This window comes from Lepidochelys kempii, chromosome 2 (assembly GCF_965140265.1).
Source record: "Lepidochelys kempii isolate rLepKem1 chromosome 2, rLepKem1.hap2, whole genome shotgun sequence".
Taxonomy (NCBI): Eukaryota; Metazoa; Chordata; order Testudines; family Cheloniidae; genus Lepidochelys; species Lepidochelys kempii.
In genome coordinates this window covers 239,750,519-239,894,697 of record NC_133257.1, presented here as the reverse complement: position 1 = coordinate 239,894,697, position 144,179 = coordinate 239,750,519, and the positions used below count along the sequence as shown (strand labels likewise).

The 144,179-nt window shown below is 40.5% G+C and overlaps 1 protein-coding gene across 5 annotated transcripts; it reads left to right on the top strand.

The window, feature by feature from the left end:
• The first annotated feature begins 23,733 nt into the window (after positions 1–23,733).
• Positions 23,734–123,772, top strand: ZNF438 (zinc finger protein 438). 5 transcript variants are annotated; one of them, XM_073334394.1, is made up of 8 exons: positions 23,734–23,815; positions 28,696–28,780; positions 29,289–29,372; positions 59,410–59,616; positions 72,801–72,908; positions 93,085–93,141; positions 115,335–117,210; positions 120,169–123,772. In XM_073334394.1, exons 6-8 carry the CDS (start codon positions 93,114–93,116, stop codon positions 120,776–120,778), a joined length of 2,514 nt encoding a protein of 837 aa, XP_073190495.1. In that variant the 5' UTR covers positions 23,734–23,815; positions 28,696–28,780; positions 29,289–29,372; positions 59,410–59,616; positions 72,801–72,908; positions 93,085–93,113; the 3' UTR covers positions 120,779–123,772. The 5 variants fall into 5 exon arrangements, with proteins under 5 accessions (XP_073190495.1, XP_073190494.1, XP_073190498.1 ...); XM_073334393.1 differs by lacking the exons at positions 59,410–59,616; positions 72,801–72,908; XM_073334396.1 differs by lacking the exons at positions 23,734–23,815; positions 28,696–28,780; positions 29,289–29,372; positions 59,410–59,616 and adding an exon at positions 69,519–70,386.
• The last annotated feature ends 20,407 nt before the right edge of the window (positions 123,773–144,179 follow it).

Here is a 144,179-nt window from a genome sequence, read left to right as displayed (position 1 = left end):
CAAAAGACCTTTGCCTCCACCCTAGTGTGAGAGCTACTCCAAGTGTTTTATGGGGTTGGCCTTCCATCAACAGTCATCACAAATTTCATGTCCCAGATGCTCCAACAAAGTAGGCACTGCTGAAAGTACAACTACTCCAGACCTCAGTCTACCATCCCCAGATGGATGGTCTGGTGGAGCAGTTCAATAAGACCCTCAAAAGTATGTTTAAAAAGTTTGTGGTAACAGAGGCCAAAGACTGGGACCAGCTGCTCTCATATCTTTGTTTGTAGTGCAGGATGTCCCTCAGGCCTCTATGGACTTCTCCCCTTTCGTACTTCTTTACAGGAGACAGCTTTGAGGCATGTTAGATTTGGTTAGGGAATTTTGGGAAGCTCACCTCACCCACTCTACCAATGTCTTTCAATATGTCATTCAAATGAGGGAAATGTTAGAACACTTGGCCACTTTTCCTGAAATAACCTCACTCAGGCCCAACAGACCCAGATGCAACAATATAATAAAGGGGCTACAGGCAGGGAATTCCAACTGCTCCTACTCCTTCCCAGCTCGGAGAGCAAGCAACTGGCCAAAAGGCAGGGCTCCATCAAGTGGGGCCAGTAGATTATGAAATTCAGTGCCCGGATCAGTGAATATAAGAGCAGGTTTATCACGTAAATCTGCTTAAAACCCTGGAAGGTACAGGAAAGCCTCTTCATCCACCCAGAAGAGAGAGAAGAGGATCTGGGGCCTCAGCTCCCTGAGCCAGCCAAAGTTGGGTTAGAAAAGATGCCACTTGAGGAGGGGCAGTCTAATAGGCAAAGAAGTCGAATAAACAGCCACTGAGAATTTACAAGGTGTTCTCTCCACTGCCAGGACAAACCTCCTTGGTGACTCACCACATCCTCACAGGGCCAGGGGCCAAGCCCACCCAGAAGTGATATCAAAACCTGTGTTAGTTCAGGAAGTACAGGAAACATTAAGATTGGGAGTAATCTAGGAGTTCAGTAGCCCCCGATGTAGTCCATTAGTTTTGGTACCAAAGCCAGATGGGACTGTCTGATTTTGTATCGATGTCTATCAGATAAATGACATTTCTGAATTTGATGCATATCCAATGCCCCAAGTCAATGATCTTCTGGATTGTTTCTGTCAAGCCTGCTTTATCACAACATTAGATCTAACTAAGGGTTATTGAAAAATTCCCCTTACTCCTGATGGGAAACTCCCTCTCCTTCCCGCCCCCGACCCCCATGAAGGTCTCAAATGCCCACGTGATTACTTGTGCCCACGTGGTACTTAGCCTTACAGCCTTTTGGATTTTTTCAAATAGAACATTAGCCCAGGAAGGACCATTGGAATGCAAACTTTCTTTCAAGAACCAAAGAAGATGGGACCCTGCAGTGAATGCCCTGACAGGCTCACTCAAGTTAGGGTGATATGTGAAGGTGTAAAGGATGCCATTCCTCTGAGGTCAGAGGCCTGCAGCTGCCAGAGTAGCCCTGCCCACTGCACCTGGGAAAAAGAGCTGGAACTTAACTGGCTGACCCTCATAAAAGAAGGCAGCAGGAAATTAAGGGGGAAGACTGCAATACCCTCCAGAAAGCTGAGAGGCTAATGGCTGTGCACCCAATGGATTGCTGCTAGAGCAACTGCAGAGAGGAATTATTCCAGAAACCAAATGGACAGAAGTGTGGCATCCTTTTATTACTGCGGCTCTGAGGTAAAAGCCAGGAAATGTTGGGTTGCTGAACTTACTCGTGTGAGGGACAGACTTGGGGAAGGGACTACTCAGTCAGCACAGACTTTGAGGAAAGAGTCTGCGAGGTTTTGATTTGTTTTGTTAAGAAGGCTTAAAATAACAACTAACCTGCTGGAAACTGCATCTCTGGATTCTGTGAGAGAGCTTCAGACAGAATTACCCCACAGAGTGAGCTGGCTCAGCAAGAGCAAAACCTGGTCTGGTAGAAGGAGGGCACTATAAGATAGGCACCAATCCTTTCCCAGGCCAAATTCACAGGTATGCATAGGTGCGGAAACTAGGGGTGCTGCCGCACCCTCTGGCTTGAAGTGGTTTCCATCATATACAGGATTTACAGTTTGGTTAAATGTAAATTGTTCCAGCAGCCCTGCAGGTATGTGTAAAGGGATGTAAGCTACACATTGAAAAGAGGGTCTGAGTATAAGGGAATTGGAGTCTAATTTACACACTGAGGGGGCCAGTAGACACTAGCTTAACATCCTCTCTGAGTTTGGTTCTGAATGTCACACAAGATATATGTAAAACATCACTATTACTTGATATTGATACACTTTGCAGGGATTTCAGGTCTTTAACTGGAAATGAAACTGGCATATTTTTATTATATTACACTGTTAGTTTGGTAAATAAGCTGATTTTTATGAACAGACCAATAAAAACAATTCAGCACATCGTGGCATCTCTTTTTCAATAAATGTGCTGTAGCATCTTCCAATAAAGGGGAAAGTGGCACAAATTTAATTGCCATGTTGCTTTTCGGGCCCTATTAAATATGAGGCTTTGAGAATTCACTAATGTTTCTGAAGCATGGAGATGACAGTAATGATTTTATGAACAATGTTATGTTTTAGACTTGGAAATGTCTGCATGATTGTACTAAAACTTAAAGTACTTTAAAACTAGCTTTGGCTTCCTAACAGGATCCAAACATTGAAGTTTAGTAACTGTAATTGATGATTATAAGTCTTGTGCTTCTGCGCATATGGTTCATGGAGCCAAACAAAGCTGCAAAGAGAAAAAACTGTCACTGGAATGGGAACATTAATTTAGGTGGATTGTCCTGCTCAGCTGCAGCATGTAATCAAATATAATATTTCCTCCTATGTGAAGAGGGCATGTGTGTCTTGGAACTTATGAAAGTCAAAGTTGCAGATGTCAGACATTCTCGTTCTGTATTGCACACGTCAATTATTATATTTTTATTATAATAAAACCTTTTTCCTCAGTGATATACGTGGTGAAACAAAGTAACTACAAGAGCCACTCCGAAGGTAGGTGAACAGCTTGATGAGGAAAATGCTAGGTTAGGGAACTTTTTTTTTTTTTTTTAAAACTAAGGGCTCATCTACATTGAAATCTAGGGTGCGAATTTACAGTATACTAGCTACTCCACCCTAACTCCCCATGTAGACACCCTTACTGCACATTAAAATTGCCCAAAGCAGATTTAATTGCCATGTTGTTTTTTGGGCCCTATTAAATGTGAGGCATTTAGTGTGCAGTAAATTTTCACATGGGGAGTTACTGTGGAGTAGCTAGTGTGCCATGAAGTCACATCCTAGAGTGCTGCACACGAACTTACTGTGCAGACAAGCCTTGGAAACACTCAGAAAGAAGAGTGAGAACAGCAGGAGACCAGCATGGAGGGAGGGATATGGGATGAGCATGTGGAGACTCCTGATAGGAAATTTAGGATTATAGGATCTGGCACTTTCTTAGCTGTAATTGCAAGAGTCAACTATGTACTGTGGTCAGACTTGAAAATTTTCAAGACTCGCCTTAGATAACTAGATAAAGTTTTCTCTAGTATACTCAGTATAAGGAAGTACTTACTACACTGGGAATGTTAGTTAGCATTAGCTAAGGTAAAAAAATATCAAGGGTAACTAGGTAAAACTAGCAGTGGTGGTTATGGAAGAATTTTCTATATAATGGTGAAGTCAAAGCATTGTATTTGTTCAGAGTACATATGCTGTGATGTGTTTGGGCATGGTCATTATCTGGCACCTAACATTTGTTATGGCTTGTAAGGGTGCTAGGGAAAGAGGGTAAAAAGAACTTTTCTTCATCCCTCTTGCATACTCATGCAAGCCCCAAGCAAACCTCTGCTGCTAGCACTTCAAGACCCAGGGTGGGGCAGCTAGCATATCTAGTGGCATCCCAGGTGGGCATGGCATCTCGCTTAGGGGAGAGCGAGCCAGTGCTACATTCCTTCCCCTTCATGACTTCTGGAAGTAGGCATGGGGTAAATATGTGGCCAATTCTAAAGTAGCAACAAGAAAGACTGCTCCAGATCCTGCACAGGCAGAATAGCTGAGAGCCTCCCCTTGGCCATTATAGATCTATTCTTTGTCCCCACATCCTTACTCAGCTGTAAATAAGAATCTTCAGTTTCTAATTTTCTGCTTTAATAGAGACATAGGGCCACATTCTGATCTCAGTTATGCCAGTGTAAATCAGGAGTCTTCTAAATGGATGTGGAGCTTTCCAAGCCAATTTGCAGCAGCCTCATCAGCAAAGTACAGAGCCCTCAGACTACCATCAAATTTGGTCAGAGGGTAGCTAACACAGTGATGTGTGACATTGTCTGTCTTTGTCTACAGTTGCAAATGGGATCCTCTAGTTGGCCCAACATGTGAAGGCTGGCTGCACATTGACCCTGGCCTGTTCAGAACTGGTTCAAAAGGGCATATGAATAGTGTGGCAAATCAAAGCTGGGTACATGCATGTAGCATCAGTTGTAAGAGACTGGTTTCTGACGTCAGCTGAAGCCTATTCTTCACATCACATTGTCACAGAGAAATCTGGGTAGGGCTAAGTGGGCCCACAACGGCTGCCTTCACGACAAGTGAGCTCTTGGATGGTCAAAGTGGTCTGTGTACAGAGGTAACTCCTTTGAAATCAATGAGAGAAACCCTGGCCCAACTGAGTTAATCAGAGTTTTGTCAGTGGCTTCAATAGGGCCAAGACTTGTGTAAAACTGGTTTAAGGGTGATCAGAATCAGGCTCACCAACTTTCAGTGAACAGCAACAGTGTTCCTTTTAACAGGTTTTGTGCTGTAAGCACACCTACCCGTTCTCCACTGAGGCTACCAGGGGCCTATTCCAAAAGAGGAGGAGCATCAAGAGAAGGAAAAATATTTCAGTTCAAAAGAATAAAACAGGGAAACGTTAATTTAAAAAAAAAATCCTTGCATAAGTTTCCTTGCTTGTGAGTCAGTACTAACTTGTGGGATGTGGGATTTTCTTTTCTTACCACTGACGAACACAGAATGATATAATAGCAACAACTGTACTATTTACCACATACCACAACCATTTTTAAGAAGGACAAACCACAAAAGTAACTTTTTAATAAGTTTATCAGTTAGATCTGAGTGTCGACATCAATTTTCTGTGGATACATATAATTTTCTACCAACTATCAGACTGCTGTTCGTTTTTCTGATTACATAATTAATATGTAGTTCTTCCATATCTCTTTCCATTCATAGCTCCACAAGCACTTTTTTAATTTACTTACACTGTTTGTTAGAGAAGGGGGAATGACAAGGTCTTTGGTCAGATTCTGCACTGCCTTATCGTTGTGTAGTTATGTACAGTTGGTGTATACGGAAACCAGTAGATCTAGTGCTGAACAGTCAAAAGCATTCCAAATGTTGTTTTAAAATGTTTGTTTGTTCTCTAGAAGAAATTGTCTGATGCCCTCTCTGAGGCTAACTGACTGCTCTCACACTTCCCATTTTCCTGCACTTTAGCTTACCTCTCTGCTGAAGCACAGACCAGTGGATTTTGGGGCCCCTGTTCCTGGTGTGGGGGCCCATGATGGTGGAATTCCTCAAGGGCCTCCTTCCCATGGGTCCAGGTGTCATCAGTGTAGCACAAGTAGGGACGTTAGGGGACGAGAGCTGAGGAAGCGTTGCTCTAAGTCAGCCATAAAAATGTTGGCATACATGCGGGTACCCATAGTAGTCCCGCTGATTTGAAGGTATACATTGTCCCCAAATCTGAAATAGTTGTGGGTGAGGACAAAGTCAAAGTTCAGCTACCAGGTTTGCCATGATAGTATCAGGGATGCTATTCCTGATGGCTTGTAGTCCATCTTTGTGTGGAATGTTTGTGTAGAGAGCATCTACATCCATAGTGGCTAGGATGGTCTTTTCTGGAAGATCACCAAAGCATTTCAACAACTTCCACCCCACCATCAACCTCAGCCTGGACCAGTCCACACAAGAGATCCACTTCCTGGACACTACAGTGCTAATAAGCGATGGTCACATACATACCACCCTATTCCGGAAACCTACTGATCACGATACTTACCTACATGCCTCCAGCTTTCATCCAGACCACACCACACGATCCATTGTCTACAGCCAAGCTCTACAATACAACCACATTTGCTCTGATCCCTCAGACAGAGACAAACACCTACAGTATCTCTATCAAGCATTCTTAAAACTACAATACCCACCTGGTGAAGTGAAAAAACAGATTGACAGAGCTAAAAGGGTACCTAGAAGTCATCTACTACAAGACAGGACCAACAAAGAAAGTAACAGAACACCACTAGCCATCACCTTCAGCCCCCAACTAAAACCTCTCCAGTGCATCATCAAGGATCTACAACCTATCCTGAAGGACAATCCCTCACTCTCACAGACATTGGGAGATAGGCCAGTCCTTGCTTACAGACAGCCCCTCAACCTAAAGCAAATACTTACCAGCAACTACACACCACACAACAAAAACACCAACCCAGGAACCAAACCCGGCAACAAACCCCAGTGACAACTCTGTTCACATATCTATTCTGGGGACACCATCATAGGACCTAACCACATCAGTCACACCATCAGAAGCTCGTTCACCTGCACATCTACCAATGTGATATGTGCCAGCAATGCCCCTCTGCCATGTACATTGGCCAAACTGGACAGTCTCTATGCAAAAGAATAAATGGACACAAATCTGACATCAGGAATTATAACATTCAAAAACCAGTAGGAGAACATTTCAATCTCCCTGGTCACTCAATAACAGACCTAAAAGTTGCAATTCTTCAACAAAAAAACTTAAAAAAACAGACTCCAATGTGAAACTGTAGAACTGTAATTAATTTACAAACTGGACACCAAATTAGGACTGAATAAAGACTGGGAGTGGTTGGGTCATTACAAAACCTAAACCTAATTTCCCCCTACTGTTACTCACACCTTCTTGTCAACTGTTTGAAATGGGCCACTCTCATTACCACTACAAAAATTATTTTTCCTCCCTTGGTATCCTACTGTTAATTGAATTGTCTCGTTAGATTGACCTCAAACTTAGTAAGGCAACTCCCATCTTTTCATTTTTCATCTTTTCTTTATACCTGCTCCTGTATTTTCCACTCCATGCATCTGATGAAGTGGGTTCTAGCCCATGAAAGCTTATGCCCAAATAAATTTGTTAGTCTCTATGGTGCCACAAGGACTCATCATTGTTTTTGCTGATACAGACTAACACGGCTACCACTCTGAAACCTGTCACCAAAATTTCCTGGCTCTTACTTCAGAGCCTCAGTAATAAAAGAACTCTACACTTCTGTCCATTTGGTTTCTGGAGCCATTCCTCTCTGCAGTTGCTCCAGCAGCAGTCCTTGTAGCACACAGCCACTGGCCCCTCAGTTTTCTGGAGGGTGTTGCTACTCCCACACTTCCTGCTGCCTTTTTTTTTTGAGGATCAGCTAATTAAGTTCTAGCTGTTTTCCCAGGTTAAGTGAGGGCTGAAGGGGGGCTAATGAGCTAGCTGCAGGCCTCTAACCCCAGAGGAATGGTATCCCTTATACCTTCACAGGCTCTTTGAGTCTTAGGCTATGTCTACATTACAGCTTATGTTGGCATAACTTATGTCACTCAAGGGTTTGAATAAATATCCCCTCGGTACAGAGCATCTTCACCAAATGCGCTGCAATGGTGCAGCTGCGCCGCTGCAGTGCTATATATGTAGACAAGCCCTTAGTCTAATGGAGTTGAAGTTAATGTAATTTACATGCTGAAGATTTAGAAGAGAGAGGAGTAATAAGAAAAGCAACAAAAGGAACGCTCTATGTAAAAGGGCATACGTTGCAATCATTACAGCAGTGCTTTACTGAATAATGTATTGACTCTTTTTTCAAATACCCATCACCTTAAACATCAACAATTCAAATACCTAAAATCCAAAAGCAGCTGAAATACATTGTAGTGGGGGAGCACGGCTTCCCTAGGAGATTGAAAGGGAGGGAAAGCCACACACACCTTGGTGGGTGGAACCAGGAAGTCCACAGCCGCCCCACCAGAAACAGAGGGGTGGGATAGGAAAAGGAAGTACAGAAGGTGGGTCCTGCAGCTCAGTGGGGCTGGAGCTGCTGAGAGAGACAGATGCTTCTAACTCACTGCTGGTGTAGGAGCCTGCAGAAGATGTCTGCTGTCCTGAGGACTCACCAGAGCTGCCAGACATGCTTGATGCTGAGGAGCTCCTGGGATTGCCACTGGCTGTGCATCCTGAGGAGATGGAGGATGACCTCTGGACCCAGGTGCATGCTGAGGGAAGGGTATGAAGTAGCCCAGGGACAGCTAACACTAGGCTGATTGCTTTGCTGCCTGAATCCAGGTCGGTGTGTTGTGGCTGGATTCCCTGCTGATCCAGTAGTAGAACACTCTGCCAATGTTAGGGCTCTGGGCTGTGTTACCTCAAGGGGAATAAGGCAAAACTTCAGAAAGGAAAACTTTAGATATGGTAAAGAGGAGATAAAAGGAAAGCTCCTTTTCTCAGAAGGTGCAGCCTCGACTCCCCCCTGTATCTGTCACTAGTGGATTTAGCTTACAATAAGAGTGTCCCTCCCTCCTTGTGTAACATAAATAAAATAAAGAGAAGACAAGGTATATGGTGCAAACAAAGGTAAGTGTATTCAGGGTAAAGGTACAGAAAACTGGGAGAAATTGGGTGGGCGGGGGGGAAGGGGGGAGAAGAAGAAACACAAACCTAACCAATACAATGAAACAGTGACTGGCTTTAGGCGCTTGAAGCTCAGACCCACAAAACCTCCCTTGGTGTTCAGAAAAATAATAAATGAAACCCCAATACAGAAACCTCTCCTACTATATTTAGGCGCAGTGGATGCTATGCACAGATGCAAGGCCCACGACCATTCAACTCTCTGGCTGATTGGGAGCCTTTGAGGAGGACCACTGGGGAGTCCTGACAACTGGTGGACTTTGTCACAGGCAGGGAGACCCTCTGGGATGATGGACACTAGGTAAGCTGCAGGATTCCCATACAGGTAAGATGGGTTCACTTGTGGCGGGAACGATGATGATGACAGGCCTCTCCTTCCTCTGTCTCGCTTTGGGATAGATGATGTTCTTCTCGCTAGCTCTGGAACGTTGGGAAGACCCAACCGTGCATGCGCTGCTTCTGGAATGGACAGCCCCGTGCAGGCGCTGAGCAAGATCTTATATAATCTTTAAGGCAGGAAAAGTTCTGATGGAATAGAGTGTTGGGAGTTGGTTTTGGGTGGGGAAAAACTGGTTCTGTCCAGGTTTGAGCCAGGGGACTCCAGTGTCTAAACTGTATACAAATTTGCTTACAAAGATTGAGTCCAAGGGTCACAGATGATATACTCCATATTCGCAAAAAGAAAAGGAGTACTTGTGGCACCTTAGAGACTAACCAATTTATTTGAGTATGAGCTTTTGTGAGCTACAGCTCACTTCATCGGGCATGCATCCGATGAAGTGAGCTGTAGCTCACAAAAGCTCATACTCAAATAAATTGGTTAGTCTCTAAGGTGCCACAAGTACTCCTTTTCTTTTTGCGAATACAGACTAACACGGGTGTTACTCTGAAACCTGTCATACTCCATATTGGATTTCATTAGAGCCAGTGATTTTCATAACCTTTATTTTATATACACTATTAAAACAACTAATTAAACACATTTAAACAATACCAACACATTTTTTTTCTACCAGCTGGGACCTGATGGAGTAGGGTGGACCTGGGTCTACCTGACCCCTGGGGTGGAAGCCTCCCCACCTTAGACCAGGAGCTAGGATGGTAGACCATTTACTACTCTGCTCTGCCCTGCCTGAGGGCTGGAGCCTTAGACTGTTTAGTGCCCTGCCCTGCTGAAGGGCCTGGGCTCCTGGATTATCTACTACTCTGCTCTACTTGAGGGCTGGAGTCCTTTATACTGTTTGGGTGCAATCACCCAACTTGTGAGCTTGAGCCCTGATGACAGATTAATGCTCGTCCTAGCCCAGAGAGCCTCAGCTTTAGAGACTACCCTCCCCCCCACATTTTTTACAGGTTCTCATTCTAAGTGAATGATGCTGAGAAGGTGTGGCCTCCCTTGGAGATTGACCAGGAGGGATGGCCATGCATTTCTACAATGTCTAATCAACCTATCAGATGCATTGAGTCATCTGAACCAAGTCTACTTCATGCCATTGGACAAATATGTAGATACAGATAAGTCTCCAATGAGCTTTACTGTAAATGGTAGGAATTCTTTAGGGTATCCAACATCCTTTTTGTGACATACTTTACCCTATAACAAAACTTTTTTTGTTTCTTGGCCAAAGTTTACTAGTCACCAATCAAGATTACTAGTCTTCCTTCCTTTCAGTGCTCAACAACTCCTATCTAATAGCTGGGTTGGTGACCTACCTTGGCCTCCTCTTTTTCCTCCTATTCTCTTTTTTTTTGTCAAGGACAGAATATTGGTTATGACAATAAAGATAAAATAATAATTTGTATTTACGGAGCAACTTCCATCTGAGGATGACAATGTACTGTACTAACAATCCATTAGCTTCACAACAATCCTCTGAGGTAAGCACAATCCCCATTTTACCAATGATGGAACTGTGTAAATTGGCATAGCTGGCCCCATGTATTTAAAATACAATTTCAGACTATTTTCCTTGCATGGACCAAGTAGTCTACTGTTTGTTCAGTGTGTATATGAATGAACAGTATAATAATATAACTTTGTTAATAAACTATTTAATCTATAAAAAGAAAAAGGAGTACTTGTGGCATCTTAGAGACTAACAAATTTATTTGAGCATAAGCTTTCATGAGCTACAGCTTGCTCAAGAAAGCTTATGGTCAAATAAATTTGTTAGTCTCTAAGGTGCCACAAGTACTCCTTAGTCTCTATCCGCAAAAAGAAAAACACGGCTGCTACTCTGAAACCTGTCATTATGCAAGGCATTTATTTAATCTATGGAATATCTTTTCCTATTTCATTGTTTTAAAATTATAATGAAAAATGATTTTATGCACATTACTAATCCTGAAAAGAACAAGTGTAAAAATAAATTGTAAATTCTGAATGTGTTTTTTTTTAAACATAATATTCTGATTTCTGAAGACATACTCTTGCTTAAATGTGTTTTTGGACCAGTGCCAGGTGCTCTCTGTTCCCTGGAGCTGAATCTGTGGACGTCAGACTGAGAAACCTTACCTATCACAAAAGCGTAAAAGATGCAGGATCTGATTCAAATTGTAATTTACACCCATTTTAAGGCTCTTCACACTGACAGAGTATCAAGGAGAATCAGGCCCTCAGAACGTATTCATAAGAAAGATTAAGGTTAAAATTCTATTTAATTTCCTCTTAACAATGTCTGAGGAAAAATAAAGTGTTTTCAGAACGACTGAGATACAGCAGACTTCAGATAAAATATTCAGTATAAAAATGGTGGTTCCCCCACCTCCCAGATTAAGGGTAAATTAGCAGGAGATGTGCATCAAGAACTCTTACGTATGTACCCATTTGCAACAAATATACTTACTATTCAAATTTTAAATTGGATTTCTATGGTTTTGGCTGTAGAGCTTGCAAGGCTCAACTCTGCAGACTCTTGTCTTGAATCAGATAACAAATATACTTCCCACGAAATTTGAAGACCGATTTTTTTTGCCAAAGGGTCTGTCATTTTACTGCACCCAGACCTTTACTCAATTTAGTTGGTGATGTGGCAATGTGATGAGGTTTCAGCATATGATACTTCATTGTGACCAGAGTTTGCTCCTTTAATTTTATATCCAATCTGGGAACAAACAAAATCTGAACATCTTTTTCATGCTTTTATTCCAAGTGATTTCTCCCCCTCCCCCCGACACGAAAACACTTAAGAGGAACTTTGATTTCATGTTTCTGTCTCCAAACCATACATGCACCCGTGGGTATGAAATATGAAACTATCCTGCTATGACACTGATGTGATTTAAAATATCACTAATTAAATGTGGAGTTAGTGACTCTGAGATGAACCTTTTGGTAATACGCCTGACCGCTGTGGGAGAAGAGGTGATATCTCATGTGGCCCAGAATGACAGTGTGGCACTGCTGCCACAATGTGGGTTTGAGAGCCAGTTGGGAAGTCTGTTCTCTAGTTCAGTGACCTAACTTCAGTGGGAGCTGTCTAAACAGTGAAGGCAACTGAAGATCTCTAGACTTATTTATAGTGCTCTCATGCAGTGAAAACCAGGGAAGTAGAAATTACAGATTACCAGTAATGGCAAACACAAACACAGTTTACATACATGCTGGAGATAAGCCAAAGTACTTTCCAAAGAGGTTACCAATAGGTCAATGATTCACAACCTTTTTCCATACGAGGATGCCCCTCCTATCGACAGGATCTAATTAGAGTACTTCCTCCTATTTAGCAGTCTGAGAAAGGCAGAGTGGTTGTGACCCTCCTGGCTGAGAATCCCTACAGCTTTTACCTCCAAGACTTCCTAGCCTTAACTCCTAACTGGAGAAGGAGAATGTGGTTTTCATGATCACTTGGTACCATAAAAAAAATTATTAAAATTTTAGTTTGAAAGAGAAGAAAAAATAACAACCAGGAATTAATAGTTTTAAATGTCTTATTGTAGTTTAAAATCATAGAATATCAGGGTTGGAAGGGACCTCAGGAGGTCATCTAATCCAACCCCCTGCTCAAAGCAGGACCAATCCCCAAGTAAATCAACCCAGCCAGGGCTTTGTCAAGCCTGACCTTAAAAACTTCTAAGGAAGGAGATTCCTCCAGCTCCCTAGGTAATGCATTCCAGTGCTTCACCACCCTCTTAGTGAAAAAGTTTTTCCTAATATCCAACCTAAACCTCCCCCACTGCAACTTGAGACCATTACTCCTCGTTCTGTCATCTGCTACCACTGAGAACAGTCTAGAGCCATCCTCTTTGGAACCCCCTTTCAGGTAGTTGAAAGCAGCTATCAAATCCCCCCTCATTCTTCGCTTCTGCAGGCTAAACAATCCCAGTTCCCTCAGCCTCTCCTCATAAGTCATGTGTTCCAGTCCTCTAACCATTTTTGTTGCCCTCCGCTGGACTCTTTCCAATTTTTCCACATCCTTCTTGTAGTGTGGGGCCCAAAACTGGACACAGTACTCCAGATGAGGCCTCACCAATGTTGAGTAGAGGGGAACGATCACGTCCCTTGATCTGCTGGCAATGCCCCTACTTATACAGCCCAAACTTATACAGGAACAAGGGCACACTGTTGACTCATATCCAGCTTCTTGTCTACTGTAACCCCAGGTCCTTTACTGCAGAACTGCTGCCTACCCATTCGGTCCCTAGTCTGTAGCAGTGCATGGGATTCTTCCGTCCTAAGTGCAGGACTCTGCACTTGTCCTGGTTGAACCTCATCAGATTTCTTTTGGCCCAATCCTCTAATTTGTCTAGGGCCCTCTGTATCCTATCCCTACCCTCCAGCGTATCTACCACTCCTCCCAGTTTAGTGTCATCTGCAAACTTGCTGAGGGTGCAATCCACGCCATCCTCCAGATCATTAATTAAGAGATTGAACAAAACCGACCTCAGGACCGACCCTTAGGGCACGCCTTGATACCGGCTGCCAACTAGACATGGAGCCATTGATCACTACCTGTTGAGCCCGATGATCTAGCCAGCTTTCTGTCCACCTTATAGTCCATTCATCCAGCCCCTACTACTTTAACTTGCTGGGAAGAATACTGTGGGAGACCGTGTCAAAAGCTTTGCTAAAGTGAAGGAATAACACATCCACTTCTTTCCCCTCATCCACAGAGCCAGTTATCTCATCATAGAAGGCAATTAGATTAGTCAGGCATGACTTGCCCTTGGTGCATAGGCACCCTATGCATGGGTCTCAGCAGCCCATTGGGTGTTGCAAGTCAAGATGAGAAGAAACAAAGAATTCACCACAGAAAATCAAACTATTGGTCTATTTTGTATCCTGCCTGCTACAGTGATGTTTTAAAGACAATGCCCCTGTCCTAAATATTAGAACCTGGAGCTGCGCAGTTCTGTATATAGGTGGGAATAATATCTTAAAACTCACAGAATATGACCCGAAGGACATGATTTCATTACCCCTATCATTATCTTGACTTGTATCACTACAAAGACTATGCTATTAGTGTTATGGTACTGCTCTTTAAAAACTGTCCCCATTTCTTCCTTGCGAGAACTCTGTAAGGAAACTTGCATGGAACCATACTGCAGTATGCTTGCTCAGCCCCAGTGCTTTTTCAGTCCTTTACTTTCATGATCACGAAGTTAAGTCACAGATTTTGACAAAAATTTAAAATAATCTAAGAAATTGGTCATATTAAGGCCATGATCCTGGTAGTCTTTGTGCGGAGTACAATGTGGTTGTTGCACTCTGCAAGAAGTGCAAGCAACGGCTACATGAGGGCACAGGAAATGTGCAGTGCTGTGGTAGCTCTAGAAATCTGTGCTCTGGTGGTAAGTCTCAAACCTCTAGTATACCTATTTCCTTATAAGTAGACAAGGTAAAAGAGTGCAGGCAAATAATGGGTGAGTGTGAAGGGACATGGTTTAAGCATGATTCTCATCATGCTAATGAGGTACTTAGACACATGTTCTGCTATTTGGCCCCAATCTTGCAATGTGTTACACATAGGCAGGTCCTTGTGTCCAAATGGAGCCCCATTGACTTCACTGAGGCTCTGCACAGTTGCAGAGGTCTGCCCCTACAACTCACATTGCAGAATTGAGGCCTCAGTCTCTTCCCTGAGACTAGGCGCTACTCCCCCTGACAATATGCTAGCTGTGTTCTGGTCCAGTCCCCCACTGAAGTTACAGTAGCCAAGTATCAGGTCTTAAACATCTTGTAATACTAAAGCAGTAGAGAGACTTCAGTATCACAGCACAGCTATATGACCCAATCAGACCTAACCAGTAACATTGAGCTTATTTTAGTTACTAACTTTGTAGTGAATATATATAATATACTATTACTTGCAACACTTTTATAGGAGAGGAGCTGGTACTGGGATCAATGATCATCTTTTCCCGGGACCTTCACATACTAGGAGAAGCCTATAAATATAGATTGCCTTCACCAGCACTTGGTGTGGTGTACTGCAGGCTGTCACTTTAATTTGTGAGGGGTTTACTGGCCCTGCTTGCAGGCTAGGGGCCTCTGTAAGGAAGAGTGTGATCAGTCATTTTGCTAAGAGCCAGGTTACAGCAAGGTGAGTTGAGTTGTGCCTCTCTGCCTTAGGGAGCAGCATATTTTCTCCCTGTTTTTTTTGGTTCTTCTGTGCTATGGTTCTGGATTTTAAGCGATAAAGTAATGTGTTGCATACTGAAACAGTAATTTATGGGGATTTTTTTATCTAACTTCTCTTTGTATGCTGTGAATGCAACACTTGGCTCAGTGTCTCTCTTTAATTTGTCTTCTCCATTAGTCGTAGCATGTTTTTCATAAATGATGTTTGTTTTAACTGTAGACTTGACTGCTTGATGAAATTATTCAAATGTTTTAAAGTAAAAATCTTCACCTTTTAAGGGATGTCTGAAATATAGTGTTATCTATGCTCATATTTGATATCCAACACCTTTTTGGTTATTTAATGCCCCCCAAAATATTTACTGGACTGTAATTGCAAAGGATATTTTTTTCCTTTGGACACTGGTTCCATCTTTGCATTTTCCAGCCCTCTGGTAGCTCTCCCCCCTATTCTCTCCAAGATTCATGGTCAGCATTACAGGAAGTTTTTAACAAATTCCCTGTATGCCCTAGAACGTACAGCAGCTGGACTGGCTGACTTGTAATGCTTCACATTTTCCAAATGTTTCCTTACCTGTGTTTTAGCAATAGCAATTTTTACAAGCTCTTCATTACTACTTAGTAATCCAACCCCCTTTTTAAATATTCTAAAGACAGAATTAAAAATTCTTCTGCCTGTGCAACCTTAATTCAACCTCCTTTGTGTATGCATTACGATAGTCTTTAATTACATGATCATACTGTTTTTCCCCAGGAATCCTGTCTCATTTAGTGTACATACGGAAAAACCAGGGCAGGAAATTAAGATTGCACAAGCAACCATAAAGTTAACCTTTCCTAATTTCCAAGTGCTTAACTTTACAAACTAAACATTATTTTAACTTAGTTTTATGTATATAATATAATATACATGTTGAATGTAGCTGGTAATACTGCTGGAGCAACTTTAACTTTTAGAATTTCCTTATGGAAATTAAGCTGGATCTCACAACATTAATATCACATTAGTTTTCTTTTGTGATATTGCCTACAAAGAAATACACCATAGGAGTCCATAAGAATGGCCACATTGGGTTGGACCAATGATCTGTCTAGCCCAGTATCCTATCTTCCAAGAGTGGCCAGTGTCAGATGCTCCAGAGGGAGTGAACAGAACAGGGCAATTTATCGATTGATCCATCCCCGTGTTATCCAGCCCCAGCTTCTAGCTGTCAGAGGTTTAGGGACACTCAGAGTATGGGGTTGTGTCCCTGACCAACTTGGCTAATAGTCATTAACAGACCAATCCTCCATGAACTTACACTTTGGCCATCACAACATCCATGTGCCTAGCTATGCAGCCACAAACTTTTGGAGCACTAGTTGGCACTGAAGGGGGCATGCTCAACAGATCAAAGGTATTATGCCACATGTCACTTCTTCAGAAGCAGTGACTGTAAAAAAGATTTGGGGGTCATGGTAGATAATCATCTGAACATTGTGATGCTGTAGCCAAAAGAGCTTATGTTATCCTGGGATGAATAAACAGGGGAATCTTATAGGTGCAGAGAGGTTATTTTACTTCTCTATTTGTCATTACAACTGCTGATGGAATACTGTATCCAGTTCTACTGCTCACAATTGATAAATTGGAGAGGTTTAGCAAAGCATCACAAGAATGATTAAAGGATTAGAAAACATGCCTTAGTGATAGATTCAAAGAAGTCAATCTATTAAGTTAAAGAGAACGTTAAAGGGTGACTTGATTACAGTCTCTGTATCTACATGGGGAACAAATATTTAATAACTGGCTCTTCACTTTATCAGACACAGCTATAATACGATCCAAGGGCTGGAAGTTGAAGCTAGAAAAATCCAGACTGGAAATAATAGTGAGACTAATTAATCATTTGAACAGTTTACCAAGGGTTGTGGTGGATTCTCTATCACTGACCATTTGTAAATCAAGATTGGATGTTTTCCTAAAATATATGCCATAGAAATTATTTTGGGGAAGTTCTGTGGCCTATGTTAAACAGGCGGTTAGACTCGATGATCAAAATGATCTTTTCTGACCTCTGACTCTATGAATCATCTCTTCTAACCAGTTTCTCTATATCTGCCAGAGAGCAGTAGCTGAACCAGCCTCTTTATAGGTCAAAACCAGTACCCTAAGCTGTCTTTGGAGACAAACAAGCAGCCAATGCAGATCCTGTAGGTGTGATAGCTGACTTTTTAACTAGGATTCTGTGTCAGTTAGCATTTCCAATTATAGATAGCTTAATCAAAAATTGCCTGTGTTAATTTTATTCCCGTTGTTCCATTTTAGCCCCTATGTTCTTGATGGTAGTGGTAGGTTTTCAGAACTCAGACTTCACACACAGATGCAGCTCTCAGAGCTCTTTATATATAATTTGGAAAGGGACAGTTCTAAATCATGGGGCATTGTCCAAGGAAGACCTACCAAGAATTTTAATCCTATGGACTAGCATCTGAGAAAATAGAAAGGGATCAAGTTAGACAAACCAATTTCACTGTCCTGGGAAGCGTCATATCTCATTGTTACTATTTAGAATGATCTTGAAGGATTCTAGGAGTCCTCCAGGAGCTAGTAAAGGATTTGGACTGAGAGAACCTTGGGTGAAAGAGTGGTTAGAATCTAAGGAATGAATAAGGGAAATCAGTGATTGCAGGGGTTGAAGATAGGAACAGAGGGAAAGGATAAGGTTACTTGTGTGTCTTTTATGCATTTCTATACTTTTTAAAAGAAACCCAAACAGTTAAATGCAATCTTAACTGTGTATTCCCTTGTTTTCTATGGCTTGCTAATTTGATAACTACAACATTCTTGTGAAGTTTTTAGTTACTGATATGTACTCTCAACCTTAAATTCAGTTTAATAAAGGTGTTTTTTTAATATTAATAAGCCAGGCTCCCATAACATGAATTTTGCCTATAGCATTACAAGAATATTTTTGTCACTTTTAATTTTGCTCTAGTTATTGAATTAAAAAAAATCAGACCAAACAAATTTCCATATAATGAGAAGTTCTATTTAAACTAGCATGCATAAAACTGAAATGGACTTATTAGAAGATGTGATATATAAATTAGAACCGGAATAATTCAGACAGGTTTCAGATATGTAAACTTACAGCACAAAATGGAAAGAGCAAAAACATGCCTTAGGATCTTTAGAAACTTTCAAATGTCTGCAGGCTATTGTAACTAATACCACTTTCTTACTAACATTGTATTTGACAAGGAATTCATTAACTTTATGTACCTACATCTAAATGTAGACTTATACTGCAAAAGCCCAAGGAGTATTATCATTACTTTTTATAATAGAAGTCACCAGTGGTTGAGAGAAATCTAATTCCAAACCCACGATAGTAAAAGTCATATTTAAAATGTTTGCAGTTCCTTTCTTATCACCATTAACCTTGCCATCAGTATGAGCTATACTACTGTTACAAATGTACAAAGATGATTATCTTTCAGAGCTCCCCAATTATCTTTTTCTTGGGTATGAATCTGGTGATGAGTATGCAGTTTCATTTTGGGATGGTGAGGAGTAAAATCTCTTTTAAATTGTAAACTGGGAATAGGGATACTTACCCTTTTTAAAGTGCTTTGAGATCTATCCATGAAAGTGCTAGGCGATACTGAAATTGGGGTGTAGATTAGATGGCTTTTAAATTTTAACTTCACAATTTATTGGCAGCATTTCTCTTTCTCTTTTTAGCTCTGTCTGTCTTTTTACATCCATCCTGTTCTTTGGTTCTCTACACTCATTCTCTTCTATCTGGACCTCCCCATCCTCATTGTTTTGGTTGGCATCTCCCTTTTCCTGACCCACTATTTTCAACATTTAATAATTCTTAGCAGTCATTACATTTTTCAATTTATTAATCTGTCTTCATAATATGTAGGTAAGAATTAGTTTCCCTATTTTAAAGATGGAGAAAGTGAGGTAAAGAGATCAAAATCTAATTTTCTTAAATCTTTCACATGTACAAGTGGCAATTTAGGCCGAGTGATTGGATCCAGGGGGAGTTGGGCACCCTGGGGCTTTTCAAAGCTGGTGTTTTATTTTGCCCACGTTCCCTGAGCATTCTGGGCTCCAAGGAGATGAATTTAGGGCATGGTTTTAGTGGAGAGGGCTCAAGCAGTATTTTCAAAAGCATTTACAGTGCTCCAGACTTAGTTGTCTCCTCCACAACTAAGCCAGGATATGCAGGTTAAGGTGGTCAAGCATCCCCTTTTTAATACCCTGCAACATGTGCACTCTCTGAACACAATTTATTACCCCCCCCCCCCGATTGTCTATCCTGCCACCCACAGAGCAAATTAATTTTCTAAGCCTTGTTAGGATCTGGATAGGGAAAGCAGGGGAGAGTTAGAAATAGAACAGGCTATTGAAGAGGAGATTGGGTTGGCACAGATAGAAGCACACATAGCATGCAGGTGGAGAGCTGGCTGAGTGCACATTTCCCCTTATGCCCAGTTCCAAGAACTGATGTTCAAAATAAAACCACCTGGCATGTTCTGTTTTTAAAATTCCCCTTCTCTGGGTTTCTAAAACCAGTTGGCCACATCCTCTGCAAAGTACCTATTGGAGGCCCTTTGGTGGGGATAGAGAGCTACATGTGGGGTAGGGGCAGACACGCTGGAGGACAGGTTGTGATATTCATTTGTCTCCACTGTAATCAGTGTAGAATCCACTCAGAAATCCTGTCCTGATTCGTATTTAGGGAATTCCTGCTTTGTACACCTGTTCTCTGACTACTGGCTCATATACTTCTCCAAGTTACTTTCTCCAAAATGTCTTTTCTAAGGTACTCCACAACACATCAGAGCATTCCTTTGTTACCAGGTATTTGAAATTGCTGCTGGTATTGGTGTAATGAGGAAAGCACTACTGTGCTGGCTTCATTGCATTGATTTAATTCTCCAAATGTCCTTCCATTGCTAACCCCTCTCCCCACAAAAAAGTGGGCTTTAGTATTGTAAGAGTCCTGAATTTTAGTCCCTGAATTTCATTTTAGTCCCCGAAGTATCTTTGATTTTTTTCAATTTCATGTAAATAGTATATATTGCTTTTTCAAACATTCACAAAAATCATAATTGAAACTTCATTTTAAATAAGTCCACACAGTGTGACAAGGATTTACCTTTATTAATTTACAAGTGACCCTTGAATGATGTGCTCCCTGTAATTTTACTTTATGATAACCCTGCATTCTAAATTGTAACCAGTTAAGTCTTTAAAATAATTAAGATCCCTTTGGTTTGTAGAACAGGCAATAATAGAAAGTAATGTTTGCATCAAGTGCCCTGGCATTCATTATTGATTCATCAAAAGAAGCAATAAATCATTAATTGGTTACTAATATTTGTCTATCTTCCATTCCAGTTATAATCATCCCTTCTACCACTTTGTTTTTAAGACACATTCACTTACAAAACATTTTAAAGTATAATTAAAGTTACTGCTTCACTTTCATGACTTCTTGAACTCTTCCAAACTCAGAACCACAAACTCCCAGAGAACCAAGAAATGCTCAGTAAAGGACTTCTCACATACCATCAAAAAAAGTGTGTTAGAAGAAAAAATACACCTTTACTTAAAAAAAAAAAAAAAAAAAAAAAGAGAGAGAGAGAGAGAAGTCACAGTTAAATACTGCTTCACAGAAATTTAGAGAAATCTAAGGACTGCTATCTACAACTTTGTATAATTATTCCTTCTTCCACTTTAAGACAACTAATCCATATTTAAATATTTTACTGTTCCAAATTTCTGCATTTATTCTTACCAGTGCAAAAAGATAACCGATAATACTTCCTATAAATATTATATTAACCTTTTCTGTGGCTGAAGAATAATATTTTACAACTTAAGTTTACATCATTGCATTATGACAATCAGGCCCCTTGTCTCTTTAATTTAGGCAAGAGCAGATAAATCAATCATGATCTTAGTTTTTTTTAAAAAAAACAAAGAACTGTTAAATGCAGGACTGAGCTTGTATGACATAATATTTTTTTCTGGATGGCATCTAATAACTGTCTTACACTAATTGATTGTTCAGTCTGGTGATATTACCTGTATTGATTGCAGTAATGGTCTTGATTACACAACTCCAACTGGATTTGTATATTTTTATAAAAAGAACTTTAAAAAATGTAGAATTTTTCTGGAACCTTATGATCATTCTGATGAGATCTTAATATCCAAAGTCCTATCTATTTGGCATGGATATTGAAGATTACTTAACATTATTCATAAAGGTAAGGATTTGCTCTGCTCTTGTTCTCCAAAATTTTCTCTCCCTGCAGTGTAGTGTGTTAGTTGATTGCCACTCTTCACTACAAAATTAGTTGTATTTCAATGGTTCTGTAGTTGCAAAGCATTTTCGAATTATTGGGGGGGAAAGGTGCAAAATAAATACATTTATTAAACACTAATCCTAGGTGACCTTGACTAAGATAGCTAAGGTTAAGAATTTTGAAGCATAAAATAATAATTTCAGTTATGGCAAAGAATACTCAGGCAGAATAGAGACTAATGAAAGGGCTATATGACAACACAAATATGACTCCATATCTCGTCATAACTTTGGTTTCAGAGATGAGTAAAAATGCCTTTCTTGATGCCAGTCTACTGATGTTTTGGTCATCCCATGTTTGTTCTGCCAACATAGAGGTACCTGTTTATCAGCACTCAAAATAATGAATTCTGGTTCACATCGCTGCCAGTGGAAAGCTGAACACGCAATTTTATATTTTTCCAGTAGGGAATATTCTAATATACCACCCTTCTCTTCCTTTTGATGGTTGGAAATAAGTGTATTTCTCAGTACTGCCAAGCTCCTAAGCCTTCAAAAAGCATGAGTCAGACACAAAAATATCATAAAACTGGTTTAAAAATTCTGAGATTAAAATAGAGAGGCAAGGTAGTATCTTTAATGGGACCAGCTTCTGTTGGTGAGAGAGATAAGCTTTCAGGTTATACGTAACTCTTCTTTAGGTCTGGGACAGGTACAAAATAAATAAAAATGTATTTGCCTTTTAGTTATTGAGCTTGTAGGGGAACTTGCAAAAATTCAGCCTTAATGAAAAATTATGCACCTCTCTACTGGTTGTACAGAAGGGGCTCTACCTTGTCCTCGCTCTCCTTCTGCCTTTGTCTTATGCACATGCTTCCAGTTATCTATCCTCACATTTTTCTTTCCCTTTACTGTCCTACCCCTTTCCCCTCCCCCCTACACTTTTTCCATCTCCTTCTTACTCTCCACTTCCCCTGACTCCCTCCGGGCACTCTGCGTTCTTCTGCTTGTCTCTCTCTTACGTTTCCCAGCACTTCCTCAGTTTTTCCCCAGCTTCTTATATTCCTCTCTTCAGCCTCCTCCTAAATCCCACATTCCCTAGGTCCTCCTGTGTAAACTCCAATTTATCTCCTTCTTACACTTCCCTCATTCTTTCTGTTCCTTGCCTTCACCTCCACTAGCTCTTGTCTCTCCCTATCCCTTGCACCTTTATGACCTCTCTTCTGCTGTTCGCCTTCCCTTCTCCCATCCACCATAACAGACCAGTAGCCACCTTTGCTGAGTGCAGCTTGTCTTCAAGCTCACTAAAAACAAGGGAAGCTGGTGGCTACCTTCGCTTGTGGGGCATGGTCGGAGGTCCTCACACAAAGACCAGAGCCATGATCGCAATCTAGCTTGCAGGAAGGTTTGCTTCAGTCTCGTTAGGAAATGATGATGGCAAATTTTGCAAATGAAATGACAGCAATAGTGAGTTCAAAGGAACCCTAAAGAAACCCACCAGGAGCAGCGCTCGCAGTAAGCTCTGGGTTACATGTTTGGCACCAGTGCCCTTGCTTTTTGTTACCTGTAACACCCTGCTGCCCCAGGCCAGCACCAAAGCCCTGGGCTGGTACCACCACCCAGCCCTGCCCAGCCCCAGTGACAAAGCCCTGGACTGGTGACACCACACAGCGCAGCCCCGCCGGCGCAGCCCCGGTGACACAGCCCCAGACCCGCGGGGCTGTGCAGCATCAGGCCGGGCACAGGCCAGCACGGGCGTGCAGGGCGTCAACACAGGGCAGGCGAGTGACACACCCTGGATTTTAACCCAGTGACTGGGGCGGGGGAGCGCCAGGCGGCGGGTGCAGCTAGGACCCAGGGGCTGCCCCGGATACGGGGGTGTAACGGGATCGGCTCCCTGTGGCAGCAGGCTGCTTGTCCAGGGGTAAGGGAGCGTAGTTGCCCCATTCCCAGTAGCCCTTTTCCCGCCGCTCCTCCCTCAGCGAGAGCACCGCGACACCCGCCCCGCCTTCCCGCGACTCCGGGACGGGCGAGACAGGATAGGCCGCGCCTGCGCACAAAGGTGCCGGAGGAGCGGGTGGCCGCTGGAGGAGGGGGAAAGACAAGAGGCGGCGGCCGCCGCGGGGCGGGGCGGGGCGGGGTGACGTCATGGCGCACCGTAGCTCTGGCGGCGTGACGCAGGCACGCAGAGGGCGAGCTGTAAGTTCCCTTCCCCCCGACGTTACGGGCCCTGCCTTGGGGGGGTGGGACGTGGCGGCTTCTCCCTGGTGCGGGCAGCCTCTCGCCGCAGGCCTCGCGCTTCCCGCCTTCCTCCCCCGCACGGGCTGGCGGGGCGGCTCCGGGCCGTGCGCGCTCGGACACCGCCCCGCCGGTCCTGAGCCCGGCTGCGGGGGGCGGTGCCGGGGGAAGCGGAGGTGGGGAGGGCGCCTTGGCGCGACCCGTCACTGAGCCGCAGCCCCGCCACACGCAGCCCCCGGGCCGAGCAGGGCCCGGCCCCGCCTCGCCCCGGGGCCAGCCGTCTCCCTGCGTGGCCCGGTTATTTAATTCTGAAGCGTGGCTGTAACTTGCGGAGAGGGAGTCCGCGCGGCCGGGGCCAGGGCTGAGCGGTCTCCGGCCGCTCCTGCGCCCCCCGGCCGCTCCGTCCCGCGGCCGGACGGCAGAGGGGGCCTGCCTGAGCCACGTGCTGCCCGTGGTGGTCGTGGCGGTACTTCCCCGATTCCCCACCCCGGGTCGGGTGCCGCCTGAGGCCTAGCTTCGGCCGGGGTGGCGGTGCCAAGGCATCGGACTTCTAAGTCTGAGAAAGCAGGTCTCTGAAACCTGTGGTTTTGAGGAGCAGCCGTGTTAGTCTGTATTCGCAAAAAGAAAAGGAGGACTTGTGGCGCCTTAGAGACTAACCCATTTATTTGAGCATAGGCTCATCCAAAGTGACGGAGTGATCCAAAGAGTTGTCACTTTGGATGGGCTATTACCAGCAGGAGAGTGAATTTGTGTGGGGGGGGTGGAGGGTGAGAAAACCTGGATTTGTGCTGGAAATGGCCCAACTTGATGATCACTTTAGATAAGCTATTACCAGCAGGACAGTGGGGTGGGAGGAGGTGTTGTTTCATATTCTCTGTGTATATATAAAGTCTGCTGCAGTTTCCACGGTATGCATCCGATGAAGTGAGCTGTAGCTCACGAAAGCTTATGCTCAAATAAATTGGTTAGTCTCTAAGGTGCTACAAGTACTCCTTTTCTTTTTGCGAATACAGACTAACACGGCTGTTACTCTGAAACTGTAAGGAGAGTGATCCCTTAAGATGAGCTATAACCAGCAGGGCGGGGGGGGGGGAGAAGACCTTTTGTAGTGATAATCAAGGTGGGCCATTTCCAGCAGTTAACAGGAACTTCGGAGGCGCGGGGGTGAGGGAAACATGGGGAAATAGTTTTACTTTGTGTAATGACCCATCCACTCCCAGTCTCTATTCAAGCCTAAGTTAATTGTATCCAGTTTGCAAATTAATTCCAATTCAGCAGTCTCTCGTTGGAGTCTGTTTTTGAAGTCTTTTTGTTGTAATATTGCGACCTTTAGGTCTGAAATCGAGTGACCAGAGAGATTGAAGTGTTCTCCAGTGTGAAGTGGTTTATGAATGTTATAATTCTTGACATCTGATTTGTGTCCATTTATTCTTTTACATAGAGACTGTCCAGTTTGACCAATGTACATGGCAGAGGGGCATTGCTGGCACATGATGGCATATATCACATTGATGGATGTGCAGGTGAAGAGCCTCTGATAGTGTGGCTGATGTGATTAGGCCCTATCATGGTGTCCCCTGAATAGATATATGGACACAGTTGCCAACTGCACATCTACCAATGTGATACATGCCATCGCTGTATTTTCCACTGAATGCATCCGATGAAGTGAGCTGTAGCTCACAAAAGCTTATGGTCAAATAAATTGGTTAGTCTCTAAGGTGCCACTAGTACTCCACTTCTCAAAATGTTCTCCTTTAATGGGTGGGGTGGTTGGGCGCTGGGTGGATAAACAGGGTTCTCCCATGGAGACAGCAGCGTGACTTTAGAAGTGGTTCCAGGCGATGCATGTGTTTCCTATGTTCATGGTGACACTGCCTCGCAATGACACTGAAATGCATCACATCTACAACATGCTTGAGTTTGGGATGTCTACACTTGTAACGCTACAGCTGCAGCAGAGCTGTAGTGGAGATACTGGTGTTACAGAAGGGGTTTTTCTGGTCACCGTAGTAAATCCGTCTCTCCAAGAGGTGATAGGTCTGCAGAGCAATTTGTCAGTAGTGCAGTCTGCACTGGGGCTTCCGTCTGCTTAACACATTTCCCCGGGGATGTGACTTTTTCATGTCCTGAATGATATAGCTCGCTCTGCTGAACTTTTAGGTGTAGAATAGGCCTTCATAGATTTGAGTTTCTAATGCTAAGAGTTGCTGAATTCTTGCTATGCACATCAAAGTGCTGATGCCAAACTTGTAATACAGCTATACAAAAACCTTGGTATAAGTCAGATTTTGAGTTGTGTATAATGTGCAAATGTAAAAAGAACAGGCTGCACCCCAATATACTTATAGTGCCATCAGATATAAGTTTATACTCAAGACATGCAAAAAAGGGTGCACTATTAGCATTCAGTATTTAAAAGTTATAGTAATTGGGATTTGTACAGTGGCTTTCATTCATGGATCTTAAAGTGTTTTACAAATGGTATGGAATTAAGTCTCCTATAAGAAGCAAGGAAGCATTATATTTGGTGAAACTGAGGCACAGAGAGGGAATGTGCCCTATATGCGGTTTCAAAGCTAGTCTGTGGCAAGACCCAGATCTGTGCATTATCTACTAGACCAGTGCGCTAGTCTGGGATGCATGCCCCAGGTAGGTGCAAAGAAACATTAGGGGGTGTTTGGCAGGGCCTGGGGATGGGAAGGGTGTTCCACCTGGCTGTGCTCGGCCTCAGATCTGTCATGGCACCGGCTCCCAACTGTGGCCATGTTCCCACCCCCAACTGCGGCTGTGGCCCCAGCCTCAGCCCACTTACTCCTGTCCGCATGCCTCCCCCCTCCAGCCGTGGCCCTGGTTCCCGGGGGGGGGCATGCCAACATGAAAAGTTTAGGGACCACTTTACTAGACACTGACAGTTCTCCCATAAAGTATAAATATTATTTGTAAGCCACCAGATGGATGTGAGGCTTTTACAGCTTTATAAGGTTTCCTCTAAAACAGTGGTTCCCAAACTGGGGTTCGCAACCCCCTGGGGGTTTGTAGAACGTTACAGGGGGTTCGCCAGCAAAATTTCACTAATGGCGGCCAGAGGAACCCAGGCATTGGAGGCAGCAGGTGGGACCCGGTTGCAGGGTAGAGAGCTCGAGCCCCAGGGAGAGCGGGGTCGGGCGGTTGGGGCTGGCAGCCCGAGCCCCGGCAGTCAGTGGGACCTGCAGCCTGAGCTCAGTTGACTGGGGTGGTCAGTGGGGTCCGGCAGTAGGAGCCCCATGGAGTGCAGAGGAAATTTAAACTTAAATCCCTGGAAATATTCATTTTTAGGAGGGGGTTCATGAGATTTCACAATTTAGTGAAAGGGGTTCACGGGCTGTTAAAGTTTAGGAACCACTGCTCTAAAACATCAGGATTTTCAGTGGTGCCATGGTATCAGAAGGGACATAGCATTCATGTATGTTGCAAAGCTTGAGACCCACCAGTTTTTGAATTCACATAAAGGAAGGTATATAGTCTTTACCTCACTAAAAAATAAATGAGAAGGAATTCCAAGCATAATAGTTGCCATGGAGGAAGGTCTGAAGATGAAAATGGAAGAATAAAAAGGGAGTGTTGAAGAGGCAGTTTTGGGGTGATTGCAGTAGTGTATTCAGTGGGAGGGGAGTTGGAATTAAACACTTTTGAAAAACAAACAGTTTGGCTTTATTGTCTTAATATTTTGCTTTGGTGGAAAAACTACATCAATACCAGGCCTGAAGAAAAGTTCTATACAAAATCTTTTCTTGGAAGACGTTTATCCCTTATGTCATTTTGCTTTTCCGCCAACGACTATCTTGCTCTCATTGTTAATGTTAACTGAATATTTTCCATACAATACATCAAGATTTACATTAACCACCTAGCTTTTAAATACTATGTAACTTTGGTCACCTAACTTTAAGCTGATATCATTGGATTTTCTCTGATTGCTTTATTTAAACTTGTAGCTGCAATATGGTATGAAAACAGGAATTTGTATTTATTTTTCTTACAAAAAAATTGGATTTGAAAGATAGAAGTAGATCTGGCACTATGGAGTTATACAGTATTTGTGTGCAATATCATAGGTTTTAAATTGGACCATTCAGTAGGTAAAGTAGCTTGTCTCAGTATTTCTTTTTCAAACTCAAAGACAGCTATACCTCATTGAGTGCTAGTCCTGTGTGAAGTTGAGAGTTCAGCCCTTTATTTGTATTCAGAATGAAATTTTACATTTCTTCTCAAAGCAGAAATGTATTTTTTTCCTACTATGGTAACTTATTTTCTTCTGACTTAAAAAAATTCCAAAAGCCTTTTGGATGACATCAAACATGGACGTTTTTGGCCAGGAAAGAATTTTTCTGAAAGTTATGACTGAGAGGAAACAAGTTATGATGACTGTTATACAACTGTTATAATTAAGTTTGCAAGATAATATGTATGCTGATGAACTAAAATGTGCATTTGTAATATTTTTGCATAGCATTATATTTAATTATTAAGACTTTTCTTGGGTGGGGATGACTTATGAGGTTGGAAAAAATGTTATTGCTGTATGGCTGCAATTCAGATGTTAACGCTTCTCAGTGCTTGTCAGAATAATGGAATTCGAGGTACTTGATATATGTAAAAATATTTTTTTCCAAACCTGTATGAAGAAAAATGTTGGTGTCTTGAGCAGCCTTTATATTTATTAAAGTTTGTTAAGAACATTAATGCTGGCCAATTTAAGCAAATACAGCATACTTCTGACTTTATTTTTAAGTAGAGTTTTAGAAATACAGTTATGTGACTGTTATGTGTGTGTGTTTTTTTTTTTTTTTAACATACAGGTATTATGATTATGCTACATTAAACTTGAACATTCTTTATATGCAACCTGAGCTGTTTCACGGATTTTTATGTGCTGTTAAAGAGGTAATGTGTCATTTATGGAAATATTTTAATGTTTTAAACATGTAGGTCAAAACTCTTAGTTTTGTGTGGTGTTCGCTGGCAGGTGGGTGCAACGTCAGATCATGTGTATGTGTGACTAACTTGCGTGAATGTCATGTTGATTTGAAAAGATTTTAGCTGGAAACATTGAAGCTATAGTGTTAGAAATTATTATGTATTTTAAAATGAGTAATAAAGCTTGTGATGCTTTAGATTTTATTAACTTTTTAGACATATTAATTCAAAGTACTTATTACTGTGATTTCTAGTCTAAAACTACTTGTAATGTACTTTAAGCCTTCTAGCAAAATTAATTATATCTCTTAGTACCATTCAGGAAAACAAATTGGAATGGGATTCTACTTTAGCAGTATTTAGTACTTTCTAAAATTCATGTTACAGTACCTTTGTACAATGTCCAGGAATTATTTTGTGCCTTTGTGAATAAACAGTAGACCAGAATATTTCAATATGGTATATTTTACTAAAGGTAATTGCTGGAATGCTTTTTCACAAATAAGAATTGACATGGATGGAATGTTTTATTGGCTGTAACACAGCAGGATGAATAAAGGTAAGTACCTCAAAGTAAGAAAATCAATATCCTTATAAAACATTTTAACTTGTTAATTCTTAGACATGGTCGGATTCATAGGCTGGTGTACAATTAAAATCTAGGACAGTGTAGCTACAGCGTTAAGGGGTATGAAAAATCCATACTTCTGAGCACTGTAGCTATGTTCACCTAACCCCTGGTGTAGACGTGGCTATGTCAACAGAACAATGCTTCCACTGACCTAGCTTCTGTTGCTCAGGGAGTTGATGTTCCTACAATGATGGAAAAACCCATTCTGTCACTGTAAGTCGTATCTACACTACAGGGTTATACCAACAGAGCTATGGCATGGTATCAGTGCCATTATTGTCCCCATAGCGTACATATGGCCTTCTTGTGAAAGACTGCAGGATTCATAGACTTTTTTTTTTTTTTTTAGTTTTTAAAAAGAGAGACTTAGAAAACATATCACAGAGTTTCCTTGAATCATGACTTTGAAAGAGTCACTGTGCATATATTTGCCCCATTCATTTTTTTATTGAAATATACAGGTGGGTGGTGGTGGTTTTTTTTTTTTTTGGCATTTAGCTTTTTAGTGTTGTTGGATATAGTAGGTAATATTAAGAAAAGCTTTCCTCCAGTCGACACTGTGAGGTCCTTGTATTCAGGAGTGAGGGTAGCCCCTATCCTCCCAAAATCCCCACCAGACCCTGCTTCAGGTTTCTTATAATGTCCTCCTTCAATTCGTAGGATATGAGGGGTTCTCTAAGCAAAACAAACAAAAGAAAGGCACTTCTCTCTTTCTCTTCTGAGAGAGGGTAATTCAAGTGACAGAAAAGAAAGGCAAAGGTGGTCTGTCTCTTAGCCAGTCTTTCAGGAGGTGTTTCAGTGGGTCTGTTGCCTTTAATTAAGGGCTACCTCCAGCCTCTACTCTTGAGACATTCTTGCAACTGGTCCATGCAGCTCCAGGGGCAGTAAAGCTAGAGACTGTTTCCGTCTTGGCTGATCTCCATCTGAGATTAGCAGTCCTTTCCCTGTAACAGGTTTTCCCTTTTTAAACTCCCTGCTCCCATCCCTGCATTCACCCAAAGCAGGCCTTACAGGTGTGCCTGGTTGGTGTTGGATGAGCCCAGAAGAGTTTGTTAGTCCCCTTGCCACCAGAGTAAGGTGGTGCCCCTTCACAAAAAGTCCATTCAAAAATGTTTATGGTTCAGCAGCAGTGAAAAGATTAGCACTGGTATTTATTCTTACCTGCACTCATGCTGGGCTTGTGCTGTTGCATGCCAGAACTAAATGCTGCGTTACTGATTTTTTAAAAATGCTGAATAAGGGACCATCATGTGTTTTGTTTTGGGTGTTCTTTGTTCCTTTTTTTTTCTTTTTTAACATTTTCCTGAGACATAATTAAAATATTCCCCTATAATGGAAAACCAAACACAAATGTATTGTGCTAATACGTGAGAACCACAGCATGAAACATATTAGTATACTTTCATTACCTAGACTGAGTGAAATGCAAACCTTTCCCAACAATAAAAGATACAAATCACACTTAAAAATAATTTTTATTTTGTAATGGTTCCTTTTACATTTTGAAATTAAATACAAATGTCATTATTTCATGTTTTTCTCTCTGCCTTCCTTCTCTGTGTGGTCAGTATCACATGAGGTCTTTAGTGCTTTTTTAATATATCGTGTTGGAGAATTCTATCTGGTTCTTTGGAGTTCTGCTATTGTAGTCTGGTCAAGTCTTTCTGAAAAGCAAGATAGTTTAGCCTCTGCTGTTTTGTTTGCTCTCACAGATTCTAAGGCCAGAAGGAACCATTATGATAATCTAGTCTGATGTCCTAGCACAGGCCATAGAAATACTCTAGAACAATACCTAGATCAGTATCTTCTAGAAAAACATCCAATCTTGACTTACAAATGGTCAGTCATGCAAAATCCTCCATGACCCCTGGTAAATCATTCCAATGGTTAATGAATGTCACCATTAAAAATGTATGCTTTATTTCTAGTCTGGATTTGTCTAGATTCAGCTTCCAGCCAAGGGATTGTGTTAAACCTTTCTCTGTTAGATTGAAGTGCCCATTATTAAATATTTGTTCCCCAGGTAGGTACTTACAGACTAATCAAATCACCCCGAACTTCTATTTTTAAGCTAAAGAGACTCAAGGAGTTCAATCTATCACAATAAGGCATGTTTTCTAATTCTTTAAATCATTCTCGTGGCTCTTCTCTGAACCCTCTCCAATTTATCAACACCCTATTTGAATTGTGGACACCAGAACTGGACAGAGTATTCTAGCAGTGGTTGTACCAGTACCAGATAACAGAGGTAAAATAACTACACCTACTCAAGATTCCTTGTTTATGCATCCCATGGTTGCATTCGCTCTTTCGACCACAGTGTCACACTGGAAGCTCATGTTCAGTTCATTATCCACCAAGATCCCCAAATTGTTTTTAGAGTTACTGCTTCCCAATATAGGGTCCACCATCCTGCAAGTGTGGCTTACGTTCCTTGTTCCCAGATGTACACCTTTACGTTTAGCCATATTGTAAATATATGATATGATGGCAACTTTAAGTGCATCTGTTGTTTATGTTAATGCAATTGTGACATGCCCCGGGGTACAGTTTGGACTGTTGTGCCCCCTTAACTCTCCAGTCTGGTCTGTACTATGACCTGCTTTGCTGTGTGCGCTGCCACTCTGTCCACTCACCCCAGCCTCTAGCATGCAGGTCACACCCAGACAACTATCAGGGTGCTATGCCCAGCCACTCTTGAATTACATATAGGGTGACACCTGCATATCATTAGTCTCAGCCTTTCCACCCCAGAAATGTAAAGTTTTGTACTGTTCAGTTTCTTGCTAAGCAATACAAGCTCATAAGTCCATCATTTTATCAAAGAAAATTAATATGCACTAGCCTTTGTTAACCTGAGAAAAGATTCCCCAAGCCCTTCAGTGAAAACCGCACAAGTTTACATAAAACATCAAAATACATTTATTAATGAAAGAAAAGCTAGATTTTAAATGATTATAAATGGTATAAGCATAAAAGGTCAGAATTGGTTGCAAAAAGAAATAAAAGGTAAGAATCACCGTCTAATTCCTAAACTTTACCAAGCTAAGTCAAATCTAAAACAATAAGGTTTCTCTTACCCAAAAGCCTACAGCAGTCTGTGCTGATGGGAAAGTTTTTTTCCACTCAGGACCACTCCCCCAGTTCAGTGTTGTTTCTAACTTTCAGATGATCATGTTACCTTCAGTATAGGGGGAGGAGATGTGGTCTGATGATGTCACTGTCCCTTATTTTATACTGTCCTCCAGGTGCTGGAATTATCCTTTTTGTGTCATGAGGTTAGGCAACCCCACTGACTAGGTGCTCAGCACTCAGTCCTTCATATGAATGGCAAATTCTTGCTTGCACTTTCTGTATACATGAGACTTGACATGTAAGGCTTGTGTTTACAGTTCCTTTGTTATTTTTAAGGACCTGGTCTGTGGCCTCTTCCGAGACTCTCAACATGTTTCAGTAACAAACATATATTAAAATCTCATAACTTCATATACAGCGATTATACATACATTTAAACAGAACAGTAATGTTCAACAGATGATGACTTTTCCAATATCTCACACGGTATACTTTGTATAAAATATATCATAACCATATATAACTGGTGAATATGGAGGTGGAAGGTGTCACAGCAGTATTTTGGATGTTCTGAGTCCTCTCCTATAAGTGGCTTCAACTGAGTCAACATTATAAAAAAAATGTTTTTTTAAAACTGATGTCATGGATGCTTTTAGCATAGTTAAACCTTGTAGGAGGATGTTATCACATATTGTGAAGAAGCATGATGAAAATCTTGCTAATAAATATTAAAAGTATAATCAAATTACACTATAACACTATCTGTAGAACAATTAACCTGTGGTGCAATCAACTTATGTTCTTATTAAGCAAGGATACAAAACTACGCAAATATTTAATTAAGGGGCGATCATCTCATGTTTGCTTACCCTGTCTTTTAAACACTTTATGAGAGAACTTTATTTCATCACTTAAATTGTAAAGTACCGTTGGATCATTGGTTACCATCTGAAATCACTTATAATGAGGACACTATACCAAGATGCTTTTTTGGAGGGATGCTAGCTAATCTATGAAAATGACAACTTTTGTATTCAACTGTCAGTGTACTTTTAATCACTACAGTAATGTAAAGGAAAATAGTAATAAGTAGGTTGATACATGATTCAGGTCTGCACCCTGTTGTGGTTTCTTCATTTCTGGTTGTGTCTCATGATGTGAAACACCTGTAATTTTCCTGGGAAACATTTTTTGCACTAGCATCTTGAAAGAGTTGAATTACTGATCTGTAGAATTATGTAAAAAACAAACAGAATAGTTTCTGCAATATTTTGAGTTGTCACTAATTTAATTTTAAACCATTATACAAAGCAGGACACTGCAATTGCGAGAAATGCAATGATTCTTCAATTGAATTGTTCAGCATGTATTATAGTACATATTTTTATTATTTCATTGCATAGCAGCTTCACCTTGATTTGGTATATTGTCTAGTCCATTAACAGTATTTTTATTCTGCAACAAATCTACAATTTCATTTTATAATTAAGGACTGTTTAAAAAGTTCAGAACAATGTTGGCTTTTGAAAAAAATTAACAATGTAACAACTTATTGCCTGGAAGCATATATGTGCTGAAACATACTGGCAGTTTTTAAATCAACACTGGATGTTGTTTTAAAAAATATGTGCTCTACAAATTATGCTGGGGAAATTCTGTGGTCTGTGTTATACAGGAGGTCAGACTAAATGATCACAGTGATTCCTTCTGGTCTTGGAATCTATCCTTTATCCTTCATTTTCTGGCAGCACCTTCAACAGCACTCCCTTCTCCATCTAAGTCATTTGTGTCTATGTAGGGGTGATAATTGCCAGGGGCACTCATTGAAGTTGCAGTCCCCTACAACCACAAACCTCAGAGGTGAAAGGGAGGTGGAGGAGACCAAGGTATTCTTGTGGCTGACTTGGTACCTGACAAGGAGTAGCAGACATAAATGAGGTAGGAAGGCAGCTAGCAAGATATGTTTGGTTCAAGGAGATTTAAGAGTTGCAGGGGAAGTTAACCAAGTCTGACTTAGCAGGATCCATGAGTGAAGTTATGCTGGGCATGTCTTCACTACCACCTTTGGTCAATGAAAGTTGTATCAACGTACTGCTGCCGAAGTTTGTATGTAGCTCGTTCGTGTGCATGCTTGGCTGCTCGTTGTTGGAATCAGGGCCTGCAGCAAAGTAACCTAATGTGTGCAACTGGCCTGTAGGAGGCTGCATGATTGGCTTAAAGCCAGCAGCAACAGTTTGGCGGCTGCTCAAAGCATTTGCCCGTGGCTATGATGGCTTCTGTGCCTGCTTTTTTCTGCCTTGTTCCAGCCCCGCACTTGTCTTGGCCACAGCCATGCCGCTGCCTTGCCTTGTTCTGGTTCTGATTCCTGGCTTCTGACTCTGACCATTGGCTCTAGCATCTGGCCTCTGTCTCAGATTCTGGGCTCCTACTCCTGGCTTCTGACCCTGGATCTGATCCCTGGCTCTGGTCTCTGACTCTGGTTTTGACACTAGGCTCCGATTCTTGGCTACCAGCTTCTTTTCTGATCTCTTGGTCTGACTCCTGTTTTGACCATTGGGCATGACTTCTGCTTCAGTCACTAAGCATGACAACCATGTCCTGGTCACATAACACTTGCTTTGGCGCTGTACATAATGCAAGGATTTGTAGCACTGGGTTCCTGGGGTAAGGCACACACATCCCTGTTTTGGCACTAGCCATAGAGTATCAACAGAAAGGACTACTTTTCTATGGTTATGCAAGCGTTGGTGCATCATTGGGGATGCTTTACTGATATCAATGTGGGCTGGTCAGGGAAGGTGCTTGATGCTTGGGGAATAATCTGTCGCCAGGGTGGTGGAGTGGCTAATTTTGAGCAGCCAGACATAAGGGACATTACAAGAGCTTAACATGGAGCTATGCAGTTGAGGGAGCCTTTGAAAGAGGACTTTAATGGTCAGCCACAGTAGTGTTCTGTGCTAGACTGTTCTCTGGGCCTGGAGCTTTGGGTGCTGCTAGGAATAGTGTAGTGCTTTCTATACATTTAAAAATATGAGTAGGTATTTTCCTGAAGGTCTGAATTTTATGGTGCTTGCTGTATATTTACAAGTCGTATGTGCTTCGAGTACTACTGTGTATTCTGCAATAAGTGTTGTGAACTAATGAAGATAATTATATTTCCCCCAAATAGAAAGTTGTTTTTCTGCACCGCTTTTGCCATGCAATGTGCAAAAAAGAAAAATTAACAGAATGGGACTTCGAAATTGGAAAGGCAGAAAACATTTCTGTCCATTTCAGTGCACAAATGTACTTCATCATGGCTACACATATCTGTGAGAACTGCCGCTGTCAGTGTATGTGAAGTTGTGGTTTTCCTTAATGTGCCCTGGTTGATAATAAGACATGCTTATTAACATTTCTGCTGTGGAGCTTCTGTGCACAGCACCACACTCCAGCCCTAGCCACACTGAGTATGACTCATCTAGTGCAAGAAGCAGTGAGGAAAGAATTTCAGTTGCATGAAACGATAACATTTTGATCCCTATTCCATGGGTACGAGTATAGGGCAGTGCCAGTGAATATTGGCACCATTTTCCGTAGGTGGTGATGGTTTTAGGTGATATCTCACTCTTGAGGGTAACTAAAGCACAAAGAGCACAGCTGCTATTGACATCCCAAAGCTGTCGGGGCCCATCTGCCGCTAGCCTGTTCCACTGTTATGGTGCCAGCCAAAAGTCATCACAGTGGCATGGGAAAGTAGCCTACTGAGGAGGAAGAAATAAGGTAGCTATCCCTAGAAACCTCCAGGAGAGGATTTTAGGGTATATCCATGTAAGTTTCATAGAGATCTCTCAGGAGGATACAAGGGACATCCCTTTGAACGTAAACTGCACTGCATGGCGTCTCCTTGCCAAACTCAACAGGAGAATGAAAAGCAGATGGCAGCTCTGCCTCTCTTTGTTATACAAGAAGAGGGAATGGTACTAGTAAAACAGTGAAAAGTTGATACCTGTGACTTGTTGATACCTGTGACTGTGAGTTGGGCTGGGCACCATATTTAAATTTAAAAGTCGTAAGGAAAAATGCATGCACACATTTACTAGAGGTTTCTTCCCCCTTCTTTGGGCTCATCCATGCTTGGCTGGCAGACTAGCTAAACAGCGGTTGAGTCTCGAGCAGGTCCTAGGTTGTGGCCCCCTGCTGAATTTTCCCTCCTCTTCTTCATTGTTCATGGTAGGGGTCTTTGTTTCAGGTTCCTCTGAAGCATCCATGGTGTTCTGTGGGATGATGATGGGGGTCTCTGTCAAGTATGGCATGCAGCTCATTATAAAAGTGTCAAGTGTGCGGCTCAGCAACAGATGGGTTATCGCACTTCCTGGCCTTGTGGTGTGCCAGGCACAGTTCCTTTGCTTTCATGTGGCGTTGCTGCTGCTCTCTGTTGTACCCCTTTGCCTGTATTCCACATGCAGTCTGCTTATAAATGTCCACTTTTTGGTGGCTGCTCTATAGATGTGCTTGCACAGCCTCTTCTCCCCACAGGCCCAGGAGATCCAATACTCCTGTCTACTCTAGGCAGGAGTTTGTCTAGTGCATGGAGCTAGTATGGTCCTTTGGGCAGTTGGACTCAACAAGGGATAGCTGTTACGTGTGCTCATCAAGGTGGGCCATCAGGAAAAGGCCTTTTCAAAATTACTCATGAAGTTTTAAATAGGGATGTAAAATGTTAACCGACATTAACCATTAACCCCTGGCTGCACAGTGTGGCGCTGTCCACCCCAGCCCTGGCTGTGCAGCCCTGCCCTGGCTGTGCAGTTCCGGCCGTACCCCGGCCACACCACTCTGGCCACGCCATGATGGATGCTGGCCGGACCCCAGACCTGGCCCCACCCCGCTGGCCGACCAGCCAACCGCAGCCCCACAGCCAGGCAACTGGCCCCAAGAGCAACCCCTACCCCTCTTCATTTAAACAGTTAACTGTTTAAATGATCAAATTTTAATCCTTTAAATAGTTAACTTTTAAAACAATATTTATATCCTTAGTTTTAAAGGGAAGGAGGCTTTCAGTCTCCATGACCCCTGAGCAGTGGAGTTTAAAATTGTGACCAGAGAGGTCACTGTCACAGGGAGTGGGGCATGTGGGAAAGGTGCTGGAGGACTAATAGGGTCAACGTAGGTCAAGCAGTGTCTACACTGGCATGGTGTTGACGTCAATAGGTTGGCAATGATTCCACACCATTTGGGGAGGTGGTTTTACTGCATTGCTGTAAGGAGGCGTTTATGTCAGCCAGAGACAAATTTTGGTGTAGACGTGCAAATTTTGGTGTAGATATGTTGCAAGGTAACTTATGTCAACGTAATTTTGTAGCATATACCAGGCCCTGGAATGATCAGTGGAATCTGAGTTCAGCCTTTGGAGAGAATCTTTGTTCTCCCGGTGACGTTTGAGTGCGGAAGAATCAGACCTGTCAAGTTGCCGTAGCCCAAGTAATGGGACTCAGTATGTGACAAAGATCCAAAATGAGGGAAACAAAAACTACCCATTCAGCAAAGTGAAAATCCTGTGGGCTCCTTTCCTTAGTCGAAAGAACTCTTTCTATATCTCAATGTCATGATACTTCATTTGAGGTAAATACATTACACCACTGAAAGTGAGGGGAATATATAAAATTTGTGCACAATGTAGATAACTTGGATGAAAATGTGTGATATCCCTCAAAAACGAGATACACACAAGAGGTATGGGAAAGAGTGCTTTTGGAATATTTGTGTTGACAGGAGAGAGGCTAGAAAGGTGTGGGAAGAAGGAGAGAAGTGATACTGCAGTCTGTTGTCTGTCTCAGAATATGTGTACTTCCACAATATAAAGTCAGACATAAAAAACAACAAAAAATATTAAATTTCCACAAATATTTAATATATTGTGTTCTAAAATTTTAACTATTTTATTTTTAATACATATTTATACATTGTTAAACCCCAGAGTTTTTCATCGAAAGCTTCTATTTCAACATACATTGATGCTTTCTATATACTTTTGAGTAGGGTAGCAAGGGATCCCTCTGAATCTTTATATGGCAAGTAATGAACAATGTTAAAGACTGAAAAAGGACTTGCTTTCTTTGTTCACATTCCTCTCTCACGGTATATACATAATATACATTTTGCTCTCCATTTGCTTGAGTTGCTATATGTAATTATTTTGTGTCCTGCAATTTTGACAGGATATTGGATAAAAATGCATGTTCATTTATGGGATTTCTCTGCATAATATCCGTTTCATAACGTAACTCTCTAACAAGGCCTTGGGCTTTGGGGTGTGTATCCCAGTGCACCTGGGTTGGCTATTGGGCCCTTTAAAACAGGAAGTGGTAGTCTCAGTTCACATGATAGGAACAACCATGTGGCTTGTAGTGATTAACTCACCTCCTAGACAGGGGCAGTAGGCTAGAGAGATCCAGAGTTAAGGAAGCTCTAGTGGGGAGTCTTTCCCTAGTAGACAGGAAAGGACTAGCTAATAAGGAAAGCTGTGTCCTTTCATTTCCCAGCTGCAGAAGGCGGGAAAGGTCTGTTAGTGTGTTGTGTTGTTTGGAGCATTTTTGCATCATGTATTTATTAATCACCTCTCTGAGTAGTATAAGTATGTAGTATAAGTATAATTGAATTTGAGCACTGGGCTTTTTTGGACTGCTCCAGTTGGTTAACCTGTCAACCCACCAGTTTACGAACTGGTATTGTTGTACGACTGCTTTTTGGCTCAGACGTCTTATCAGCCTGCTATTTCCATGAAATAGAACTGGATGCCACAAGGGATAAACTTCTATCATTCTTGAGCTTTGTGATCTCTCCGTGTTTCTCAGCCCAATCAGAACAAAGTGGGTGGTCTGGAGACAGCATGTATTCAGAATTAAGGGAATGGGGCTTAAATTATATACATTTTCAACCGAGTGTCAGTCTCTCTCAAATGTTTATTATTCCTTAAATGGTGAAAGTACATAAAGCAGAAAAATATTGTTATGAAAATACAAAGGCTTATATTCTATAAAAATCACACAGATAACATTGTGGGTGTAAGACACTATGTGTGATTAATCGAGCAATCTCACACTACCAGTCTACTGGAAAAGTACCTACAATTAATAATATGTCTGGGTATTCAGTGGACTTTATAGTTGCTGTATTAAGCACATTTTTCTGCTTTGTTGAAAGAGGAAAACAAATTGGTCTTACCTTTGGAAAGAAGTACTCTTCCCTGCACCTAAATGCTTCAGCTGCCTTTTGTAATATTCAAAAATGGTTGATTCTGTCCAGCAAAGTGGAGGGGAAGAACTATTGGGCACATCTTTATATTATATACATGATATCCTTCCAAAAACCCCAACAAACTGCCTTTGACAATATTGTTCCTAATGGCCAGAGAAGAAAATGACCTTGAAAGCCTTTGATCCTCCCATTTCCTGCTTCCAGCAAAAAAAACGGGGACTTTCCAGGAGTCACTTCCTGGTTAAGGTGTTCACTTGTAGTTCCCACCCGGAAATCCATTTACAGGTCAATCACATCCATACAGCTCTTGAGGATATTTTTCTTTAACTTACTCAGTGATATTTTGTGTTTGTCTGTCATTTCATTGAAGGTTGCACCTCTCTCTCTGTTTCAATTTAAAGCATTCATATTTCCTGTGAGAAGCAATTACTACTTTATTTTTCAAGAACTCCTCACACTTAACTTCACTCATATTTTTCTTCTCAATTACACTGAATATTTTCTGTAGAGACTTGAAAGCCTGAGATAAAGGCACTCTGTCAGCATGGAATACATAGGTATCAGATTATGACCTCCATCTTGTATTATGTGATGAACTCATGTTCAAATGTGCACAAGACGTGCATTAAACTGCATTACACAGAGATGCCATGAAGAGGAAGGTGCTTGATATCTTATTGACGGACTAACACTGAGAAGCCATCAAGACTTCAGTCTCAGGCCATCACCTTTATTTCTGTCTCTGCAACCTTGGAATGATTGTTTTCTATACGGTGGGCCAGATGTGACGAGTGGGTTGGAGTGTACCAATAAAGCATATGGGGGGGAAAAAAAGAGACCGAGACTCTGCTTAAAAGTGACTTGCTGTTCTGTGTAGGAGGCAACCATTGCCAGACAAAAAGGGCTTGCAGGAACAAGTTGGGAGGAGCTTGAAACCCAAACAGGTCTTGAACTCACAAGAAAGGGTGAGGTAAGACATGCTAAAGATTCATCTCAGGACTTTTGTTGTTTTCTGAGATCTTTGGCTTGTGTATCAGCTAGCCAAGCTTCCATCAAGGATGGAAGAAGTTGGCACTGGGTATCTTAATGAACTGAATATTTATGATGAAATTTGTCTGCCTGCCAGTCTGCTTTTTTGGCGTCGTCAAAATCCTATGCTAATACAGACTGAAAGCAAATGAAATTAGAATAAAGATCCAAGTGGTAGACAAAAGTACTAAAAACAAATTGCAGCAGAGAGCCACTCTAACTCTAATCAGTCCTTAAGAATTCCACTCCCTCTCCTAATAATGTCTTTTTAACTGACATGCTCTTATGGATCCACAGGATAGGTGCTATGCCCCCCACTTGGAACAGTCTCTTGTAGGAACCCCTGACATGTGCCAGACTGCCAAGTGGTCTCACTGTTCCTTCAGGGTAGGCTACCGCCTGCTGAGATCGAACCTCTGGGGCTTCAGCACTCCCGCTTCACACCGTGAGCGCTGTTCAGCAAGTCCAATTGAAATAGACTCTTGGTAGACACTTGTATGGTCCTCGGGGATTAATGCACCTCATCAGGTATTTACAGGGACACTCAAGCAGCATTTTAAAAACCGTATGGGTTAGTAGTCAACTGGAACACAGCATAAAAAGTCCTTAGGTTACCATAGAGAAATGAAAGTTAAAGCATAGTCCATTCTGGTCATTCCAGAGTAGTCTACCAACCATGCTGTAATGAACTTCATTTTCAGGCGCTCTCTCTCTCTCTCTGACCCCCTTCTTTCTGAGTTCTGAGCGCTCTTGACTTCTAGTTTAACCCCTATGATGACATCATTGCAGGAAAGCAAGGAATACAGGCTTAGCAAAGGAATTTCTTAATCAGCGACTTCACTCCTTAAAGGCATTCCAGAGTTATAGATCTTTGAAAAGAATAAAAGTCCTGAGATGCACCCTCCCCATGTCTGAACTTGCCCCCTTATTGTGAGTCCAAAGTCTATTAGTATTTCAAGCTGAGCTGGTCTCTCCTGCTGTCTTGTTCTTGTAAGCCCTTGTTGTCTGGCAGTGATCTGTCCCCTCCCTGTCATCCAGAGCAGAACCCTGTTGTTAAATAGAGACACTGTCTCCCTGACATGTGCTGTGAGAAGCACCCATCTTCCATGCAGAAAAACTATTCCATGGTAGTGAGCCAGTCACTGAGAGATAATTAAGGCCGATGGCCCTAGATTAGTCATGATGGCTTCACAGGGTGGATTGATTTAAATTCAGATTTAAATAATTATTTCAGTCACCAAGTAGAAACCTACATTTATATAATTATTTTAATTAACTTTTCCATTTGTACTTCAGTTATTTTTCTAAAGAAAAGTGTATTCTCGTTAGCTGATATTGCTATTAAAACATGTTGATTTACAACAAAATAGAGCCTTTACAATAGATTTGGTACATCTTTAACTTTTTGCTTATGATTTGTGTCAAGCTGTATTAGGATGGTAATTGGAATTTAATTAAACACACAAAACAGTATATAAAATATTTTTTGTTAGGCCAAACAACCTTAAATATTTTAGGTACATAAACTTCTCTTATCAAAATGTTTTACATTTACAACTAAATGATAACATAAGAACGGCCATACTGGGTCAGACCAAAGGTCCATCTAGCCCAGTATCCTGTCTTCCGACAGTGGCCATTGCCAGGTGCCCCAGAGGGAGTGAACAGAACAGGTAATCATAAAGTGATCCACCCTCTGTCACCTATTCCCAGCTCCTGGCAAACAGAGGGTAGGGACACCGTCCCTGCCCATCCTGGTAATAGCCATTGATGGATCTATCCTCCATGAATTTATCTAGTTTTTTTTTAAGCCTGGTATAGTCTTGGCCTTCACAACATCCTCTGGTAAAGACTTCCACAGGTTGACTGGATGTTGTGTGATGAAATACTTCCTTTTTTGTTTTAAACCTGCTGCCTATTTCATTTGGTGATCCGTAGCTCTTGTGTTATGAGAAGGAGTAAATAATGCTTCCTTTCTCCACACCAATCATCATTCTATAGACCTCTATCATATCCTCCCTTTGTCATCTCTTTTCCAAGCTGAAAAGTCCCAATCTTATTAACCTCTCCATGTGGAAACTGTTCCATACCCGTAATAATTTTTTTGCCCTTTTCTGAACTTTTTCGAGTTCCGATATATATTTTATAAGATGGGGCGACCACATCTGCATGCAGTATTCAAGATGTGGGCATACCATGGATTTATATAGAGGCAATATGATATTTTATATCTTATTATCTATCCCTTTCTTCATGATTCCCAACATTCTGTTAGCTTTCTTGACTACTGCTGCACATTGAGTGGATGTTTTCAGAGAACTATCCACAATGACTCCAAGATCTCTTTCTTGAGTGATAGCAATTAATTTAGACCCCATCATTTTATATGTATAGCTGGGATTATGTTTGCCAATGTGCATTACTTTGCATTTATCAACTCTGAATTTCATCTGCCATTTTGTTGCCCAGTCACCCAGTTTTGTGAGATCCCTTTGTAGCTCTTCACAGTCTGCTTTGGACTTCACTATCTTGAGTAGTTTTGCATCATCTGCGGATTTTGCCATCTCACTGATTACCCCTTTTTCCAGATCATTTATGAATAAATTGAATAGTAGTGGTCCCAGTACAGACCTCTGGGGGACACACACCCCTATTTAGCTCTCTCCATTCTGAAAACTGACCATTCCTACCCTTTATTTCCTATCTTTTAACCAGTTACCGATCCATGAGAAGACCTTCTCTCTTTTCCCATGACAGCTTGCTTTGCTTAAGAGCCTTTGGTGAGGGACCTTGTCAAAGGCTTTCTGAAAATCTTAAGTACACTATATCCACTGGATCCCCTTTGTCCACATGTTTGTTGACTCCCTCAAAGAATTGTAGTAGATTGGTGAGGCATGATTTCCCTTTTAGAAAAACCATGTTGACTCTTCCCCAACAAATTATGTTCATATATGTGTCTGATAGTTTTGTTCTTTATTATAGTTTCAACCAGTTTGCCTGGTACTGAAGTCTGGCTTACCCGCCAGTAATTTCCAGGATCACCTCTGGAGCCCTTTTTAAAAATTGATGTCACATTAGCTATCATTTGGTCAGAAGCTGATTTAAATGTTAGTTTATAAACCACAGTTGTTAGTACTTCAGTTTCACATTTGAGTTCCTTCAGAACTCTTGGGTGAATCCCATCTGGTTCTGGTGACTTATTACTGTTTAATTTATCAATTTGTTCTAAGCCTGCTCTAATGACACCTCAATCTGAGACAATTCCTCTGATTTGTCACCTAAAAAGAATGGTTCAAGTTTGGGCATCTCCCTCATATCGTCAGCCGTAAAGACCGATGCAAAGTATTAATTTATTTTTTCCACAGTGGTCTTGTCTTATCCTTGAGTGCTCCTTTATCATCTTGATTGTCCAGTGGTCCCACTGGTTGTTTAGAAGGCTTCCTGCTTCTGATGTACTTAAAAAAAAAAATTCATTTAAGGAACGGGGATTAACTGTAGTCAGTGAATTAAATTGATTATTTCAAATCAGTCTGGGAAAATTTTCAAATATGCCTAAGTGAAAGTGATTGGAGCTTAAATTCTTACTCACCTAATTCTCTTGAAAAGGAGACAACCGTCTCCTAAGTTACTTAAGCTGTCCTTTAAACTGTTGAAACTAGTAGGTCTCATCCCTTCCTGCCTCATTTTTATTCATAGACTGGAAGAGAATATGTTTCCTTGCTTTAACTACCAATTGATTTCTCAACTTTGAATTAATCAGACCTAATGAAAAAAATATTCTTTCTCTGTCTTCAGAAGAGGCAAGAGCTGTCAAAAAGCTGGGCTAGTACTTCAACAAACTCTCAAACTGTAGTTCCAGGGTCTTAGCTTGTGACTTCCACCATTTCAGTGGTGTGACTTTCTTTAAATCATCATCAACAAACATATCCTGCTTGAATGCTTTGCCTCCAACCAGGAAGTTTATTATGGCTGGCATGATTATTAGATGCCCAAGTCATAGCAGCAGCATCTTCTTCAGCAGTTAGGCATCTAGCCTGGCACTTTGGATTGAACATATTGGCAAGAAAATGAGGTGGAGTAAGTGCCTGATTCATCTGCTTCTTTACTGCTTGCAGTTGAACTTTGTTTGTTAGTTGGATATTTCTTTTTTCAATTTCTCTTAAAGTTCTTTCCAAATTTCAGCAGCACCAGAAATACAGCAGCTTGTCCAAGGCTACGGAAATAGGTTTCAGTATATTCAGCAGATCTTCTCAATTTCTCTTTAGTCCAGTGTTGTTGATGACTTTGGCTGTGACAATTCCACGTGTTTTGACACAATTTTCTTCACAAATAGTCATCAGAATAGGCCAGTTCTTGATAAATTGCTCAGAACAGGCAACCACTGAATTCCATTTTACTTCTTGGAGGACAATTTGTTTGGATCCTCCTGTTCTTTTCAGTGAAGCTGAAGCAAAATGGTTGTTATGGAAGTACTTTTACAATTTCAACAACATTTTCCTTTATTCCTGAAATTGTATTTAAGTCTTTGGTTAAAAGATACATTGAATGAACACTGCATTCATATGTTGTAAGTTTCAGGTTCTCTTCATTATCATCTTCTAGATTTCTTCCCATCTTTGTTACATTTGCAGTATTGTGTGACAAAGCTATGCTCTTGGTATGTGAATTTTTGTTCAGTTTCTTATATCTTTTACTGCTATTTCTTTTTGGTATTCTGCTGTATGGGCATTTCCTGTTATATCAGTTGTTTTTGTAAGATAGACAAGCCCATTTTCTGTTGTGTCACAAGCATATATTACTGGATGGCTCCACCTATCAAGATTCAGATTAACGACTTTCCTGTCAAGGTTTTTTTGCATGTTCAATTTCCTTCTCATATGTTTATCCAGCAATGTCTGCTCTGCCAGGATAGTGTGTAGCCTGATCATAATGATCCAACCATGTCAATGAAAAGCTTGTTCTGAACAAGGTGAAAGGGAGAATTTGTTTTATAAATGAACTCAGCCATTTTTTCATCTGTGGAGTCTTGCTGGAATTTGCTGGTCCTGATTTTGAACTCATCCATGACCTTACTGGATGATGATGAAAGTCTTTTTTTTTTTTTTTTTTTTTTTTTTTGGGTACAGGTATTTTACTGTCTGAGACATGTTTAGTTGCAGCACTGCTGGTGATACCGGGAGATGACTCTGAAGCTGTGGACATTGCAGATCATGGATGTTCATAACCCTTCATGTCTCAGACCCTGAAACAAAGTTGTATGTAAAAAAAATAAAAAGTCACTCTCATTTGGAGTATATCTTAGTGCACTGATTTAAAAAATGAGATTGTGAAGGAAAGATTCCTCCTGCTGCAGCTGTTTGTGCCACTATTTAAAAGATTTAATTTGTTCTAAACCCAGTTTTATAGGGAATATAATAAATCATAAACAGACATAGATAATCCTTAAACCCTTATCTCTAGCAACATACCAAACAGCTTGAAAAAACCCATATTTTTCAATGTTAAAATTCATAAATACCTAATAAAATTTTCTTTTGAACAGGAAATTTTTACCAAGGATGTTTGATTATATTGAGCAATAAAAAATCATTCAGAAGTCCAGCAGTAACAGTAAAAGTAAAATTCATAAATACTCCCATAGCAAACTAACATACCAGTTATTTTTAACACAAACATTTTGAAATTAATAAGTAATCCACCCAAAACACAAATGTATGACAATAATCTAAGTTTGAGACTAGGTGGATGAGGTAATATCTTTTATTGGACCACTTCTGTTGGTGAAAGAGAGATGCTTTTGAGCTACACAGAGCTCTTTTTCAAGTCTGGGAGTATTTTCTATAAATATTGAAGAGTATCTGAAGAAGAGCTCTGGGTAGCTTGAAAGCGTGTCTCTTTCACCAACAAAGGCTGGTCCAATAAAAGATACTACCTCACCCACCTTGTCTCATATCCTGGGACCAGCATGGTTACAATAACACTGCAAACAATAATCTAAATAACCATTTACTGACGCAGTAAGACATGGTAAGCATTTCTTTACAGAAAATAAGTTTACTACCCAGTTGATTCAGATTGTTCAGACATGGCCACATCCTCTTCCTCCTCATTGTCTTCTTATTTGTCCTGATGTTTCATTTTGACAACCAGGCCTTGCAGCTCTGTGCTGTATGGTTTACCTTGGACATGTGTTCCTTTATTACCCAGAGGTACAGGAATTTTTTGAAAATATTCTCAAATAGGGTCTTTTTTACGACCTGAGGGCATGGCAGTTTTTTCCTCTAGTTCCCAGATGTTGAAATCAACACCAGAGTCTGCACTCAGACAAATGTCCTTTCTTCCCACAGTGTCCTGCTTTGAGACCAATGTTGCTCCTTCCCAGTTGAACATCGTGCTCCTTCTCTCTTGTTACATAACAACTCCACCCTACCCCCAGGAAAACAAAAGAACAAATAACAATCCAAGACTTCTGCTCATGTGACTTACGTGCCTTTTGCGCTGCAGAATTTTATTTGTTTAGAGACAGAGGGAAACATTTGAGAAATCAACAGATTTCTGTTTGTTTATATCTTTGTGTACACATGTAAGGAGGCAGAGGAAGGCCATTTCCTTGAAGTGCCCACAACCATCCAGAATCAAGGGCTGGTAGTTACTGGGCAGATCAGTGTCTCTCCATGAGCTGGAGAGTATTTCCGTGGGGGAGAAGCTATAAAACAGGAATGTGAGACTGCCCAGGTGTGCTCAGTGGCTGATCCTACTGAGAGACTTGATGGTGTTTCCTGGAGTTAGAGGCCAGGTCCCAATGCCTGCGGTGACTTTGCCAGTCTCTTGCACAAAAATCTTCAATTTTATCCAACCTGGTCCTTCAATCAGGTGTAAAGCATCTTCCTGCACAGGGCATCAGTTTGGAATGCTGTTCAATAACCACATATTAGGCAAGTTTAGATGTGAGTTCAACATATATACAAAATGGGGGCATAATTTGATGTGCATATCCCAGTCTGTCACTGATTGTACAGAACATTAGTAAAATCACTTGAAACAGCAAAACAGTCACTAAACTGTAATTTTAACTCTTTCAGGGGCAAGATGGATTTTATGTTTGGGATTAATCACCAGGGCAATCTATCACTACAGCAGACAGGCTTGAGCCAACAATTTATACATTTTTCCCTATGGTCTGCAGGTAGCAGATAAAGGTTTCTGCATGCTCTGCAATATCTACTTTATCATCACATTGTAAATGGCAAATTATTGGCAAAGCTAGTGATGGTCATAAAGCAAATCAACTATGTTAATTATTTTAGTCACAGTTCCTTGGTGTGGTTGTGAAAAACAAGATTGCCTATTGTTTGTTCGGGGAGAAGAGCACTTGCATTTTCCTTTGTTGACTGGGGAAAAGTTAATGCCAGAAAGCTGGGGATTTTTTAAATCAATTTAAAAGTCAGAGATCTTGTGGGGAAACTTTGAAATTCTCACATTCCTAAGTGATCATTTCCCTTGTCTATCCTCTCGGAATACATTGTGTGGTAACATAATAACTGTAAAAATGTTATTTCTTTGCATATATCTCATTAATAACTTGTAATGATGTTCCATTTATATAGACACTGTATAATAATCTAAAATGTAGTACAAATACAGTGATAGTTTCTACTCATCTGTGTATTAAGATGCTAAAAATCACTTTTCTGAGACCCTGTTTGAACTGTTGTCAATTGTAATTGGCTGTGTTCCTGTAAAATATTCTAAATTTACCTAATTTTCCACTTAATAACGTGAAGGCACAGATACTCATACATAATTCGAAGGCTGATCTTGATCCCTATAAATAAGCACTGGGTAAAACTTTTATAAATGTTAAGATTTGTAGCATACGAGATATAGCTGAAAGTTGTCAGCCATGCTTCAATGAAGCATTAAAGCTCATTCCATTCAAAGAAATGGAACAAAGTATTATAGTAGTCATCTCATTTTTATTTTTTGTATTTTCTTGTATCTGTGATTCTTTCATGCTGTGCAGCATTTGAGTGTATAATCATCTGCTTCTATTTTTGTTCAAAGTTAATAGGGGAGAAGAAGGAAAAGAGCTCAGCATTGAGTGTTTTGCATATGAATGGAGTAAAGTTTAGGATAAGAATCAAGCAAAGAGTAAGGCCACATCTTCAGGCAGCATGCTATGTCAGCAGCATTAGTCTTTTGTGTAATATGTAATTGCATATGTTTTAAATATATTTTATTTTCCACATAGCCTGCGCTTGCTTGTTTAGAATTATTATTTATTGTGGTTGTTACGGCTTATTATGCCAAGAATTGTTTCACATGTATGATTGAGTATGATGGTTTTCAAGGCTGTTTGGTGCTCCACCTTCGTGCATCAAATCTTATGTTTTTAAAAATCCTTTGGCAGTTATTGGTCAAAAATATTGATGTTCATGTGTAGTGAACTGTTTATTAATAAAATTCGTTAAAATTTTTTTTTTGGGTACCCAAAAGCTTAATTCCATTTTATGGACTAATGCAGAACAAAATCTTTGTGTTTTTTTTTTTTTTAAATGAAGCCATGCTTGAGTTACAGAAATGCAAAAGGGCTCGAAACATTAATATGTTTCTAACTTAAAACAGTTCAGCAGATTTTTTTGGAGGAAAGAAAGAGATTTGCTTCAAATTCAAGAAGTACGATTCCAATTTTGAGTATGAAGCAAATTTTTACAAGAACCTTATAAATCTATTAAATTTGGAAATAGGGGTACTTCATTGGAAAAGATGGCATATCTAACCGTATTAGACTGAGATTAGCGGGTTGAAGATTGCACGTCCTTCATTAAGGAGTGGATTCAATTTTTAAAAAATCATCATCTTTGCCACCTAAGTCCTTACAAGGCCACAAATGTGCTGGAAAATGAAGCTTTCTGGTAAAGCTTTGTATGGCCTCCAGAATTTGGAAGACAGAAAGATTTTATGCACAGCATGCGTGAATCCAACCGTAAGAAATGGTGACATTCACATGTAATTATCTCTGATACAGTTAAATTATCCTGGAAATATTTCTTGTTTTATAGCCAGGCTAAAGTCTGGGATGAAGTCAAAATAAAGCGTGTTCTAGTTATGACTAAGATATTTTAGAGCATTAAATCTCCTTTCATTGGTATGTAATGCTACGCAATCTCATCTTCCCCAAGTAGGCATTTTTAAAAGCTGTGTAGACCAGTTTTATTCTGAGTGCTTCATGTGATGCTCTTGTGGCTCTTTATTAGGCATTGACCATGTGCTTTACACTTACTAAGCACATGGATACATTCCCTACCCCGAGGCATTTGCAATCTTATTGATTGTATGAGAAGAAGTAAATCTGTTGTCTAATATAAGGGTATCTAATGAAGACTGAAAAAAACTGCAATCATTAGAAGAAATTGTTAGTAAATCTAAATCTTTATTGCCGTCTTCTGGCATTGTACCATGGCAGTGGCTTTGATTTAACCTACAGACATTCTTTGTTGTATGTTTTCAGTGCTCTGGGATGTATGGGCAGAGGATGAAAATCCTGGTTTGTCCTCTGAAAACAGGAATGGTAAAATTCTTATCTAAAAGTAATCTTTCTGCACAAGAGTAGTGAAAATGGGCAGTTTGTCCCACTTTGCAATATTCAGTCAACTGTAGAGAGTTTGCCTCTGATTATGTAGTATTCGTCATTGAGTGGTTGATGGGGTGGAGGGAGGGAGAGAGAGAGAGCGAGCATGCAATATTGCTCCAGGAAAGGGTATGTCTTTAGTACTTCTAGGTTTGGAAATAATCTCACTGAAGAGATACATTTTATTGACCAACTTTTGAGAAGTGGAAAAATGCCATAGTCTAGAAGTCTGCTGCAAACTCACATCACACAAACTATTTACTATGGAATTGCTTAACTGCATATTTTTATCCTGTTTCAGGAAACTCTTCATTTCAGAAAACAGAAATAAAATTATCAAAAAACCTCAAACACTGTTTAACTGTGTGTAGAACTGTACAAGGGGCTTTAATTAGAAATAATGGGTTGAAATCAAACTAGAGAAAATTTAGCTAATTAACAAGAAGAGCTTCCTAACGTAATCTTAGACTGTGGAGTAGACAGTCATTGCATTTCATTGCATTTCAAACTAGACTGTATAGAGTGCTAGGGAATGTTATTGTTGGCAACTGTCCTGTCGTATCAGAGTAATGAAATGGAATGGACCAGATAACCTAGAAGGTCTTTCCATCTCTGATTTCTGTTATATGAAGAGTAATAAGTTTAGACAATACAAAGCTTTTTCATCTAATGGGAATTATATTTAAAAAATGTGTATTCTTGTATTTATCACTCATTGTTAAAGATCTTTCACTCTAAATATACAATTATTAGATAATAATTTGACATTAAACAGTAGAAAGACCACCCCCCAAGATGTTAAAGCTGTCAGAAAGATAATTATGGTAAAGATTAATAGGTGTTTCTTTTCTTTTTCTTTTTTTTAAAAAGGTCAGTATTGTTTGATGCTGGATGCCCAAACGCACATCCTTGGAGAGAATTTCAGGGGGAAAAAGTTTTTAGGCTTTCTTTGGCAATTTCTCTTACTCTGGTCAGGCATCTCAATTTACATGTCAAGATATCTGTTTTTATTCAGTCTTTGGTGGTGGTTATATTTTACAGAGCTGTTGAATATTGTTTTGTGGGGAAAAGCTTTTAACTTAAAGGCAACTTAACTTAAAGGTACTCCCCTCTTGCAGTACTGATCAGAATGCTGAAAAGTTGCCATTCCAGAAAGGGTTGCTTCATGGATTTATACATTAAAAACAATTGTTTGCCACTGAAATGATCTATAATGATATATGTGTGGAAATTTAGCAGCTTTTAAGTTAAGAGGTATAATTTAAATCCTCTTTTAAAATGATATCTTAAGGTATGCGGGCCCCAAATATGACCTTCCTTTACTTTCTTTTCTGTTTTCAAAGACCATCGAGAAAGACCATATCTTTCTTTATATAAAACAAAACCCTCCCCAGTTCTTTTCCTAAATATTAAAAAAATCAATATCAGAACTCCAAAACTCATCAACAAACCTTCAATAACAAATCAGTGTATGAGAGTCATGGTAGAGGGAATAAAATAATAAATGAAGCTTTCATTTCAAAGCTTCTAAGGAGTTACCATAAGCAGTGAATATACTTTTTTTTTAAAAAAGTACTGTTGACTACCTTAGGGATCTTATGGTTAATGCTCTGCACTACCAGATGAGAGACCTGGTTTCATCTGTCCTATGAGTCTATGGTCCTGAGCTAGCAGAGTAGAGAATGACGGACAGGAGGGAGTACTCAACCTCTGAGTTTGTGTCTACATTAGGGAAATTTAGGAAGAATTGCCAATAGTGTGCCACTAATTTATTTGCACTGACAACAACCCTAGTGGCTCCTAGCTTCCAGTGTTTTTTCAATCATGTCAATTAAACCTGTTGAGCCATTGAAAAGGTTGGAGCCTTATGCACAGTAGGGCAGCCACTGGCACAACTAAACTGGTGGTAGCAGTATCAGAGGGAATTTTTTTCTAAAGATCCTTAATATAGACAAAGGCCTGAGAAGAGAAGGGCACATACATAGCTTTGATGGATCTAGGAACAGTGTTTATGTGTTGTGAATGAGGTCACATCTAGTCCTTGACTAGTGAAAACTTGTTGCAGAGTAAGGGTTTATCTATATGGGGAAATTGACTGTAATAACAGTTGCAGAATAAGCTACTTTGGAATAGCTCCTCAGGTGGACACCGTTCCAGAATAAAAGTAATTTTATTCCAGAATGATTACTCCACTTTGGAAGTGTGTGAATTATTCTGGAATAAAGTTACTTTTATTCTGGAATAGAGTGTCCTCATGAGGTATTATTCTGGTCAGTTTTCCCATATAGACAAGCCCTAAGAGTGGGGTTAGGTTATAACCTTGGGGAAATGGATGCTTAAACATACAAGCCCTCCATTCAAAAAACAAATTTATGGTCAAGATAATTGGTTCTCTTCTGCCTGTGTTTCAGTAAAGTAGTGGAAAATGTAACAGTAAATTGTTTCAACTTTCCATTTTCTCCCAAAATGACTTACATAGTTATTTATGCAGGTCATAATGTCAGCAGTGATCTTTCTGGCTATCTGGGGTGGTGGACCTTGCCTGTACCTCATTTGCCTTGTTTGTATGCCTATCCTTTGTACTCTACCCTTGTATCTTGTGCTTCTATGGTATGTTTTTTGTTCAGTTTGTTTTACTTGGCAGGTCCACTGAACATGGAATCGGGTAGACTTCAAAGTCATCTCTTCTGTCACTGGATATGAGGCTGGGAAGTGGGAAAATTCCAAGAGACACGGGAGGGGTGAGGAGGAGGAGAGAGCAGAGGAAGGAGGTTTTGACAGAGGAATACATGGGAAACGCAGGTAGTGAAGGAAAAGTGTAGGCCGCAAGATAGGGATAGAAAAGGGCAAGAAATGTTACAATGCTGGCACCTAGATGCTACCATGATGAGTTCATTATAAATACATGACACGAGGGTGATGCTGTTCTGGCCTGTAATTGTAGACAAATAGAAAAGAATATTCATTTCAAAGAGACAACAATTAATAACAATTTGAAGAAATAAAAAATAATTTTCTTTGAATATAAATGTATACTTCAAATGAGAATTTTGGCAACACTTTGTACTTCCCTGCAGTCCTTTCTTTCCTGTGCTTGCTTATCCTTCAGTGTTAGATTCGGTGCCCTTTTATTGGGGGAAAAAACCACAACCCTGTGTGCTTCAGTTATTGGGAGAATCAAGGTTGTAAGCTAATTAGTGTACTTTTAAAAAAAATTATTTATTTCAAGGGGCACAGTCTTTGTTTAATATGACACCTAGAAGAGACTCTCAATAGATAATTCTAACAGCAAATCCATAAAAAAATCTTTTAATACTTGACTCTCGTATCTCTCATGTTTTATCCCTTAGGGTTTTTTGTTAATCTCTCACAATGTCACCTGCTGGTGGATACAGAGAAATGCATTTTTTTCTGCAGTAGAAATCTTTTAAAAAAATCACTTAGTAGCAACTTGCTTGATTAGAATTGTTCTCAGTTGTGTACGTCTAACTCTGAAAGTACAGAAAATCCAGCATCAAATTCATAAAGGGGATCTGACAGTCAGGGTCCTGACACCCCAGGGGGAGAACAGAGGGTGGTATGAACCACAAAGAGTAAGCAATTGAAATAACTGGTTGTATATGATGTTATTCTGTATAAAAATATGTCAGGTAAGATCTTTTATGAAAGCTTGTAATGTTCTGAACTTGATGGTCATAAGATATGTATTCAGATAGTGTTATGAATGTCTGTATAAAGAATACAATATTGCTTGTCCCAGCCACGCCTCCACTCAGCTGCTGCTGAATGGCCAGAACTGCAGTACCTTCCTTGGCTGGTAGGGCGGCTCTTGCCAAGTCCTTCAACAAAGTACAGGAATGGAGTCTCTGCCCACTACCACTGATTGTTCTCAGGGCATAATGAAGAGTATCTATGGTCTAACACCCTCTACCCCCAAAACATTGGCACTGGAGGACTTCATTCAGCCATAGTTAGACTATTCAGATTTCCTTGTGATTCCAGGAAATTGAAGCTTTTCTCATCTGAAGTCAATACATAAGGCAGCTTGAACCCATTCTTATGAGCTACATGATTTGTTTTGGAGTTTGGGAGATACATTTTTATAGAATAGATAAATGAGTTAGCATTTTTGTTTGGGTAAATTACTATTTATTTTGGAAGGAAAATGTCCCTGATTGAATAAGAGCAAGATGTTTAACCACCTTCTAGGGCAGAGACTGTTTGGTCAGCATAAAATGAAAAACTTCTAAAAATACTACTGACCTCTCAGTCCCTTCTAAGATGGTGTTTGAAAGGTTGTCATGTTTCTTCTGGACTCTTAATGGTACAACGTATATATGGTAACAAGAAGGATCAAAGATTCTGTTCTGTTCTTGGAAGTACACTTTTATCACATCATTATGAATTTATAGTCTAGTAATATATAATGTTTTTTCCATTCCTGCATTTTGCAGTTGGTTTGTATAGTGTCATAGGTTGGCAGCAGAAGAATTCAGTTTTTCATGATTTTTTTGGCATGAAAGGGTTACTGTTCACATTTCCTGTGTAATTCCTTCTGATCTTGCTGGGCTGTAATTACTTTCTTGATGATAAACATTCCCAGGCTCCTATAACCTTCTAGCCTGCTTGCACTGGCCAAGTTTGTCCCAGGTGATCATGTGGGCGAACCTCCTGTTTTTAAGGATAAAAATCTCTCCTCCTTCCTGTGTAAGATAGGCTAAATGCTCATTCCTTTGCTGTGCAATCCCAGAAGAAAACCCTTTTAAAAGTAATAATAAGGTAGCACATTAGTCTTTTAAAGTCAGATTTTGCAGCCAAGTAGTTGACAAATCAATGGGGGGGTTCGAATTTTTTGAATCCTGTTTGATTTCTGGTTCACATTAGAGATTATCTTTTCTTCTTAAACAAGTTTGGAAAATAGGTTGTGATACCAAAAGAAGGCAGATTTTAACTGTGGCATTTCATTTTTGCCCATATAATTTGTCTACTCATTTTAAGCTGCCTAGAATATAAAAGTGTTTAGTTGAAACTGGGATTTTCATTTCTTTTGTATTCTTTGCAGAAACTGCATAGTTTTCAGAAAAAGGGGGGATATTACTTCTACCTTTCTTCACATAGTTCAGCTAGTCTATAGTACCCCTAAGTTTTCATGTTATACATTATGAGCTGTAAGCATTCAATCATTTTTTCTTTTTAATTTTTTTTAAATGGGTGTAGTCCTGGTGAAGAATGCTAGATTCAGAGCCTTGAAGACTGAAGTCTTCTGTTTGTCCACAGAACTGGTGCAGAAAGGTCAGTGGTATTACAAGCTTCCCTAGACTATCTCACAATTGCTCGGCAACCCTGATTTAGAGGGACTTGCCTGTAGGGGTGAGAATGGAGTTTGCTCTCCATACCCTTCATTCAGTTTGGGAGACTGCCAATAAGGGCATGATGAGTGGTGGTGTTTTTTTGTGATGTGAACACTTGTTCACTGAGAACTGTGAATTCAGACGACCAGCTTTATTATTTTTATGTCACTTAATAGCTGTCAGACAGTAGCAACTTTGTCTTTAGGGGTCATGTGTGAATCAGTAAACTAAGAAATAAAGAAGCCCACTTTATTAGTAGCATTTTTTCACAGTTAGTTGTTTACTTCCCCTTTTTATATCCTGAGTTACAGATAGATGTTCACTGGTTTAAATATCAATAAAGTTATATACTAGATGCTTCAGTGCACTTTGGATTGAATGAGTTGTGCCAAATTCTCGTTCCTTATTCATATGAGTAATCCAACTGCTGCCCAATTATGGACACAACTGTCATCACAACTTTTTAGTCTCATGTTCATCTGTTCATGTTTTGTACATCTATAGCTTGTTATCCATTTAATTGACTGCTGCTGTTTTTGTTTTTACGTAATTCATATTAATAGATTTGAAGACCAGAGGGGACCATTGTGATCATCTGGTCTGACCTTTTGTATAACACAGGCTATAGAACATATCTTTTAGAGAAACATCCAATCTTGATTTAAAAATTGTCTCCAGTGCAAAAAAGCAAACACACAGTGGAGAACCTGGTGGTGTTTTCTGGAAAAACAGTTGCACAAAAAGTAGAAGTAAACTCAAAGCAGCTACCTTTGTATTGTGACTAAAAGTAGCTTCTTTGAGTAGATGTGTTGGGTAGGAAAGGGTTGAGGTGATGGTCTGCTCTGCTGATCCTTTTGTTGGTTTAAGTTAAAGCAGCCTCTAACGGCCCTAGGCTTCTCTAACTCATGCAGATCCAGGGAGTTCCAGGGAAGAATTGAGCCCATCATCTTCAGTATTCATTGCAGGAAGCAAGTTTAATTTATTTGAAATCATTTAACAACTATTCTCCAGTTAAAAAAATAATTTGTGTTGTGTTTTTTCAAGCTTTTACACAAATATAATTAATTGAGTTTCATGCATAAAGGGTACAAGCCCTCCACTTAAGCAGACATGTAAATTACTGTTATGACAATGTGCATAAATATACCTAAAATAAAACAGCAACAGTGATTAAGTCATTTCACTTATCTAAGGCAAAGGTGTCTCACTTACATTTTTATTGCTCTTTTGAAACTAACATTTAAACAGTTTTACATATATACATCAGGTGTAATAGCACTTTTTGCTTGTAGGTACTTCCATGTTCAGTGAACCCACAAAAATTTAATTACATTCAGGTAGCATCTGATTAGATTTTTAGAAGGCCGTTTTTATGTTCCTTTATTTTTCTGAGAGACTTAATCATTTTTACCATGGAAATTAGTTACTGTCCTAATATTGATTATTACTGCTCTTTTTATTGTCAGGACTCAAAAAAGGAAAGGATATAACAGTTTTGCATCATACTTACTCCATTTTCTCTGGTTTGGGGGGAAACTATACTGTCAATGGTCTGGTGCTGTCAAAATTATGGAACTTGTGTTGGGAATCATTGCTGATGGACACCCCAACTGTTACAAGAGACATCTTGTCATGCTTTTTTGAGTTATAATACTAAACAAATTCTTCACAACAGCATTTGATATTAGACGTGTGGCTACAGTTCTAACCAACATGAAAAATATTTCAACATGGCACCTTTCAGGATATGCAAGTGATTTCTTTCGCATTTCATTGTAACACTTCACATCCATACCCATATCAGTTTTAACATACAATTTTAATTTGTTCCGTTCACTCACTTTTAAGAAAGTGCCTGAACTTTGACTAAATCTAGAGAGTTGTTCTTACCTGTGAGAAAACAGAAAGGAAGAAAAAATACTCAAGTATCACTGATGGAATTGCAAACTGATGCACACAAAACTGAGAGTCTGTTTATAGCCTTGGAATACTTTTGACTCCTAGATCAGGGGTCTCCAACCTTTTTATGCACATGATCACTTTTTGAACTTAAGGTCAACCCAGGATCTACCTCGCCCCTTCCCCGAGGCCCCACCCTGCTTACTCCATTCACCCCTCCCTCTGTCGCTCACTCTCCCCCACCCACTTCCATCGGGCTGGGGCAGGGGTTTGGGGTGCAGGCTCTGGGCTGGGACCAAGGGGTTCGGAGTGTGGGAGGGGGCTCCGGGCTGAGCCTGGTGCAGTAGTGAGGTGTCCTGCACTGGGAGGGAGTTTGGGTGCAGGTGTCATGTGGTCACACTGCATCTAATCTCATAGAATCCACTGGATATTTCATGAGTTTTACTTTTTATTAATGTCATTTGTGGTTTATAGATCCTAAATCCTTCAGGGATTGTCACAAATCACTGTAACATTCTCAATGGTGGGGTGTGCATTGGCTGAGCCTGGGGCAGGGGGTTGGGGTGCAGGAGTGTGGGGTACAAGCTCTGAGAGGGAGTATGGGTGCAGGAGGGGGATTCAGGCTGATGCAGAGTGTCGAGGTGCAGGAGAGGGTGAGAGGTGCACACTCTGGAAGGGAGTTTGGTGCAGGAGGGGGCTCTGGGCTGGTGCAGGGGATTGGGATGCAGGAGGGGGTGAAGGGTGTGGGCTCTGGGTGGGAGTTTGGGTGCAGGGGGGTTCTGGGTAGGGGTTTGGGATGTGGGACAGGGTGCAGGGTCTGAGAGGGAGCTTTGGGTTGGGGTGCAGGAGGGGGTGTGAGGTGCAGGCTCCAGCCAGGAGGTGCTTACCTCAGGCGGTTCCCGGTCAGCGGGGCTCAGGCAGGCTGCCTGCCGTAGCCCCACTCCGCTCCTGGAAGCGGCTGGCTGCTGGCATGTCTCTGTGTGCAGCCCCTGGGGTGGGGGAGACAGTGGGTTGCCGTGCACTGCCGGTGCCTGAAAGTGCTGCCCCCGCAGCTCCCATTGGCCAATGGAGCGGCATGGGGCCACGGCAGGCAGGCAGCCTCTGAGTCCTGCTGTACTGCTGGACTTTAGCAGTCCAGAGATCAAGATCGACTGGCTGAGGCTCCAGGATTGATCAGTCAATTACAATAGACAGGTTGGTGACCACTGTCCTAGTCGATGATGGCAAATGATGGAAAGCCAAATAATGGTGGCAAAAATGCCCAGTTCCATCACAGGAGCCCAGACATTTTCTTCTATCAGACTCAGACTTGACCATGATGATTGACGTGTACACGAATGGCTGTCTTTTGGCTTCTGGGTGGAGTTTATTGTGTTGGCTTTATAAATCAAAACCTTCTATGGCCTGGGACCTTCATATTTGAGATACCATTGCACTCATTTCTGTAGTGCTGCATTTTAGGTTAGTGGGCAGTGTTGAGTAGCATCCCCTTGACTGTAAAAAAAGAAGATAGTGGTTTCCTCATATTGTCTCAGAACTACGGAGGTACATTTTTTTCCATTAGTATTAAAAGGTGTAAAGAAGGTTGCCCTTCTTCTTCCACTTTCACCCCATGCAGTGAAAATGTAACCTTTCTGCTGTACTTAAGACACTCCGTACCAGTGGAGGGAGACAGGTCTTTGCCCTTTGTCCGTAAATAATTTAATCTTGTGCATGAGTTACTTTTTCTTTCACATTTCAGACCGCAGTGTTTTATTTTACAACGTGAAGCTAAAAGAGAGGCTGTGCCATCAGTGTCATAGGTCTGCCATTGATCCTCAAGATGTTGACAGCTCCGTTTTTTCTGAACAGTTTATGTGAAGTTTGCACACTCTAGCAGACGTTTCCAACCTCACGAATTCTGCTTACTGCTTCGCTGGATTTTAATGAAGCAAAAATGTTGAACAAGGTACTGGGTGGGCAGTGTCTTATCTCTTTTTTTAAAAACTAGTCTGTAAACACCCTTGATCTCCATTACCTCATCCATATATCCAATTTTGTTTATTAACGTTCACAGCAGTTTAACTGTAAAGAACGCAGATAACTCTTATTTCTAACTAGACTCCAAACACAGACAGCAAGCAAATAACAAAATGATTCTAATATATCTGTAACATCTCATGCAGAATTAGGAATTTCATACTCGTTTCCTTCATACTCATTTCTCAAGGGAATTACTCAGTGATCACTATTGAGTTTTTGCTACTAGAATTCAGATTCTCTGATTGAAGAAGAGGGCATGCCAACTTCAGTAATGGTAAGGTTAATAATGTATATTATTAGTTCAGTTTCAGAAACTGCAGAAAAAATGCCAGTATAGTGATTAGAATAGCTCCTTCACAGTCTTAGTTTTCTATTGTCCAGTTGGGAAATTTCTGTGTACTGAGACTTGGCATGTTATTGGGAATCAACGATTTCAGACGGACTTAGCTGTTGCTAAATTATTGCTGCCAGCAATAATTAGAGGATTTGCCTTTAAAAAAAAGAAAAAGTTAGAAGCTAAATAGAAACGTTTAAGCACAGTGTTAGTTTCGAGTGTCCAGGCATTCTTCTGTGCCAAAGAAAAATAAATCTTGTGCTCTTTTTGACATTTGAGAAGACAAAATACTTTCAGAAATTTTACAGTTACCTGGTTTTTTATTTTGCCTGTTTAATTTGTATGGTTTTTTTAATTGTCTGTGTTTACAAAGTACAAATCTCTACAAATACTTGCTGCCTGGAGTGTTTTACTTATAAAAGTATTTTGCTAGGTGAAAGGAGTGCAGGAAGTAATGGTAAACTGAAAGGGCTATCTAGAAAAAACTCAGATCCTTTATAAACTGTCTTCTGAGAAATCCTTAGAATGAAACTCACTTTTTCTCATTAAAATATATTTAGTTTGTCCTACCCCTGAATTTTTTCTTGGCTTTTATTAATATCTCTTCCTAATTTCTCCTCAATCACTTATTACTTTTCTTTTTCCATATTGTATAGTTCTTGAGCTTTAGTACTAGTTTGTCTTTTTAGAGAGCCTCCTCTAAAATACTTTTAAAGAGTTTATTGTTTCATGATTTATATGCTATGAAATCCATATGGTACATATTTATGGCTGCTTTCTGGAGGGAGAGTTTCATTTTTGATGTCTAGTGTGGTATTGAATAAGTCTTGTGCTTTCTATAGAATATTTTAAATTTAAAATAAAAGGATTAAATTTGTAAATGTTGTTCCTCAACTACTTATAAAATTGATCTGTACAAAAGTTTGAATTACAGAAGCGATTATAAAGAAGTTCAACCATTTAACCTTATAAATGAATTTGGTCTTTCTTCTGTAGGTTTTCAGATACTTTTGACTTAGTGTAATATTTGTTGAAGAAAGCAGTTCATTTTGAAATCCTTATAAACAATACATTTATTTGACACAAAGCTTTCAAAATATAGAAACCTATTTTTGGGAGGTTTTACCTATTCAGCCTCTATAAAGACAATTGTCATTCATGCAACTAAGCATTCACCAAGAGGAAAACCAACATTAACTTAAGGACAGTGGAATTGAGAGTGGATGTTTGTCATCAGCACTGAAGCAGGTTAACCTTAAATAGAAATATGCAAGATTCTAGTATGATTGCCGACATTTACATGGTATGTATCAAGAGGCTTCCATAAAGTAAGCAAATTTATACAGGTAAAAAATATCCACAAGAGAGAGGTGATAAATGTCTTCGGCACTTATGAGCCACTGTGGCCCCATTCCTCCTCCCCCCTCAAAAAACCCCAAGAAGGGATGGGAGATAAACTTTGGCACATAAAACAGGACTAAATCTTATTTTTCCTTGCACAAGATGATAGCAAAGATTGGTAGCAAGCCAGCCATCAGTATCCATGTAGATCCCAAAAACTGGGATCAACTTTACAAAATATATCTTGAATTGTTTTTTTAATATATTATTGAAAGGTGCAATGAAGCTTTCATACAAGAAAATGTGCGTCAAAGGAAACATTTGTCTTTTTTTAATGAAGACTTTCAATAGTATTCCATTTCATTTCAGGACTTTTTTCTAGATCTAAACTGTTTGTAGCGTGCTAGTGCAATCATCTTCTCAAACTGGAAAGTGTACTTCCTGCTTGAAGTGTAGACATATCCTTAGCAGGTACTGAAAATTCAGAAGAACGGGACCTAGAATGTGTATGGATCAATGTGCTAACTGATAAATCACAAGACAGATAAATGTCCACATGACATAATGGAAGAGGATGAGCAGCTACTTAAACATCTATTTGTAATGTATAGGATGAAAAAACATGTTATGTGGGATTTCAGTATGGGAAACACATGCTAGAGGTCTCATGCTGCCACTGGTGAAATGTCCTTAGAATTTCTAAAAATCACACATAACTTTCTAATACAAAAACATTGCACTCAACTTGGGGTAATTCTGCATTAGACTTTATTCTGATGGATAAAGATTAATTGATCACTGAACTAAAAACTGATGGTTCCATTTGTGCAAGTGATCATTGTATTAGCTGCATGTTCAGCGTTTGCTATCAGCTTAAATATAGCCAGAGCATGAGAACTTAAACACTCTGAAGATTACGCAGAACTTCCCTCCTGGCTACATTCCCAACAATGCCTGAAATCATGAAAACCACTATGTACCACAAGTGACCACCTCATGTCTCTGGATCTGGCCAGGGAATGGCAAAGTGTCTGGACTTCATCTACCCTTCGAAACAAGCACATTATTACTAACCCAAGAAGCTACCCTCCTGGTTTCAACCTGCCACACAGACTTTGGACTGCATTGAATCACACCTGAACAAACCATGAACAATGTGGCTACTTGAGCCAAAAGTGGAAAATCAAAGAACTCCCCTTCGTGTGACTTCTGTGAGAGCAGTCAGATCATTGAACACATAATGCTGTGCCCCAGATTTAGATTCAAAGGTGAATTGGAAAATGTCCAGTGTCACAAGGGAGGCCTTGGAAATGTCTTATGGGCCTACAACTGTATGTATAGAATGTTACTCTTCAAATGCGCAAGAGAGATTAGATACCCAACAAAATATGCTCTTTGAGTTATGAAAGAAGGCTTCTTTGGTTAAAAAAACATTCTGGTGAAAAGGTGTGGTGAAAGGTACCAATACAAAATAAAATAATTTTGAAAAATAGAAAAACTGGAGAAGCTGATAGCCATGCATACCAAGCAGTTAGAAAATAATTGGTAAGGGAAGCTAAAGGTGTCGATAAAAATCTATGATCCTTAGAATTAAGGACAACAAGGACTGTGTGTGTGTATCAAACAAAATCCTGTCTGTTATAGGTCCGATATTAGACAAGGATGGTATAATTATCAATCATGATACAGAAAAGGCATAAGTAGTCAATAAATATTTCTGTTTTGATTCAGAAAGAGGTAGGATGGTGTATTATATTTTACAGTGTTGATGAAATAATTTCAATCCCATCAGTAATGAGGAAGGATGTTAAACAGCAGCTATTAAACATTTTTAAATCTGCAATAATGGCAACCATGGGTAGTAAGACAATTGGCCAGGGAGTTCTCTGAATCATTAATGTTGATTTTAAACAGATCATGGAACACTGGGAAAGGTCCAGAGGACTGTAAAAAAGTGAATGTGCCAATATTCAAAAAGTCTAAAAGGGGTGACTCAGGTAACTATAGGCCAATTAGTCTGTCATTGATCTGCAGGAAAATCATGGAAAGGTTGATATGAGATGCAATCAGTAAAGACATAAAGAGTGGCAGCATAATTGATGCCAATCAACGTGGTTTTATGGAAAATAGGTTTTATCAAAGAACGTATCTTTTTTGTTGCAATGAAGTTTGGTTAATAAAGGTAACTCGGTTGACATAATAAACTTCTGTAAGGCATTTTTACTTATGCACACTTATGATTAAAAAATAGCACTATACAAAATCAGTGCAGCCCATATCAAATATATTAAAAACTGGTCATAAGAAGCAATTGTAGATGGGAAATTGTCATCCAATGGAGATATATCTAGTGGGGTCCCGTAGGCATCTGTTCTTGTCCCAGTGTTAGTCAATATTTTCATCAAGGACCGGAAGGAAATATGAACTTCTTGTTGGTAAAACTTGTAGATGACAAAAAAATTGTGGAGTGACTAAAAAATGATGGGAACAAGTCAGTTATACAGATTGACATGAATTGCTTGGTAAGGTGTCTTATTTGAACAACATGCATTTTAATACACCCAAATGCAAGATAATTAATCTAGGAACAAAGAATGTAGATATCATTTATAAGATGGAAAATTGTATCCTGGAAGTTGGTGACTCTGAAAAGGATTTAAGGGCCATGGTAGATAACCAATTGAACATCAGCTCATGCTCTAGCTAAGATAATGTATGCAATCCTTGGATATATAAGCAGGGAAATATAAAGTATTATTATTTATTTAAATTACTGTATTGTGTAGGAATCCTAGTCATATCCCTGGACCCTGTCCAGTTTTGGTCCACCCATTACAGAAGGGATGTGGACAAATTGGAGAGAGTCCAGCGGAAGACAATGGAAGTGATTAGGGGGCTGGGGCATGTGACTTACGAGGAGAGGCTGAGGGAACTGGGGTTATTTAGTCTGCAGAAGAGAAGAGTGAGGGGGGATTTGATAGCAGCCTTCAGCTACCTGAAGGGGGGTTCTAAAGAGGATGGAGCTAGGCTGTTCTCAGTGCTGGCAGATGACAGAACAAGAAGCAATGGTCTCAAGTTGCAGTGGGGGAGATGTAGGTTGGGTATTAGGAAACACTATTTGACTAGAGGGTGGGGAAGCACTGGAATGGGTTACCTAGGGAGGTGGTGGAATTTCCATCCTTAGAGGTTTTTAAGGCCCGGCTTGACAAAGCCCTGGCTGGGATGATTTCGTTGGTGTTGGTCCTGCTTTGAGGATCTCCTGAGGTTTCTTCCAACCCTAATATTCTATGATTCTGTTATGTTAGGTGTTATACAAACAGAATAAAAAGATTATTTCTGCCTCAAGGGCTTATCATCTAAGTATAAAATGAGACAGTAGATAGGTACAGACAGTCTAGGTAAAGAGTATAAGGAAACAATGAGAATATTGGTCAGCATGGTTAGCAATGGCCTCCACATACCACGGTCTAACTGTTGTCAAGTTTTTTTTTTGACATTGTGGAAAAGAAGTGTTTTAAGGAGTGTTTTGAAGTAGAATGAAATATCTTTGCAGAGGTTTATGGGAAACTCCTCCCAAGAATGAGGGGCAGCATGGGAGGAAGTGTGAAGGTGCTCGTTTGAAAAACTATTAAGTGGGTGGTGAGGTAGGAGTTGATATCTTGATAGTAAATGAGAGATGGTGGGTAGGGTGGGGATTGGCCATAAATGGCTTTGCAAGTGAAGGCAAGTTGCTTATATTTGATGTGATATAGAAGGGGAAGCCAGTAGAGGGTTTGCAAAGAGAGGGCTGATACGGTCAAAGTGATGGGCTAGGAAAATTATCTTTGCAGGATTTTGAATGGATATAAGTGGAGCAAGATTGCATTTGTCAAGGGCAGAGAAAAGGATGTTGCTATAATTGAAAGGTGAGATGGTGAGAGCCTGGATACAAGTTTTAGCTGTGTGAATGATGGGAAAGGCTGGGTCTTACAGATGTTGTACTGAAAGAATTAGCAAGATTTAAATATACCTGGATGTGAGAACCTCGAGAAGGTCCGAGTTGAAGATGACACCAGGCTGAATGACAGGCAGGATGGTTGTATCAACAGTGATCAAGAAAGGAGGTGGCAGGAACGGCATGGAGGGAAAGACTGAGCTCTGTTTAGCCACGTTGAGCTTGCGCTGATGGCTAGACATCCATGAGTCTGGAATAGAGAGATGGATCTGTGAGTCCTCAGAATAGAGAGGGTAGTTAAATTTGTTTGTGGATGAGATTACCCAGAGGGAGGTGATATTGCCTCTGTGTACAGCATCACCATTACGAAAATACTGTGTACAAGTCCAGAGTTTGCACTTCAAAAAGAATGGTGACAGGATTTTGGAAGGTGTTCAGAGAAGAGCTACAAAAATTATCTGTAATCTGGAAAACATGCCATATAGTGAGAGATTTAAGAAACTCCATCTATTTAATTTATCCATGACAAAATTAAGGTGTGAATTTTTTTTCAGTCTGTAAATACCTACATGGGGAAGAGATTTCTGATGCTAGATGGTACTTTAATGTAGCAGAAAAAAAGCATGGGATCTAATAGGTGGATAATTTTAGGCAGAATTTTTTAACAGTGAGGTTAATTACCCATTGGAATAATTTAGCAAAGAATGTGGTGGATTTTCCATTATTTGAAGTTTTTACATCAAGACTGGATCTCTTTTCTAAAGGTTATTCTAAAGGTTAAACAAGTTATGGGCTTGATGCAGAAATTATTGGATGAGGTTCTTTGACATATGTTATGCAGGAAGTTAGATTAAAATGATCATGATGGCCCCTTCTGGCCTTAAAATCTGACTCCAAAACTGAAATGGAAGATTATATATTTGATGATATATGATATAAAAGATTATATAAACGATGAGCCCAAAAGCCATCAGGCAAAGCACCCCACTGAACAAAGAGAACCAAGTCCCAATTAATCAAAAGAATAAAAAGAAATAGGTGTTTACAAATATTAAAATAAAAAGCAAAAACAAAAGAGTGCTTAAAAATGGTGGCAGTGAAACTTAACATGCACTTTACAACATGCTCTAAAAGCAGCCAAGAAGGTACAATCCTATGGATGTCCTTTAGGAGGCGGTTTCACATCCAAGGACTGTCTAAGTTCTGATTTGCCATGTTGCAATCTTGAATTTTTTATTCCCTTCACAGGGGAAAAAAAAAGATCATGTTTTCTGGAAGGTTTAATAAATTAACAAATTCTTTTCCAGCAATGTGGACATATATGTTTGATCTGTGGTGGTAGATGGTATCTTCTCTAGATTTTTAAATGTTCCACTGACTTCTTTGTTCTGTCTTCTTTTCTTTATAGCTCGTAGAGAGCATGGAATCTTACTAAGAAGCTGAAAAATGTGTGTATTTGCTTAAAAAATGTGGTGAAGCACCTCAGGCTTTGTGAGCATATTCTAAAAATCTAACAGAATGAAAATAAAATAAATAAACCAGGAACAGCCTCTTCTGTTGACATCAACGAGTTTCTATTTAGTCTGATGTTTTGAAGACCAAACTAACTGGGTGGTGATAGGATCTTGTAAGAAGAGAATAGCCAACTTTTATAAAATGATCAATCTGAGACTGTTCTGCAATAATTAGATGCTTCGTGTGAGTGCCCTGTGAGAGAGTTGAAACACGTGGTGGGAGAAGAAACCAATCTAGAGGAGTATTGATTCATCTAAATGCCATATTCCATAGAAGTATAGTGTAAAGAACAGGACCATATCAGGGATTCTAAGAGGGACTGTTATCTATGAATTATTTGACAGCTGCTGTATTGTTTTTGGAGGAAATTACTGCTTTGAGAATTGAATCAAATCCAAATAAAACTCAAAGGTGCTTTTTTTCCTTTCTGAATCTTCATTTCCTAATATTTGATGCCATTAGTTACTTTTAGGATGAACTGAGATTATGAAGACTATATTGGACATTTGTCCACATTAATAGTGCTTTTAAAACTGGGTCTTCTCTGAAAGCAAATAGACACCATAATAATCTCATACATTTCTGCAAATCTTTAAATCTTGAAGGATCACGATATAATTTTACAAATTAAACTGGATATATGAGCTATTTACTATCTCATGTGAAATGTGGTAACAATTTATGACAGTGAAGCATATTATATCTAATTGAAACTACAGGGGGAATTTATGAAGTGTGAACATAATTGCTAAAGTTTTAATTTGGCCAAAATGGAGGGTCTAATACCATTAGTAGCAGTAATGGGAAGTAGAGTTACTTAGGAGACTTAATCACTGGAAGTGGCACTTTGGTTTTATCTATCAGCTGATCGTGGTGAGGGTGGTCTGGTATAGTGGTCAGAACAGGCGTCAGACTTAGTGGTTGGAGCTGGCGTCATGAGCCAAGGGCTAGTGTCAGTAGTTGGAAGCTGGAGCCAAAGATCAAGCTGGAGGTCAGAAGCTAGATACCAGAGCCAGCGGTCAAGCCAGAGTCAGTAGTCAGAAGCTGGAGCCAGTGTTTAAATTGGAGGTCAGGAACTGGAATGAGCAGAGTAGCAGACAAGAAAGAGGCAAGTCTGGGTGAAAGGCAGGAGTTAGCTGGAGTAAAGTAACACAGAAGCAGGAAAAACAGTCGGCATGAGCATTGAGCAGCCTGCGAGCTGCTGGTCCCTCCAGCGAACCATGTAGCTTGGCCAGTCGGGTAGCCTGCAGCAGACCAGCTGTACTGATGAGGCTGCTTGGAGATTAGCTGTGCTGCAGGCCCTGATTCCAGACATTATCTGTCTGAAAGATGGAATTTGTAATTGGCAAGTTGTCTCCTAACACAGCTCTCAGGACTTGGAGGTAAAGGTCCTGTTTATGAAATCATGAACACCTAGCATTTTCAGCACCTTGGATATCCTTCGTTATTTTTTATCAAAGTACTAATTTGGTCCAGTTGTGTTCAGCTTGAGATCTTACTGAATGAATTAGCAAGATACATATTCTTTAACGAATCGAAAGAAAAGTTGGAGGCCTGCAGAGCAAGAAAAAATGTTCCCTGGCATAACTTTGTCTGAGCGTCACAGCTGGTCCTGGAGAATAGCCAGAGATAATTTTTTATTATTTATTTCATATTTTTTTGCAGTGAAAATGATTTGAGGATACTTATATTAAGTATGTCTGTTATTCTTTGAAACTCAGTGTTCTTGTTTAACATATTTAAAACAAGCCAATGGGTGAGGATTCAGATGTGGAAGTTATGTTGGCAGGGATTATTTGTGCAATAAAAATAACACAGTAATACAAAGAAGAAATGCAGTGAACAAAGATAAGGTTATAATTTGATTTATTCTTTGCATGTTTATCTGAAAGAATATTCTTTGTAATAAAAATGCATTTTGTCAGTAATGCTGTGCTGTCAGGGATTCATTTCTAAAGAAGGGTGTGGCAGGGCAGACTCAGTCCTACATATATGTAGCCCCACAAACAGTTCAGAGACCTTTGGGTAAAACAATATATTTACACTGTTCTTTTCCACCAACTTTTCAGACTGTCACCTCATACCAACAATAACATGGAGCCCTCAGCTCTTGAGCCAAGGAGGGGAGAAATCTCTCATGGCTCTGTCTGCAAGCCTAGCTCTCCTTCTCTATCACTCAACTCTCACTTTCCTCTTCCTGGTCGCACTTCCTGTGACTTTTGCACCATCTATGCAAATGAGTTAATTAGCCTTTTAACTCCATCCAGCCTATCCCAATCTATCAATTGGGATCAGTTCCCATGGTCAGATGTGCTCTGGGGCAACTACCTGGAGTTGCAGCAATCAGAGTGTTGGATCAGGTGCTGTTGCCCAGCACTAGGTCACAAATATTTATCAAATATTACATATTTTTATTTAAATAAATCTTAGCAGTATATCCATTCTGTCTCTCATTAGTTGTCATCTGTGCCATATGGCAAATGACTTACCAGCTTTAATAATGAGTTAAAGTGGTTTCATGTATACAAACCATTCAAGCAGTGTCAGATAAGACATGAGATCTAAGCCATTTGGTTGTTATAGCCAGTGGTTCATTATAGGGAAAGATCTCCGCTGTGGGGAGGTTGGGTGGCTGACACCTCAAGCCCTGCAGCAGAACAGAGGACTCCTCTGGCACTGGGGCCAGAGGAGAAGTCTGCCCTGGTTGAGGCCTTGGGATTGGAGGAGCTGTTGCTCTGTCTCACCCCCGCCCCACACCCCGGGGGCCGGAGGGTGTGTCAGAGTTCTGTTCTCCTCCCCACTTCCCCTGTCCCCACCCCACCTTGCCGCTTGCAGCTCTGGAGCCAGAGGAGCTGTCAGCCGCCTCCTCCTCAATGGCAGGGCTGGAGGTGGGATCGAGGGACTAGGTTTGCTATTGTGAAGGGCATTATAGTGAGGGTATAGTATGAATTTGCTATTCTGAATTTTAAGATGACATTCTAGTTATATAGTCCTCTAACAGCATAATGTGTAACCCTAGTATTTGAGGTTTCCAGTTCTTTCAAAGTGCAGTTTGTTATCTGATGAGACTGGTGGGGGTGGGGATGTAGCAAGGGCAATAAATTTTCTTAGCAAGTCATTGTGTGAATTAGTCTAATGAGGTCTATGAAGTCTTAGTCGTAAGTGCGTAAAAAAACAAAAGGTTTATAATTCATAATTTGAATCTTGTTGGGTTTTTTGGTACCCAACATCAGAAAAGGGAATTAACCTATTATATTTACATCACTGGTTCTATTACAGGAAATGAATTATTTTAATGTGTTTTCATGCACAAACTGCGCTAAGCATATAACTATCCAGAAAAAAAGATCTCTTGCCCTGAAGAGCTTACAACCTAAGAGGGCAAAATATAGACACAAGATGGAGAAAAGGGACTCAACATGAACCAAAATAATAAAAGTGATTTTTAGCACGACTTATAGTTCTGTGCTTTTTTCCCCACCTGTACATTACAGTGTAAAGAAGAGCCATGTCATATGTAAACATGATTGCCATTGGCTGAATTAGGAGAGTTGTTGGTGAGCAGTTCACAGGTGAGTCCCATCCACTCCTCAGAATGACAGCAAATAGAAGTTGGGGGGCGTTAGTTGAAGAAAATTGGTGTGAATCTTCATTTTAATATATTAAAATTGTCAGTAACACAATGCAAATTAATGTTGAGAAAGAGGGAAATCAAAGGTATTGGAATGTAGCTGCACTTAGATTGGGTTAAGCATTGGAAAATATTACTTGTTTCTTAGATATGGCCATTTTTGAAACGATTACCTTCTCTTTCTTTCATACCTCTCTTCCCCTTCATGCTATCCATTAATGTCATAGCCAGGTACTTGTTGAACTTGTACTTGATCTATTCAGGATTCAATAAACTTCGTAAAAGTCTACCATCAATACCACTCTTTGGGTTTGTAGCCATGGAAGCAACACAACTCCCGTTTTGGAGTCTTGTTTGGCAGTCATGAATTTGCCTTCCAACCTGGATCTTCTACGTAGTGTAGCAGAGAGCTCTTTCTACCTAAATTATCAGTACCTGAATTATTGTTTTATTTATTCATGAATAACTAATATATACTTTGAAGTTATAATATGCGCTATTGAGTTTCATATGTGGTATCCTTATCTATCCTATCTATCTCATTTGAAAACAGCTGGACCACTGTTGCTCAAACTTTCTAAATACTATACGTTTTAGGCACAGGTCATACCTAGAAAATTTCAGTCAGAAAGCTGAAAGTTAATAAATTGGCAAAATCTGTTAGTATATTCAACTTTGTAGCTCTCAAGTGGGCAAGAATTCCATGTTTTGAATCAAAGGTCTTGCACAAGGAAATTAACCTTTCCAAGTTTTCAAACATCTTTGTGGATTGCTAGATAGCCAGCACATGATGATTTGCCTACTTGTAGAAGGGCCTTAAAAACTTCCAAACTCATTGCTCAGTTTGTCAAAAAAGATCATTAAGCCCTGTGCATAATTTCACACAACTGACCTACAATATTTTATCATTTTGTTTGTAAGAATTGAAGTTAGTGTCCTGATAAAATGGCCTTTGAGTTCCTTTTATGAATGGCCCAGAATGATTAAGTCCAAGCAGAAGAACTAGTTCATGTTTCATCTGCTTTTCAGAGAATTTTGGTGTCATCTTTGAAGCTGTTAAAAGTTTAGCATTACACTGCTTATCTGGATCATTGTCAATTGCATCAACCAGAGGAATAAGTGAAGTTCGTGCTTTAATTGTGGCGTCCGACCCTTTTTTTGCAATGGCAAAGGAGTTTGTTTTTTCTTCGACTATTATTGATCTTTTATGCTGGCATGAGCTCAAATCTCAAATATATCTTTAAGTCTTTACACTCAAATTCACAAATGTGATGTAAATAGACCTGTCATAAGTCAAAGACCTTTAAAATGTTATGTTCAGAGGAACCTGTTAATTAGGAAAATAGATAAGCTTTTAGGCCCAGATTTTTAAAGGTATTTAGGCATTCCTGTGCTAAGCATTGCAAAATCTAACTGATTTAGGAGACCATCTCATTTTCAGAATTCCTAAATGTTTAAATCCTGTCAACTGTCCATGGAATTTTTGGCTCCTAAATGCCTAAATCCCTTTTGAAAATGATTTAGGCTCCTAAATCAGTTAGACAAGGCAATATTGAGCATAGCAACACCTAAATAGCTTTAAAAATCTGGGTGTTAGTGTCCTTTCAGTTGTATGGTCTGGGTCGGTCTGTCTCATCACACACAACACCCAGATGGATAAGTCAGCAGTATCCTTAAAGCATATTTCCACCAGAAATATGTCTTTCTCTCTCTTAATAGCTCACTCAGCTAGTAAAGATGGAGAAGATACCAACAGCAGATAAATGCAAGGCTACTTCTTGGTCTTTTACCAACAGATAGCTAGTCTTTGTTTAATTCATTCTTCTCCTTAGCAATTTTGCCTTTTGCTCTCTGAGGTACTGCTATCCTTCTAGTCTTTAGTTCCTCTGTTATATCTATAATAAAGATACAAGTGAAAAATGCATGCGTAAACTTGCAACTTCTCTTCATGTCAACCTTCCTTGACATTTAACTCCTCTCCCACAAGAGAGCACCTGAAATATAGTTTTATTCTGAGTAGTTTTGGGGCTGAGGACATGTGAGAATGAATTCATGCTACATTGACCTGGTTATTTCTTTTGCCTGTTTGACTTCAGTGCTATGACAGTTTGCGCCAAATGAGGATCTAGCCCAGTGTGTTTACAGCGTAAAAGACTCTACAGTATAAAGCAAGTTTAAAATATTTTTGGAATAGTAACTGAGTAACAAATTGAATGTTATATTATCAAAATCAGTATTGAAAGCTAACTTTATGTAAGCAGTTTTTGAAATATTTCACTCCATAATGTATACAGTGTAGAAAGTTTCCTTTTAAATGTTGCGTTAACTCAGTTTTATTTTTTGCATGTTGTAAAGATGGCTTTCCTGCAGGAGTGATGTGAATTAGGAGAACAAAATTTAGAGAGAGTCTTGAAATCTTCTGACATGACTGAAGTTAAGAACTTTCCAAGTTTCCAAGCTATGGTAAATACATTTTTTAACCGAAAACAACCCCCCCAAAAAACTTGATATGTTCTTTTGCCCTCTGGATGGTGTATTTTTTCCCCTACCAGCTTAAAACTTGGGCAGTCTTATTATGTTTCAGTCAACTACTATTTATAATCTAATCCAAATTTATTTTGTTGAAACAGTTGTAGATATTTTTCAATATGCTGTACTTCTGGCAATAACTTTGGGCCTGATCCTGTAAAGTGGTGAAAATATCCTGTCAGTGGGTGCCGAGGGTGTTCAGAATCTTGTAGGATCATGCCCAAAGTTATTCCCATGATGTAACTCAACTTTTCCTTGCTTTATTATTCAATGTGAATGGTTGGTTTATGGGAAACATAATTTATTATTTATATTACTTTGTGCAAGTTCACGTACTGATGGATCCAGAAAATGGCATTGGTATTAGTTATGAAGGAATATACTTAGATTATCTTGCATGTATATGCAATATGAGTTGATGACTGCTGTTCATCAGGATAAGGAGAAAATAGAAGAATTAGGGAATGAAAATACATGAAAGGTGGAGGTAATATTTTTCAAAGCTAAACTTTTTACAAAAATTGCTTTAACATATAAGTGTGTCATATTTAACAATATAAATTAGTCTTATAACTAATGAATTAACCATATTTTGATATCTGAAAATGTTTTTATCCTTTGAAAAACTAATTTATTACTTTTTTTTACAGATGTGGCAGAAAGGTCAACAAATTCTGTAGTTTGTACTAATTTTAACAAATAGGAAATACATACAAGAATAATAAAAAGATATCATTAGAAAATTTCCTATACTTTTTTCCAGTATAGGCATATTATATTTTAAATATGTATTGGACAAAATATAAATACTGCTTTGAATACTACTTTTCAAATTCTGTTTTGGTGGTAGCATTTATTTTTGAAAGTAACAGGAGAAGTTGTGTGAGGTAGAGAGAAGAGGTAGAGTGGGGTAGATTGTGAGTGACTGAGAAGGCCCAGCAAATAATTTGGATATGGAATGAATGAATGAAAGTGTAAACTAGTATGAGGAAAAGGGGGGAAATGGTAATTTGTTCAGATGATTTTAAACTAGACCTTATGTAGTCATTCATTTTGCAGAGATGAAAAAATTAGAAGGAAAATTGATGGGAGGCAATGTGAGATTGTGGGTCAAGAACATTAGCTTGATGTTTCTGTTAAGTTGATCATAATTGAATCGGTTAAGTATTGTCATGATTGTAGATTCCGGGAACCTACTGAGATATAATGAGTAGTTTACATTTTTCAGAGCTATTATTTCAGGCTGTCTGCAGACTCAGGAAGAAAATAATGGATTGGTTTACACTTGATTCATGGTTTCAAGGTTATCTTCACAACTGTAAAAGCTAGACATATTTTTTAAATGTAAGATTAGATTTTGTAACACTATTTAGTGGTAAGGGTGGATTTCACTGCAGCAGAATTGCAACAAACACAGGGCTACAGCCAATGATGTTAAAAACAACACTACTGAGATAGCTTTTGCAAAGGAAACAAATGAAATGCTAGTCTATGGAAACATGAAGAAAACAATGTAGTTTATTGACGTTCATATTGTTGCCATTATAGGCATACCAACAACCTTGGTGTTCTCAAACCTTCCCTTTTAACTTTTTAGAAGAGTTTGTTTTCTTTCACAGATTGAAATTAGAATCTAATGTTTCTAGTTGCAAAAAACATTCTAGTTCATGTAAATGTTTTGGAGTGACATAGACCATCACAAAATGGGGGGCACACTGGGTTTTTCCCCCTAAACCCAGAAAAACACACCCCTAACCGACATAAGTTTCAATGACAAAAGCGCTGGCGTGGACAATGCTATGTTGGCGAGAGACCATCTCCTGCCAACACAGCTACCACCACTTGTTGGGGGTGATTTAATTATGCCAGCGGGAGAGCTCTCTCCTACCGGCATATAGCAACTACACAGGAGACGTTACAGTGGTGCAGCTGCAGCGGTATGGCTGTACTGCTGTAAGGTCCGTAGTTTAGACATAGCCTAAATGTTTCTGAATTTCATGGAGTCAGAGGCAAAAGTTAGACCGCCTTACCCCCACCATTCTCAAATCTTATATCAAATTGGTCACTAAGATGAATTTATTCCGAAGTTGGTTGTGTTTTGTGCAAAAAATACAAATTAACAAAGCATTAAAGAAATTAAAACATAAAAATCCATACAACTCCAAGAATGTGTCTGTCTCCATCTAACTTTATCTGTTTGGTTCTGCATGTATGTTGACAATAGTACTTTATTTTTAAATAAACAATTTTTTACTAATGTGTTTGTAAGTTGGGGATAAAACTACTTTATTTTTCATATCACCTTGCTCGTTAAATGATCAGAACTAAATTTCATTCCCAAAAGAGAGTCATCGAAATTCCCTCTAGGTAGGGATTTATTTGCCTTATGCCCTTAGTGTTTTGTCTGACACCATCTTTCAATGACCACCTGTCAGAGTCTTCTCATTTGCCAACTATGCTACCTCTTAATACCCTGAGTTCCACCTGCCTTGTGGATTTCCTCAACAGGGAAGAGGAAGAACCTGCAGTTGCAGACTGCGTGGTTTGATCTCTCTGACAACTTTACTGAAAGCTTGGAAGTTGAGACCGTCTCAGCTCCACTAGACAGCTCTCCAGGCACACTGCTCCTCTGTCTTCAACAAGCCATAAGTGTGCATCATATGAGCTGCTGAAAATGTAATAATGAGGGAAATCTGAAGAACTTCACCTGTAGTTTTATTCAGTCTAAAGAGCATTTATCCTTTTCTAACTGGTATTAAACTAGACCTTTTTTTACTAGTAACTTCAGAGCTGTTGTGTAAAGTTTGTGCTCATCTATTCTGTAAACTTAAGAAGGCTAACAAATGACAGTGAAGAGAACACAAAATAGGATGCCAGATTGGGCTAATAGGGGGTAAACATTGATTAATATTGCAGGAGTTACTACAGTGTACTCTGTAAACTTATTCTGTGACTGATCTTCAGAAAGGATTACAATCTGAATTTCAGCAGGTTTTCATCAGTAAATATTTGATTGAACTGAAAAATGTAACAAATGGAGTTCAGATATTAACATCAATTAATTAAATTAAGGTTAACCTAGAGTTAACATCAATTAATAATTGTTCTTCTTCGAGTAGTATTTCCATGGCTGCTCCCATGGTGTGCTTCCATCCCTGTGTTCCTGATCGGAGAACTTCGGTAGCAGTATCTGCTAGGCCCGCACATGCGCTGTGTCTCCTCGAAAAAGGCAATCGCTGTCAGAGACTAGCGCTCCCAAGTGCATTTGCTGCCTTGGGGAAGGCCACATTCAACAAAAGTGTGGTCTTTGCCAGCAGTTCAGGCCCCAGTCTTGTAAGGATAGGGAGATGAGGCAGAAGATCATCTTCACAGAGACCGCGCTCTGACCCTCTCTGAACCTGTGTCACTGGTCACCTGGCAGACGTGAGTCTTCCCCACAGCCGTCAACATCTAAAAGCAGTAAGTTGAAGAAACAAGCCACTGATGCCTCTCACAAATCATAGAAAAAGAGAGCGGGAAGTCCCCACGGTGAGTCCCAAGATAGCCGTAGGCATTCTCCAGCACACATACTGAGACCCCCCCCCCCCAGTCCGGTACCCAGGGCTTGAAGAAATCCTCAGCAGCAGATACCATTGAAAAGACCTACGGACCCAATAGGCATGGGCACCAAGTCAATGGTACCAACGGACAAAGACAGGACTAAACACTTCTCTAAGAAGGCACCAATATGTGATCCCATGTCAATACCACCCTTGACGCCTCACCCAGCACTGGAGCGACCTGTGCAGACAAGGTCCCCACCCCCCGCCACCAGGACAATGTGTACTGGTGGAATCCTGCCACTCCAGAGACCCCACCTCTCAGTACCAAAACCTCTGCAATGAGCCTTTACCAAGCATGGGAAGTATCCCTGCTGCCATGCCATGCCCCTCTGCTCTCTAGTGAGGGTTCATACAGTGAGTCAGATGATGTAGTGTTACTCCTCCTAAGCTCCATATGGTGGTTATTACCAACAGAGCCCAAGGATACACCTGCAGATGACCCCACCACCACTACTTTGGTACTGCCACCCCTGGGCACCATCCCCAGGCTCTAAGCCACCACCACTCCCATGGCCATATTGGCGCACTGCCAGCAAGCCTCGGGCTTTGAGCTCACCTCAAGGCACATCCCCTTGACCGCAGCATCCAAAGCTTCAGAACCGCCTCGAAACATAGAGGAAAAAGAAGCTGGTACTGAGGAGGCAGTGACACCAAGGACCATATCCTCCCCCACTCCAGACGAAGCTGTCATGCCTCCTCCACGGTCTTTGGCAGATGACTTCCATCTCTTCCGGGAGCGGGGAGGGTGAAGAGGGTGGGAGACACCCTCCAAATACCATTGATGGGTATCCTTCACTTCCTCCATCAACTTCATGACATCCTCCACTCTTTGTTCTCTTTGAAAATCACCTTACCAATTAATGTAGCCATTTTAGATCCAGCAAAGACAGTGTGGCAAACCCCAACATCAGTGGAACCAACCTGCAAGTGGGCAGACAAAAAATACTATATCCCCACCAAAGTATTTGAATTCCTGTTATCCCACCTGCCACCCGATGCCATCAACTTACATGGCCAACACTAGTCAAGGGCTACTCCCTATGATAGGGATTGGAAGCGCCTTGATCTTTTGGGTACAAAAGCATACTCTTTAGCTGCTCTACAATTCCATATTGACAATTATCAGGGCCTCATGGCAAAATATGATTTTATAAATTACTCAAAACTGAATGACTTTTATTGGAAAAAAAATGCCAGAAGCACATCATGACTCATTTAATGCCATTATCTAGAAGGGTCAACTAATGGCAAAGACATCACTGCAGTCTTCCCTCGAAGCAGGCAACACAGTGTCTAGGTCCATCTCCATGGCTGTGGTGATGTGACTAGCATCAGAGCTCTGTTTGTTGGGCTTCCCGAAAGAGGTACAGTCCACAGTCAAGGACCTCCATTTGAGGGCATGAAGCCTTTCACCAAGAAGACTACTGCCTCTCTTCCCTAAACACAAACCATCTGGCCTTCAGTCTTCATTATTAGGTCACTCTTCGCGATTTACACAACTGACCGTTGTTCCACACCCATTTGACTACTGATTGGTGGTGGTCTGCAGTGCCTGGGAACACACAACATTGGACTGATGGTTCCTAAAGATCATTTGAACCGGGTACTCCATCCATTTTACTTCACTACCCCCTCCACAACACCCTTCCCCATCCCTCTTCAGGGATCCTTCTCGCAAGAGTTTACTATGACTAGAAATAGATCGCCTACTGCAGTTAGGAGCCATAGAACCAGTACCTAAACATCTACCAGGCAAAGAGTTCTACATTAGTTATTTCCTAATACCTAACCAGAAGGGAAGTTGGGGGGACCCATCCTAGATCTCAGATCTCTCAACAAGTTTCTCAAGCCTCAAAAATTCAAGATAGTCACCTTATCAACGATCATTCCAACATTAGAACAGGGAGACTGATTTTTGGCTCTTGATCTCCAGGACACCCGTTTTCATATCTCAGTCTTACTGGCTCACAGACAATTTCTCAGATTCACTCTAGGACACAACCACTACCAATATGGAGTGCTCCTCTTTGGGTTATCATCAGCCCAAAAAGTATTTTTCAAGGTTCTCTCAGTGGTGGCCACTCATTTATATTCTCAAGGGATAATGATCTACCCTTACCTGGATGATTGCCTCCTCAAAGCCTGATCTCTCCAAGAGGCTCACCAAGTCACTGACGCTACCATATACTTGTTTAAGGAACTGGATCTACAGATCGACTCCTAGAAGTCAACTCACTCCAGTGCAATGCCTGGAATTCATAGGGGCCGACTTTGATTCATTACAGGCCAAAGCTGCCTTATCTCAATACAGGTTCCTATCCTAAATCACTCTCATAGACGCCATTCAAAATAGCCCACAAATATCAGCCAGGCTTTTCCTCCAACTCTTGTGGCATATGACAGAGGGCAGAGCAGTAATACCACATGTCAGGCTTCACATGCAGTACCTCCAACTGTGGTTCAGCTCGGTTTACAGATGAAACAAGGACAGGCTAGACAAATCCCAGTCAGCACCCACCAGGATCAAAAACTCCTTAGTCTGTTGGCTGGAACGTTTGCAAAGGAGTCCTCTTCTCACAAGCAACACTGTTATTGATCTTCACCACCAGTTCATTGCTCATAAGGTGGGGCATGCATGTAAATGGCCTCACGACACAAGGCAAATGCTCACCCGTGGAGATATCCCTTCACATCAATCTTCTCAAGTTAAGAGTGGTCAGGAACGCCTGTGCCCATTTACTCCCGCTGATCACAGGATCACACACAACTATCCAAACAGACAATATAGCCTATATGTACTACATCAATCGGTAGGGGTGAGCCAGGTTGCCCTTCTTATGTGCAGAAGAGATGAGGCCATGGAATTGGTGGATCTCCCACAATGTTACGCTGTTTGCAGTTTACCTTCTGGGCACACAAAACTCGATAGTGGACAGTCTCAGTCACAAATTCCCACACAACCATGAGTGGAAAGTACACCCAACAGTCCACAGACGTTTTTGCAACTCACCTAAATAAGAAATGTCCACATTACTGCTCCAAAGTGGGGATCGGACAACGTTCTTTGGGTGATGTTTTCCTCCTCCTCTGGGAAAAGGACCTTCACTATACCTTTCATCCTTTTCCCCTACTGTTCAAGGTCCTACTGAAAATAAAAAGGGACAGAGCTCACATAATTTTGATTGCTCCTACTTAGCGGAGACTGACCTGGTACCCTTATGTGGCACAGCTCCCAACATGCTTGCTGTTCCCTCTCCCAGCCATCCTGCACCTCCTCTCACAGAACAGAGGACGTACACTACATCCAAACTTGCGGAGTCTGTGCCTCAAGGCATGGCTCCTGCTTGGTTCCAACACCTAGAAAGCTCCTGTTCAAGGGAGGCATAAGAGGTAATATTACACAGTAGGAAGTCCTCGACACTGTGTACTTACCTGCAGAAATGGTCCAGATTTCAGATTTGGTGCATGTCCCAATGAATCTCCCCAACCTCCATGTCTCTTCCGCATATCCTAGACTATGCTTTGACCCTAAAACAGTTGGGACAATCTCTAAGCTGTCTTTGGATTCACCTAGCAGCTATAACAGCTTTACATCAACCTGTAGAAAGATACTCAGTGCGGTCACACGCAACTATGAAAAGGTTCCCCAAGGGTACAGTAAATCTCTTCCCTCAACCTCGAATTCCTACCCCCACATGGGACCTAAATCTGGTACTGAAAGGATTGATTAGACCTCCCTTTCAGCCCATGACCACCTGATTGTTGATGCACATCCTGATAGCAATTACTTCAACCAGGAGAATTGGAGAGAGAGCAGCTCTGATGGCGCATCTCCCCCTTTCCTCCCCACACACACACGGTATTTTTTCTAGACAAGGTTACTCTCAGGCCACATACAAAATTAATCCCTAAGATAACCTCTTCATTTCACATGAATCAATTGATTCACCTTCCAATCTTCTACCCAAGTCTCACCAAGACAACAGGGAGGCTATATTACATACCCTAGATGTCAAAAGAACCCTTGCCTTCTACCTGGACAAGACAGAGGCCTTCAGAAAGCTCCCTAGGCCTTTTCTCTCCATTATGGAAAGATCCAAGGGCTCAGCAATATCAGCTCAAAGGCTTTCTAAGTGGATCTCGAATTCTATCAGACAGAATTATCAAGTTCACAACATAACCCTCCAGACTCTCTTCGTACATGCTCCACAAGGTCAATCTCTTCTTCCACTACCTTCTTCAAGAATGTCCCTATCTCAGAGATCTGTAAAGTGGTGACATGGGTGTCAGTCCTCCTTTTCACAGAACAGTATACGATCACTGGGGACTCTGCCTCTGATGCTGTCTTAGGCTCCATAGTGCTGTCATCTGTGACTGACCAGACTCCGAAGTCCCAGCCCTGCAGAAGGGATACTGCTCAGAAGTCACCTACAGTGGAGCATCGATAGGGACACTACTCGAAGAAGTTATTCATCTTGTGCAGTAAAGATGGTTCTTCGAGATGTGCGTCCCTGTGGGTGCTTTACAACCCTTCTTTCTCCCCTCTACTTCAGAGTTCTTGTCTATGACTCTGTGGTAGAAAAGGAACAGTGCAGGGCTAGCTCGTGCGCGCTGCCTAGCCTCGTGGCACAGCACAAGGAGAGACAGCGCATGTGCAGGCCTAACACACACTGCTACCAAAGTTCCCCAATCAGCAGTGCAGGGATGCAGACACACCTACAGTGGAGCACCCACAGGGGAACACATTTTGAAGAACCGTTGTTACTGCACAAAAGGAGTAACTTCTTGTGAAATACTTTTCTGATAACTTTCCAGCAAACGGCAAAATTACATTTAAAAAATCTGTTCAATCTAACCTGAAGTTTTCTGCATTGTTAGGTTACTGCAATAGGGAAACTAGATGAAGTGTCTTCTGTTGTTGCTGATTAAAATACTGTAATTTGATATGAGAAATTAAAAAAAATCAACCTTCAGTTTTGTTATAGTCTATTGTTTCAAGATCTGCATATTTGATGAGAATGCAGTTGCTTTGGTGTGCTTTAAGTGGGTATTAAAAACTATGGGCCTTGCCTGATAGGGAATTTTATTATGGATCCCTTTCTTCATGCACATATGCACAAGTCACTTTTTCAGCTGAAAGGTTTTTTCAGCTTCTTTATGAACAAAATACAGAAAAGGAGATTATGAAAGTGTTGCCTGCTGTATCTTTTTTCACTTGTGTAAGCCTCTCTCTTCCTCCCCCCAAAAATGCTCGCTCTTACTCACTTCTAGATGTTACAAAAATCAGTTTTGAGAAACATATTTAATCAAATATTTTTAAAAAGCTTTCAGGATAAGATCCATAATTATCAATTCATCTATGTCCAGATATGCATCATAATATGGGACAGTTACCAAGAATGAGTGGACACAAGAAGAATAAGGTACAAGCAGCAGTTCCAGTCATTGATTTCAGGTGCAGCTCATAGTTGTTAACTGATATCAGAAGTTTGCTCAATATCTTTACATAATATAGATTGAAGTGGCTAATACACCCTATTATAGAGTCTGAAATTGAAACTATAGTTTGGGGATACTTAGGCAAAAGCCTCTGTTTTTTCATAACAGTAATAAAGGGCAATTTTTTTTAAAAGCATCATTGCAAAATTATGTGTAATGGTGAAGTGATGCTATTAAGCTAAGACAAACTTAATTTCATTATTAGCTAGTGATAATTATTACAGTAACTGTTGATTGGATTAGTCCCTGCTCACTTGCTGATACATAGAATTGATCTGCTTCTCCTATGGAACATCTGAGGGAGAGTTAATATTATTTTGAAGTCTCAACACACCAGTAATGAAAGATTGAAAAGACAGGAGCTTGCAGAATTATTAATCCGTAAATTTACTGCAGACTTGATCATCCTTTGAGCAGCAACAATAGTTTAATCTTCACTATTGTATTTTAATAAATTAATGCCAGATATAGTATTTGCTCCACGCATTGTTGTCTCTTGACTTCAGTCTCAATCTTTGCAAAATGTTAAAATAATTGGGTCCACAGAGAGGTGTAAGCTTGGCACAAATAAGGCTACCTTTTTTTCCCCAAGCCAATAATCAGTGCAAACGGATTTGCGATAATAGTTCCAACTATTACATAAAATCCTAACCTATGGGATGACACAATACTTGAAAGAAAACAATTAAGAAAAATAAAATGAAATTACTTCTTAAAGTATTAATGAACACCTCATTGACTGTAGTTAATATGAACCATTTTCTAAACTGCACTCAGTCTTAAATTTCCCTTTTCATTTGAATTTTGTACTTCTGAAGTGAAATTATGTAATAAATACATTAGTTCGTAATATTTCTTTATATGCCTGGCTTTAAATGGTTTGATAATTAAGCTTAATCTGAATGAAATTGCAAGGTTTGATTAACTACTTCCTTTCAGGAGTCTGAACTGATGTTCTCTGTGTTAGAAGGTACAGCCATCTTATTTGAGAAGCTTTGTTCTTTTAACAAAAGGCGCCAAGAATAAATTCAGTTAGGGTCATAGTGGCTTAATTTAATAATATTATGGTAATAAGTACCATAATTAGTTTCAGATTCTTCTTCCTTCCCAAAGGACAAGGTTTTGAGTTTTGATGCCTACTTAAGGCATGAGAATGACAGCAAAATTAATGTCATAACCTTTACAGCCTGTTTATGGTTTTCTGTGTAGTACCCTAAAGGATTTTTTGGAATAGTGTAACTACTAAAGTAACCACTTAGTATGGACAAGAAAAAAATAGGTTAATTGGGTTCACCTGATATTCAGATGTTAGGGAGTCTGTCAAGACACCCATTTCATACTTGGAAAAGGAGTTGCTGGTATTTTTTTTCATTAAATTATCTTTGAAATACACTCTACTCCTTGGGACTACTTCCTCTTAAAGACTAATTTATGGTAGTTTAGGATTTTTTCAGTTTGTTTAATCTAGTTTCTTTTTCAGTTATGAAATCAATTTGTGTTTTCATTTTTGTGGAAACTACAAAGCAACACCCATTGATGGAACATGTTCTGTGACACTGATGTACATTTTTCTTCTAGTAGAGTCTTTTCAGAGATTGCTGACTCCAGTTTGGTAGAACTATTAATGATAGATTTCTTCTTTCTTTCTGTAACCAGTCAATAATAAGCTTACAGTGGAGCCATCCTTAGTGCTTGAGGCCCAGATCTTGATTCTTTTTATTTAATGTTATTTTTTTAAAGATGAGGAAAATAGAGTCAAGACTGTATCAAATTTTAAAAGCTTCAGCAATGGTATTGCCCTTTATTACATGGTGGTGATAAAACTTAATGATGCAGAAAAATGTTCTGTTCTGTGTTTGAAGAGAAGCAGAATGGTGGACTAATATGAGGATGAAGAAATACTTTCTAGTCCATAAGTAACCGAGGAGGATGTCGGACAAAATCTACTAGGGATAAACATTTTTATGTCAGCAAGCCCAGATAACTTGCTCCCAAGAGTCCTCAAAGAGTTGGCTGGCGAGATCTCTGGCCTGCTGATGTACATTTTTAATAAATCTTGGAATACTGGAGAAAGTGTAGTAGACTGGAAGAGTGCTAATGTGCCAATATTCAGAAAGGGCAAGTGGGATGACCTGGCTTGACATCAGTTCTGGACAAGATAATGGAAAAAGCTGATACAAGAATCAGTTGACAAAGAATTAGAGGATACGAGCATAATCAATGCCAGTCAAGATGGCTTAATGGAAAATAGGCCTTGTGAAACAAACCTATTTTAATTCTTTGAGACTACAAGTTTGGTTGATAAAGGTAACTGTATGTAGGTGATATACTTAGACTTTTGTAGGGCATTTGACTTACTACCACATGATAGTTTTATTAAGAAGTTAGCACAATATACAATATTAATGAGAGTACATGTTAAATGCACTAGGAATTGGCTAACTAAAAGATTTCAAAAAGTAGTCAGTGGGAAATCATCATCTAGTAGTGAGTTTCTAGTGTGGCTCCACAGGAACTGGTACCAGGCCTGATGCTATTCAACTTTTTCATCCATGAGCTGGAAGTAAATGTAAAATCACTGCTGATAAAATTTATGTATGATGCAATTAAATGAAGAGGACATGGCAGCCATACAAGGAACCATGGAATGTTTGGTGAAGTGAGCCCATTCAAAGAAAATGTGTTTTAATTTGGCCAGATGCAAAATTATACATCTAGGGACAAGCAATGCAGGTTATACCTACATCCTGGAAAGCAGCAACTCTGAAAAGGATTTAGGGGTTATAGTGGGCAAACAACATGAGCTCACAGTGCAATACTGTGGCAAAACGTCTAATGTGAGCCTTGGATATATAAACAGGAGAGTAGTCAGTAGGAGTAGGGAAGTGATTTTACCTGTGTATATGGCATTGGTGAGACTGATATTGGAGTAGTGAGTCCAGTGCTAGTTTCCACATGTTAAGAAAAGATGTTGAAAAATTGGAGATGCAGAAAAGAGCCACAAAAATGTTTTCAGGACTAGAGAAAATCCATTAGTGTGAGAGACTTAAAGTGTAATTTGTATTGGTTAAGTCTCTTCATACATACAACTGAGTTAACATTCATGCTCTTAAGGTTTTTAATTTAGTAAAATACAAAGTGCATTATCAGTGAATAATAATGGTAAAGCAAAACCCAGAATAAAAAAGACTAAGCATTACAATAACCCTTAGAATATATCAAGAATGAAAAGTTTTGTTGTTTTAATCTTATAAAGTACTTACAGCTTTTTGTGCCAAAGCCTCTAAAAAATTACCTATTGGTTACATTATAGTAAAGGCATGTATTCAAGACTTACATTGAGTAAGTGTCTCAGTATCTGTCCCTAAATATTTCAAATCAATCCAAGTATGTCTGTGAAACATTTTGATACTGAACAGCTCTTTGCACCCTGGTGGTGCTTTCAATGGTGTAGATTAAAAATTCTCAGATCTCTTTCTCTCATTGTAGGGCAATACTTGGTTTGCAAGAGCTCTTTAACTGCTAAATGGACAGAACTCTGCTTCAATAAAGATGTTGATAAATTGGAGAGTGGGTTCAGAGAAGAGCCACAAGAATGATTATAAGAGTAGAATAACACTATCTATAGTGATAAGCTAAATAGATTGAACTCTTTTAGTCTAAGAAAAAGAAGGTTAAGGGGTGACTTAATTACATTCTATATGTACCTACATGCAGAATAATATTTAATAATGGACTCTTCAGTTTAACAGAGAAAGGTATAACCTGATCGAATGTCTGTCTGGAAGTTGAAGCTAGATAAATTCAGATAGAAAATAAGGTATAATTTTTTGACAGTAAGGGTAATTAACCATTGGAACAATTTACAAAGAGTCACAGTGCATTGACCATCACTGACCATTTTTAAGTCAAGATTGGATATTTTTCTAAAAGTTATGCTAGGAGTTATTTTGGGGAAGTTCTGTGGAAGGGGTGGGCAAATTATGGCCCGTGGACTGCATCCAGCCCTTGAGCTCCCACCGGGGAGCAGGGTCAGGGGCTTGCCCCGCTCTGCGCGGCTCCCAAAAGTAGTGGCATGTGTATCCCATCACACCCCCCCCTCCGGCTCCTACACGTAGGGGCAGCCAAGGGGCTCCGCATGTTGTCCCCACCCCAAGTGCCGCCCCTGCAGCTCCTATTGTCCGGGAACTGCAGCCAGTGGGAGCTGCAGGGGCGGCACCTGCGGACAAGGCAGTGCGCAGAGCCGCCTGGCTGCACGTCCACATAGGAGCCAGAGGGGTGACATGCTGCTGCTTCTGGGAGCTGCTTGAGGTAAGCTCTGCCCAGAGCCTGCACCCCAGCCTGGAGCACCCTCCTGCACCACCACCCCCTCATCCCTAGAGCCTGTACCCCCAGCTGGAGCCCTCACCCCCACACCCCATGAACAGTCATGGCCCGCCATACAATTTCCATACCCAAAAAGTTTGCCCACCCTTGTTCTATGGCCTGTGTTACACAGGAGGTCAGACTTGATGATCACAATGGTCCCCTCTGCACTTGAATCTCTGAAACACGATAGCTTTTTCAGTGGTAGAAGGTTGTGGTTTGACCCAATAAACATTCACTGTCAGTCTTCTAGGAATAATTAAAAAGTGATCCTAATGAAACTAAGCTTAATTGGAATTTAACTGTAGATTATCGATTAGCACTGAAAAGAATATTATGTGGCAGAGTTCTAACCGTTTAGAGGCTAGAAAACTCTTGCAAACCAAATACTTTTTCTACACTTACCCAATGTACATATTGAATACATGCCTTTACTATAACTAAGGTTAAGATTCTGTCATGGGTATTTTTAGTAAAAGTCAGGGACAAGTCGCGAGCAATAAACAAAAATTCATGAACACCCCTGATCTGTCTCTGGCTTTTACTAAAAATACCCAGAGGGAGGGAGAGGGCAAATAGTCAGAGCGCTGCCAGGGGCTTGGAGCTGCTCCAGTCCCGCTGCTGCTCCTGTGGCACGGGCTGGCTGCTGCTGCTCTGGTAGCCCCAGGGAGGCTGACCCAACCGCAGCCGCTGCTCAACGGGCCATTGACCACTGCTCCAGCAGCCCTGAGACTGGCCACTAGCCGCTGCTCCGGCAGCACCTACGTTGACCACCACCAGCTGCTCCAAGCCCAGGGATTCTGAGCCAAACCCAGCCGTTGCTCTAGTGGCCCTGGGGCTGACAGCTGCTCCGGGGCTGACAGCTGCTCCAGCCCTGCCCCAGAAGAAATCCCAGAGGTCCCAGAAAGTTATGGAATTTGTGGCCTCCATAACAGAATCATATCCTTAACTATAATGTAACTAACAGGTTACCATCAGGCAATACTGATAGTGATTGGTCCCACGGTGAATCTCAGGTACCTCCTGTGGACCAGCTGGATGGTGATATGGAAGTATGTGTCCTGGAAGTTGAGAATCATGAACAAGTCTTGAGCCTGCAGACATGGAATGATAGAGGCAAGCATTACCATCCTGAACATGAGACAGTATTTGCTCAGTCTCCTCATCTTTAGGATAAGACAAAAACCACCCTTCTTCTTCAGGATACAGAAATATTGGGAGGAGAAACCTCTTCCCTTGTACTTCTGAGGTATCTCCTCTATGGCTCTTAGGCAAAGCCATTCTTGTCAGATGCAGAGTTTGCCAAGCCCATTTGCAAGCCTCATCAGCAAAGTGCTGATCCTTCAGACCACCATCAAATGTGGTCAGAGCGCAGTTGTCAGTAACGTGTGACATTGTCTGTTTTTGGCCAGAGCTGCATGTGCAATCCTCTCTTTGGCCTCAGGTGTGAAGGCTAGTTGCACATTGACCCCTAGCAGCTTAAAAATCAGTTCAGAAGGGTCCATGAGATGTGTGGCAAATCAAAGCTGGGTGCATGCATGGTTGGATCAGTTATAAGAGACTGGTTTCTGATGTCAGCTGCAGACCATTCTTCACACCACTTCAACGTTGCAGAGAAATCTGGGCTGGGCAAGTGGGCCACTGTGATGGGATCCCCCCGGAGTGCAGCCTGGAACAGTGGGACCACTGTGCCCCCTTAACTATCTCCAGCCTGGGCTGTGTCTCACAATTCCCTGCTAGTGACCAGCAGCAAACCCCTCTAGGAGCTGTGATCGCTCAGCACAACAGCATGTGGAGCCCCACACCCAGCTATATTGCATGCATGCTTCCAGAGCCACTGATGAATCTCACAGAGAAAGGCACCAGAGCCAAATCCCTCCCAGCACTGTACCTCAGGAATATACTGTCTTGCACTGATCAAGATGGGCAGTGCAAATTTATTAATTGGTTCACCGCTTCAACAATGGAAAGAAGACATACACCAGTCTTTGCAAAACCTGAGCAGATTTGCCCCATACTTCACACAAACTCACTGGTAAAGATAAACAGTTAAACAAATTTATTGACTATAAAAGTAGATTTTAAGTGATATTAAGTGATAGGCAAAAAGTCAGAGTTAGGTACCAAAAGAAATGAAATATAAGCACGCAGTCTAAACACTCAACCCTATTAGACTGGGCAACATCTAGATTAAGTGGTTTTCTCACCCCACTGGATATTGTAGTCCTACGTATACAGGTTTGTTCCTTAAACCTGGGCCAATCTCCTCTGTTGGAATCTTGTCGTCTTCTCAGTGTCTTCGTTGCTTGCAGCATAGGTGGGAGCAGGAAAAGGGCCCCGTATGTGTCCACTCTGTCTGTTTTATACCCTCAGTCCATGTGCTTGGAAAACACAAGTCCAGGCATGTCTGGGGGCATTGCTGAGTCTCAAGGCGAGGTTGAGCAATTCCTGTGGTGTGGCCTCATGCAGGTGAGTCATTGAATTGTAGGTCCCTTGCTGGACAATGGTTGTTGGTGGGTTGTTTGAAACCCCACCTGGGTGTTGGTTACTTTCCTTGCTGTTGCCCCTCTGGAGCTAATATCTGGTTGATTCCTCAATTTACAGCATGTTTTAGTGACAACCATATAACACAATTCTCATAACTTCATATGCAGTAATGATATACATATATAGATAGAGAAATGACTTTCAGCAGATCATAACCTTTCCCCTGATACCTTACAAGGCATGCTTTATGGGTAAGATCATGACTATATACAAATGAGAAATATGGGGTTTCCAGGATGCTCCCCCAGGTATAGACTGTCACAGCCACAATAGGTACACTTTTGGGTGGTCAAAGTGATCTGTGTTTAGTGGTAGGCTCGGGTTTGCGCTGATCTTCTCAATATTCTGGCTGTAGCAACCTCACAACAAGTGTGTGAAGGAATGATGTTGCTTAACATAGAAAGTGATGGTACTGGTGTGGGCTGATCTGTCCCATTTACAATGAGGTTGGGTGAGTGTAGTTGTGTGTCAGCCAACTTGATGCGTGATAAATGGAGCACAGTATTCTCCTGCAGAATAATAGACGACATCAGAGGAGAGACTGATCAGAGAATTTGAGCATTTGCTGCCCATTAAATACTGGCAAATTTGCTTGGGAGGTTGTTACACAATCTCACCTGAGCCTCAGTTTTTCTCTGGTGGTTAAGATATGTGAGATAGACTGGGTGTGATTTGTGTTTCAAGTGATGTCCATTGAGAAAGATACTCAGTTCTTGGACTGCTCTGGTGTTAAGATGGAACACACTCAAAACTGTCTTGGTTACACTTAGTTGTAAATGCTATCAATTACAGTATTCAGACATTTTAGTCAAGTCAGCATTTAGGGTGTCTTCAAGTTCTGGGGTTGACCGTGCTTGAATGCTTAAGCAAATGTCATCTGCGTACGTGAACTTACAGTACTGGGTAAGTGGGAATTTGTTAGTGTATAGATTGAAAAGTGTCAGTGCCAGCAGAGAGCCTTGGGGGCACATCATTGTTTTCTCTCTTTTGTGTGCTAACGGTCTCCCAAGTGCACTTGGAAACATCTGTTGCAGAGGAGAAGGAGGTCAACAACGTTGACTACCCACGCTAGGAGTGCTCCTGACAATTTGACTAAGAGCCACTTTGTATTTTGCTAAATTAAAAACCTTAAGAGCATGAATGCGAACTTGGTTCTATGTATGAAGACTTAACCAATACAAATGCACTTTGAAAATAAAATTGAAGACTGAATATATGCATAACCACAGAGTTTGATGTCGCTGGGGGAGTTGGATAGCTCAGAGGATGAGTAGGGTAACAAGATTCAAAGCTTTTTACACTTACTGTAGGCCACAGGAAGTTAATAACCAAAAGTGACCAGCATCTAAGCAGGATTCGCATACTGTTAAGTGTTTATCCTTCAGGATAAACATATGGCATCATAACTTGTTGGCATTTTTGTGATGCAGTTACATTTGCATTGTAATGCAATATCACCATTGTATGACAGTGAGTTGGTTGGAGTTGGCGGATGTGATCGCAGAGCCATTGGCCATTATCTTTGAAAACTCATGGCGATCGCGGGAAGTCCCGGAGGTCTGGAAAAAGGCTAATGTAGTGCCCATCTTTAAAAAAGGGAAGGAGGAGGATCCTGGGAACTACAGGCCAGTCAGCCTCACCTCAGTCCCTGGAAAAATCTTGGAGCAGGTCCTCAAGGAATCAATTCTGAAGCACTTAGAGGGGAGGAAAGTGATCAGGAACAGTCAGCATGGATTCACCAAGGGCAAGTTATGCCTGACTAATCTAATTTTCTTGTATGATGAGATAACTGGTTCTGTGGTTGAAGGGAAAGCAGTGAACGTGTTGTTCCTTGACTTTAGCAAAGCTTTTGACACTGTCTCCCACAGTATTCTTGCCAGCAAGTAAAGAAGTATGGGCTGGATGAATGAACTATAAGGTGGATAGAAAGCTGGCTAGATTGTCGGGCTCAACGGGTAGTGATCAATGGCTCCATGTCTAGTTGGCAGCCTGTATCAAGTGGAGGGTCCCGAGGGTTGGTCCTTGGGCCGGTTTTGTTCAATATCTTCATAAATGATCCGGAGGATGGTGTGGATTGCATCCTGAGCAAATTTGCAGATGACACTAAACTGGGAGGAGAGGTAGATACGCTGGAGGGTAGGGATAGGATACAGAGGGACCTAGACAAATTGGAGGATTGGGCCAAAAGAAATCTGATGAGGTTCAACCAGGACAAGTGCACTTAGGACAGAAGAATCCAATGCACCGCTACAGACTAGGGACCGAATGGCTAGGCAGCAGTTCTGCAGTAAAGGACCTAGGGGTGACAGTGGACGAGAAGCTGGATATGAGTCAGCAGTGTGCCCTTGTTGCCAAGAAGGCTCACAGCATTTTGGGCTGTATAAGTAGGGGCATTGCCAGCAGATCGAGGGACGTGATCCTTCCCCTCTATTCGACATTGGTGAGGCCTCATCTGGAGTACTGTGTCCAGTTTTGGGCCCCACACTTCACGAAGGATGTGGAAAAACTGGAAAACGTCCAGCGAAGGGCAACAAAAATGATTAGGGGACTGGAACACATGACTTATGAGGAGAGGCTGAGGGAACTGGGGATGTTTAGTCTACGGAAGAGAAGAATGAGGGGGGATTTGATAGCTGCTTTCAACTACCTGAAAGGGGGTTCCAAAGAGGTTGGATCTAGACTATTCTCAGTGGTAGCAGATGACAGAACAAGGAGTAATGGTCTCAAGTTGCAGTGGGGGAGGTTTAGGTTGGATATTAGGAAAAACTTTTTCATTAGGAGGGTGGTGAAACACTGGAATGCGTTACCTAGGGAGTTGGTGGAATCTCCTTCCTTAGAAGTTTTTAAGGTCAGGCTTGACAAAGCCCTCGCTGGGATGATTTAGTTGGGTGTTGGTCCTGCTTTGAGCAGTGGGTTGGACTAGATGACCTGCTGAGGTCCCTTCCAACCCTGATATTCTATGATTCTATGAAAACTTTTCAGTAGAGTCCCATCAGAAACTTGGACAGTCACACACAAATCAGGACTGGGGTCAACACTCTTGAGTACTGTTCAGTGGCCTTATGCAAATTTTTAACGGTATCTCTGCCTAATACACGGGTGTTTACATGCTATATAAGTATTAAGTATAATACTACACTTGGCACCCTTGTTGAAAGTCTCACTAGAGAAGTAAGTGACTAAATGGGCCATAACAACTGAACTATCATTTCTAGAGGTAGCTCCTGCAGGTCAAGATTGGGGCATAATGACTGGGAAATGTAAGGAAGCTCTCACTGTTGTTACTGTTATACAGAGGACATCAGCTTCCAGAGTTGTTACTCTGGCACTTCTTGCAAGCACCAAATTAAGTTAAAATAGCAATCTCTCCATTTAAAATATTAACAGAAAAATAAGCAGTAAAAGTAATGTATAAATCATATTATATTAGTTCTTTAGAGCCTGGTCCAAAGTCTTCTGAAAAAATGGAATGCTTTCAATTTGCTTCGATGGGCTTTGGGTCACGCCCTTAATGTATACTGTGGTATGATTTACTGATGATTTATTTTGCTTTGTATAGCTACTTCTTTATGTAGATGCGTAGTGCTTTGATTCCTTAAGCCTTGAAATTTTTGGAAAATTACTAGCAAGAAAAATCACAGTGAGGCTTTTTTGTTACATTCTGGAACACAGTGTCAGCTTCATTGGCATTAAAGATAGTTGTGCTTAAAGTGGCAGCTGGTTTTTACAGTGTTTACAAAATGCTTTCATAGCTCTCAAGATGCAAGGTATCCTGTGAAAGCTCATTCATGTATCTACTTACCTGTACAAGTAGTTAGGTTTGGTAAGATGAAGGGTATGGAGAAAAAATAACTTGACTTTTACATTCAGAACTAAATAGCCTGCATTTTGGGTAATTCTGTTGACCCTTGCATTTATAAACAAGAATTTAAGAAAGATAGACAAGTGGTCCTCCTAAAAACAAATAACTTTTTGTAAATCTGTTCGTAATCTTATATTTGAGTGGGTTGTACTGATGCTTTTTTTTTTTTTTTTTTAAAGAATCTGAGAAATGGCATCAAGAATTTTAAATACCTGTATTTGTTTCTCCTCTTAAGGAAAGTTACTGTGACTGTCAGAGGGCACAATGCAGAACCCTTTAAATCTTTCTGAAGGTACAGTATACGTTCTAAACAAGTTTATGAGAAACTATAGTTTTGTGATTTGGAATGTGGTGGAAAATTAGTAGAACTACACTAAAATGAGCTCAGATTTAGATTATTTCTACCTTTATTTTGTGCATATGTACTAGAATCATGATTACAACTGGAATAGTTCGGATTTTTTTGTTATTGAAGAGAAATGGTAGATGTACTTTATATACATTCACTATCCATGATGGAAAATGGAAGCTAATAACTGCTTGTTCACAAGGCTGAATACTGTACTTTCCTGTACTATGAAAATAATTCTGATCTTTTGTTCTACATTATTTGAAGATTATTACACTTATTACAATATTTTTTTTGAACTTTTATAGTGGAATTTGGAAAGAAAAAATTTACAAAATCTTCTCCACACTATTAACTAGTATAGTAATTTTAAAGTTACTAGACATAACTAGTACAAACAAGAAAATGTAAACTTGTATTCAAGTATGTTGAGATCAATGCTTGGTGTTACTGTGTGTGCCTATTGTTGCACTTAGGAGGAACAGTCCCTGTATTTATTTTGTTGTATTTCTACTTTGTCCCTTCAAAAGTCTTTTCTTGTCAATTTGTATTTTAGTAGGGCTAAAAAATGTGTCCATTTTGTCTCCCCCAATATTGGTAGGTATATTATATGTGCTGTAATGCATCTTCACTATACTGAGAATTTTGAATGCATTTTCATCTTAAACGTCAGTTCCTTTTCTATGTAAATATGGTCATAAAACTAACATTTAAAGATTGTTTTTAACTTGTGAATTTCATTCTTGTTAACAGTAGTATTAAAACCTGAGAGAAGTGTCGTAGGCCGTAAAAATCTGCAATGATTTAGATGGGACTTGTTAAATATTCGTTGTACTGTTCATGCTAATTTTTAAAAAAATATTTTTCTTACTTAACTGGAAGTCTAGAGCTCTTACTGTCATGTTTGTATTTTGACATTTTTAAAAGAGTGAATATTTTATGCAATGCTGTAAAAGTTGTGAAGAAGCCATTATGATTTGTCCTGTAAATTCCTCTTCGTTGGCACATCCTAGGCCTGATGGAACTATTATTCCTTTGGAGATATATTTTATTGTTGAATAAATCCATCTCTTTTGCATGTGCTCTTGGTCCTTAAACTGTCTTTGCTATATTTTTTTAAAATAATAAAAAGTGATTTCCAATATGCTCAAATCCATATAGTGTTTTATATTAAATACATTTTTGAGTAATAGGAAAAAAAGGTAAACTGGTGAAGCTGCTATTTTTTTAATACATGGAAACTGCAGAACCATTTTTTAAAATTGTTTTTAAAAGAAAAATTCATCCCAGGCTTATGGTGTGTGCCATGTTTCAGCCCAGAGTGAATTATAACAGCCTAGGTATAAAACTCGGAAATGAAGGATTATGGTGGAAATGCTGACAGGACTCTGACTAAAGTTACATCAGTGTGAAACTGTAATATTCTAAAAATTTATTAGTCTTGGTGTGACATATTGTATTTTGCCATCAAAAGCATTTTGTCCTTTTTAGTCAAATATCAGATTTGTTTCTTAAACACGCTGTTGCACTGTGAGAATTCTATGATTACATTAACAGTTCATAATGATTTATGTGCAATGATAAGCAGATACATTTATTTTGAATAAGTGGTGAGAAAACAAATGATATTGGAAGTGGAACCTCTCACTCAATTACACACACAATATACTATTGTTTTATCAGCCTATAAATCTACTCATTGAAAGTGCCCATTATTTTTCAACTGTAGAAAGTCACAGCCGTAACTGTTAGCACAAGTTCCTTGACTGACTACTGAAACCCCTCACTCCTACGTTTGTTATATAATACCAGTATTACTACTGTCATTTGATACGTATTCCTGCCGGGCACATATATACTAGTCAGGAAAACACTCTTTTATGAACAGAACTTTTCAAAGAGAGTTTGCTCATGTGACAAAGGAATTGTCTTTGTGGTAAATATTTAAACTTTCGAGGAAAAAATATAAATCTAGCATACTGAAACATCATAGGCTAGTAAATTGTTAAACCATAATATATTTTGATCTTACATTATGCACAGAATTTCACTTGCAAGCGTATTATTTGTCCCCTTAACTTTGGAAACTGAGATTTTTCTAATGCTTAATAGCCATGCAAATTACCATTGTGGATTATCAGCCTGTTGGAGGGCTAACAAATCTTCAGATGGGAAATATGTGATTTATAAATCTTGTCCTCAAACAAGGCTAATATGAACTGGTCTTACAACATGAAACAGGTCAGAAAAACATATGTTTTTCTATTATTTTTATAATATACCATGAATAAAATCTTTCTAATGGTAAACTGGAATCACAGGTTTCCTGCTGGGCATGGCCTTATCAATTCATTCATGTTAAAAAAATAATTTATACAATTTAGTTCCGTGTATATCAATGACAGTACAGTCATTTGGCGCTTGAAGCTCTCAAATTTCAATTAACCATGTACATGTATTTCATAGCACTTTCTCAGAACCCCCACTGCCTTTATATCATTAGTATAAATGCAGGTGCAAATAGCATTTATGTACTTTGAGAGAAAGCAGTTGGAGATGTTTCACTGTGGGACACATCACTTGCAGATTGTGTACATCTGTTCAAATAATGTATCCAAGCCCAGTGACATGAATGCAAGGATAAAAACATCTGCCCTTGAGACCACTTGCCATATAACAGATGCTTACATCTTTATTTATGCAGATGGCTTGTGTGATGAGCTGAGCAATGATGAAAGCAGGAAAGTTTGACAAAGATTTCTTGAGTGTTGGTCAGACAGCTCTATTTTGTTTTCAAATATCTACCACAAATAAGAATAGAAATCCATATAAACATACTAATGCTTTTCATAAAACAAAGCACATTGTTTTTCACATTAAGTGTATTGGCACAAAAACCATAAACACTACAAAAATGTCCCACTTCAGCACTATAATTCCAGTTTATTTAAAAATGATGCAAAATAGATTACTTTTACTTTTAATAGGCAAGTTTGACTGTCATGCTTTAAAATATTCATATATGCACTCAAAGTTATGCAAAATATATTGATTTTGGAAAAGTTTCAAATATGCAAAGATCGAATATTAACAAACATTTTGAAAGAGATAAATTAATTAAAATAATGTTTGAAAGTAATGTATGATTTGTCATAAATTGTTCAAGGTAGATCATATTTCTCACTAAAAACACAGCATTACAAAGTTACTAGACTTGTAGTTTAGAATTTCACTTGTTTCTGGCATATTGTAGGATCGTCCGCTTGCACTGCTGTACTTAGTTGAGATGGCACATTGATTATAAACCCATTCTTTTCATTAATGAGCATTGGTCTGGACTTCATTGCTGAGCTAGGACTGCCCATTTCACACCAACAAAGGGAGCTTAAATAGGAGCTTTATTTTAGTTCAGACTCCCCCTGCTGGACTGCTGCAGCATAGTATTCTGACCACAGTTCAGTTGCTTTGTCTGAGAGAGATCAGCTTCAAACTCACTGCTGTCCAAAACAATGTGCTGGGAGTGAGAGAATATCCTGTCACAAACTGTTGGGTACTCAAAATAAATAAATGTTTGACCTCTCTGCTTAGGGCAGCTTGACAAGGCTGCCGGCTGACTCTGCATTCCTACTGGTTCCTGTAGATTTAGCTAGATCTTATATGTTGTATGGTAAATTAGCACTTATCGCCACAGTATGTATGCATCTTCCTCAAAGTGTATCCTAGAGCAGCCACAGCCTGTTGGTCTGGCAACTTCCACTGGTCTACCAATGTCAGCAAACCTTCCAAATAGGTGGAATCATGTAGGAAGAGGTAAACATGGAGATGCTGTAGTCTGATTTCTTTTCTACTGGGTCCTTCAGTACATGTGCCAGAGAGACCCAGCCAAGTTCACATTCAACAGAAAGTGGGAACTTTCATATGTTCTGAAAACTTCAGATTTCTCTTAACCAGAACCACAATCATTCCAGAGAGATTTTAATTCTAATATATGGCGCAGATGCTCTGAAGGTCTTTGGAAAGGAAAATGACATGCCTATATAGAATACAGTGAAGCTTCTTTGAACTTTGTTTGTTTGTGTCACAGCCAAATTGGCTATAGGTGTCAGTGTCTTGTATAATCTCAGCCAGAACTATGTTTTTACTGTAAATAAATTGCTCATCATAAAAGAAGAAAGGGGAAGGGAATAGATCAAAGAGAAGTATAAAAATCCTAGATGCAGTTACCACATTCAGAAGTTAAATCACCTAGGCCATGTTCAGTGGAAATGAGTTTATTTACAAAAATCCTAAGAAAAGGTTCTCCCCCAAATCATCCAGATTTAGCAGTCTGTTTTGGAGTCTAGTCCTTCCATCAGGGATGATGAACCACTGTACAAGAACAACAGGAAAATTACCAACATTTTTCAGGCCAAGTCTCAACAGTCAGTCTTACAGCTCTCTTGTTTATCTGGAACCAGAAAGCATTTTTCCAGGTTTGCAATATGGAAGTCAACACACACTTTTTCAGCAACTCAAATAACACCATACAATGTATATTTGCTGCTGCAGGAGGCTTTAAGCCTAACTGGTAAATTAAACATTTTCTGTTCTCCTCTGAACTGGTTCCAATTTAGACAGAAGGGTTTTAAATGTCATATAAAAGGATGTACTTCATAAAATGTCAAGATATTTTCCCAATTGTCTTCATTCTATTGTCTATTCCAGTGCTTCTGTGATAAAAATATATTTTGGAGTTAAGAGACCTTATCCCCCTACTACACTTGAAGTATCATCTGTGTGTATTTTGGGGGGTCTTTTTAGTCAATACAAAGACAAAAAATTTTATCCTCAGCTTATTTTAAAGGGAAGCAAGATTCAGCACAGAAAACATTCCATGACTTATTCATGAAACGGTGCCACTTGACCTTTTCTTGCTCCACAGTTTTCAAGAATTCTACCTTAATTTATCCCTCAGACCTGGTCACTATCATTTCCTGCAGTTCAGGGGGAGCATTGTCTATTAATTACCACATTATTCAGTATATCTTCTACTTCCAGAATGTTGTCCAAGTTGATGTTACCTTGATCGTCCTTTTTTTTTTTTTTTTTTTTTTTTTTACATCTGCTTCACAAGGAATGAACTGCTAGTTGGGGTCTTATCCCTCTTGGAACTCATTTTAAGAAATCTCAACTGGCAGCTCTTCCAGAAGAGAAAATTTTAACATTCAGTTTCAAACTTTTCTTTCAAATGTTCTGCTCAATAGCCATCTTCCAGTGTGTCTCGTTCACATTCATGTTGGTGCCATGCTTGTATGAATTCCATGGCCAGTGCTGCACCTCCATTCATTAAGTTAGTTCTTCTGAACAATTAGAACTTTTGATAGTCCCTCCAAAGCAGTTTTGCTATTGAAGCTTTACTTCACGAGTCCCCAGGGATCACCTTCTGCGTCGTGTGACAACTGAACAGAAGCAAGAGGACTCAAGATAAAAAAAATTGAATTGTAATGCTATCACAATCATTCCCTTCCTGCACAGTTGGGGCCCATGTATTGAAACAGCATATTCTCAGGGTAAGACTAACTTTAAGGTTGGCAGAGGGATGTGGAAGCTGAGCTATATATCTTTGATAATGTGTCCACCAAACAGTTTCTCCCTCAGGTACACTGTTCGTTTTTAAACAGGAAAATGCCAATATTTTTCCTATGATATCAGTATTTCTGGATGTGGAAGATAGACACCAGCTCCAGTTCATGATTTGAATTGAACATTTCTAGTTTTCTCCTGGCTCTCTTATCGTCAGAGTGGTATGAAAAATAAGGGCAGAATAGCTGTATGTCAGTGGTACCCAAACTGGGGTTCGCAGAATGTTACAGGGGGTTCATCAGAAAAATTTCACTAATGGCGGCCAGAGGAACCCGGGCATTGGAGGCAGCAGGTGGGACCCAGTTGCAGGGTAGACAGCCCAAGTCCCAGGGAAAGCGGGGCCGGGCAGTTTGGGCTGGCAGCCCGAGCCCTCCCATGAGTGGAGGAGCCAGCAGCCTGAATCCCAGTGCGCCGTGCAGGGCTGGTAGCCCGAGCCCCAGGGAGAGCGGGGCCGGGCAGTTTGGGCTGGCAGCCCGAGCCCTCCCCCCTCCCTTGAGTGGAGGAGCCAGCAGCCTGAATCCCAGTGCACTGTGCGGGGCTGGTAGCCCGAGCCCCAGGGAGATCAGGGCTGGGCAGTTGGAGCTGGCAGCCCGAGCCCCGGCGGTCAGCGGGACCTGCAGCCCAAGCTCAATTGACCAGGATGGTCAACAGGGTCCAGTAGCAGGAGCCCTGCGGAGTGCGGAAGAAATTTAAACTTCAGTCCCTGGAAATATTCATTTTTAGGAGGGGGTTCACAAGATTTCACAATTTTGTGAAAGGGGTTTTGGGGCTGTTAAAGTTTGGCAACCACTGCTGTATGTTGATATCTTATTGGTCATACAGACTGATTTCCCAAGCTGATACAGATGACAATGATATTAATAATTAGGCATTTTGTATCTTGCACTCTCGCATGGTTTTCAGCAGTTGATTTGAAGGCATTTAAATTTCGTCTAAAACTTCTCAATTATTTTAACCATTAGAGATTGAAATTAATAGTTTAGAGTGTGAGAGGCGGAGCCTTCAACAAAAGGGAACTCTTTCTTTTTATATCTCAAAATTGTCTATGACCAAATGATACAAGAGGATTTGGGGCCTTATACCTTTTCTTTAATCCACTGCAAATGGTTGTTTAAAAACCCAACCTCAAATTTCTAGATTTGGGCTTCTGGGTAAATAATCAAGATACCAGGCAAGAGAAACCTCTACTAAAACTCCCAGTGATACTTTTACCTGGTTCTATAGGCCCTCTACTTTTTGAACTTCTATTAGAAAAATAAGTTAATTTTTCTATAGTTTATCATAACGTAACATCGCTGTCCGAACGCTTTCCCTGTACATAAGAATGGTTTTGGTAAAATTAAGTTTGTACAAGTTACAGCTTTCTTTTTTATTACTCGTGTTATCTATAATGTTATCAGCATTTCTACTAAGTTTATGTAATTTTCAGCTTTGGAAATCTTCAGTGGGGCTTAGGACTGTTGTTGTAATCCGGTAGGGATGGGGAAGAAATCCACTCTGCTGTCCCCTCACTCCAAAAGTACATTCCACGTTCTTTCTGTTGCTGTGACATGAGTAGCACTCTCCCAGCAATGAAGTCCAGGCAATGGATCCCTCCATTCTTAGAAGCAAAGGTATTTTAGAGAAGGAACTAATTTTTCTTGTCAGGGACTCCAGACTTCTCTATACAGTAGCTCAAAGATAGCTTTTTTTTAAGATGACCAAATTTTACTCTAATTCATTTGCCTATTTTATATATGTATAAAATGTGTTGTTTTAAAATTTTGATTTGCTAATATGTGGTGCAATATTTTAATGTTCATTTTTTTATGCCAGACCCCCAAAATGTTCATCCAAACTGTTGGCAATTAATAAGTCCCCCAAGATGTAGCACTTAATGTATTTTTAAAAGATTTGAGTTTGAACAATACACAGATATGAATTTTCAGATCAAATACAAAGCATTTAGACATTTAAAATCTAGTGCGAGGCTTTGTTTCTCCGAGGGACACAGTCAGAATGATGGCTTGGGTTCATTATTTTTGATTATAACAATATGACAGAAAGATCTTATGAATGTTTATCCACACTTGATGTGTTAACTTTTGGCAAAAGATTCTGTCCTTGGCCAGTCTTTCTCTGATAGCAAAGCTCTGGAGATTGTGGGGGCTGGATAACTTGGGATTGTCAGAAGGAGTCTTTGCCTGGAGAAAGAAACTGCAAATAGGGAACAGAATCCATTGGGCACTCTCCAATAAAAGAGGAAGGTAACAAGAAAGGCAGGGTTGGCCTTAATTGAGAATTCACCTTTTTTATACTTTTCATGTGTAAATTAACTTGGGCATGAATTTTGTGGCTCATGTAATATGCTGAGATCTGCTTGGCATGCAAGGAGGCTATATGTCATGGAAAAGGAACTGGGTTGGACAGGAAATAGGAGAAACTTGCCCAAAGTACTCAAGTGGTGCTGGACGATACTATGAGTTACCCCTCCAAAGTGACTTCCATAAATCGATTATGCCAAAAATAGATTTAATTTATTCCCAACCTAAACATTTCCATAAAAATAGTTAAGGTTGAAAGTGTGTTTCAATGGAGTCCAGTTACTACATAAAAAATACATTTTCTTTGCAACGTTCTACCCATTAAGAAGAAAGGTATGGAAATGAATACTTAGGGGATCCAGGAAGTTTGCCACTGTCACCTCATTCCTTGTAAGTCACTATCACTCCACTCCTTTATGGGGGGGGGAAAAAAAGCTACCTCATTAAGATTTAAACTGGGGGCAGCCCTTGCTATTCTCAGTGGTAAAAATATTGAGCAGCTTAAAAATACCTCAGCCTGGAGAGCACCTTGATGCTTAAATCAGAGATAATGTGTAACTCTAAAAGGACTTTCATTTTGACTTGTAGAATTCTAACAAATTATTTAAAGCTTGTTCCCTCTATGACCCTGAGTGTGTGCTGTTTTCTGTACATATGTGTACTTCTGCACCCTGGAGATTCTGTGCTAATGACACATCTTTGTTCTTTATCCCTGTATTATAACAATAGTTTAAATGTTGTGCTCAGTTTATTTTTCAAACCTTTGTTGAATTACATACACACAAACAAAAAGAACCCCTATGTTAAAAGAACATTATTAAGGTTGCAAAGTTAAGAACTCATAAGTTAGGAAATACCAGAACTAAGGTTACCTGAGCAATCTTAATTCACTCCATACATATGCAGGATGTATGCTTTACTATTTTTTTTTCCTCACAGGAGTGCTGCCTCATTCAGTGCTCAGAATAGGTGGTGCTCACTTAATGAGCAGCTTTCCTCATTGTTCTTTGTGTGGTCTCATGCCTTATTTACTGAAGACTATTCATACTTCAGACTAATTTCCAAATGGGCTTTTTTATGGCCTCCATCACTTTAGTATGAGTGCTTCACAAATATTAATGAATTTGTTTACACAACATTCCTATTGTCAGAGACTGGGACGTAGACAGTCGTGTCTAGTGGTTAGACAGGAGTTGGTAGCCAGGAATAGGAGCCCAGGGACAGAGGCCATATGCAGAGTCACAGTCAGAAGTCTGAGTCGGGGTCAGAGGCCAGAAGTCAGAGCCAAGGTGCAGAGCTGAGTTACCTGGAATGAGGTAAGACGAGGCCAAGGCTGGGGCCAAGGAGCAGGGCTGGGAACAAGCAGGCACAGGAGCAAATGCATCTGTGAGCAAATGCTTTGCACAGCCACTGAATTGCTGCTGGCAATGTGATAAATTTTAATAGAGCTGGACTGCTGATTCTTTCCACCAGTTAGGTGGTATAGCCAACCAGGCAGCCTATTACAGACTAGCTACACTCATTAGGTTTCCCCAGGGACTGGCGCTGCTGCAAGCCCTGATTCTTGACACCTACAAGATGAGAAGGTGGTGTTAGCAGCGATTTAGAGAAGGGGAGCTGAGGCCCAGAGATTAAGGTTTTCTAGAGTTCAAGGTGAGAAGGGACCATTAGATTATCTAAGAACATAAGAACAGCCATTCAGGGTCAGACTAATTGTCCATCTAGACTAGTATCTTGTCTTCCAACAAAAACAACAAGGTGTCCTTGTGGCACCTTAGAGACTAACAAATTTATTTCGGAACGTTGTTATGGCTTTGACTTTCACAATATCCTTTGGCAACAACTTTCTCATTTCTGTGTAGTCTTCCTTTCTGAATTTAAATGCTATTGTGGTGAGCTTCTTTGGTATTTCCCCTGCACCCCCACAAGGATGTTAAATTTAATTGTATTATGGTTAGTATTGCCAAGCAGTTCAGGTATATTCACCTCTTGGACCAGATCCTGTGCTCCAGCTGAAATGCTGATTTAGGACTAAATCAAAAATTGCCCCTCTCCTTGTGGGTTCCCAGGACTATCTGCTCCAAAAAGCAGTCATTAATGGTGTCAAGGCTGATTCCCCACTCTGGCACTTTGAGTGCAGAAGGTGGAGGCCCACAGGATTCTAAAAATTAATACTGGCCACTCCAGGCTTGTATTAAACTCCCAAGGTTACAGCTTTTCTCTAACCTTGGATGGATAGTTGCCGCCACCACCCAATTTTAAAAAAACTCTTTTAGAACCAAGGAAGGCGCACTTGGGAATTTCTTCCTGTGGGGTACCCTCAAGCGCGCGCGCACTCGCACTCTCTCTCTCTCTCTCTCTCTCTCACACACACACACACACACACACACACACACACACACACACACACACACAGAGAGAGAACAAAGGAAATCAGCTGTTGCCACCAGCTACTTAAAGAACATGTGCACAGACCTCTTAGGACATAAAAATCCAACCCTATTCTGAAAAAAAAGGTAAATTTTATTTAATACAAAAAGAAAGGAAATACATTTGGAATTTAGGCTTTTTGCTAGGTTTTTAAAACAATTACAGGGATTAAGCATCAAGATAGCTTCTTGAGGTTCATCTTAAAGGTTACAACCAAAACAAAAACGCCTGGGATTAGCACAGAGAAGTCCCCAAGGCATAAAGAAATAAAAGAGATAAACCTAATTGCATCTTCCTAGACATTTCCTGATCTACTTACATATCTGGGATTTTAAATGAGTAGTTCTAGATATGATCTGATGATTTTCATACCTGGCACAAGCTTTTACAGCATAGCTCCAGCCCTGTCCCTGCTCTCCAGGAGAACAACACAGACAAAGGGAAAGTTTTTTCCCAAGTTAAAAAGTTCTAGCCTTCCCATTGGATTTTTTGGTCAGGTACCCACTCCCTTCCTTTTACCTATGGACTTTTTAACCCTTTACAGGTAAAGCAAGTAGAGAACAGCTACTAACAGGGATTTTATAGTTAACTGTCTGGCTGGGTGTCCATAAAAGGGAGCTACCTCTCCTCCCCCTTAATTTATCACAAATGGTGTCTAGAAAGTTTATCTCTGCATCCCATCCTGATGTGACATGTACTCAGTCAATATGGGCATAGTTTAAATCCTCCGTTATTATTGAGTTTTCTAGCCTCTCTGATCTCTCTGAGCATTTTAAAATCACCATCACTATCCTGGTCTAGTTGTCAGTTGTATATTCCTACTGCTCTAGTCTTATTATTCAATCATGGAATTTCTCTCCATAGAGATTCTATGGTACAATTTGATTCATTTAAGATTTTTACTATGTTTGACTCTATGCTTTCTTTCACATACAGTGCCACTCCCCCATCACCAGGACCTACTCTGTCATTCCTACATATTTTGTACCCTACTCTAGTCCGTATATCACATGCCATTTCATTTTATCTAGTTATCTCTGTATAAAACCCAGTAACATCTGTGTTTTGCTAAAACATAATTTATATGTATAAAGCATATCATCCAAAAAAGGCATCCAGTCTTGATTTAAACACATCAAGAGAAGCAGAATCTACCACTGATTTCTCATTTGAATTTGACTTCCTTCATCTTCCAGCTGTTGGTTCTTGTGCTAGAATGAAGGGTCCTTTAGTACCTGGTATTTTCTCCCCTTGAAGATACTTCTGCATTGTAATCAAGTATTCTCTCAGTCTTCTTTCTGATAAACTAAACAGATTAAGCTCTTTAAGTCTCCTGTAAGACATTTTCTCCAACTTTCAAATCTTTTTACTGTCAAAAATATCCACTAATTTTGGGTGCCCAATTTGAGATACCTAGAATCTGATTTTTCAGAGTACTTAGCACTGTATAACACTTCATATATGCAAAGCACAGCTCCAATTGAGCTCAGTTGCAGTTGAGAGTGCTCAGCACTTCAAATCAGACCCCAGGTTCTCAAGTCAGGCACCCAGAAAATGAAGAATGCACAATTAATGACAACCTGTGAAAAGTCTGGTTTAAGTGACTTTGTCCAGAATCACATAGGAATTCTGGCAGAACCACGGGTTGAGACTACCTTTTCTTGTGCAATTCCCTGGCTCATTCACAACAGATTTACCATCAAATGAAGCAAGGATCCTACAGTTAGGGGTCTATGAAATAAATAGAATAAGATCATGTAATTATAGACTATCATAATGCACAAGGGGATTGAATTAAGTTTGGACAGGCCACCTTAATTCTGGCATTTCCCAGCTTTTAAATGCTTGAAATGCAACCTTAATAATGTTGTTTTAACATAGTTTTTTGTGTGTGTAATTTCCTAAGTTTTTTAAAAAGCAACCAGAAATTCGATTATATGGCATCCTGTTGTCATCAACATGGGTCATCAGCCACTGGGTTTCACAGATGTTTGTTGTCAGAAGAAGAATGGTGAGACTCAAGATTTAGAAGGGAGTTTGCTCTGGTGGGCACAAATTCTTCTGCCTCGTCCCCTGTAACCTCTCCTTGTCCCAGTCATGTTTCTTTCCCACACCTTGTCCTAGTCCATCTCCTTGCCTACCCAGTCCCAATCTCCACTCTTTAGGTGTTTCATGTCAGTCTTAGTCTCACCTCTCTTTACGTCCAGTCTTAGTCTCCTAGCTAAGGCATTCCTAGTTTTTCCCCAGATCTTTGTCCCCAGTCTCCTTGCCCAGTCAATCCCAGTTGCCTCTCCCACATCATGACTCATCACCCGATCTGTCTCTCGCCCACTCACTGGCATCCAGTTGCCCCACTGGCTCCTAATCCCAATCTATGTCTTAGTCTCTTTGTCAAATCTTAGTGTCTCCACCCCTGGCTCCTCGACCCTTTTTGCCTAGCTAATTCCAGTTATTCACCCTGAGTCCCGATCAGATCGGTCTCCCTTCTTTTTTTCTGTCCACCCAACTTTTTTTCAATCCCAGCCCCATACCTGGCTCGTAATCTCTTTGCTCAGCCAGTCCCAGTCCCCACAATGGCTTCCCATAGCAGTCTTTGTCCACCCAAACTACTTGTTTCATTTTCCCTCTCACCATCCTAACCAGCTTCCAGTCATGATTTCTGCCCAACCCTCCCCTCCCCTAGCTCCCTGTCCCAGTGGACTCTTCCTGCAGGTCTGGCTCTTGTCCCATCTGCATTTGGATCTCTGCACAGGAGAGAGAGAGTCTCCTTGCTGTCTGGTCAGTTGCCTGGACCTGGCATGGTTCACAGCATGCAGGTGCAATTGCAGGGTAAGTCATGCTTAGCCATTTGCTGAAGAATGCCCAGTGCAGATGGATTCTCCAGGAAATTTAGCTACTGAAAATCTAAGAAGTCTACTGAGCATGTACAAACAGCCTCTCATCCTCACTGCAAATTTCAAGTCTCTGCTGCAGAACATGGGGTCTTATACAGCTTTTTAAAAGACAAGGTTGCCAGGAGTTTTTACATGGACAAAACAACATATTTTCCCTGTAGTCTCATTCTTGAAAAAAGTTGAACCATTTCAACTGAAAATGTCCAAAAAAATTCGGTATGAGTCAAACAGCTAGCATGAAAAACTTCCGTCCAAACAATTAAAGTATGGAAACAGGGTTTTATAATGGTCATTGTTGGGCAACCTTAATAGGTACTGCTATCAGCCTCACCTATAATAGTGTGCATCAGAATCAGTTTTCAAGATGTTCTGTGCTAAATTTACTTAGCTTGTGCAGTCCCACTGATGTCAGTGGGCTTGTGTGAAGTGTAAATCAGCACTGCCTTCAAGCCCTCTGTATTTAAGAGCTGTTGGAACTTCAATTTTCTTTGAGCTTTTTTTTGTTTTGGTATTGTTGACTGCATGCCATAACACTGAAACTAAATCATCCTGTCTATCACATTAACCAGCGTTAGTCACTTATTAAACTATCACCTTGTCTTTAGCATTTAATATATAAATTTTTAAAGTGCTATTTGAGTGGAGGTAGAATGACAAAGAGGAGGAAGCTGTATCTTTTTTAATGCATTAACTGGAAGATAAAGCTGTATATTGTCTCTTTAATGTATTTCATAGAATCATAGAATCATAGAATATCAGGGTTGGAAGGGACCCCAGAAGGTCATCTAGTCCAACCCCCTGCTCAAAGCAGGACCAATTCCCAGTTAAATCATCCCAGCCAGGGCTTTGTCAAGCCTGACCTTAAAAACCTCTAAGGAAGGAGATTCTACCACCTCCCTAGGTAACGCATTCCAGTGTTTCACCACCCTCTTAGTGAAAAAGTTTTTCCTAATATCCAATCTAAACCTCCCCCACTGCAACTTGAGACCATTACTCCTCGTTCTGTCATCTGCTACCATTGAGAACAGTCTAGAGCCATCCTCTTTGGAACCCCCTTTCAGGTAGTTGAAAGCAGCTATCAAATCCCCCCTCATTCTTCTCTTCTGCAGGCTAAACAATCCCAGCTCCCTCAGCCTCTCCTCATAACTCATGTGTTCCAGTCCCCTAATCATTTTTGTTGCCCTTCGCTGGACTCTCTCCAATTTATCCACATCCTTCTTGAAGTGTGGGGCCCAAAACTGGACACAGTACTCCAGATGAGGCCTCACCAATGTCGAATAGAGGGGAACGATCACGTCCCTCGATCTGCTCGCTATGCCCCTACTTATACATCCCAAAATGCCATTGGCCTTCTTGGCAACAAGGGCACACTGCTGACTCATATCCAGCTTCTCGTCCACTGTAACCCCTAGGTCCTTTTCCGCAGAACTGCTGCCTAGCCATTCGGTCCCTAGTCTGTAGCAGTGCATTGGGTTCTTCCGTCCTAAGTGCAGGACCCTGCACTTATCCTTATTGAACCCCATCAGATTCCTTTTGGCCCAATCTTCCAATTGGTCTAGGTCCTTCTGTATCCTATCCCTCCCCTCCAGCGTATCTACCACTCCTCCCAGTTTAGTATCATCCGCAAATTTGCTGAGAGTGCAATCCACACCATCCTCCAGATCATTTATGAAGATATTGAATAAAACCGGCCCCAGGACCGACCCTTGGGGCACTCCACTTGATACCGGCTGCCAACTAGACATGGAGCCATTGATCACTACCCGTTGAGCCCGACAATTTAGCCAGCTTTCTACCCACCTTATAGTGCATTCATCCAGCCCATACTTCCTTAACTTGCTGACAAGAATACTATGGGAGACCGTGTCAAAAGCTTTGCTAAAGTCAAGAAACAATACATCCACTGCTTTCCCTTCATCCACAGAACCAGTAATCTCATCATAAAAGGCGATTAGATTAGTCAGGGATGACCTTCCCTTGGTGAATTTCTTGTCGTGGGACCTGTTTATAAGTGACTGAAGAACTTTTGCAGTTGGTGGTTTTTTGCATGCTAATCCTGAAGAGAAACATTGTGTCCAACAAACTATGCTGTGTCATCAAACACAAGAAACTTATGCTGGAAAGACAGTATTCACAGTGGGTATGGAGATTTGGTAAAATGTAATAGTTGGCTAGTGTTGACACACATGTAATATTGACTCTCAGTTATAACAGTTTTCTTCTATATTTCAACCATTTGTATTCCCCTTTAGAAATGATTAGTTCTTTTGAAGTCAACAAAAAACTGGGAATATCATGACACATTTAATAGAATAATTATATGAAGCCCTATTGATCTAAAGTCTGAATTTTCATGTGAAGCAAGAATATCGTTCTCTTGTTTCATGTTTGTCTGTTATTGGTCCACTCATACACTCAGTTAGGTAGTTACAGTGAGATGGGATTTTTTTTGTTGTTCACTATTTTCCAAAGAATTAATTGAAGTGGACAACAGTTACCAAGGAAATAAGGGTTGATTATTCTCAGTCTGTAATGTCTTCTAAGACTATGGTGGTTTAGAGGTATTTTTGCCTTCTTGATTTCATGCAGACATCAAAAACTCATATTCTTCTGTAAAATTCATAGATAGTAGGGCCAGAAAAGACCACCTTGAGTCATGCAGATCCTGGCTGTTGACCTACATTATTATCGTTCATGTCCTACCTAGTAGCTAGGTAGGTACAGGACAGGATTGTTCTATTACGAATGTAGTAAGAGGTAACACGTCATGGATCAGATTTACTCTGAGAATTACAGTCTGGTGCTTCCTCCTTGTTTCATGGGGGAAATGCCATTTGCATGAGCTGGAACCTAAGCAGCCCAGTGACAGTGGTGATCTCTTTTCTCCTCCTCCTGTATAGCCCATACAGAAGAGCAAGGGCAGTCCTAAATCCCCTTCCTCTTCTGTGTGGATATGGAAGAGAGCTTATGATTGAACCCTGAGAAAACTGTCCCAATGCCTAGTTTCTCCAACTTCACAAAAAACATGCCAATTGATAGTCTAAAAGTTTATTTTTTAATTTTAGACCTTTCCTCCTTGTACTACCTTTTTGTGAATAATCTCTTTTTTCACATCTTATTTCCTTTAGTGTGTCTATATACAGCAATCATGTCCCCATTGGGTTTTTAAATATTGTATAAATTGATTTCTTTCCTTGTATGTTATCTTCTAATCTTTGTACATGTACATAATAATAATATCTAGCTCTTATATATTTGTTTTTCCTCTGTATTTTCTGTAGCTTTTCAATATCCTCCTTAAACTCTGAGGACCAGAATAGCACCCAGTATTTTAGATATTGGTAATTTGTAACAGAGCTACCCATAGAAGCATTATCACCTCCCTAATTTTATACAAGATATGTCTGTTTAGTTCATATGAATAAAATATAATGTTGATTTATTTTTTCAAGGACAATTCCTTGCAATTTCTTACTTCTGTTTTTCCTGCTATCTATACGACTTCGCTTCCAATTAGTATCGGTTTGCATCTTTTTTCCAAGTAGATGGATATTATGTTTATAAGCATTAAATCTTATTTAATCTCATGTATCCATTGTGCTAATCTCTCCAGATCACTTTAGCACTTTACTCTGTCCTCCTGTGTGTTTGCTGTGCCTCTGCTTTTGGTGTGGATCAAGTGTATTCTGTATTGATTTTAATCCTACCTCTAATTCCTTCATGAGAATAGTCAACATGATGGTTTCCAATACTGACTCCCTGTAGCACCTTACCTGATATAATGACAGGTTTCAGAGTAGCAGCCGTGTTAGGCTGTGTCCGCAAAAAGAAAAGGAGGACTTGTGGCACCTTAGAGACTAACAACTTTATTTGAGCATAAGCTTTCGTGAGCTACATGCATCCGATGAAGCGAGCTGTAGCTCACAAAAGCTTATGCTCAAATAAATTTGTTAGTCTCTAAGGTGCCACGAGTCCTCCTTTTCTTTTTACCTGATATAGTTTCCTCCAACATGCATACTGTCACACAGTTTTGAATCCATTTTCTGTTATGTATTGAATCTATGTGTGTTATGTGGCATTTTTTTAAAGCTATAAGCAATTCAATGCAAGGACTGTATTTTCTTGTGTTTCTATAGTGCTTAGTACAATGAGGCCCCAATCCTGATTAGGACCTTCAGGCACAACTATTAATACAAATATATTTAAAAGTTAAAAATGTTATTTAGATTGCAAAGTCAAGCACATGAAAGTTAGAAATTGCTAGAATTAAGGCTGCTTATACAATTTAATTCAGCTCCCTACTGCATATCCATTATGATACAGCCTTTACACAATCACGTATTATTTTCTCCACAGAACTTCTCCCTCATTCGGAACCTCTCTGTGTGGCCACAGTGCTTGCTATGCTTTCTTTATCACTAAATGCAATTAAAAAAAACTGTCACACCTGGCACATTGAGAGCTATACTCTTTGCATTACCTGTCAATCTACATATACCTACTCTTATATAATACTACCTCTTATATAATACTCCCATAATACAGTTATTGCCATTAAAAATTAACATTTATCACTAAACAGTGTTTGACCTCTTGCAGCTTTCTGCCATACGTAACATAGCAAGTTTCAGGTACTCCTTGGTTAAATTACAAAAAATAATCAGTGGTGGTATTCACACAAACTCCACCCACAGTACTGCCTATGAACAGTTCCCACTGGTGTCACCTGTATATCTTCCTGGCCAGCCCCTTGCCATTCCATCTTCCTGTTGCCGCCACCGCTGCCACCACCAGCACTAAAGGAAAAGGAGGAAGAAGGGGAGGCAGCCAAGGGAGGAGACCGAGCATCCAGCGTTCCCCCTTTTACCTGGAAGAGGTAGAATGGCCCATGATTGGGGAGGAAGGGGGGCAGGAAGCCATAGAGAAGCAGCAGCTCCACTGGCAGTGGGTCACATCTCTTCTCTAACAGGCTACCCTTAGCTCCCCCTGCTGTCCCATGTGCTGCTGTGTCTACCTGAGACAGGATTTGATGCCCCAGTCTCTCTATTATTAGATAAGAATCTTAATTACACTAGCTGTTGGATGAGAGGGAAATATAAAGCTGAGTCTCCTCTGCATATCTGTGCACATCCCACACTGGGCCCAAAGGGGTACAGTACTGGGCCCAGGTAGTCTTACTCCTCCAGACCTGGAGAGGAAGCTTAAACGGGGGCAACTCTGCTCTGAAGGGGAAGCTGGGGAGGAAGACAGACACATCCTGAGGGCTCCTGGGTAAGGGATTTGGACTTGGAGCCCTGGGAAGGGACAGATAATAGGAAGTGACCCAGGGAAGGTTGCAAGGGAACTCCAGGGTGCAGTGTCTTCGATCAGTGTCTGTTGGCATCAGAGGGCCCAGGCTCCCATACCAACTGGCCCTGCTGCAGGAGGGGCATAAGCGTCGTTCCAGTTCCAATCCCACTCCCACTCTGATAACAAAAGGGGCAAAGACATTGCAAATCTGAGCTGAAGCTAAACCCATCCTTGGGTGGGGAACTGGACTGAAAGGCATTCCCACTGGGAGGCGATAGAAGTGTGTGATCCATTACAATACCAAAGAAATTACAACCCACACTTCTTCACTAGACTATTGTAAGCTTGGCAAAAAAGTCAGCACTCAATACTGAGACCAAACATGGGATGGTTCAGCTTGGAAGGAATATTTATGATAAAATTATGACCAGTTGAAAAAAGTGTTTGTATAGAAACTCTGTCTCAAACTCAGCTAAATCATTGCTTAACGTTACAATATACTGCATAATATGAAAAATGGATTTAAAAAATCCATTATTTTAAAGGCCATTTCATGAATTATTATTCGATTGGCTAAGAACTTCATGAGACTGTCACTTCAGAGTGATGAATTGTATAGAGAATTCCTTTCAATAAATACCATTTTGCTGTCTTCTAAGTTTGCAATAAAGAAAATTCATGAGTTTCACAAAAGGACAATATGTAAAAATACCCACTAATGCAGCAGTTTCCAAAAAAGGTGCCTCAGACCCCAAAATTAATAGTTCTTGTGGTGCCTGACATTTCTGGGCTCCTGGGTCATAGAGTATTCAGGGCCACTGCACCTGTATTTCCCCTCCGTGATCCAGCAAGGGCACCCAACTCAGCTTCCAGATCTCCAGCCGTTGCCTTTCTGGGTGGAGACCCACATCTCACTCCTTTCGGACCAGGGTGTGTCCAGGCTGCACAATTCCCTGCCTTCACTGTGTATTTCCCAACAAAGGCAGTCTGCCTAAACGGACCTGCTTGCTTTCCCTTCAGAGACTGATAATAGAGTGATTCCTACAGTTGTAAGTTACCTCTTGGAGTTTTCTAAGCAAGCCTACTTTATTCTTAAGGTAAAAAGCATTACAGAGAAAACATATTAAAAAACGTACACACATCCTAATAAGCTTACCAGAGTATTCCCAGCTATCACGTGGGCTCTGGCCAGAACATTCTTTCAGCACCCCACCTTAGGGGCTTCCTTGTGGTTATAAGTTCATCAGAGCTTCAGCTCAGAACAGGCACACTCAAATGACAAGTTTAGTCCACCCTACTATAAACATCAAAGATCTCTGACCTGGAGTTCCCGGAAGCAGATAATTAGTGTGCACTGGGTCTCTCTCTCTCCCCAGGGGGAGTCTTCAAAGGGTTGATAAAAAGAGGAATTATATTAGCATATATCCCCTCCTCCTAGAGAAACCCCCTTAATCTAAAGAGCTTCCATGCAATCCCACAATAGTTCATAAATATTTGCATTTGTAATACAGTGAGCTCCAAAGATGCTAAACTTAATTTAGTAAAGTTTAACTTAATTCAATAAGGTTTGTTCAGGATATTGTCAGTCTGTCACAAGGAGTTACTGGGATTATTGACCCTGATATGTCATCTTCTTTAGTCAGAGAGAAAGTACTTATTTGGTAGGGTTCTGTGTAAGCTCAAAACTTGTCTCTTTCACCAACAGAAGTTGGTCCAATAAAAGATATCACCTTGCCCACCTTGTCTCTCTAATAACCTGGGATCAAAAAGGCTATAGCATCACTTCAAACAAAAAGCTATTGTCATCCATCTCAGAATGTTCACTTTGTTGAATGGGACTTTGGGATAATAAGACGGAGACCACAGAGAAAGCCAAAATTGAAAGGAGAATGGAAACCACCTCCTGTGGAATACTGTAATAAACTAAAAACCTGCCTGTTGTGTAGAAACTCTTTGACATCCATACATGGTGAAAGTAACATAGTAAATAAGAGCAGATTCTGTCCCCTAAAAGAAAAATATAGTCGTCCTTTAATCTCCTGTCATTAAATAATATAGGCATTTTGAACTTTCAAATTCAGAATCTAGCCTACAGCTCAGAATTATGTGCCTGGGCTAATGATTACATTAATCCACATAGTCATGTTGTACTTCTCAAAACCCACATAAAATCTTACCTTAAAAACAACAATTGTGTGTAAGAAGCAAAAAGCCTGAATACTACCAATAATATTAACAGTTGAGAGCTTGTGTATTAAGAGCTAAGAATAGGTTTTTTTACTTTGATTCTGTGCCCAGGGACTCTGGCAGAGCAGTGGGTTCTAGTGAAAACCCCTCTGTATTACGGCCTTTAGGGTGAGATTAAAATGTATTTTTAAAAATAATATATGTAACTTGTAATATGAATTGGTATATGCTATATAAGGATAAAAGTGTTAGAGTTGGCAGTATTAGAAGAATGGTACACTCAGTCTTTGTACAGTTGTAATGCTGTACGTATTACAGAAACTTCTCTACTAAACAACTTCATGGTAATTCACTGTGAAAATTTTTGGTGTGTCTTGTAGCCTTCAATATTCCTTTATTTTTTACATTGTCTGTTTGACAGCCCTCTGTTTAAGACTGAATTTTCCTAATACCACACCTTGCTCTTTTCCCAATATTACTTGAAGGCCTAGGACCGTACAGGTGATGGACCTGACCAGATTGTATTTCTGGAACCTGAGCATCTAGTGTTCTGGATGAGAGGTATCTCAAGTTACAGGATGGATTGATTTAAACCAAAGTGATTGAAATCAGCAAGCAGGAAATCTAGAGCAACATTGGTTCATCTCCTTCCTAGAAAGTGAGACGAGTTTTTCTGCAATAACCTCAGGCTGTGCTAATTTGAGGTGTCAGAGAATGGGTTTGTTTATTGATAGGCAATGAGGCTGTAATGTGAAAATGGCAATGGTGCAGTGTAACACATGTTTAATGTCTTTCCACATTCTACCTGAAAGGTAGGCTTATGCCTCTGCTGATCCATGTCCATTGCCTTTTGTATATTTTAACTTTCTTCTGTTGTTCATTAGCTTTATTCTTTATCAACATGTTTTTCTTTGTTCCCCCGTTAATACTTTAAAAAAGGAGTTGACTCACTTTTAAAATGTCTGTGATTTAATTGTAAAAACATGTAAAAACATTATAAAAGTCTGAGGAAAGCTTTTAAAAAAAGAGTCCTACAAGGGAATAGAACTACAACCATAGCTTTAAATGGATCTCTGGTGCTATGCAGCCAAAGTGCATATCATTTCCACAGGCAGAAATAAGAGTGATTATAAGGTTTTGCTGGCAGTACATTTTATCCCAAGGTACGTTTACATATTTTGTAGCATTAATTTTTGAAATATCAGATGAGCTTCTGTCTAGATCTAAAAAACCCACAAGCGTTAAAAAGGAATTGCAAGATAGCATGACAGGTAGAAAGGCATGCTCAACATAGTAAGTTTTTGTGCAATGGAATCGCTCCTAAACAAGTTCCTTTTTGATAAAGTAATTTAAACAAAAAAGTTGTTATACATTATATTACATGTTTGTGTGTTTTATTTCATTATTTCAGATAAACGGAAATCCTCTTCTGGGATAATAAGAAGTGGAAATGGTTTTCAGAATAAAAGTCAGTTTAGGACAATTGCACCAAAGATGGTACCCAAAGTTATAACATCAGGGGTGTCTTGTCTTCCACCTGTTCTTCCTGAACAAACAAATCCTATTTCATCTGCAAGCTCTAAATCACTTATAATGCCAACACAAAACTATACTCTAATGCAAGTTGCTGGTCGTGAGGGAACTTTTTCTCTTGTAGCTTTGCCACATATTACCCCTTCACTGGCAGCACAACGAATCCAACGATCAAATGTGTCCCCTCCTGAAAACCTCAAACTACCTATTCCTAGGTATCAATCTGTAAAAAATAAATTGTTGATTGACAAAAAAACAATTCAAACCTCTTCTTCAAGTGCACATAACAAGATTCCTACCAAGGCACAAATTTCATCACAGACACCAGCAATGACTACTTCAACTGGAGACCTTCCTGAAGCTCATTCTACTACAGATTCATCTGAACAAGTTATTTTAATTGATCATGGTTCTAATGAAATTACAGTTGCTACTTTACTCAGTGAAAACAACTGTATAGAATCTGTATCTCCTTTACTAAACAAAACAGAAACTGCTGAAGATAGTATTTCGGGACCATCTGTCATTAAGGAATCTTTGTCCAAGCCAATGAATGCAAGAAATCCTGTGAAAATAAATCTACATTCCATGAAACCAACTACTGAAGCCACAAAAGGCTCAGTCATACTGTCTGAGAAACTTAAAGAAAAACTGGTGAATTCTGCAAATTCTGTCACTGTCCAGTCACCGGCAATATTTGGCAATGAAGTTCAATTGAATCACTCCGCACCAAAAGGAAAAATTCCTATCTTGCCATATTCAAGAATGAAAAATGCAATGTTCTGTAAACCTAAACAAAATTCTAACACTGTGGCTGCATCTACTCCTGGGCGAAGACTTGAATGTGAAAAAATACCACCTTTGGTGAAAACCTTTAATGTTTCTACCAGAGTTTATGATAAACTACTAGCGATATCTTTTGCACAAATCTCCAAACAAGCCCCCTATGAAAATACCTTCAGTCCAGCCACTAAACTGGATGTTGATAATCTAAAGAAATTGAATGGTGTAGCCTCTAAGAGAAGAGGCAGAAAACGAAGAACCCCAGATGATATATTGGCATTTCAGACCAAAAGAAGAAAGTGCATCATTAATAAATTTAGAGAGGGTAAAGAGAGAATAAAAGTTGATCCCCGTGAATCAAAAGATTGTAGGGCTGAGTCAGTGACAAAATACCGTAGTATCAGACCAAAACCTGTAGTTGTTATGCAGGCTTTAGCTCCACTGACTTCTCCTGTGGCTATAATAGAAACTCACACTCCTGACTGCATAGAACAAGACATTTTCTTAAATGATCCACTTCCAAATAAATATTTAAGTTATAAGCAGAGTGATGGCACTTCTGCTAAGCAAAGTGATCTGTGTAGAAATGTATTTTCTACTGTACCTAAGCCATGGCATAAGTGCCATGTCTGTAACCACAACTTTCAATTTAAACACCATCTTCAGGACCACATGAACTCACACACAAATAGACGGCCTTATAGTTGTCGAATTTGCCATAAAGCATATGTTCATTCAGGAAGCCTAAGCACTCACATGAAGCTTCATCACAATGAAGGTAGACTCAAGAAACTTGTGTGTTGTGAGTTTTGTGCCAAAGTATTTGGCCATGCAAGAGTATACTTTGGCCATCTGAAGGAAGTACACAGGGTTGTTATCAGCACCGAGCCCTCCACAAGTGAACAGCAGCTGCAAGATGCTTTAAAGAATAGAGACATAAATATAAAAGGAGCGGAAGAAATAATAGAAAGGTGAGTGTATATACAAGTGAAATGTCAATAAGAAAATGATTTCATTGTTTTAGTGCTATTTATGGATTTATATTACTATAAAAGTTTTTTATTTTTATTAACTTTTTCTTCCAAGTTGAGATTCAGAGCAGCTTGCAAATTTTGTTAGACCTCTCTAGTCAGTCATCTAGTCCATCCCTTTCCTCCTATAGTCGATCAGGATTTATTAATCCTAAATTATCATTGACAGATTGTGCCTAGTCTAGTCTTGAATATTTCCTGTTAAAGTAATACCGCAACCAATAGTGGAGCTGGGTTTTTTTTTCATTCCCTGACTTCTTACAGTTAAAAAGTATTTCCTAATATTTAGTCTTACTTTTTAGCCTTGTTCTCATCTGTATTCTTTCCCATTTGTATTTTTAAAAAGAATGGTATTCAAAACTGAACACAACATTTCAAGACATCTAATGGTGTTGCATTGTTTACTTGTACTCTGTTTACCATCTTATGTATTGTTACCCTGTTCTTTCTCAAAAGTACTGCTACCTAGTCCATATTCATGCATTTGATTACTGCTTTCTACTCTCTATTATAGAAGATAGAAAATGCTCCTGCTCCTACCTTATGATCTTGTGGTGAACTAATCTTTCCATGGTTGGATAAATGCTATCTTTCTAGTTTGTATTACTATGAATTTGTATTTATTAAAATGTAGTTTATTAAGTTCATTTTGTTTCTCTACAGTGTCAATACTATACTGTGTTTTAATTTGACCCCCTCTCTGCTTTATACCATTGTGAGTTTGATCAGTGAATTCTCTATCCTCTGAAATGTTAATTAAAATTTTAATAGTATTGGACCCAAGTGGACACTGCAATACCTCATTAATTTTCACTGTTCAGTTTATGATGAATCATTTATAATTACCCTGTTAGTTTGAATTTTTTGTCAGTTTTGTATCACTATATAGTAATTCCATCTAACCCATATTTCTCTAGCTACTATGGGAAAGTATTCTGTGGAGCCCTGTCAGAAACCTAATTCAAATCAAAGAGATGTTGTTTGTCTGTACGTCTGTTTTCTTTATCTTTCATGTTTGATATCCTGTTACAGAAAGAAATTAAAAGGGCATTTACTGTCTGGTTATAAATTATATATATTTTTAAAATCTTTACCTATATCATCAACAGTATCATAGACTACACCTGGGGCAATTCTGCGCCACTGCGCATGCACAGAATTTATGTACCCTGCAGATTTCTTGTTTCCCTGCATAAAAATGACTTTCTGACAGGGAAGCAAAGGGAAGCTGCAAGTGCGGTCATGCAAGCCTCCCCAGCAGTATGTTTCAGGTGCCCAGAGCAGCTGGAGAGAGGAAAATCACTGTGGGCCAGGAGGCGGAACTGATGAAGACCTGGCTGGTGGCTCCTACCCTGCACCAGGCTCGGCTGCTAGTCACAGCTGAGCTGTGGGGGACGGGACTTCCCTTGCATGGCATCCGGGGCCGGGTCAGAGCCACCCACAGATTTGTCCTGTGGCTGCAGGAAGCTCTGCAAACTCCCCTGTTTCCTGCACCCATTGCTCCTCAGCTGCAGGGGGAGGGATCCCTGTACAGGGAGCTGCTCCCCCATGTGTCCAAGCCCCAGGCATCCAGACCCCCTCATACCCAGACCCTCCTGCCAAGCCTTGTCCTCGCAGACTCAGAACCCCCTTCCGCCCGATGAGCCCCATTTCCCCTGCACGTGGACCACCCCTGGCGAACCACCCGCACCCGGATCCCCACCCCACGGAGCTCCAACCAGCTACACCTGGATGCCCAGCCCACTGAGCCCTACTCCCCTAGCATCTGGACCCCCTACTGAGCCTCCAGCACCCAGACCCTCCTGTCTAGCTCTACCCCCCCACACACCGACCTGACCCTCCCCCCACTGAGCCTCAACCACCTATATCTGGACCCCCTGCAGAGTCCCATTACTGTTGCACCCAGAACCCCCAACAAGCCCATGTGCATCCAGATTGCACTCGGATCCCCACTGAGTCACCCGAACCCAAATTGCCCCACAAAGAACCCTCTCAACCCACACCTGGATCCCCCCACATTAAGCTCCTCCACACTTGGATCCTGCCTTGCTGAGCCTGCTGGCCCACACAGAGAGGCAGAGCCCTGGGGTGTTTCTGGGGCAGGCCAGGACCTTGCACTGTGTTAGAGTTGGGTGCAGCCTCACTGCTGAGTTCGTGTCCCGGGGCGGGGGGAGCTGCACAGTGATCTCCCACCTCTGTGCAGCCAGTGGCCTGTTCTCCCCAATGCCATGCTGGAGCCTCCACATTTATTTGACAAATATTGTGTGCAGAATTTTAATTTTTTTGGTGCAGAATTTTAAATTTTTTGGTGCAGAATGCCTTCAGGAGTAATAGACTGTTAAAATCGAAAAAACTTTAATATTCCATTTTATTTTTCCTATTTCTGCCTTTTAAAAAAAGAACTCAGATTTTTCTCATGTCAATAAATGAAAATAGACTAATGAATTTCTCTTTTGAAAGTCAATGTCTAGTAATTTTCACTTCCATCTTACTAGCACAGTGCTGCAATATTTGGGTTGCCCACATATGGTTATCGTTGTGTTTTAACATTTCATTGAAATTCATCTAGGGGTTGGTAAAAGTTTAACAAAACCTGATTTTGGAGACAATAATTTTCCTGACAGCTTCAATTTGTGTATAATTTCATATAATTTGTTTTGTTCACCCCATACTGCCTACTATTTTATCACGTTATTTTTCTTCTCAGTCCTTATAACTCAGATATTTTATTAATTGCAGTAAAAATGCATGGTTTTAATAAAGTAAATATAACGTTTCATAAATTCCTCCTCCTTTTCTACTTCTTAAAATTTAGAAGATTAGAAATTTCCATTCTAATTCCAAACACGGCTAGTATTGAAGTAGCGTACATATTCCTTTTTTTTCTTCCTATTTTAGGGGAAATAAATGCAATTTTGAAGATTTATTTCAGAGTCAAGGAGAAGTCAAAATGCAGATCAATTGTGGCAGATGCCAGTTTACTGCACAGTCTTTTGCTGAGATGAAGTTTCATTTGTTGTGTTTTCATGGAGAGGAGCTCCAAGGAAGAATAAAAGAAGGAATTCTACAGGGAGGCAAGGGCGCTCAGGAAGAACTAATCAAACATGCAGCTCATTTCTGGAAGCAGCACAAAGAGAGACGAAATCCAGTCAAACATGCCACTTGTGAGGAAGAGTTTTATGCTTTTCCAAAACTGAAAAGGAAAATATATCTTCACCAAAATAATTTTGATATATTAACCAAAAGTGAGCTTATTCCGTCAGGTAACAGTGAACCAGGAAAAGAGTTGCAAAATTTTGGCTGTGTCACACAAAATAAAAAAATTCAAATTTGGTGTAAAGCTGATTATAACTGTATTTTATGCAAGCAGGTATTTAGAAGAAAAGAGGAGCTTTTCAGTCATTGGCAGAATCATCATAACTGTGAAGACCCCTCTCTTCTTTGGACTATTTTTAATTCATTCTCCAAACAGGGAGTTACTGAACTTTCTAATAATGCTGAAAAATGAAGCATTGGCAAAATTCAGCTCGAGAAGTATTCCATTTCCAAGGTTACTGATTTATTTGTGTCTGATTTGCAATGTCACAAAAATTTACAATTAATTCACTCATTCTCTTTGGTGATCAGTTGCAGTGGTTTTACGTGTAGTTTAGGTTTGTTTGCTGAATACAAAACTGTTAATTCTCACCATAGGCCTTTTCAGATATATATATATATACACAGAGACTCACACAAGCCTGTTATATAATGCCATACTAAGGTTGATGCACAAGGACCTTCACAGAAACAAGTATGCAGAATGTAATAGGTTGAAATTAAGAGGAAAAAGGGAGGAACTGATATTATATTATGCTGTACTCAGATACATTAATGTGTGCCCTTTGTAAAGTAATGGCACACAAATGCTCTTCTTGTACAGAATGACAAACCAGACTGAAAATATAATTTTCAATCTTAACAGTGCCTCCAGATTTTATGGGAAATGTATATATGCATACAGTTCTCTGGGTGCATGTTAAGATTTAATGTACATGCTTTTTTATGCTTATAAATATGGAGCACAGTTGTACACTGGGACAATAGAAAGCCACAAGAAAAAATATTAATGAACTCCAAGGAGCTCCTATGGATTTATTTAGAAGTCTTCAGAACTTAAGTTTTCTTAAAAAAAAAAATGATATTCTGATTATAAAGATAACCTTCACACTGCTGGCTCTTTGATTCCTTCTGCACTAACAATCAAGGTTCTAAGCCTTGTTTAAAGTTTGTTGTGACCAAATAGGGTTCCCAAATTGTTTGGCCAGCCAATGTACACACAGCCTAAAAGTTGTGTTTATGCTACTATGAGCTAAAACTTTGTCTACACCTAGACTCTTTTGGGGACACTAATGTAGATGGCTTAGGTACTCACTGCTATGTTGTCTAACAGTGCTCGAAGGACGTAAGATGACACAATGATCAAAATGCTGGTGCTCCTTTTACCCTATTGCTTCCTCCATTTCTACCATCTGTCGAGTTGTACCTGTGGTAGTGCAGTGATGGAAGAATTATCCATAGAAAGTCTGCGGTAGGCACATACGACTTTGCTAAAACTCTGAAAAGTCCAAGACTTTAGCCTGGTTATGGGAACATAGGAAGATAGGACCTAAAAAATGTTGGTTTCTCATAGTGGGATCCTGGAAGATATTACATGATTTTTCTGTAACATCAGTAAAAGTTTGATAAGACGATAACGTTTGAATGACATTCCTTATCCTATAATGCTGTTCGGTGTTTAAGTATGAGACTGGAGCCAAATAAAATAGAAAAAAAAAAAGGAAAAATCTCAGAAACTGCAGTTGTTTGAGGAGGGGGAAAAAATCTCTGTAGAATTTGACAATTTCCCTCCAAATTCCCATTGATTCAAATGCTTGGTTGTTTCATTACTTTAACTTTTATCAGAAAGATACTATTTTCATATGCCAAACTAGTTCTGAAATACTTTATTTTATGTTCTGGTGGGTTCTTTTGATGACCCGTAAATCTCTACTGCCTGGAGATATAAAAACTGTTCATACTCTGATGCTAACATGTGTATTCATATTGTACCTTTCACATGTACTCTTACTGAATAGGTGAAGTAAGCATGTGAAGAACATTTAGAATGGAATACTTTTTAAAGTTGAATGTTTCTTTTCAAACAAGGAGTATATTTCATTAAGTACAGTGTATTTACACTAAGGAAGTCTGGTCTACACTGGGGGGGGGGTGTCGATCTGAGATATGCAACTTCAGCTATGAGAATAGCGTAGCTGAAGTCGACGTATCTTAGATCGACTTATAATCACTTACTTCGTGTCCTCGTGGCGTGAGATCGACAGTCGCCGCTCCCCCGTCGACTCCGCTTCCGCCTCTCGCCCTGGTGGAGTTCCGGAGTCGACAGCAGAGTGATCGGGGATTGATCACTACCCGCCGATCTGGTGGGTAGCGTGGACGTGGCCTAAGAAGTAGTCTCTCTTGAATTAGCATGTTTTCATTGAGAAGCACACTTCTGAATTAGCATTTGCTAATTGTCAAATTCAAACTGCTTAGAGTGGTGTCTTTGAGACTAAATTCTAGAATATAAGAATAATCCCTCTAGTTTTGTAGTTAAAACACATCAAAGGAAATTGTGTAAAACTCACATTTTGTTTTCATTAAATAATATTTTAAAGTTGTTACAACCATGTCATATTTAAAAGGACATTTGTTTTAATTTTTTTGTCCCCCCTTTGTTTTAAGATCTAGCCAAAACCTTGCAAATAAAAAAATCTTCATTTCTGTTCTGCTCATGTTTTTTTTGCAAATATTAATTCCCCCCTTCCCCACAAAGAATTCCCCTTTCCTTCCAATGTATTTTTAAAGGAGCTTACATAGACTCAGCTTTATTGTTCTTTCTTGTGTTGAGGAGTAGCATCAGTGATGTCAGAGCAGTTCTTGGAAAAACCCTAAGAAAATATTTGACAAAATGCTGCTGCAACAGAGCCAGCAAAATGGGAGGGCAGGCACACACATTTACCCTTTTATTTTGTTCAAACAAGAACAAACACTGATTTTTATTTTCTTTGTATATAATATGCATCTGTGGTGATTTTTCTTTTAAAGTAAGAATTAGAATTCTTTCACGAACCATGAGATCCTCACTCCCTCTTCAGCCCCTTGACACTGGGTAAAAGAGCCAGAGAGGCATAAAAGGTCCTCATATTTCATAGGTTTAAAGGCAGATGAGACCATGGTTCTAAGCTACTTCTCAGTGTCCTCTGGAGTGCTTATAATCAGACACTAAAACAAAAAGGTTGATACATATTTTATACATTTCAGGGTTTTATGATTATGATAGCCTGTGCAAGGAAATACAAAGTTTTGGGTATTTGAAAATAGTTCAGTATTAATTACAGATATATACTTTACTTTCCATGTGCTTCTGCTTGAATTTGTACTCAATATGATAATATTTGGAAGCAACATGTGGAAGCCTGTTTACAGCACCATTAAATAGAGCAAATTTACTGCTAAACAAAGTGGTTGTCATGAGTACAGTTTGCTGTTTACCTCAAGTTTGACAAGCTAACATCTGTTTTTGCACATAAATGATTTTTAAAATTATTGAAATGAATGTCATTGTTTTTGTAGCTGTACTTTTTGGTATTCTGGGTTTTGGTTTTTTTTGTTTGTTTGTTTGTTTTTCTTCCTTTCTAAAACTGTTTCAGCTTCACTGTTCAACTTAGAAGCTGTTCCTTGTATGGAAGGTTGTTCCTTCGTCAGCATGCCATAAATAATCTGGATGAGCTGGATGAGTTCCATTGACTTCTCTGGCTTGCAGAATCTTGCCCTTCTCCAGCTGCATTGCTACAGTTTCCTATGGCCTGCTTGACATGATTGCTGGCAATAATTGCTAAACTTCATTTATTTATTAGAATTTAGATCTCTGCTGTTTGGCTCCATCGGAGCTACTGTGGTGCCTTGGTAGATACTTTTTTTATCTACCATTCACTGTGCTTTTTGGAAAAAGTGTCATAAGAAGGATGAATAGGAATTTAGGAGAGTAGATTTAAGTTTTAACTTTAGGCAAATGGTGCTGGTGTTTGAGAATCATCATCTTATCTAGGCCCAGCCATGTAGTTTATTATATTTCTAAAATACATCCACTATATATCCATTTGTTTTGGAAGGACATTTATAATTATTTTCAGAGTAGCAGCCATGTTAGTCTGTATTTTCAAAAAGAAAAAGAGGACTTGTGGCACCTTAGAGACTAACAAATTTATTTGAGCATAAGCTTTACTCCTTTTCTTTTTGCAAATACAGACTAACACGGCTGCTACTCTGAAACCTGTCATGCAAGGCACTGAATTTAGCCGTATGGAGTGGAAATCTATCAACTTCATGAACCGATGAAGTGAGCTGTAGCTCACGAAAGCTTATGCTCAGATAAATTTGTTAGTCTCTAAGGTGCCACAAGTACTCCTTTTCTTTTTATTTATAACTATAAATTCAGCATTTTACCATTATCAAACCTGTACAACTTTGGTTTGTGTTTATCAAGCATAAAGATTAAAATGCTATAACTTTAATAGGCTTACTTGTCAAATTCCTCATAGCTCTGAAGCGTGAAAATGTCTGTGCACAGAATATGACACAAGAAAAATTATGACCTCTAGGAGAAAATTATATCTGATGACTTAAAAAGAGTGGCAACGGTTGATTGTTCCCGTTTTAATGCAGTTTTACCGCTGATTCATCACATTATGGGGGGTTTCCCCTCTGTTTCTTAAAATGTTCTCATTTTTTCTTGGTTAGTAATAATGAATGGGGCCTGATCCTGCCAGCTGGTCTTCATGGGCAGACCTCACCATCCTACACACACACATCTGCATAGAGACACGTAGTATTAGACTCTGCACAAGCATCTGCCTGCGTGGAGCAACATGCAGGACTGGGGCCTTCGTATGTGACTGCCTGGTATGGCTGACTCTTCTGCTAGATTCCAAAGTATAAATTGCAAGGTTTTGGGGGTTAAACTAAGAGACGTTTCAGAAACGTAAGTGAGCTGCTAATAGTTTGCTGATACTAGTTTTCAAATTTGCAGTAAGAACCGATAATACACGTTTTTTACCTGTGTGGCAATTTTATTAGTTTAGACTTTTGTCTCTGAAAATTGATACGGTGTAGCGCTGTTTACTTTAGCATGAAAGAGGCTGACTATACACATTTACTTTTCTGGCCAACTTCTCCAGGTGGGTGTTGTCACTTGGCTTTTCCTACAAATAATGGGTTGCGATTGTGATTTCTCTTACCTGAGGTAAATCCAGAGAAATTATCATGAAGTTACCTTGGAGATACTCCAGGTTTATACTGGGATGACAGAGCTTACAAGTTGCTTCAATTGCTATAAATTACTTGTCACTGTTTTAAAAACAAATAGCGAAAATAACACATTAATTCTAGTAAATATTTCCAGGTCCACACTACTTTGGACAAAATTCTCCTGTGTGGGGTGTGTGAGTGATCTACCCTGCATGAACAGGGCAGTGAAAATCAGACCAAATACTGCTGGCTGACATTTCACTCTGCCGCTTTGGCTGTGGATAGGGTTTCCAGATACACACTCCAGAGTCACATGATCAGTGTTCAGCTAATAGTTCCATATCTGGTGCTAGATTTAAGTCTTAAGTCTTCTGGTAGCAGAAGACAGGTCCCCCTCAGTTTTTCTCTTAGGGGAGTGCTGATTAATATTTGTATTGTGGTAGCAGCCAATCCAGATTAGGGACTCGTGCTAGTGCTAGAAAAACATGTAGAGAGAGATGGTCATTGCTCCAAAGTGCTGAATCAAAGGTGAAAAATTGCTGATAAGAGGAGGAAGAACATGGAAATAAAGTAGTCAGAGTGAAGATTGGCATAAATTGTACTAGTTCTATTGTACACAGGTCTGAGATTGTGGAGGTTCCCTGCACCTTCCAACTAAACCCTCCCACTTCATTCAATCTAGCCTTTAATATTGGTACAGGTTTTTGAGAACTGTAATTTTTACCCTTATTATTGAGGAAAATGCCTTTTAGTTCTTGCTGTCAAGGTAAAATGTTACTTTTATGTGTATCAGATTATTGGGAAAACAGCTCCTTGAAAGGCTCCGGGAGGTAGAATAGTGAGAAATAGTTGGAAACACGAGTTGAGGAGTCACAAATGAACTGTAGCTGTGACAGAAGGAGGTAATTAACTGGTATCCTGTAATTTTTGTGTACCTTTAAAGCAGGCTGGACTGTACAATCATAAATTTGTCTAGAGCTGTCTCCGGAAGCTAGATGTGAGGGTACAATGAAGTAGTTCAGATCCACCCTGACAGAATTTTAAAACAGGGCCCATTGCCTGTTCTGTGGCCTACAGGAAATATTTAGTTATTAAGTATCAAATGTCTGCCTCACCAAAGTGAACATCATGAATGGCTCCCTTGTTTGCAGTTTTAGTCTAGGCCTTAATAGGTATGTAAGCCACTTGCACGAGGGAGTGGGCCATGCTCGACTTCTTGGTGAACATATCCAAAGTTATTACCACCAATTTAGCTCCAGTCATGGCAGTTCTAGTGTAGTCAGGGCTCCATTGCAGCATCTGAGGTTTTAAGCACCGAATCGTCTAGTTCTGCGATTACCACCAGATCTATATGATATGGTGATTTAAATGCTGGCATTCGCTGGAACGTTGTCTACATTAGCACTCCCACTTTTGCAGTAGTGCCAGCCCCAATTGCTCAAAAATCATGTCAGGCCCCTCAAAAACACGAGATTGGCTTAAAATATACAGTTTTTTAATAAAAGTTTGGGTTCTCTTTTATTTGCTTTCTGGTTTTTAAGCATTCAGGTTTTCTTCGCAACCATGAGAGCTAGAATCTTTTTTTAAAATGAAAGCAGATAGTCTGATGTTTTATGACCTGGGGTGATTAAAAATATTAAGCATCACAAGATTTGGCAATAAAACCACAAGAGTTGGCAAAACTGCCCTGGCTACAACTGATGGAGCTGCAACAGTGAGAAATTTTTGGCAAAAAACCTACCCTAGTGGGTAAAAATAAGGCCTGAACAGTGGTCTTTCCAAGGCACAGTTGGTGTATAGTTGCATGCCTGTGTGAGGAAGCTTGTGCTGCCACTGACCTGTACTTCTTCTGCAATTTCTAACTCTGAGCTGCCCATCCTGTCACATTTCATGAATAATGAATGCCCTGAATGTCATTTAAGCCAATTAGGATAAAAATGAAGTACGTTGTTACTGTATGTTAAATAATGTTGGTCTGCTTCACCTTTAATATGACTCTTCAATATATAACCGATCAAGGAAAGCAAGAAGCAATAAATGACCTGATTAGGGCTAAAGGTAACACGTTTCTCCTTGGGAGCATTTCTGACCATGTCAGGAGCAGTGCAATCTGTTTTCACTGTAAGTTAGTTTCTACATGTTTTAATGTAAAGCACTTATACTTTTAACCAAAGTAAATATTTTCTACCCTATTTATCTATTAAAATAAATCCTTTTACAAAATTCTTAGCTCTTGCATCTGTTGGAGTCTGAATCCCATCCAAATCATTTTCTACTATCTGCCAATTTCTTGCTAAGTGCAGCCCTGACATTGTTGCCAGTAAATCCACCTTCCTGCCATTAAAAGTCATCTGCCATCTTTTCTGTCAAGTTAATCAAAGTTTGTGAGAAGATATTTTAAATGTAGCAGTCTCCAGAAGACCATTTCAGTTAGGCATATTAAATAAGATGAATTGCATCACTGCAGTAAACTATGAAGTGGAGAAAAGATTTTTTTTTCCCAGAGGTGCCTTCCTTTTAATCTGTATTTTGATTTTTCAATATGTGTAGTTGGAGAGAACGAAACAGAATTCTAGGGAAGAAAAGTCTTTATTTCCTGTGTTATTTTATATAATGCTCTTCCAGTCCACTCTTCTTATCTCTTCTGACTAGACCAAACCAGAGCCCATGCTTTGTAAATTGATTGCATTCTGTTAAATTCAAGCACCATTTTATTTTTACCTTGTGAGACAGTTAGTCTGACAAACGGTTGGGGTGCCAGCACACCAGGAGACAAACTACCATTTCTACACAGGTTAGTATTCTAATGACTGTCATGGGCAGAATTTCCCAGGTGTTTATATCAAGAAAAAATATCCACTGTAAAAGGATTAAATGTGTGGCATTTTTCAAACCTCCCAGTGTTAGTAAAAATAATGTATATACCAAACTATACACAGTGTATTCCAGGACAGTTATTTTTCTTTACTTCTCATTAAATGATGTAAAGCTGTGCTTACTGTAGTACCCATATATTTATGGCTGCTCCAAAACCTGAAACAAACAATGGCCATCTGAGTTCCTCCAGGAAACTGGATTAATTATTGAATTGTTTGAGTTTCTTATAAAGCATATTAAGGTGGCTGGTTAACAATACATATAGGACTCAAAACAAAATTTCTGATAGTAATATATTAGTACAGCACAAAAATCTGGTATTAAACTTTACCACTGGGAATTGCTTACGTTAGGAAGCAGTCCAGGTGGCAGTCTGTCTATTTGAACACTGAATGGATTTTTGCCCCTTTATTTCTTTTTGATAAATTAGGTGCTTATGTAATTTGAGAGATTGAAAACATTAGAAGCCTGAAGCCCTTAGTGTATCTATCTGCAATGTGTAGCTGGATAGAAGAGTACAGGACAAATTTCATAGTGTTTCTATACCAATTCATATCAACAATGAACTATGCTTCCTGTCTAACTCTAGAATGGGAGGATAATATAAGCTCCTTAGCTTGCAGTTCTATGGGCTCTTTTGAGCAATAAATGCTAATTGTATCTAATTGTCTGCATTTTGAAATGTTTAACATTATCCACTGAGCAAGAAAATATTTTGATCACTGAACTCTTGTCACCTGTCGCCTAAGAAGAATTTGTTTCTAAGTCTTCATTGTAAATAGACTTACTTTATTCAATGCACTTTTCTCCCATGTTTTCATTTTGAGCATAATAGCTATAATTTATTCATAAATTGTCTGTTTTGAACATTTTTAAAAAGAAGAAAGGGACGCACTTTGCTTTCGTGTTTTGCCATTGCATAATGTTGTTCTCCCAAATAATTTTCTCTGTGGCCTCTAATAATGAACATTTCATAATTTTTACTAATTACAAAATATTATAATTAAATCTCCTAATAGTGTCCTACATTTTTGCATTATAAAATGATCTTGAGGCATGATTAAATTAGGCCTTTTTAAAAAGATCCAGGTTCAGGAAGTGTTTCCTGCAATGCACATCTCTAGAGAAAACTGAGATCTGACTTCTATAGTCAGAAGCAATTAAACTCATCCTCTCTCTCTCTCTCTCTCTCTCTCTCTTTCTGTGCAACATTTAGATGAGTCACATTTTTCAGGCACAGTGCAAGCATGCTGTCACATCTCTTGAGCTATATGCCTCCTGGGCTCAGCATACTCACTGTCAGCTGTGAAAGATAATTCCCTTTTTGCAGTTGCATACAAGGAAAGTAAGATGGTAAATCCACAAGCTAGATTTAAAGGGTTTTTTTAAAGCGTATTACTGTTTAGTTTACTCAGCATTGGATGGGGTTTTGTCCTTTTGAAGATGATCTGTTACAAGTTATGGGAAAGATCTTCTAATGTTTAAGGCTTTCTAGCTCATAAAGTTATGAGAATTCAGGTTTACTTCACTCAAAATATAAATATATAAAGAAAGAAAATATAGTTGTTTTTTCTTTGGTCAAAATCTTCTGCTACTGCCTAAAATAGCTAATCAATGTTTTGAGGAATCCTGGAGTGAGTACAATTCCAAATAAAAAGTTAGTGAACTGTGAGTACTGCATAAAGAAGTCTCTAAAAAAAAAAAACCTCTCTAATACCTACAAACTATGTGAGTGTAGACCACTTCCTCCAGATAAAAGTAATGCTCTGTGATTGTGCCTGATTTAGAGTTTCATAATTCTGCAGCTCTAACAAAGTGTCTACAATACAATTAAGAACAATCAAAATGGTCTTTATTATAATTGGAGGAATATTGTTTTGCTTTTGAAAATTTAAAAAGATCTGTTCTCATTGTTAGAAAGAGAAGGAAAAGAGAGCAAGTATGAATTTGTCATCTGGAATTGTCATTTATTCTATATGCAGAGTTTTTTGCATATTTTCCTGACCTAATATGATAGTACAGCTTTGATGTGGAAAATAGATGCTAGAATTTTAATCACTGTTAAGTCTACAAAGCAGTTGAATCTGCAGTTTACAGTGACAGAGGTATCAAGTCAAAAATATGAATGTTGCAGTTATAATGAAGTCTTAAGTAGCTTGTCATTCACCTTTCAGGTTACCTGCCATTCAGGATATCAAGGTTAGATTTAATACTCTCTGGTATCAGTTCTTCACAGCCTTCTACCAATCATCCTCTATCTCTGTAATAGGCAAAGTAGTCAATGTTTTAATAAATCTTTAAATGTATCCAAATCCTTCCAAAGACTTTCAGAAACGATAGCAAATAGCAGTACTTAGTTGACTTTCAAATTGAAGTGATTAGTTGTCCAAATTTATTTCTAAGTACCAAGCTTTAAGAAACAAAGTAAAAGCAACACTTTCCATTTTTTAACTTACCAATTTTAATATCTCACTATACTAAGTACCAAAATACTAACTGGATGGTAGAATATCCAACTAGAGCACACAATTCTATTAGTAGAGCATTTAACATTGTTTCAAAAACATATAGTTTTAATAGACTGCAGAGGGCTGATACGCCTCAAAACCACAACTCATGCAGTAGGGTACTGATGGAGACATTACCATGTGACTAGTGTACTCTTTTTCAGTCCTATTTATTGAAAGTTAAGCACATATAAGTGCTGTCCTAGTTAGGGCTGCATTCCTGAACTGGAAACCTGGAGCACTTTACACACTATAGCCCTGATTCATTTTGTGCACTGTGAGTAGTTCTGTGTAAGTCAATGGAATATAATGGAATCTCTCACTCACTCCTGAATTAGTCTACCTCTGGAACATATCAGCTATTTACAGAACACAGCTGTGCCGCGCAAGAGTTTACAACACCAAATGAACAAGGGGAATTTCTGAGAAACCAGTGAACTTTACAGGAAACTAAGTAGTTGTGTGAAGAGAGGTGAGGTTCTATTATGAACCATTAACTTATTAAGAGAGGAAAAAAGAGTAAGAATAAATACTTAATTTTCAATAGGAAAAGAGGTTAATAGTTGGCTGCCATAAAGACCTGTGTTAGAACTGGCATTTAATATATTTATAATCTGGAGGAAGGGTTGAACAGTGAAATAGCGACAATTGCAGATGGCACAAAATTACAAAGTTTAGCAAAGACTTTGGACAACATGATAGCAGATGGAATTCACTAATGATGCCTGTAAGGTAATTATATCAGAAGGAGTACATGAGTCAGTGGCAGGAATTAGAATTCAAGAGGTTACAGAGATGCTTCTTGTTTTCCTTGAGTAATGTACGTACCCACTGCTGAAGGGGAGGACCTGAGTCAGTCTGTTCCATGTGTAGAGGAGTCCAGGTGGTGCTGCCTCAGTACTTGTGAAGCAGTCGCCTCTTCTGGAAGTGGAAGTGCTGAGAGGAGTGCTTACCTGCCAGGGAGCAGCTGGCTCCAGCTGTGCGAGTGCTACAGGAAGTCTGCCACTGGGAGTTCAAAGGGAACTAGCAGTTCCGCTGTTGGGCAGAAAATGGCGCCAGTTAAGTGTCTTGTACACTGGGGCTGAGCTATTGCTGGGTTAGCCAAGGGCAATTCCTTCAGGATCTGAGGAGCTTTTGGCTACCGGTGACACTCTTGTAGATAGATAGATTTCAAGGCCAGAAGGGACCATTGTGATAGTCTAGTCTGACCTCCTGTGTGATACGGGCCAATTATTTACCCAAAATAATTCCTAGAGCATATCTTGTAGAAAAAATCTAATCATGGTTTTAAAACTGCAGTGAAGGGGAATCGACCATGACACTTGGTAAATTGTTCCAATGATTAATTACCCTTTTAAAAACTTACACCTTATTTCCAGTCTGAATTTGGCTAGCTTCAACTTCCAGGCATTGGATCATTTTATACCTTTCTCCACTAGACTGAATAGCCCATTATCAAGTATTTGCTCCCCATGTAGCTATGTCTAGACTGTAATCAAGTCATTCCTTAACCTTCTCCTTGTTAAACTAACTAGATTGAGCACTTTGAGTCTATCGCTATGTCATGTTTTCTAATCCTTTAATCATTGTTGTGGCTCATCTCTGAATCCTGTCCAATTTTTCAACATCGTTCTTGAATTATGGACACCAGAACTGGAACAGTATTCCAGCAGCAGTCACATCAGTGCCAAATATAGAGGTAATATAATCTCTGTTTCTTCTTTGAGTAGCTGCAGATGTGTATTCCACTACCCACTTGGAATATACATCTGCATCACATCTCGAAGAACCACAGTTACCGTAATGGTTTCACTCCTATTCAAGATACTCCTGTTCATGCATCCCAGGATTTCATTAGACTTTTTTGGCCATAGCGTTTTGCTAGAAACTCATGTACAGCTGATTATCCACCCTCATTCCCGCATCTTTTTCACAGTCACTGCTTCCCAGAATAGAGTCCCCCATCCTGTAAGTAAGGCCTACGTTCTTTGTTCTAGATATATGTTTATGTTTAACCATATTAAAATGCATATTGTTTGTTTGTGCCCTTACCAAATGCTGTATACCAGTGACCTGTCCTTTTCATTACTTACCATTTCCCCAATTTTTGTGTCATCTGCATACTTTTATCAGTTATGATTTTATGTTTTCTTTCAGTTCATTGATAAAAATGTTAAACTGCTTTGGGCCAAGAACAGATCCCTGTGGGACCGCACTGGAAATGTACAATGATGATTCTCCATTTACAATTATATTTTGAGACCTATCAGTTAGCCACTTTTTAATCCATTTAATGTGTGCCATGTTACCCAATGCACTAAATGCCCCAATAACAACTATATGGGTAGAACCAGACTATCTGTGTGGTCTCTAATGAACTCACACAGAAAAAAGATACAAGACAAGAACATCATATCACCCGTGGGCAAACACTTTTCACAAACAATCACTCTATATCTAATCTCTCAGTCCTTGTCCTCAAAGGAAACCTGCACAACACCTTCAAAAGACAAGCCTGGGAGTTTAAAGTCATAACTTTGCTAGATACTGAAAATCATGGCCTTAAACCACAAATCCAGTATCTTTATTTTTACAAAAATCTGTAACCCACTAACCCCCCTTTTTTGCCCTGTGACTGCAGAGACGTTAACTGGCCACTCCAGCTTGAATGGCCTCTTACAATATGTGTTAACTATTTATGGAATTTATGGAACAATCTGTTCCACCTAGTATTTAGCTGTGACATTCTGAGTACCTTTCCCAGACCTGAAGAAGAGCTCTGTGTAGCTTGAAAGCATGTCTTTTTCACTAACAGAAGTTGGTCCAATAAAAGATAATACCTCACCCACCTTGTCTTATGTTAATTTTATATCATTCTCATTTTTTAATCAAAATGTCATGCAGTACCATGTCAAATGCCTCACAGAAGTCTGTCCTCGATCCTTCTCCACCAGTGATGAAAATCAACACTGCCTGTACTGTCTGGATGAGGCACATATCTCTGCAAAGTGCAGTGTCTGTGGCTCCTTCCTACTTAGAACTTGAGAAGCCCAGGAGCTTTGCCTGCAGAAGCACCTGAGCTGACCAGCCTGGCCTTTCTGAGGGATGTCCCTACTCCAGAGGAGGAGTCTACGTCACTGTCCCAGAAGCCATCTCACCTCGAAGCATCTGGCAGGAGTGTCCCAGTGCTGACAGCACTGCTGCTACCAGTGGGACAGTTTCTGGACTTGGATGAAACAGAGATGGCCACGCTTGTATCTCTGCAGAAACAGGTGAGATCCGATAGACCAGAGGTTCTCAACCTTGTTCTTGCTGAGTCCCCCCTCAACATTCTATAAAAACTCCAGGGCCCAGCAGGTGTGGGGGGCAGACTCAGTGGTCCAGGCAGCAGGAGGGGGGGGAACCCTTGGGCATAGGCATAGTTTGACTTCTATTTTGCGGGGGCAAGGGCTGGCAGGGCTCATGCCAACTCCACACAGCGAGGTCCAGGGAGGGAGCGCCACCTTCACCCTGATTCACCTCAGCAGGCCACCCAGCCTCTGGGCTGTGGGGGGCCCCAACCAAAAAAATATAACTCACAGTGGGGACGCAGCTCAAAAAGTTTGAAAACCACTCAGGGTGCAGGCAGGGGGAAGCTAGGGGCTGTGTGCAGGTGGGGGGGGGGGGTAGTTCAGGGTGTAGGCAGGGGATAGCTAGGGGCTGTGTGTGGGCAGGAGGGTAGCTCAGGGTGTAGGCAGAGGATAGCTAGGGGCTGTGCACAGGTAGGGGGATAGCTCAGGTTTCAGAGAGGTGGTAGCTTGGGATGTGTTTGGGAAGGGGGGTAGTTCAGGGTGCAGGGAGTGGGTAGCTAGGGGATGTGTGCCAGGAGGGCTCCCCCCATGGTGGCTGCTCCCCAAGGGCTCTGCTGGACCCAGAGCTGGGTCCCCCGACCTGGGTGGCTCTTACTGGTTGCGTGAGCAGACAAAGGGGGCTGGAAGCTGAGGAGCAGTTGCAACCCCGGACACCAGCAGCAGATGGGGGAATGCCAAGGCTGCCCGCTCCATGGCACCACCAGCCAGAGGAGCAGCTGGGCCTGAGGGAGGCTAGGGGTGGTGGGGGTTTGGAGCTTCCCCTGGACTGCCCCACTCTGGGTAAGGTGCTGCAGTGTGTGTGTGTGGGGGGGACACCTTTGTGCCCCCCCCATCTCTGCCCATGGGCTCAGGACTTCTACCTTCTGGGAGAGCTGAGACTCAGGGGCTTCAGTCCCACACAGCTCACAGCTTCCACCCGGGCTGCTTCAGTGGGGAGGGGGGTTTGCCAGTTTCAGCCCCGTGCCACTCCCAGCTTCAGCCCCACAGGGGAGCAGTGGGACTCCGGGCTTAAGCCCCACGTGGGTCACCAGGGCTTGGGGTACTGCGTTTTAGCCGCAGGGCCCCGTGGACCCCTAAGTAGGCTCGTGGACCCCTAGGAGGCTGTGGACTCCTGGTTGAGAACCGCTCTTATAGACAGTCAAGAGATTATGCTCTTTCTGCTAGTACCAATTGATCCTTCTTTCTGACCTTATTGGGGTCCATAGGATCCTTATGGCAGGCATCCAGACCCCTCTCTGAAGTCGTACTGCTTATATCCCTCTCGCTAGCTAGTTCCATCAGTGTACGAGGAGATAGAGGTGGAACCAGACCCATAGATACTGACAGTACCAATGGGTTCCTTTTCATCATCCCTGGATGAGGTGGTCACTCCAGCTTTGCTTTCTCTGCCGGATTACCACCGCCAATACCAGAAGCTGTTACAAAGAGTTGTCAGTGATCTATAGATCCCATTAGATGAGATCTAGGACGCTCAACACCAGCTCCGGACATCTTGCAGCCACAGAGACCAAGAAATAGTGGCCCTGCCCATCAATGAGGCCATACTAGAACTGGCTAGAGCAGTATGGCACACTCCAGCAACCTGGGCCCCTACACCAAAAAGGGCAGAAAGACAGTATTTTGTTTCTGCTAAAGAGGATGAATTCTTGTTCTCCCATCCCACCCCCAACTCGCTGGTGGTTCAGACAGCGGCTGAAAGGGCTTGGTCGCACTATCAAAGGGCCACCCCAGCAGATAAAGGTTCTAAGAGACTGGACCTCCTGGGGAGGAAGGTCTTCTCTGCAGGCCTGCAATTTTGTGTCACTAACTAACAAGCGGTGTTAGCAAAATATGATTTTAATGCCTATTCCAGGCTTGCAGACTCCACAGACAAGCTTTCCACAGAAGACAGGGCCCAGTTTCAGTCTCTTTCAATTAGTGGCAAAAAATAGCTCTCCAGGCTGCAGTGGACTTGATCGACAGGGCTTCCAGAAATTTGGCTGTTGTAAATTAGCTGAGAGGAGGGATTGCTGATGGCTTTCATCGGGTTTTCCTAGGGAGGTCCAAAACGCCACCCAGGACCTCTCTTCTCATGAGCCAAATCTTTTCAGAGAGAAAACGGGCAAGTTCCTACGTTCACTAAGACTCAAGATCGACTCTGTGTTCCCTGAGGATTTATACTCTGGCCCCCAGGAGGAAACAACAGAGGCAATCCTATAGTGTGCGACATTCCCCACAGTACAATCTGGACAGATGGCCAGCTGTGTCCCTCAATTCTCCAACCTGGAGTGCCTCTTACACTGCTTTGCTGTGAGAGCAACCACTCCTGGCCTGCTCATGCGCAGCCTCGAGCATGTAAATCACTCCCAGCTATATTGTGTGAGTGCTATAGCCAGCCAGGCATGAATTACATTACAGGGAACACCAGCAAACTCCCAGTCCCAGACTTCCCCCCGGAAATGTGTGTCTTGCACTGCCCAGGACCGTCCAAGACAATACAAGCTCATAGACGGTCTGTCATTTCATTAATATGCACAAACCTTGTTATCTCAAAGGAAGTTCCCCAAACACTTCAATGCAATCAATACAGGTTTAGATAAAACAATAAAACACGTTTATTAACTATAGAAATATAGTTTTTAAGTGATTACAAGTAATGAGGCATAATAGTCAGAATTAGTTACAAAGAAAATATTCAGCCTCCCCTCAGGTGATCTTAATCACAGTAGAAAAGAATCTACTAGAACTTGCTATCAAGCCAAATGGAGACACTTTTTGGCCTGGGCACAACTACACCAACATTCTCCAGATACCATAAGCATCCTGGTTGTTCTAGACTATCTCCTGTCCCTGAATACATCAGGTCTCTCTATTAGTTCACTAGGAGGACTACAACAGCAGTGATTAGTATCTTCCTCCCTGCGATGGAAAGACGCTCTGTCTTAACTTACCCAGTACAATTCATGAAAGGCCTGATCAGGACCTTCCCACCAGCGCTTAAACCTACTCCTCAAGGGGACATTAACCTCATCCTCTCCAAGCTCACTAGTCCATATTTTGAACCCATGTTGACTTGTACCAGGGCCCACCTGTCCACAAAGGTGGCATTCTTAATAGCTATCACCAGGGTCAGTGAGCTCGGAGCCATCATGATGGACCCTCCTTATACAGCGTTTCACAAAGAAAGGTTAATCTTTGATTATACCCTAGGTTTCCCTTAGGATTGTTTCTTAGTTCCACATCAAAAACCCCACACTTCCTCTGAAGACAAGAGACTTCACTCTCTCCATGTCCAGTGTGCCCTGGCATTCTACCTGCAAAGAACCAAGCACATTAGGAAATCACCAAGACTCTTTATCGCCACAGCAGAGGGGTTGGGTGGAAAAGTCATATCCTCCCAGAGGATTTGTAAGTGGCTCCCCGGATGCATCTTAGGGTGCTACAAGTTAGCAAACATCTCAGCTTTCCTTTTTAAAAATGTTTCTAGACCTCATGATTACAAAGAAAAGCTTGAAAACATGAACTGAATGGAGTGGATCCAGTGATGCCAGCCTGACTTTTGAGACAGCCTGGAAGCACATAGCTCCAAGAGGTGTAAACTGCACCAGTCATCATAATGAGATGTTAACAGAGAAACCATTGCTCACATCTAAACCTTCTCAGCAACTTGGGAGCAAAAGGGGATGCTGCTGCCCTACCATGGCTCTGCTACGATGGTGTCAGCAAAGACCCCCACATACAAACTTTTCTGCTTATGTGGGTGAGACCTGAGTCTTGTCTGCTTCAGGATAGACCAGAAGTGGGGGTGAGAGAGTTGGCATACTCAAACAAGAGTGGAGGCAGGACTTCTACCGGCCTAGCAGATGGCACTTACGTGGGTTGATTTTCCCACCCCAAGGAAGGGTGGAGCCACAAAGGCCCAATTGGATTGTGGCTAGGGCCCTAGATTGCCTTAATCTGGGTCTGATTCGAGTCACCTCACTGAGGTCAGAATGGGTCCTACATTACAAGCTGAGATCTCTGGGAGGGAGAGTGCCTTTAGTAACTATGCTCTGAGTCTCACTTCCTGTTTCTATTCATCAGGCCCACACTGTTACTCAACTAAAGAAACATCTGTTTGCCATTGCTTTGGATTGTTTATAACATTTGAATGCTCTCCTTAGCAATGTTTTATTGGAAATCACCCTGCAACATCCCCATACACACTGCTACATAATGCACTGGTTCTAGTTTACGGTCATCTCTCTTTTATGTAACTCAGCTACATTTGTATAATTCATAGAATGCACAGGGTACGCTCCTCATTGTCCTAGTCCTAGAGAACCAGAATCATAGTTCCAGGCTTTTCCGTTGCTAAAGTCAGCCAAGCTGCTACGAATTCCAGCTTGTTTTCTGGAAGGATATTTGGACAAAAACAAACTGGCCATTTCTTTATGTAAAAATTCCATTATGACTTTTGAAGCCAAGATGCAATTTTCAACTGTGGATTTTGGCGAGTAGGCGTAAGAGAGAACTGAGCTGCTTATTAAAACTCTCCCACACTATAAGCATATTATGGTTTACTTTATATTCTTGGGTAGTCTGCATGAAATATACATTGCTTGGGAACTAAGATAACAAAGAATGTAAAGGTAATGTGTTTTCTACTGGGCAACCTTATCTCACTGATTTTACTGGATTTTCAGCTAAGTGTGACTGTGAAGCATAATTACCATCATGTGTTACCTGAGATTACAGGGTTGCTTTCCAACTAATGACACTAAAAGAACCAAGCAGTTGTTAATATTTAATCAGACTCTTGGCTTAACAATTGGATAAATGAGGTGTGTAATTACACAATTATCAAAGACATTTCAGATAGGAACAGTACAGTTATTAATACTGAAGGTGAAAGCTAGTGAACATAGACTGTTCTCTCCTATCAAGTATATCGTTAAAGGAAAGATCCTCAGTATAAGAGTGTATCAGTATTTAATATTAGGTAATAAACAAAGGTCTCAGTTGGCTTTAAGATAAAGATTTCTTCTCTGCCAGGAGATTTCAATATAAAAAATATCAGACCAGATGTTTTGTCAGTGTGGCAAGCTGTAATCAGCGGTAACTAGGGAACATTTAAATACGTACACTGAAGCTCTTTTATATTCATGCTTTAGGTATCATTTCTCAGTGGTTATGCAATTATTTCCCCTGGCTTCTTGACTCTTTAAATTTATAGAGGACTATGAGGCACGTACTAGTGTAGCATCCTATTTACCAGCCCAGTGGAACCTTTCTTTAAAATAAATGTTTGCCATATAGATTGTGCAAATGGCACATTCAGGACCAAGAGCAAGATTTTGTATTTGATTGCAAAATGCTGGATAGGATTTAAATCAGAGAAGCTATCTATAATCATTTCTGTTCTTGATTCCTCTAGTTTATCTGAATTCCTTAATACAACATTTTATTTTTTCAGGTGATTGTAATTTAGAAAGATTTGGGTAACACATAGCAGCACTTGTTTACTCAACTACAGGTTAACGCTTATGGTAATATTGTCAAGAGGATATTGTAAAGTTTAGCATCAAAATCAAAGAACGTATTGACCAGTATGATTGCAGCTCAGTAACATGAATCTCAACAGTGTCTCTGAATTTATGGCAGTACAGATACAGACCATCTCTGAAGTGCTTTTGCACAATGCTATTAAAGCAGTATTCAGGTGATAATATTGTTCCTCACATGATTAGTTGTAGTGTTGGATTATTAGCAGGAAGTAACAATTGTGTTAGTGCAGTAATCCCCATTATTTGGTAACCCTGTGAGGTTTTGAAATTATGGTTTAAAAATCCTAAACTAGTGAAAACACTTAATTTTTCAGTGCCCCCTTGGCTGTCTCTAAAATGGGGATAGATGATATCATAATTTTTTGTAACGTGTCTTGAGCACCACAGATGAAATATCTTATGGGAGTGCAAAGTATTTGTGAACATTTTTCTTCCTGAGCTATTTGTAATAATGAATCATTAGCTGGTCACAAACTCACTGCTCAACAGAGTTATCTCTCGGGGCCACTGACCAAGATGAAACATTTGCAGTCACACTTTCCAGGCCAGTCTTCCTTACCTTCTTGACATGGGACTCAATTTGCCAGGTATAAGGATTGCACAAGGTAGCCAAAATAGATTTGCTTTTCTTTTGGTTTTAACATTTTACTATTGGGAGCTGAGGTTTCATAATGTGAAGAGAGCAGATTTTGTTTATTATATTGATACAGTGCCAGCACTGTGTGCTGGGCATCGGACATGCAAATAAGAAGGTAAGGTCTCTTCCCCAAGGCTCTTACAAACTAGGGGTATGTCTACACTACGAAATTAGGTCGAATTTATAGAAGTCGGTTTTTTTGAAATCGGTTTTATATATTCGAGTGTGTGTGTCCCCACAGAAAATGCTCTAAGTGCATTAAGTGCATTAACTCGGCGGAGCGCTTCCACAGTACCGAGGCAAGCGTCGACTTCTGGAGCGTTGCACTGTGGGTAGCTATCCCACAGTTCCCGCAGTCTCCGCTGCCCATTGGAATTCTGGGTTGATATCCCAATGCCTGATGGGGCTAAAACATTGTCGCGGGTGGTTCTGGGTACATATCGTCAGGACCCCGTTCCCACCCTCCCTCCCCCCGTGAAAGCAAGGGCAGACAATCATTTCGCGCCTTTTTTGTCTGCTGCCAGCCAAAGATGTAAAGGATCGATGGAGTGGGTCAGAACAAGAAATAGACCAGATTTGTTTTGGACTCATTTTCCTCCTCCACTGTCTAGATCACACTGCAGTCAGTCACAGAGAAGGCGCAGCGAGGTTAATCTAGCCATGTATCAATCAGAGGCCAGGCTAACCTCCTTGTTCCAATAACAACGATAACTTTGGTGCACCATTTCTTATTGGAACCCTCCGTGCAGTCCTGCCTGAAATACTCCTTGATGTACAGGCACACCCTTTGTTGATTTTAGCTCCCTGAAGCCAACCCTGTAAGCCGTGTCGTCAGTCGCCCCTCCCTCCGTCAGAGCAACGGCAGACAATCGTTCCGCGCCTTCTTTCTGTGCGGACGCCATACCAAGGCAAGCATGGAGGCCGCTGAGCTCATTTTGGCAATTAGGAGCACATCAACCACCACACGCATTATCCAGCAGTATATGCAGCACCAGAACATGGCAACGCGATACCGGGCGAGGAGGCGACGTCAGCGCGGTCCCGTGAGTGATCAGGACATGGACACAGATTTCTCTGAAAGCATGGGCCCTGCCAATGCATGCATCATGGTGCTAATGGGGCAGGTTCATGCTGTGGAACGCCGATTCTGGGCTTGGGAAACAAGCACAGACTGGTGGGACCGCATAGTGTTGCAGGTCTGGGACGATTCCCAGTGGCTGCGAAACTTTCGCATGCGTAAGGGCACTTTCATGGAACTTTGTGACTTGCTTTCCCCTGCCCTGAAGCGCATGAATACCAGGATGAGAGCAGCCCTCACAGTTGAGAAGCGAGTGACGATAGCCCTGTGGAAGCTTGCAACGCCAGACAGCTACCGGTCAGTTGGGAATCAATTTGGAGTGGGCAAATCTACTGTGGGGGCTGCTGTGATGCAAGTAGCCAACGCAATCAAAGATCTGCTGATATCAAGGGTAGTGACCCTGGGAAATGTGCAGGTCATAGTGGATGGCTTTGCTGCAATGGGATTCCCTAACTGTGGTGGGGCTATAGACGGAACCCATATCCCTATCTTGGCACCAGAGCACCAAGCCGCTGAGTACATAAACCGCAAGGGGTACTTTTCGATAGTGCTGCAAGCTCTGGTGGATCACAAGGGACGTTTCACCAACATCAACGTGGGATGGCCGGGAAAGGTGCATGACGCTCGCATCTTCAGGAACTCTGGTCTGTTTCAAAAGCTGCAGGAAGGGACTTTCTTCCCAGACCAGAAAATAACTGTTGGGGATGTTGAAATGCCTATATGTATCCTTGGGGACCCAGCCTACCCCTTAATGCCATGGCTCATGAAGCCGTACACAGGCAGCCTGGACAGTAGTCAGGAGCTGTTCAACTACAGGCTGAGCAAGTGCAGAATGGTGGTAGAATGTGCATTTGGACGTTTAAAGGCGCGCTGGCACAGTTTACTGACTCGCTTAGACCTCAGCGAAACCAATATTCCCACTGTTATTACTGCTTGCTGTGTGCTCCACAATATCTGTGAGAGTAAGGGGGAGACGTTTATGGCGGGGTGGGAGATTGAGGCAAATCGCCTGGCTGCTGGTTACGCGCAGCCAGACGCCAGGGCGGTTAGAAGAGCTCAGGAGGGCGCGGTACGCATCAGAGAAGCTTTGAAAACCAGTTTCATGACTGGCCAGGCTACAGTGTGAAAGTTCTGTTTGTTTCTCCTTGATGAAACCCCCCGCCCCTTGGTTCACTCTACTTCCCTGTAAGCTAACCACCCTCCCCTCCTCCCTTTAATCACCACTTGCAGAGGCAATAAAGTCATTGCTGCTTCACAGTCATGCATTCGTTATTCATTCATCACACAAATAGGGGGATGACTACCAAGGTATCCCAGGAGGGGTGGTGGAGGAGGGAAGGAAAATGCCACACAGCACTTTAAGCACAGCACTTTAAAAGTTTACAACTTTAAAATTTATTGAATGACAGCCTTCTTTTTTTTGGGCAATCCTCTGCTGTGGAGTCGCTGGTTGGCCGGAGGCCCCCCCACCGCGTTCTTGGGCGTCTGGGTGTGGAGGCTATGGAACTTGGGGAGGAGGGCGGTTGGTTACAGAGGGGCAGCAGTGGCAGTCTGTGCTCCAGCTGCCTTTGCTGCAGCTCAACCATACACTGGAGCATTCTGGTTTGGTCCTGCAGCAGCCTCAGCATTGAATCCTGCCTCCTCTCATCACGCTGCCGCCACATTTGAGCTTCAGCCCTGTCTTCAGCCCGCCACTTACTCTCTTCAGCCCTCCACCTCTCCTCCCGGTCATTTTGTGCTTTCCTGCACTCTGACATTATTTGCCTCCACGCATTCGTCTGTGCTCTGTCAGTGTGGGAGGACAGCATTAGCTCGGAGAACATTTCATCTCGAGTGCGTTTTTTTTTCTTTCTAAGCTTCACTAGCCTCTGGGAAGGAGAAGATCCTGTGATCATTGAAACACATCCAGCTGGTGGAGAAAAAAAAAGGGACAGCGGTATTTAAAAAGACACATTTTATAAAACAGTCGCTACACTCTTTCAGGGTAAACCTTGCTGTTAACATTACATACATAGCACATGTGCTTTCGTTACAAGGTCGCATTTTGCCTCCTCCCACCGCGTGACTACCCCCTCAACCCTCCCCCCTCCCCGTGGCTAACAGCGGGGAACATTTCTGTTCAGCCACAGGCAAACAGCACAGCAGGAATGGGCTATACTGAGTGTCCCTGAAGAAAAGCACCCTATTTCAACCAGGTGACCATGAATTATATCTCACTCTCCTGAGGATAACACAGAGAGAGAAAGAACGGATTTTGGTTGAATGCCAGCAAACATACACTGCAATGCTTTGTTCTACAGTGATTCCCGAGTATGTGTTACTGGTCTGGAGTGATAAAAGTGTCCTACCATGAAGGACGAAATAAGGCTGCCCTCCCCAGAAACCTTTTGCAAAGGCTTTAGGACTACATCTAGGAGAACCGCAAATGCCAGGGCAAAGTAATCCTTTCACATGCTTGCTTTTAAACCATGTATAGCATTTTAAAAGGTACACTCACCAGAGGTCCCTTCTCCGCCTGCTGGGTCCAGGAGGCAGCCTTGGGTGGGTTCAGGGGGTACTGGCTCCAGGTCTAGGGTGAGAAACAGTTCCTGGCTGTTGGGAAAACCGGTT

Bases quoted from the DNA above. Each gene is read 5' to 3' on its own strand.
- ZNF438 (XM_073334393.1), top strand. From the start codon at position 93,114: ATGCAGAACCCTTTAAATCTTTCTGAAG. The intron at 93,142-115,334 runs GTACAGTATACG...TCATTATTTCAG, and splicing joins CCCTTTAAATCTTTCTGAAG to ATAAACGGAAATCCTCTTCT. The intron at 117,211-120,168 runs GTGAGTGTATAT...TTCCTATTTTAG, and splicing joins GCGGAAGAAATAATAGAAAG to GGGAAATAAATGCAATTTTG.